General features: G+C 39.0%; 3 protein-coding genes across 5 annotated transcripts in view; 1 reads left to right on the top strand and 2 right to left on the bottom strand.

The window, feature by feature from the left end:
* Window positions 1–2,089: 2,089 nt before the first annotated feature.
* ACTN2 (actinin alpha 2) lies at window positions 2,090–72,315 on the bottom strand. Its single transcript, XM_063328963.1, has 21 exons — window positions 71,872–72,315; window positions 47,075–47,189; window positions 45,645–45,764; window positions 38,886–38,972; window positions 37,710–37,797; window positions 35,562–35,640; window positions 32,061–32,142; window positions 28,598–28,683; window positions 26,993–27,085; window positions 25,765–25,995; window positions 24,468–24,615; window positions 22,809–22,959; window positions 17,445–17,553; window positions 16,469–16,609; window positions 15,889–16,071; window positions 14,607–14,741; window positions 13,835–14,014; window positions 13,329–13,475; window positions 5,834–5,899; window positions 4,803–4,961; window positions 2,090–3,443 (listed from the first exon to the last, which is right to left on the bottom strand). The coding sequence occupies exons 1-21, from the start codon at window positions 72,004–72,006 to the stop codon at window positions 3,285–3,287; spliced, it is 2,694 nt and encodes an 897-aa protein (XP_063185033.1). The 5' UTR covers window positions 72,007–72,315; the 3' UTR covers window positions 2,090–3,284.
* A 16,725-nt stretch (window positions 72,316–89,040) lies between these two features.
* On the top strand, window positions 89,041–129,250 carry HEATR1 (HEAT repeat containing 1). Its single transcript, XM_063328964.1, has 45 exons — window positions 89,041–89,106; window positions 89,325–89,505; window positions 91,707–91,923; window positions 92,839–92,980; window positions 93,494–93,595; window positions 94,519–94,659; window positions 95,253–95,464; window positions 96,681–96,814; window positions 97,665–97,773; window positions 98,080–98,190; window positions 98,630–98,747; window positions 99,949–100,056; window positions 100,480–100,575; window positions 101,588–101,676; window positions 101,963–102,174; window positions 102,464–102,585; window positions 103,341–103,538; window positions 105,165–105,348; window positions 105,620–105,768; window positions 107,869–108,061; window positions 108,661–108,833; window positions 109,142–109,309; window positions 110,158–110,400; window positions 111,141–111,272; window positions 111,681–111,787; window positions 112,863–113,006; window positions 113,785–113,903; window positions 114,173–114,294; window positions 115,768–115,896; window positions 117,190–117,420; window positions 118,080–118,206; window positions 119,358–119,524; window positions 120,142–120,188; window positions 121,025–121,148; window positions 122,010–122,150; window positions 122,364–122,653; window positions 123,447–123,597; window positions 124,117–124,275; window positions 125,004–125,138; window positions 125,398–125,502; window positions 125,596–125,764; window positions 126,527–126,681; window positions 127,058–127,216; window positions 127,924–128,032; window positions 128,443–129,250. The coding sequence occupies exons 2-45, from the start codon at window positions 89,364–89,366 to the stop codon at window positions 128,529–128,531; spliced, it is 6,474 nt and encodes a 2,157-aa protein (XP_063185034.1). The 5' UTR covers window positions 89,041–89,106; window positions 89,325–89,363; the 3' UTR covers window positions 128,532–129,250.
* Window positions 129,251–129,716: 466 nt separating this feature from the next.
* Window positions 129,717–144,179, bottom strand: part of LGALS8 (galectin 8) — a 15,862-nt gene continuing 1,399 nt past the window's right edge. For 2 of the 3 annotated variants that reach the window (XM_063328966.1, XM_063328965.1), the window contains exons 2-9: window positions 142,592–142,729; window positions 138,577–138,665; window positions 137,648–137,858; window positions 136,902–137,018; window positions 135,035–135,061; window positions 133,556–133,644; window positions 131,496–131,661; window positions 129,717–131,043 (exon numbers count right to left, since the gene is read on the bottom strand). In XM_063328966.1, the coding sequence (XP_063185036.1) occupies window positions 130,894–131,043; window positions 131,496–131,661; window positions 133,556–133,644; window positions 135,035–135,061; window positions 136,902–137,018; window positions 137,648–137,858; window positions 138,577–138,665; window positions 142,592–142,633 (891 nt within the window). In that variant the 5' untranslated portion in view covers window positions 142,634–142,729 and the 3' untranslated portion in view covers window positions 129,717–130,893. The remainder of the gene's footprint in view (window positions 131,044–131,495; window positions 131,662–133,555; window positions 133,645–135,034; window positions 135,062–136,901; window positions 137,019–137,647; window positions 137,859–138,576; window positions 138,666–142,591; window positions 142,730–144,179) is intronic. The other variant, XM_063328968.1, reaches the window with a different exon arrangement.

The raw sequence follows: 144,179 nt of genomic DNA on the forward strand, positions 1-144,179 counted from the left end.
CCAAATCCAGCTGCTAAATGCTATTTTCCTCCTTCATTAAGACCACTTGTGTCTGGGATAACCTCTACAAACACCAGGAGCTACCTCCAAGAAGTGGGCAAACTGAACGGGATGTTTTGATGAAAATACAAGCCACTAGGAGCGGCTTTGATCCAAGCCTTTTGTGGCCAGTAGGTAAGAGAAGTAGTGCTGGAAACTCTATATATGAAGAAAGGAGGTACGAAGGTAGCACAGAACTGCAACAATTTTCTACCTGCATCAGCACCTTTCTGAAGACCAGTGACTGAAAACGATTACTACAAAATCAAGATTATCTTGGCAGGAAGTTTTTCAAAGAATTGTTGTATCCATGTAAAGTCACAGAATACATCTGTATTGCAGTCATGAAAGCAATTTAAAACCTTACTGGCTTTTTTGAATTCTAACTTAGTCTATAACCTTCATCCACGTGATCATCAAAATAATGCTGTACCTTCACCTGTTGAACCTTGATTTGGCCCCTGTGATTGGTATGTTCATTACCCTGGGCTCAGTTCCTGTGCTTTTGTATAGTAAAACTAGTTTGCTGCCAGCATTACATAGACAGAAAATGCCACAGAAGCCATTGATTCAGAGTGTGAACAGAGTGATTCTACAGAAAAATACAAATGCCACCTACTAAAAATGGAGCCTTAGAGGAATAGGAAATCTCTCTGTTAAGCCCGTTGCCCTGGAATTTGACCACAGAATATTTTAAAAAACCTTGAATTTCACTCACTTCGTGGTAAAATAATACAGCTTACCTATTTAATCTAGTTACCCTAAAAATAATTGATGTTGGGAGAAATAGTTTTATGAAAAATCTTTTTTTTTTTTTTACGTGAAAGACATTGAACTAATAAATATGGTATAAGATTTTTAGGCCAGTACGGGTGGGTAATTAATGCCTGCAGCTCTCTGCCACTGCTTCTGTTCACTCTACTTTAGAAATTAGAAACCTGATATGGGAATGAAAAAACTACTTTGCAAAAGTCTTTTTTCTTGCTGCTGATAATGTTATCTCACACATGCTTTGATCAACAGAACATTTAGCTAACATCAGAGTTTAGACGCCTCTTCCATGTTATTAAAAATAGGAAGAATATCACAATAGGAAAATTAGCAGGTAGAGAACATGAATGACACCCAATAGAAGTGTGGAATATAAACCGTCTCTGTGCCAATTTTTATCTTAATCCTGCCTGTAGGACTGAGAGTTTGCTTTTGTGCCATGTTTGGAAGCTCAATGTTTTATTCTTCCAGTTGCATTAAACTGTGACAATGAGAGAGATACAGATTTATTTTTCAATAGGATTCAGCCTCCCCAGCAGTCATTTAGCTGCAAATGCCATTGCTTTAAGGCAGAGCTTCCCGACTTAGTTTGTGTGGGCACTGTCATCACAAAAAGAGATGGCACTGCACCATGTCAGTATCGGCAGCGGCAGTAGCAGCTTCTGGGTGTGCGCAAGGCTGCACTTGCACTACAGGAGGTGTGATTGTAGCCCTAGTATTTCTCTAAGTCCTCTGCTGGCCTTTGGACACAAGGTGGAGGAGGAAGAGGTTTTTGGTCATTGCCTGTCTCCTCTGGGATTGTTTTGAAATTGCACCTTATCTGCATTTGAATTTGAATCATTCATAGATTTCAAAGCAAAGGCCAGTGAAAGCATACTTAACATCTGCAACTTAACAGCTGCAGACTTAACATACTTAACATCTGCAAACGAGGAAAGAGAGAGAGAGAGAGAAGTTAAGGCCAACATTTTCAAAAGCATTACTGTCCAGGTCTCATTGAAATCAATCATCTAAGCTACAAGTTTAACAAGCTATGGATGTCTGTGCTCAGGTGGCTTAAAGGAAACTCTGTCTCCCTCATTCTGAGCTCCATCTCACTTCATGAGGCCATACCTCTCCTTCCAGCACGTAGCAGCTGTTGTTCGCGCAAACACAGTGTATAGAAATGCATGACATACTTTTTGAACTTTTACTTTAGCAGACTGAAATCTCCTTTAATGTTCAGAAATATTTCCAGTTCTTAGAGAGAACCACTAAGTGATTGCCAATGACAGTCTCATAAGGTTTTGAAAAGCAGACTTTATTTAATAGGCACATAATTGCTTTAATAGCACTGGGCTGCACAGCTCACTTCACCATTTGTAAATGGTTTTGTTTGATTACATTGCATTTCCTCAGTGTTGGTAGGATTCAAGTAAAAAAGTTACTGCTTTTACTTCTCTATCATTTCTCAAGATGGAAAAAAAAAACAGTACAACAACTAGCGCACAGGAGCATAATACAGACAGAACTGCCTGCGATCCAGGAGAAGGCAAGACAAACTCTAATTTGAGCACTGAACAGTTAAAGCTGCAAGACAACCACGCTACGGTTGCTCAGATGGGATTTTGCATTGCGCAGGATAGAGATGAATGTTGCCCGTTAATACAACAAGCGACTGGCTTGCTTCTACTGAGAAACAGATTGCCCAACACAGACAAGAATGAGGGTTTCAAAACAAAACAGCTCACATGAAATTAGCTCGCTTACTATTTCTGATTATAAAAGTTGTACTCCCTCAGCTGTAAAAGTTAAAGGCTTAAAAGAAAAGTACTGCTTACAGAACTCTAAACCTGCAATTTAATCAGCTTTTCAGCTTTTCCCCCCTATATTACAATTCTTTGTGATAAAAGAAAACCATCTTTAGGAGACAAAAACATAGCATTCTACATTATTTTCGCAATTAAGTGGCTTATTTGGTTGATATATTTCTTCCCTGAAAAACTGCATTTTAATATTTTATTAAATTCCACCAGTAGAAGCATACAAAATCAGAAATCACTAGAGGAAAATGATATTGCTCTATGAAAGAAAAAAGCATGACTTCTAACAGAGTTTTATGAACATCGTAAAAGAAGCACATATGGCATTAAAGCATTTTGAAAATGGAGAAATATTTTGTGAGTTTCAATATTCTTAAGTTTTACATTCTCCTTTCTGAATGGATATTTCCAAATTTAATATCTTGCAGGTTTTTTTAGTATATTTTCTAGCATTGTATAGGACAGACAACCTAAAACCAACAATGCAGAAATCTAGCGTGCTGCACACTTTAATATACACTAGTTACTTCAGTTAGTAGCATTTTACACTGACGGTACCTACTGTATTTGTAAAACTCAGTTTTAAATCAGCTCGTCAAAGCTTTTGAGAAGCAATCTGGGCAATAAGGTGGGTATTTTTAGTGTCTAGCGTGAATATGGCCAATTACAGAATCAGAGGTCGCTCTCTCCATACAGTGCTGATGAAAAAGAGGTGTAATCCAGAGCCCCAGGCACGGAACCTGGGCCGGTGTACGGAGGCATTCTCTTGATGCAGTACTGAGCCTGCTCAGGAGGCAGCTCTCGACGTAACTCATCTGCCAGGATATAAGGCTGGGTGGGGGGAAAAGGATTGACAAATTCAGTATGTATTCTTCAAAGACACAAAATACATTTCTTTTCTGTAGCTGTGACTAATAAACTTGGATATCCTGCCTATTTTCTTGAGACCAACTATTTTCCTCAGTAATTTCCATCCCTAACGACGAGTCGAAGGGGACAATCCTACCAACAAACTGATTAGGTCAAAATCCAGTCTCAGGTTATGTGACTGTGTATGTTAGCTACCAAGTGCTGTGCAGCCATGGGTAGACTGCTACTGATACAACTCGTCCATGGATAGGTAGTGGGTATCTCTAAGGTGCACTACTGCCCCTTCTGCAGTAGCAGGACAGGCACATTTTCAGTTAGAACCTGTTAGTTTCAAGGTCCTAATATATTTGTAATGAAAAATGCATTATTGCTCTTAATGGTTTGCATTTATGATATGAAGGGGACCCTCTGTTAACAGATTTGACATTATTTAAAATAGCAACGTAATGAAAACCATTGTTTTCCAGAGACCTTGGCTTTCATCTTCCACCTGAATTCCTACTGAGAACATGTCTGGAATTCACAATGCGGTGCACAGTAACTGAGATCACAAAATCAATACAAACAGCCAGAATGAGAAAATCAATAGAGTGAGCTTGGGCAAATAGACCTGTACTGTGTGATCTCTCCTTTCTCCACAGCACAGGATTGGTTTCCTGGCAGCACTGTTCATGGCCCTGACTCCTCCAGAAGCTCTTGTGTTGCCATTATCCTCCCTTTTACCTCCATACACTACTCAACTCGCCAGTGGATCTGGCTGTGGGGAGGAAAGTATGCCAAATTCAGGAGCTTCCTCCATGTACCCAGTAACTAAAGAGGCCTCTTCGTCCCAGGATAGGGGTAACCACATTGCATCACCCTGTTGAATGAGCTGTCGGGTCACAATATGGCTCACAATTAGGTATAGTCTTGTGCAACTGACCCAGGCTGTCTTCTAGAGGCTCAAACTCTGCATTGAAACTTCCAGACAATAGCGTGAAAGGCAGAATGAATTCCCTTTAGTCAAGGCTGTTGTGTGGAAATAATCTGATGTACAATATATCCATTATACAGACAAGTTGTCTAAGTCTTGTCTAAGATGTCTGATTTTATCTTGGCTCTTTGCATGTGAGGGTATACAGACCAAGCCTTGAATTCTGCACCCATTTCAGCTAAGAATCTTAGTTTCAAACAAGAACTAAAGGCAAGTGCTTTCTCTGAAGTCTTACAAACTGGAAAAAAAGCTTCACTATTACTAAAAGGCTTGTATAAGACTTTCAGCAAAGAAGGGCTAAATAGGTGGGCTATTGAATCTTTACAGCCAGCAGCACGATGACTGACCTTATCTGAAGCCAGGATTCGGAAGGAAGCTATCACTTGCTCAGCCGTGTCTGTGTCTGCCGTTTCTCTGGTCATGAAGTCAATGAAAGACTGGAAAGTGACGGTTCCTTGCCCATTGGGGTCAACCAGAGACATGATTCGTGCAAACTCAGCTTCACCCTTTCACAGAATCCAAAACAAACAAACAAAAAGGTCACCACAGTATCAATTGCCAACAGCCCGTGTCTCTCGTGAACCAGGAGGGATCAGTGGTTACAAAGTCGTTAAAGCATTTTCCTGACTTAGGAATATAAATTTTGGAGTCAGTGAAATCTGGGATCTTGGAATGCCCACGCCTCTTTTCTAAAAAGGACTTGGTGCTTTTGAAAAAAGTATTCTTTCTCCTGAATACATAGATTGCACCTTTCAATTAACTTTCTGCAACTTCTCCCTCTCCCACCCTCACTCAATGCCTGTTTAACTTAACATTTCATTTTCCACCCCATCCTAAAACCAAGCAGCAGTTTACATGCAGACCCACTGAATTAATAAGTAAGGGAAACAATTCTGAGAATTTCATGCAAAATATAGGATAGTTCAACTAAGGCTAATCCTTTTTTTCCACTAAAAAGGGTGAATTTTGGGGGAAAATTTTAGAACAAATAAGCGAAGGAAAGCAAACACAACCCCCCAAGCTAGTTTATGAGAATTAAACAGCATCAAAGTCATTCTTCCTCATGCACATAAAAAAGGAGAAAGAAAAAAAATAAATCACTTAATAACTGTTAATTTCGACTTTTAAAGTTTCCTTAATTCAAAGAGCAATGCAGCCGACCACAGAATATGACTTTCAAGTGTCAATTACTTTTAACTTTTTAAACTGTAATGGTTTTTAACCATTTGAAAATAGAGAAAAAGAAAAGAAACAAGAAACTAGCATGTCTAGTGTAAATTACTAGTATTCTGTCAATTTAAATAAGCTTTAGTGTTGCTGTGGTTAATGTTAGAGGCTATAAGCAGAATCAGTTGCCATTGTTTCTTAAAATTCATACCAAATCATAACCCATTGAAATTAAGCAAGCTCTGAAATCATCGTGGTCCATCAATCCATTCTTCCTCTATTGACCAAAACAACGTAAGGAATGTAGAAGGGAAGGTTTGAAGAATCCAAGGTAATTTCCAGAGAGATGACGAGTTCAGACCATTGGCATATTGGATCCAGTGTATGAACAATATTGATTGATATTGCCCAAGCAGGTCACCAGAATCATCATCAGTTTTAAAGGAGGAAGAAGTAACTAACATATTACACACAGGAAACAGACATTTTCACCACAATTAACATCAGGAAAAGTCAGGGGAGAGATAAGGGAGCAGAGGAGGTGAATGAGACAAGAATAAGAGAACACAACCAGAGAAGACAAAGAGAAGGGCAAGGAGAAAAGTTTGTTACTAGATTAGTCAAACTCAGAAGATGCTCAAGCTGCCTCCCTGATATGAAATGTCTTTGAAAGGTCGTGCAGAGGATGCTGTAGTGACTAAAAGTATAGCTAAGAACAGTCTGAAAATAGTGTATGACTGACTATTTCAAGTACTCTACTCCAAGGCTAAGGTAGGTACACTATGAGAGCCGTCTGCTGACATATGGGAAATAAGTACAGCGATTTTCCTTCTGACAGCAGGCTAGCAGGACCTGGACTACAGCAGAAAGATGCACATACTGGCTTAAAGGATGAGACTTACAAGACTTAGGAGGAGGTCAGTTGAAGACCTTGTATAAGAGGAGGTTGCTCATTTTCCAGGCAATAACGTATCTGTGGCATTCCTGGCTCAGAGCTGAGTAAACATTAAATGGCGTGATAGTAAGAAGGTAAATAAACTTTTCCCCTGTGTTGTGATACAATGCAGTGGTTTGGAGAGAATTGTGTCATCCTATATCAGGAGAGAACAGTAGAGAGCTCGTCTGGAGTCTGAGGAAAGGAAAATTAGTGAAAGTCTGAGTGCAAGAAGCATAGGAGCTCCCCACTGTTATCTAGTAGAGTCCAAATAAAACACGTCCGACCAAGTAAAAGAAACAGCCTGCAAAATCTTTGAAAATTGCATAGACAAATATGGCTCCAAGGGATGCTAACAGTCCATCTAATCCAGTTGTCTTCCCAGAGGCAGGATCTTTTCAAAGCATTATGGCCAATATATTGAAGTTTAAACCCACAATCTCTTTGGCTATTATTATATTGGCCTATCTGAAAACAGAACAAGATCAGTTTCCTCTACCTGCAGGTCATTTCCAACCTGTCCTAGACTGATGAGGCAGGCTTTAAATTCATCAGAATGCAGATGGTCAGATTCATCCTACCATCCCATCACAGGTCATGCATTTGGGAAGAAAGAAAAATCACAGATCAGGTTAGCTGGTTAGTAAAGAACATTCTCCTCTTGTATTAATAACCATGTTTTTACAGAACTTCATGGAAATGTAATGTCAACATATTGCAATGAATTACCTAAAAAGTGTACAACTTTTGCAGTTTCATGCTTTAGGCTTTTTCTTAGTGGAAGATGGTCCTTACTTCAACTACAGAGTTAAAACTGTGCCTCCTCTACAGGTGCTATTTTAACCTTTTTGCTGATAAGGCAGTTTTTATTCTATTGAACCGCCATTTGCTTCTTTCTTTTTCTAGTCATACAGTGTATGTAAGATGCAGTAAAAAGATCACTGAACCCGGGCAAAACATATTTTTCCAACTCAGTTACTGTTCCTTTACTCTTGATCAGATAATATTACTTAACAACTGAATATGCGTACCTCAAAAGAGAGCAGAAGTACAAAACAATTGATTTCTTGTCTAGATCCAGAATAAATTTATAACTGACATAACTTATTTTCAGTTATCTGTCTTCTTTAATAATCTATATAGTAAGGTTTTGCTTTGAAAACTGATTTTTAAAAAGCCCCATTGAATTCCAGGGCAAATGGCTCCTAGTAACACCACATCAACCGGGATGATTGTTTTGAATCAATATTTTTTTCTATTTTGCAGGTCAAGAAATTCACACTAACTTCTTAAAAACAGACTGGGTCATCTTTTCCTTCCTGTTCATACAAAATGTGTCCTATCAGAGATGTACTTCAGATTGAGTTAACATGCATACAATTAAAGAGATGTTCTAAGATGAAAAATTATTACCCTTATTGATTTTACAGACTGACAGTTTGGAGAAGATCCAAGGTTTTCTGTCTGCTACATATCTGCCTGCTGGATGAATAATTTATTTTTGAAAATTTCTAAGTAATTATGCATAACTAAAATGATAGGAGTTTTAACAAAAGCACTGGGTTTATTTAATATACCAATAGGATAAAGCGGGGCTTTATTAAGTTCATAATGCCATGCATTTTCGACATATCATGCTGGTTTTATATTGACTCCCTCTGCATCAACCTCCACCAGCTCCGTAAAGGGAAAATGACACAACAAATAACAGTAGGAAGTCAATGACAAGAGATAAAGCAAAGCCGCAAATCTGGAGCAGCATTTGGTTAAAAGCCATAATTACAGTGAAGTTTTTTTCCTTTAACATTTCTATTTTATAGGATAATTTCTGCTATAAAGCATTCAAAATAGTTTATCATTCTGAAAATGTTAATCCAGGCTGGCTTGAAACTCTCCAAAACCATTCTGGAGACAGGCTACAGCAGGTTACGCTAATAGTAAAATAAATTAATTTTACCTTATTTCTAAAGTCAAAGGTATTACTGTGTGACTGCAAACAAAATGATACAAAAATGGCAGCTAAGAGATGAATCCTGTCCCTCCTCCTCCTCTACCAGGTGTTGGTAGAGAACTATTAGCTATTTGACTACACCGGGGGGGTGGGTGGTCAGTATGTGCATGAGCTCCTAACCAGCCGCACATGGCAGCAGGAGCGAAGTGCAAGAGGTAGCGAAGGGCAGACGGGAGTGAGAGAGGGCAGCTCATCTACCAAGAAACCATTTTCTGTAGGAGAGGAGCGCAGTGGTTGTGCTGGAGCTCACAACAGTCAGCTGGTTAAGTGGGACTCCCCAGTGAGGGTCCAAGTAGTTGTGCCATGTCCTACAGCAAGTTCTCACATTCTCGTAGTGATTTTTTTTGATCTGCATCTTATATGGCCTAAAAAAGGCATCTTTGCCTTTGCAGTGTATCAGAGTTTCATGGGATACAATGTTATTTTGCAATTAATGCAAGGGCTTGCTCATTGGGAAATGGTTCTTTGTATTTAGTTGTATTGTTTGCAGACCAACATTAAGCACTGAAATTAGCTTTTTAAAGCATATAAATAACTTTGTTTTGTTCATCTTTTCCTGCCAACACAAAGTAAAATACTGAAATCTCCCTCTGTGTTTCATTATTAGTCCCCAGAAATCTTTTCCTTTCCCTTTGCGATTTATATGTGGACTTATAAAACAAATGAGCTTCTGAGTCACAGTAATACATTCTTAAATATGTCCTTCAGTTTCCTGGATGCTAACTGATCTGCATAAGCCTGATCATGTGGCTCTTCTAATAGGGAGCTGTTGTTTTTCTGTTAGGAAAATACAGGGTGGCATGATGCTATTGTTCTGCATGCAGAGCTCCTACTTAAAATCTGTAGTTTGCACAAAAATCAATAGTAGAATATGTTAACAGCCATTAGGATATTACATGCAGAGCAGCTGCAGATATTTTTTCACCTACTTTGCAATCTTATTTGGAATTTACTAAATATACTGAATCCCTACATAAAAAGACTTCAAAACCAGTGACTGACAACATATCTGTGTTGGTGTCCCAATCTGTCTGCATACCGTAATGCAGCTATGCACCATTTTGAACACCTCTAAACTGCTTCTGTGATTCAGACATTGTGTCCCACTTTCTCTTTTTTTCTCTATGCAGTCGCATTAAGAAAGGAAATATACCAGCGTTGCTAAAGATTTATATTTATACCTACAACTAGACTGTGCCTGCAGGCACAGCCTCCAGCAAGAAGTAGTGGGTAAGCAGCAGCACCCGCAGGAATAACCTCTGGGGTGGCAGCGTGCGTACATGCCTGTTGGAAATGCAGGAGCCTAGAGGGCTGCCTCCTTGCCCCAAGGGAGAGAGCGCATTTACCACTTGCCTTTAACAAGGATGACTCCTAACGCTTTCTGTGCTAGCACATCTCTGCTGGTGGATGCACTGAAACACAACTCTTCCTCCCCTTGTAATTCTTACATGCATGGTGTCCACTTAATCACTGCAGTTTCAGAATCAGGGGCATGGAGCCCCCCCAAAAAAACCCTTGTAAAATACCGAATAGTTTTCTTTCAAACATTCAGGATATAGAAGCCATTTAAAGCAATTCATACAATTATTTAGCTGTCTTTCAAAGGATTAACAACTGCGGAATTAAGCCTAATGATGGATTACAAACTGTAAGATTTTTTTTTTTTATATATATTCTTCCTGTGGAGGAAGATAGGGGTTCCTTCCTAAGATTTCTAAGCAAATGAAATTGTTTCTAGAAGCACTGTTTAAAATTTGTTAGGTTTATGTGTACCAAAATACATTCTTTAAAATGGGAAAGGGAGCTACTCTGCATATTAGTACTTTACTGACATCTTTAACACACACCAAGAGTCAAACATTAAGATACGTCTTAATTTGGAGAAATGCCACAGAAGTCCATGCTATAGCATGCATAAATGGTTCTGTTGTGCTTAAGTATTTAAAGCCTACTCATCAGGGCCGCTATTAATTTTTGGGATCTTTTCTAGCTATTCATCATTGTGAATAGCGTCCAATTCTTTCAGTGTATTTTTTAAACTATGTCAGGCATTCAGAAATGCCGCTAAGCGCAAAGCGCAACAAAATTATTACATATACTGCTAATTCTGTCTGACATGGAGAAGCCAATATTTTTCATGTTAGTGCTTACATTCAGAAGATCCAGTTTCATCTGCGTTTCTATTTAAGGTAATCAAGACCATAAGAGAATCAATTACTGCCTTCTCCATCTAAATTCCAAGTTTAGAGTCATCATTACTTTGTGTACCCTGAAGTAACTCTGAAGCACCCTGGGTTTCCTTTATTCACCAACACTACGTATTTGAGTGCGCAAGGGCATAGGAAGGATATAAAAATGAAAAACAAGCCTGACTCTCTCAAACATGTTTATTCAATGTGTCCTTCTAGCCTGTGTAGACTGAGTCACATCTGCCCATTAAATTACAGTGTAATTTAATCAGTGTAAGCTTCTCTTTTATCAGTGTTTCTACTATCTGTCCCCTGCAGAAAAGCCTGGCTTGATGGCTGAGTGGTTTTAGATCTTACATTCTTCCTTTCTTTAACTTGCATTATGCTACTAGGAACATAATTGTTGCACTGTGTCAATGCAAAAGTCCTCCTAGACCAATTTTCCATGTCTGTTGCTAAGGGAAGTATACTAAAGGGGGCATATGCAAAATGGCCCTTCCCTTAATGTGATTCTTCCAGACCTCTTTTTTAAGGCCTTTGGATTATATCTGTCATGGGGGAAGGTAAGGTCTGCAGCTAAACTTGCAGTCCAGGCCCAGGCTGTGGAGGCCGTAGAAACCGATGAAGCATCTACCTCCTTCCGCTCCTGATGCAGCCATTCAGGCTTTCTGCAACAGAAGCAAGGGCAGAAGGGACACTGCCTGAAGCCATAACTCATTATAGCCTGAAGAAAGGAGACAGACAGGGATAGGCAAGGATCTAGGAGCTGGGAAGCACTTCTGTGTTGCACGTTACTGTCATAGCCTATCTCTGACCTGCCTGCAGCTATGTGACAGGAGCGCCCTCTTCCAGGCCATACAGCCTTTACTAAGTATTCTTTGGTATCTCAAAGACTTACTGTATCTACAAAGCCTGAAGATCCGTAACAGGAGGGTTAGTCAGCGTTAAGAGTTAGCTTCTCCTTTCAAGACCCTCTGAGGCACCAAGAGATGCCTATAGTATATCCTCAGCCACTGAACCAGCCTTGAACTCATCTATGAACTACAAAGATACAGGGATGCTAGAAACGGCCATCTAGTGTAAGATATACTAGGGTTCAGTCACCTTACTTCCTTATCTTTAAGGAGCTGTCAAATCTTTGTGCAAAGTCCCTGGCTTCCCTTAATAGGGTCTCTCAAATACTGGTGTGTAATTTATCCAGGCCTGGTACTCTGTCTGGTACTCTGTCTGCTTTTAATAGCTGTAATTGCTGAGTTATCTGCTCCAGTGCATTGGAAAAGCCATTTACTGTGCTACTTCCTTCCACCCCAGGAAATTTATCTCTGCTTCTGTGATGTTATCTTCTGCTTCCTTAGAAAATACAAAAAGGAGTTATGCTGCACTAGAATCACGTTAAGATTTTCCATAAAATCTGTTCCTGGTTCCTTTGTAGCTAACCTTTCCTATGCTTGTGTGTTTCTTCAAAAAACAGAGGTTTGGCAAGTCTGCTTTTCTTTCTAAACAATTAAGGATATTGTAAAGAATATTTAGCAAACTCTGCCTGTCAATATCCAATAGACATCAAGTATAAGTCCAGGTATGGGTAACCATTCTGAGTAGAGTTGGACAAACAGGATGTCAGTGAAAAGAAAGTGGCATTTTCCTATAGCCTGAAATGACTTGAAGGAGCTGACTCATGTGATAACAGAATATAAGTCGTGGGTTAAGCACAGTCTGCTAACTACAGGAATCTGTACTGGGAAAAAGACAACGGCCTGGTTCTGCATTATGATTATCTTTTTTCAGTGTTTGAAACGTGAACTTGGCTTTGAAGGTGGGTTCATGTGAGCACAGAGCCAGCAGAGCTAAATCATGTTCAGATGGTTCTCCAACTGGGAATGTCAGATCCCTGTCTGCATGTATTTTGCTGTTGTGTCTATTAATAGCTATCTTTTTAACTCTCCATCCATGAATACTACGTAACTCATGGAAGGAGTGAGTTAAGTTTCTTCACAATAGTGTTTTCATTCCTACTTTTTATTCATCCATGATTAAATAACTGAAAAAACCAGCCTCTTATTTCCCACATACAGCCAGAAAAATAAAGGATTTTCCTTGACAGCTATCAGTGCCCCAACTATATTTCCTACAAATCTATTTCTAGGAGCACAACTTGTGATTCAAAGGAAAACAAAAACTATAATCCAGATTACAGCTAAATTTAACAAGATGGAAGCTGCTGGCAAGTACATAGAACATGCTGCACTGCCTTAAAATAAAGGGGCACGTTATTTTCCAAAACACAGATTTATCCAGTTATGCCTGTTACTTGAACAGATACTCAACCATATTAGCAGAACTATAATTTTTCATTCTATCTAAAGGGTACAAATTAATCTTTAATGTATCTATACAATGCTATGATTTCATAAGGCTATAAATTCTTTGTTAACTGATCTTTTTTGCTGTTTTAAAAAGAGCCCATTACTACTGCATTTGCAGTTTTTTTAAAAGGCTTACATTTGGGATGGAAAGAAACTTGCTTTTGGGAACAATAAATGTTGCTAGTTGAGAAAAAACAGGAGTACTGTACCCTGTCAAAATGATTGAATGATGCTCTGAAGTCATTCATTTGTTCCTGGGTGATACCCTTGGCATCTCTTGTGAGGATCTGAGTCTCAACCTCATTGATAGTTCGAGCAATCGTGGTAAGTAGGAGCTCCCATCCAACACGGATGTGCTAGGAAAGAGAGAAAATACTGATTTATTAAAGAAACAAATATATTCTTCTAAGAGTATAAAAAGCAGAGTAAGCAAAAAATCAGCTCAAAATATTTATGCGATACCTTTTCCATACCACTAAATCTATATTAGGACCAAGGATCATTCAAAATAAAAATGGTCTTCAGAAAATATGGAACTGGTTTCTAAATGGGTAGTAAAAGTAAAAAGAAGTGAAAATAAAACAAGTCTTATGCGATTATCAGAAAGTCTGCTAAATTCCATCCTCTGTTGCAGTCTCTTCAGATTGGGGAAGATAGTTACATGGCAGAAGAGGGCAGAATAAACTAAGAAGTAGAAAAGGGAGTAAATGGCTACCTCCATAGTATAGTTGGTGTGCTTGTTGTCAAACACCAGGGCTTCTTGTATAAGCTGATGATCTCCTTCCAGTTTGTCAATGTTGTGTTTATAGTTAATGATATTGTGCTCATATTGCTTCAGCTGATTCATCTGGTCCTCCAAAGGCCCTGTCATTTCAATAGAGCTGCGGGCAATTTCCTGAAACAAACACACACCCCCACAAAATTTAAAATGCAGATTTGCTAATTTGACCAACTTTGGCATAAATATGTAATATTTTCATACTAAGAAGCAATAGTAATAAAACTTTCATACAGTGGAGACAATAAATTCTACTGTAGAAAACACATTTCAAAAGAAATGTGGATATTTATTTCTGGAATCATTATTGAGATCCCAGTGATCTCAATATCTTTCCTTTACAGAAAGCAGAAACTAAAGACTAATTGCTTAGTGATTGATTTTTCAAAGCTACATATCCTGCTCACCATCAAGGTACCACTTGTACAAGCTTCCACAGTTTTAAAAGTCATCTTAACCATAAAGCAGAAGCTAAATAGTAATCGCTTAGTGATTGATTTTTTCAAAGCTACATGTCCTGCTCACCATCATGGTACCACTTGTTCAAGCTTCCACAGTTTCAAAAATCATCTTAACAGATGCTAAATACTTCAGGATCAAACAGCTGGTGAGCTATCATGGAGATTGCTGCTGTCCTGTACATAAAGCAGAGATAAAAAATTATAAAAAATTTTGTTTGTCAGCTTCTGCATGAGGGTCTGACACTCACCTCCATCTTGGTCTGGATCCACGGCCCTATGACATTGGCCTGAGCAGCAAACTGGCGACGCAGGCGCTCGTTGGCATGCTGGCGGGCTAGTTCTTCCTGCAAGGATTGATCCCTCTGAGGCACCAGCTGCTTCACCTGATAGAGTGGGAATGCACTAAGTGTGAGTAGGCACAATTGAATAGTTTAAAAACAAATGGAACAAATAAGTCTACAGTTACTAATTTTTCTTACTGGTCTGAGGGTTGCTATCAGAAGAACAAGCCAGAAACATGATCACTATTTTATTTACCACTTCTGTGCTCACACAAGAGATTGCTAACATGGTCTTGGGCAGCCTGACCAGAGAGGCTGACATGGAAAGAGAAGAAATTTTCACCTTTGACTGAATTCAAGTTCAAGACAGTTATTTAACTTGAACTGTTATTAGAGCACTTACTTTGTTTCTCTTTTGAAACACAGATGAGTTTTCAATCTCTTAAGTAATTGTTCTAAGAATAGTCGGTGCAAAACGTTTTATTCAAGCACAGCCATTACAATAGGATAGTGAGACACTTTCCATCCATCATGTATATCTGAAGGTCTCTAATACATTGCAAATGCTTGTTTTGGCTTACCCTTCTGGATTGCCCTGGGAGATTCTGAAATTAGTCCTTATGGCTTGGTTTTTATAACCCATTGAGGGTGTGTTATTGTCTGTGTAAGTTTATATATTTGATAAATTTATGCATTCTACGCAATCATTTACCTTCAGCATATTATCTGTCTTGGTTCCTAATGAAATAAAATTTGTGTGATGACTCTAGGAGCCTCTATTTAATGCATCCCCAGTAATTTTTTTAAGGTAATTGCCAATTTCAGTCTAATTGAACAGAACGTTAACAGTCCCAAAGATGCTGATTTTTGACATTTGCGAAAAGCAGCAAGCTGGGTAGAAGAGACACACAAATTACTGTTTATACCAAGAGAAAGAATACAATCATTTTCTGTTCTTTTGACGGCAGCCCCTGTCACATCTGCTGGCCAGCCACCAGCTCTGCACTAGCCCCAACCCCATGCTTCTCTTGCCCCGCCAAAAAGGACCTCAGGTAATACTGGGCAAGGGATATTGTGAAATGAACCTAGCACACACAAGGGAGAACATAAGATACTTTAGGAAGTTCATTCTGGCATCTGATGATCTGGAATAATTTACAGATTTCTTGTAAAGTTCTCTGAATATTCTCAGTATTCCTAAACTAGAATACTATGTTACAATGTCCTTTATGTATTCAGCAAACATTACCTTTTCCCACTTGCTACGAATCTCATCCACAGTAACGGTGCTGTAAGGATTGCTTGCGCTTATTCTCATGCTGTAACTCTGAATAACTTTTTCAACTTCGTTCTGGATTGACAGTATGGCCTGTCTTTCACCATCTGCCTCTGGCAAAGTAGCTTTAAATTGATCATGTGCAGAGATTAAACTCTAAAATAGGAAACAAAGAGGGAAAGCATGAAAACTTTAATGTTCCTTCCAATATATGAAAGATCTGCTGTAAATAAGAACAGCTCCTCAATCAGCCTCCCAAATACCCTGTCTACGTAGATAGAGGTATCTGTAGATACAGGAAATAATACATATAGATACATTCATGAAACAGCCCTCATTGACTTTATCAGGACAATTTCTTCTTCCATGATCTCTGGAATATGCTTTCATACCAATGAAGAGCCCTATTTATAATAGAGTAGACAATGCCTATCATAAAGAAAATGTCAATGGTGGGGTTTTTTTTCTTATATGTGTTCTACTCTCCAAGAAGGAAAAGCTTCCTTTCACATCTTCCCTACAACTGTAAGCCAAAAAACAGACAACCATTTACCTGAATTTCCTCTATACTATGAACAATAAACATGTCCTGTAGGTCTTCCATAGCACCTTCCATCCAGTTGTTGAAAGGAGCAGCTCTTTTGGCAAACTCCAGGTGAAGCTGATCGATTGTTTCGAGCAATTTCTCCGTCCTCTGTATGGGTTCAGAAGGGTACATTCTTTTGTTACTAGGGCAAGACCTAACTCCACACACATACCCACCCATGCAAAAAGTCATGCCTCATCTTTTCAAAAGCAATTGATTGTATTGTTGACTGATTTCACCACCTGCTTTAAGGTTCTAACTCAAGGCAACAGGACTAACTGCAGTAAAGACACTGTCATATCCAATGTTAAAAGGGGTGTATGTCCTTGAAGGATAACAGGTGAAATGACTTCTTCGCTACTGATATTTTAAGTATTTTTGTAATTGTAATCTATCTGCAAATCAATTAAAATCTGCTAACCTTGTTTTAGTAATTTTTTGTAAGTATAAAAAGGAAGAGTTAGACATATGTTTTCCACGTTGGTATTCATGTGTGTGACTTCCTCTTTTCTTAAGGAACAAGGTTTTGGAAGGTATCTCAGTGCTTTGGAACACGCACTACCAGAAAATTAACCCAGTGCTGGCCCTTTTCCTGCATGTCACCTGATTAAGCTCAGACAGGTATGAGAAGGTAAGCACCTAATAGCCTCTGTTATCCTTGCTGGACAGCAAATTCCCAAAGCGTGGTGCTATAAACTGCATGCCACTTGTTGCTGCTTTAGGACTGTCCTTGGCAGCTGAGCACTGTCAAGTCTGCTCTGAGCAATTCAATCTATTTGCAAATGAAACCACACCGAAATGAAATAGAGATCTGAGGAAAGGGTTTATTGCTGTGTGGATGCCAAAGTGGATGCTCAATTGCACTGTTTCCAGATATGAAACAAATGGTTCATTCTCCCCTCCCTGCCTCAGCTGAGCTGCTGATCATTGTTATATGGTTTACCTCCAGTGCTTCTCTCCTTTTCTGAGTAAGTGTTCCCAGGCTGTCCCATTGGTCACATATCTTTTGGCATCTATCATTGACACTTGCAGCATCATGGTAGTCCAGTTCACTAAGGAAGAGTAAAGACAAAAATCTGAGTGACTTTCTGAAAGACAGGAGCAGTTGCACTGTCCACACTCTTCCACTGGGCCTCAATAATTCCTCCCCTCTTTTTTTTGCAATATTTCTCCTCCAGGTAAGCAAGTGTTGCAGTATAGACATGTGTGATCTAGGCATTCAGCATTTCAAGAAGCACAGCACAGGAACAGGACTGGCTTCCTCTGTTGTGAGAAAAATCAAGTATCCATCTGTGACATCCAGGTATTAAAGATAATTAAGGTGTCTAATCATCTTTGTATCAGCTATTTCTGTGGCACAAGCAATTTGATCTCCTGAAGACCAGAATGCTTCAGTCTGGGACTTTATCAAGTTTCTGAAGATTGGTACAGTTTTTAACTAATTGGGCTGAAATATAAGTTTCATTTTAAATAATCCAGTGATCCTTTCCGGTGTTACATGCTCCGAAATTATTTAACTGAGAAGCAGACCTCAGGCTGCGTTCAAAGCATAATCTCTCTATCACAGGCCCAGCAATACTAATAGGGGGCTGCCCAGATCTGGGGCATAGAGAAAAATTCTCGTCTTCCTTTCCAGGAACTCCTCACCCTCACAGAGCTGCATCCTAGAACTGGCTATTTCAAAGAACAGGAATCTCCTGACCCATGTATGCCACCAGCATGAATCAGCGTACCCACAAAGAATGTAGCAGTTAGCATTGCTTTTTCACCTGCTTAATAGGCTCATATTATCCTGACAGAAAGCAACTTACCTTTCTGCCTAAAATTGGAATAACTTTTTAAGGCTCTGTCCTGAGATTCTGCAAATTGAATTTTTGATCTCAGTGGCAGACAATCCCCTTGGTTCTGCTGCAGCCATCATGACCATAATAAAATATGTGTTTGGCACTTTGGAAGTTCACTTTTATTGGTGTATCATCATCCACTGAATTTAGCTCTTGGCTGCTCCTTGAGGACGCTTTGCCCAGTACTAAACATTGCAGAGATTGTGATTATGTGACAGCATGACAATATGAAGCTAAGATTTACTTTAAGGCTTGAACAAGACATTAAATGCAGATAGAATTTGTTCCCTTCTTTTGAACATTCTTCTCTAGGCAACTGTCAAGAGCTCTTCCACCAATAACTTAGAGAATCACAGAGGACAAAATGAGAAGTGAGGTAGCTTTCCTCCATGAAGCTATACTGGAGGCCAGGGGCAGTGTTCATGTTTCCTCCTCTAAGCTCAGTCAGAGCAAACTGGTTCGGGATAACCTTGAGAAGTATGTGAAACATTCTGTTTAAAAGAGGCTTCAGATGTGCTGCAATCAATCGACTGTTGAAAGTGAAGAATGGTAAAACAAGAAAAAATAAAATGCCATAACAATATTTAAAAATAAAAAAAACAACCCAAAATTATGAAAGTAGAACTGTTATGTATAAGAAGAAAGCTGTCAACAAGTCATACTATACAAGGGCTCCTTAACTTGAAAACTTGCTTCCTCCTTTAGAGCAAGCCTTTTTGTTAGCCTTCAAAGGGATGCAACAAAAGCCATCTATTAAGAACTTTTAAGTCAGAAGCATGGAATTTTGGATGAAAGAGGCTAAGATATATTTTGCTGCTATGAGTTTTTGGCTAGAAGTTGGGTTTTTTCATTATAGCATATTGAGATTATTAGATGATGTTCCTGTGTGAGCTGTGAGCTCACTAAGTGGATGGGATGTGGACATTTGTATTCTGGTCTCTTTTCACATATCAAATGTAGTATACTGCAATACGGACAGGGTATTTTTCCAGATACTCCAGGTCACATCCCTGAGAGTACTGCAAATTTTATTTTTGCTTCACTTATCTCCTTTTGTCAATTAGGATAAAGGCAGGTGTCCTTCCATGAAAGTACGGGACTGAGTGTACCAGCTCTAGTCAACGTTCTGGAAGGTAACGTGTAACGTTCCTCCACCAGCTCTGCCAGGGAGGTTCAGTCATTCCCCGTAAGATGTCTGCTATCCTATTTCTTCCAGGGATATGTGCTGTGGACAGACAGGTAGGAGAATAATATTATAAAAAAAAACTTTTAAAAAAGGCACCTGTGGGTCAAAAATCCTAAGTTAGATCACCAAGTGACATGAAGCAGTGTAGCTCCACTGTCTTTCTGGGCCTGCTGTAGTTTACTTCAAATAAGTGTATTATATGTGTCAAAGAACACTTTTCTGCTCAAAGCAGGATAGAGGAAGAAATAATAACTCATAGGAGATTATTTACTTGGAAATAAACACAGGTTTACATTCCTTAAACTATTAATTTTTGTCTCTCTCTCAACAGTGAAGCTGTGAAAAGACTAGATTTCACATTTTATAAAAATAAGTTTTGTTTATCATGCATACACAAAGTACTGCTGCACATGTGTTACAGAGCTTCTGAGAGAGCAGTCATTTATATTTCTTCGGTTATTTGAAATCTACAGCCTTTGGAATTTAAAAATCATTAAGTATTCCTATTAATCTTACAAGTAATTCCATTTTATCTGTAAAAAATTAAAAATTTAGTCAAATTTCATCCTGATCCAGAGAAGCACTTAAGTATGAGCTCACTTTAGGAACAGTGATAGTGTCACAAAAATAACCTGCTGAACAACTTGCTTTAACACTGCTTCAGAACCAGGCTCATGTTAATCATGTACGTAAGTACAATTTGAGCCCAGGTTTCCAGAAGCAAAAAGACCCTCCAAATCAGTGTCACAGATAGTGGTCATCTTGGCTGAAAATAAGTTGCTATACTAGAATTGATGGATATGCAAGAAACTACATTCCAAAAATTTTATTTTGATGATTGAAAACATTGAAGTCAGCACAAAAGGCCATAAATGAATATATATAGCATTTGTTACGTCATAAATGGCGAATCCCATTTTAGAAATGCCTGACTTTTTCCAGTTTTGTATATAGCCTTAACCAAGCCTTGCCATGCCTCGTTGCCAAGGATTTCTAAATCTATACAGGCTGGAACACAACAATCTTATAGCAGGATCTTGGCTGGAATCACCTGCTTGCACACATGCACAAATTCTTTACCTAAACAGCATCAACAAGCTTGTAGCAACTTCACCCTTAAGAATACAGTGGACTCATCTGCTGCAGCAGAAAATACCAGAACAGACAGGAAACTGTAACTGGTAGAGGTCAAGGTCACACAGCAATATTGCTCCTTTGAAACAGCAACATTAGGCAGCCAAGCAATTGACTAAAACAAAACATGGAGGTGTACTGACTTGTAATTTAGACACAGATGATGATGATTTCTGTAAGGGCCTGATCCAGTGACAAAAAGTAAAAACAAGAAAAAAGCTTTGGATCAGGTGCTAATGCACATTTCTTAGCATTCAGACATTAGTCATTCCTTCTTTAAAAATACGAATGGAGAAAGAAATTAGTATTTTCCTCCATAATTTCATTGTGTGAGGAATTTTGTATAAATAATTAAAATCACTATTTAAACAGAAGCTGCTCATTCGCTTGCAGCTAAAAATAAAACTTGACCTTTATGACCTTTCATTCAGCATTCTCCAAGGGCATTAAGCTTAACTGAGCTACTGAGTCTCAGTGAAAAATCAGGCACTGATAGCCCCATTGTATGGAGAAGCTGAGAAGTCAAAGTAGAGCATCTCTAAAAGCAATGGGTTTTCAGCACCTTCGCAGCCCAGGCCACAAATAACTTGTTCAACTTCACACAGCAAATTACTGAAACAACTGAGAAGAGACAATCCTAAAATAGACAGGATACAGTGTTCACTGGCCTCACCAGAGGTAAAGGACACAGAGTTCAAAACACTGGTAAGCAGATGCTGTGTTACGTATACTACGTTCCCAAAGTTTCTCATCACTTGTAAAGCTGAAGCTGAATTAACAATGATGAGGTATTTCAGAAACTTTCTTCAGTATAAAGAGGAACAAATAACTCCACAACAGAGATCAAGGCATGACAGAAGGTGTTTCATAAGCTTACATACTCAGTGAAATCTTCATCCACTGTGTTTTTCAGATGTTTTTCACACTAACTAAAAAACAATATTTACTTTGCCCACTGTGTTTTACTTTTCCTCCTTTAAATAATCTTTGAAAAATAGGATTTTTTCTTATAAATCCATTTGAATTATACAATTACTGTTAAGTGCTGCTATCAGGTACGAACTACATTTTTAGACAACTCTGATTTTTAAATTGTTAATAAATGTGGATGTGTTTATGAGTCATAGTCCTTCACAAAGTGAAAAGAGGGCATGTTTTTAACATTTTATTTTTGAGTAGTAACTGTTTTGCCTATTCAAGAAGGTGAGAAACTGAAACTTGGAGAGTTGAAGCCAAGGGCATGAATCTGAGAATTTTGATGTTGGCTCCTGTTTCGACCCCTACCACCCGTTTGTTCCCGTTGGCTTTACAGATTTATACTGTGGGTGAGCAATGAATTTAAGTATGTGCCAAATTGCTGAGATCAGGAGTAGCGCCACTGATTTACACCACAAAACCACTGCAATTAACTGTATAAGATTATAAAATCAAACATGCTTGGCTTGGTGTACACATTAGGACGACTTTCCCAGAATAGGGACATCAGTCCTGTCAGCGTGGGCAGAGCTTTGCTGACAAAACTGTGCTTCACACAGGTGAATTAAAAACCTTCCCACAAACAAAAGGAAGCTTCACCGAGAGATTAGACAGAGTAACTGCATCAACACTCAGGACGTCTGCTGGCATAAGGGTGTCTGACAGTCAGGGGCCCTGACTCTTCACATCCCTGACCTATATAGCTGATGTCAACAATACAGATGTAGCCTAAATGTGTTGTAGAATTGTTCTCAGCTTTGGTTCTGTTTTATCTGGGTATATTATGCTGAGTGAACATTTGTCCTGTGGCTGAGTTGATGGAACTGTGGGTGAAAACTCTCAGTAGACCACATGAACTGAGAAATAAACAGCTCCAGTATTCCCATCAACACACAATGGACTCATTGGTAGACCTAATGCTAAAAGCTTACTGTTGAGTCAATTTTAAAATGTTCATTTTCAACTAATTTTGGTCAGTTGAATATCTATATTTGGTTGGGGGTAAGGGGGAGACGAGGGAAAGGTCTCAGTGACCAGCTCAGATAATATACTTATGAAGCTATCTCTGGAATTCTTACGTTGGTACCTATGACACTATCAAATTCATTGGAAAGAGTTTATCGCAAAGTTAAATGTCAGCAGCTGCAAGCCTTTAAATGGAACATACTTCAGCTCCTGGGCAATGGCAGCTATCTGTTCCACCCTGTCCTGGTGAGCAGCCAAATCGCTCTCAAAAGCTTCATGTTTCCTTAACATGGCGCGGACTTCTGTCAGAGAAGCAGATTCATAATCCTTCTGAAGTAAGGTCTGCTCTTTGCCTGAAAGAGAAAATTAAAATATTAGTCCTTTTTTACTATTTTTTTTTCTAGAATAATTGCAATTTTAGTCAACTTTTTAAGCTGAGGCATAGGGAAAATTACATGTATGAGATGAAGTCCCACCCCCACTGAAATCAGTGGCAAATTGTCAGCACAGCAACGTTAATTAGAAATATATATATTTAAAGATCTCTCAGTAATTCTTTGATTCTTGCATAGGCTGTTTATACTGGTCTAAAATAGCAAGTATTACATGGCTTGAGAAACTGGCATAAAAACGGTATGTTGGCAAAAACTGGGGCTCTAAACTATTGTGGTAAGTCTTTTGTAGTGTAGACTTAGAAAACCAGAAATCACCTGCTATGCTGAGCTTCACTTTTGATAATGTACTAATGTTACTGTTATACCAAAAAAAAAAAAAAAAGAAGATTGAGATGTGTGGCAAACACTGAATTTTAAGTGAAAAATGTCAACCTATTTACAAAAGCCTAGAGAAGAAAAGAGGAAATTAGAAACTGAAATATTACTCAGTAGGCTCCTGCATTGGACAACTGAATCTATACAGACAGCCCCTACAACTGCAGCTCACCACAAGGCATTACACAGCTCTGTGAATTCTAGAGCCAGAAGGTACTATTGTTTCGTTTGCTATGTACCAGCTTATGTGAAGTTTTCCCTGCGTAACAGCTGTAACACCTCACCATGAGTAGTTTATGCTCAGAAATTAGGCTCTCAGGGCTGATAAACACTGTAGTTTCCCTTCTAGTATCTGCTTGGCAGCCATTTACAGCCTTGTACGCTTCCAGCAACTGTGTTATGGAATGGACTCTGGTTTGCTTTCACAGCGTGAAAAGATTCTATCTGGAAAAAGCCAGCAGCATGGCAGAAGCAAGATGACTGTTTCCAGGGAAAACAGTAGGATGACAGAGCAGATCTATGTTCAATGGTCCCCAACAAAACCGTACGCCAGCGTATGGTCCTATAGCTGTTACAACTACACGTAAGGTTAGGTAACGATTAAAAATCAAAACTATAAATGGGGTGTAATCCAGGGTATGGAACAAAGCATTAATGAGTCCATTATCATGTGGTTTATGTGGACTATTCAAAACATCATGATGACCAAATGACAATCAACTCAGACTAACTCTGCTAATATTTTCACACTTAACCAGTGGTGTCACTGTGTTCCTGGTTGGATTGCTAGTGTACTAATACATAGGAATCCATTAGCAGTAATGGCCTCTATTCAAGTGCTGCATAGTCCCATTAAGTTTGACTCACTACTTCCAGAGTATGATTTTTACAGTTACATTTCATTACCACATGTCTACAAGTTAGGTCCTGACTACAGTCAACAAAACCTGCAATTTTATCTGTTACTATTTTGGGCTTCTAAAACTATCTAATCCACTTATGAGTGAGTTTCTGGCTGGTAAATATTCAGCACTGACAGTTCAACTTTGAAGATTAAAACATTAAAAATGTTAAAAGACATCTCTGCTCACCATATGCCCACTGTTCATGAGTGGAAGCCTTTTGCCTAAATTTCTCAGCCAAGTGTTCAAGTCTTTCCAGTCTTCGTATTTCATTCAGCAGCCACTCTTCATAACCTTTCTCAGCTTGTTCAAGTCTCTGCCAAGCGCCGGCAATATCCTTTGAAGAGAACACACGGGAGAGAGGGGATAAAACTATAATCTCTTTTTATCTGAATTTGCAGATTTCTGATTCATTCACAATTTTGCTCCAAAAAGAGAAGTTTTTATGTCCAGATTTTGTAAAATCATAGAATCATAGAAAATGTCGTCAGGCAGCTCCGGAAGCCTTGTAGTCTAGACGTCTGCTCTTAATAGCGCATCCTGTTCAGGTGGGTTCGTGAAAGGAACCCCTATATAAATGGCTTCCGAACATAGCTACTCATTCAGTGTCTTCACGATACATTGCTTTTACCTCCTGTTTTACAACGTGCATGTTCTTTTATGACATACCTATCTGTTATCAAAATAAAAGCACTTTTTTCTTGACAATAGCAAAATAATTAGTATCAAGAGGATTTGGTGCGTATTTTATCTGAAATACAAGCTCATTTCACTTTCTGTGGTGCACAAAGTTTTGTGAGCTTCTTCAGAAACTTGAAGGTGTGAATAGGAAATGGAAGTAACATTTTCTGCATATGGGGAGTGGACAATGGTCCTTTGCAGATAGTGCAATCATCTGTTTTTCAAATCTGAACAACCAAAACACAATCATAGAACAGAGTTCTATAGCAGGTTTGCTATATTCCACAGGAAATGTTTTGACCCGCAGTCGACTCACAATACTTATCAGCAGATGTACCAATTCTTGGTACTGACTGTTCTTATCTTCGCAGAAATAAGAAAAAACAAAATTTAATTTTAAAAAGTATAAAAAAGCAGAAACATATATTGAGCAATGTCTGTTTCTGTAAGTCTAATGACCAAAATGTCAATGAAACCACTGTTGAGTTTTGCTTAAATAAACAATATTTGGTCTCACTAATAGAGAAGTACTGATAACATTCCCAAAGGAAGCTCTGTATCATCTCACATCTCAAGACCATTTGCTCTTGGGGAAAGCCTTCAAAGAGGCAGGAGCATGTTTATGAGAAAGCAAGATTCTAGAATGGAAGGGAACATGTAAAAAAGAGTGGTTTAATACTGATAAAGTACAACAAACTGAAGTTTCTGAGGATGACTTAAAATGGCATTTCCATCCTTCACTTTGAAATTTTTGTGAGAATGTTGATAAAGAGGAGAACGAAATATTGATGCCTCCTTTACTTACTGAAACCATTTTCCCCTCTGATGGCATGAAAGCTGGCCGATTGCTGATTCTCAGTTTTGTCTGCAGGGTGTTGAAGTTGATCTCCAGTTGACATTTCTCTTGGACTTTAGGAGGTTTGTGTTTACGGCGGTAGTCCCGGAAATCCTCTAATTTCTTCTGCATAGCCTGCATTGTTTTTTCTGGGGTCCTGTTTTCCAGCCAAGGAATTGTCCGGCGAATCCACTCTAAAAGCTTTCAAACCAACACAAAACAATTCAAATAAAGGCAACAGAAAAGCAACCAAAAAAAGATCATATTGAATGAATCCTAACCAAGTTGGCTTCATTTCAATATTATTGACTTCAGTTGTTATCAGTGCCTTAACTGCAAGTAAGCACAAGATTTTCAAAGCTGAAGAATAATTTTTTAACTAATTTGCCCATATACTCTAGATATTTATAGAAATACTGTGATTTCCAGAAAGATTAACAGACATGTAAGGCGTCTCTAGCTAATTACTCAAAATCTGAGCTACCACAAATCACTTGCCACTTTCAAAAATATGGGTCTTGATGTCTTAAGCAATTATAATTATGGGATCAGGACAGACACCAGCCAAGTAACTCAGGTCATGTAAAAATCGTTACTCACAAGTCCGTTAGTGCCAATGTAGCACTACTGTCTTTGTGTCTATAATCTCAGTATGTTTTTGCAGGTTATGCATTAAAGACAAGGGACTACACATCTGTAGTCCTGACTCAACATATTTGCCATTTAGCAAGAAAGGACAGGAGGAGCACAATGTGCCCCCTTCTTCATTCATTTGCTGCCTGTGTCACAGGTGCATTGTGAAAGACCCTGTCCAAGTGTGCTTTGCAGTACACAAAGCCAATGGGCTTGCTTGGAGTGACAGGATCCTGTATGTACCACGTGTGGTCAAGGACGGCTATCTTTGGAGATTACAGAGACAGCAAGCTTGGTCTTGGGGCAGACCGATTACAGTTCTCAAAACACCCTTTTTGGCACATTAATGAGGCTGAGTGACCTGCTGGAGGTCACACAGGAAGTCTGTGTCAAAGGAATCATCTGAACCTTGACATCTTGGGCAACTGACCTTTGTACCTACCACTGTGAGATTTACCCTCATAGTGTCTCCACTTTGCTGTCTTGCAGAGAGTGCATGAATCTTTCAGCTTTCAGTATTACATGAACAAAATTGTCACCACATTACAAATGCAGCTGTCTTTACCTCACTTGCTAGTCGCTCATACTCTTCCATCAACCTCTCATTTTCCTGATTCACAGCAAGCACCTTACAGATACGGTTAGCTGCAGTCTCCGCCTATAAAATACACCAAATAAACAGGGCATATTCGTAAACACATTCTGAGAAAGGCACAGGCTTGGAGAAAGAGAGAGAATGTGGCTGCTGCAAATAAAAATCACATTGTTTTATAGTTGTTGATTTGTGTTCCTAGGTTACTTAGATATATATTTACCTTCCTTCTGTAGTCACAGATTACAATGGCCTAAATAGATCAGCACAGAAGTCACATTGTTGTACAGTGAAACCTTATTATACAAGGGGAAATTTCACACTGCCATTATAGTTGCCTAATAAATCTTTTATTTTCAAAGACAACTTAGGCCATTCTTAAAGTTATCCTATAAAGTTTTTGTTTTTTTTAAATCACACCAAAAATTATTAGATTTGTTAGCCACACTGGAAAGACACTGCATGTGATTCAGGAGTCCCAGACCACTCTATATCTGCACATCATATGTGCATATACCCTTGAGAATATATGCAGCTCAGCCACTGACAGGAAATCTTTTCATGCCTCCTGCCAAATTTATTTGTGAAGGTACTGTGTAGCTCTGCTGTATTTAAAATTTACATCAGTCGTTTGACATCGCAGATCTATACTTTCATACAAATATGAGTCTGGAGTATATCTAATCAAATAAATATCTGTGTAGACTCCTGTGTTACAGAGTATTTGGAACCCCCCTTTTGCATGAATAGCAAAACCTTCACACCCAGAAGCGAGACGGAGCAACAACACAGCTGTGCTCTGTTGGGGGTCTTTATCAGGTGTAGGGGGCCTTATCAGACAGGAAGGGATATTAAAACCCTGAGGATGAAGGAAAAATATCAACTACTGTAAGGGTTTTTTCTTCTTCTTTTTTTTTTTTTTCCAAATAAGTTGGGTTATGTCCATTTGCAGGCTAGAAATGTATGAAGCAGAACAGTGGGAAATGCCACATTTGTAAGTGAGAATCCCATCCTGTATGACAGGTCTGCTGCTGATGTTCGTGCCTTTTATACTAGTACTTTGATCCACAAATAATTCTGTTGGCTTCAGTGGGAACCAGGCACAAATACTGTGTTGGATGTCTTCTGTGCCTTTCTGCATCTTTAGACATCTTTGAAAATTTAGCCCTAAATTACTACTCAGCATGAGTAAGTCTAGAATAGTCTCAAGCTCGAAAAGTCAAACATTCTTTTATGCAACAAATGTATAAGATGTTGATGTAGCAACAAACAACAACTCCATTTCACAGTATCTTCAAATACAGTTTTTCTGAAATAGTCCTTATAAACACCAAATAAAGACCCAAAATTAGAAACAGGAACGTCCATTGAAATTAAGGAGGTTCAACTTGCTATACAACATTTAACTAAAACAGGTTCAAGTGTTGGTTAAAAACAAGTATTAGTAGTCAAGTAATACTTGCAATTGTTAATTAAAATCACAAAGTACTAAATTAGTTGGGTTTTTTTAATAAACTAGTGTAAATGTGAAACAACCAATCAAAAACAGAGCAACCTGAAGGGACAGTTGATTAATACCTGCTCTGCTCCAGCAAAAGCATGGTAGAAGCAGGACACATATGTCATGATAGCTCTCTCATCGGGTTTGGGAGTGTTCACAATATCTACAAGAGCGGGGGAAAAATGAAAACAAAACAAAAAAAAGGAATCGAGGAATAGAAAACAGGATGAATAAGTAAAAGCACAACATAGAGTCATTCTGATTGTTTTCTTGTCCATAGTTCTGTACTATAGAAACTCTACAAAGCTGTAATAAATTTAGTGTTAAATTGATGCATGCTGACAGAATAAAATGTACACTAGAAATTCAACATAAGCTCTAACAAAGAGGTGGATTTTTTAAAATAAGCTTGATCCTGCAGTATTGTCACAGGGGGAATGACCTTAATTTTACCAGGACTGTCTGCTTAAGAACTGGCAGGCATGTGTCTGGTGACTTAGAATGTGGGGTTTTTTTGACTAAGACACGGGAAAGACAGACTACATTTTGATGTGGGGAGATGTTCTCTGGAAGTTGCATGTGGATTAGTTATAACCTTAGCATTATATATCAGTATTCTTTATATTACCAATACCTGAAGTATGTCCAAATCTGAAGTACCTTGCTTTTTAAAATTTTCCTTTTTTTCATTAGGACACGATTCCAGAGCTCCTCTGAGATGCCTGTGTATGTTTCTGTGTCTATTTTGCATAGTAGCAATGTTTTATGTTGCTGTTTATACTTACCATTAAGCATTTAACATTTTAAAAACAATCCTGAAAGCATAAGAGAAGGGTTTGTTTTCTGAGCATCTGTTATGATGATTTTGAGATCTGTAGCAGGAATAATATCCAGCAGGGAGGAAAAAAGATGGCATTCTGCTATTGGTATTGTTTTTGTCACTATGAGCTGTTTTTCATCTTGCATTTTTAAAGGTGCTTCAAATGAATGAACACAGGTTCAATTAAAAAGAATATTGTCCTCTATCCCATTCACTAACCAGCTGTCAAAATCCTACTGGATATTATTAGTAAATATACAGAAAGATGAGACAGGAAGGCTTGTTTCTATGGAACAAATGGATAGACTACTACTGGCTCTACCAAGACAGTGGCTCACAGAGAAAATCAAGGAACAGGAAATGAGCTCAGCTCTAAGATGTTGTCCTAGTAACTAGTGAGGAAAAGATCAGAAGAGGAAAAACTGCTGAAAGAAACAAGACAGAAGGTGAAGGATGAGATCTGATGCATCTTCTACTGTCTCACCTTCTGAGCACCAGCAAATGCATGGTAGTAACAGGAAACATAAGTCATAATGGCTCTTTCATCAGGTCTGGCACTGTTTACTACATCTGTGTGAAGAGAAGAGGGTTTATTTCTCAGAAATTCTCACAAGGTACTTCCATCAGATTATGGTGATGATGCCACCTCAGTGCTATAAGGATTCAAAATAAATACCACATTATTCAGGTTGCATTTGTTTACTGACATCAGTGCAAAGCTACCTAAGCTTTAGGAATCAGTAAATGGAAAAGATATAACTCCCCCTGAAATGGCAAAACATCTGAAGGTTGAGACTGTGCAGAAGGGTATTGCTACCTTCTGGTTTGTGGAAACTTCTAAGCAGATGGCATGGCTGGCAGATCTACTGGGTTCAGCTTCACTGTCGCTCCAAAGTAACTTCATCTAAATCACTAGAATTATTCCAGAGTTAAACACAGCCACTGACAGTCACAAAATAGGAGTGAGTACAGTGTATATTAGCACAGGGTCCCCATGACTAGCAAGGTATTGACATATATTGGAAACCTGTAGAAATGTGCAGTCCAGAAATACATTTTGTGCTAAGAAAAGCTTGGATAGCAATCTCTGCGCCAGTCCGTCTTTTTAGTTAATAGCATAATAGGAGGAAATGGCCTCAAGTTGCACCAGGGGAGGTTTAGATTGGATATTAGGAAAAATTTTTACACTGAAAGGGTTATTAAGCATTGGAACAGGCTGCCCAGGGAAGTGGTCAAATATCACCATCCCTGGAGGTATTTAAAAGACGGGCAGTGCTTAGAGATATGGTTTAGTGGTGGTTTCTGTCAGAGTTAGGTTGGTGGCTGGACTAGATGATCTGAAACGTCCCTTCCAACCTAGGCAATTCTATGATTCTATAAATCACAGAAGAGTTTGACTTGGCTAGCTGATAGCTTTGTCCCTGTTATGGCAGGAAAGAGTAAAAGTATAGAAAAGGTGCAATCAAAGTTCGGGTACGGGTACATTGGTAAAAATGGACCTTTTCAATACTTAACAGAGAAAGGCAGAAAAGGTGGTTTTACACCAATTATGGCTGAGTGATGAATAACGCTAGTGCAAGCTGCAAAGTTTCCTGCCAGTGTAAGGAGTGGGAAGATACTGGTGTGAAAAGACACACCAATGAGGTAAGATTTTCTAATATTAACAGTGAGATTTCTAAGTTCAGGACCAATGTATTTAGTGATTTTGCATCTACTTCACGTAGTTGTGAAAAAACTTTGCAAAGTTTCCACTGAGAACACAGAGGAAGTAGAGAGAGTGAAAAGCGATGGCGAATACTTAGAGGGTGTTAGAAGCAGCATGATTTCACTTCCCCTTCCCCTGCCAAGAATAGAAAGATAAGGGCTAGAATGTGCAGAAAATCTGGTATTGGCCTAACTTTCCTACCACAGACTTCAAGGGGAGCAGACACAGTGAGTTTGAGTGCTTTGGATAATTCCTGTGTTATCACTGCTGTACTGACAAGCCACCAGAGCAGAGTCTGCATACTTGGAGAAGAATGCTTTGAACTAGTGTAGGCAAATTCCAGTATTTTGGCACCATTTTTTGCCTGGAGTACAAGAGTTTGGTTATCTTGAAGAAATTCACGAAACTTTAATAAATATTTCCTTGTTATGTGTCAACAAATTCTGTCAACTTTTATTGGAGAAACCAAAAATGAAACTATTTGTTAAAACTATCACTGCACATGGTTTATAATTAAAATAAACCCAAAAAAATGCTTCCCTCAATCTAGCTGTGTTTCATAGGAGGCATGTTGTTAGAGGGTTTTGAAAGTTATATACTTCTATTTCTATTCCTGGCCCTCTCTCACTTAAACATTTAAAAAAGTGAACAATCTTTAAGCTGCTAACAGTTTTATTTTCCTTTATTAGATTTAGATTTTAATTTCTTAAAGGCAAGGATTATCTTTTGATCCTGCATTTTACCTCAATTATCACAGTGGGGCAATGTGCTGAGGTTAAGGTCCAAACTATTATAATAAATACAAAAAATAATGAACAATAAGGAATAAAGCAAAAAGTGAGTGACATTATTCAATACATGGGGAATAAAGAAAACATTGTTTGAAAACAAAGCAGGTTCCTCCATTATGATTCATGTGGAAGGAATGTTGAACATTTGCTAGCTACAAAACAAAAGAAGTTTTACTGTCTTCTGCTTGTGAGTAACACAAACTTCAGTAAGCTATAATTCTCACCTTCTGCGTCCAACATCTTAGGGATATCCAAATGCTTTTCAGCAATTTCCATGGCAAGGTTGATATTTCCTATGGGGTCATCCTGCATTAAAGAAGAAAATACAACTAGTTAAATATAGAAGTTTTCCCTTGAAGCAACACTACAGAAGTACACAATAAATTACTCTGTTTTTCCAAACTGTAAACTGGAGTCACAACTATTGTTCTTCAAAAAGCAGAGTATAGGTATATGAACTTTTGGTCTATCTACTGCTATACTTTCAAAAGAAAACATTAATAAGCTAGGACCTAGCTGCCGCTAGGACTCTGCTGCAAATATATTCTGGAGGGGAACATAGATAACATATGCAGTGTACACTCATAATTCTGAGCTAACTCTGAATGAAGTACAGCAGTAAGACATACAGTCAAGGACACTGGTCCAGTAGGCTATACTGGACAGTTAATCAAAAAGTTAATCCTGCATATTTTATACCTACTATACCTTATCATACAGTGATAAGTATTCTACTGAGTTTCCTGTTGGTCAGGTGCGTGCATGAGAAGAAGCAAGCACAGACAGAACAGTTCTTCAAAAGGAGCAAAACTTCCCAGTTTTGACTTGGACAGCGAAATCTGTAAAGCCTCTACAAATCAAATTTTAGAGCTGTGGAAATTCAAGAACTTCTTCTGGTTTTGAGATTTTGATTTTGTTTTTTGAATGAGAGAGAAAGGAAGCAGTGAGCACAGTTCAGGTAAACAGCACACATTTCATGTCTTACACTACAGACCAATATTGCCAACAACTGAAGAGCATGTCAGATTAGGGCTCCTCTTAAGGCAGCCTTCCGGTATCACCTTGGAGTGAAAACACCCTATGTGAAATGGCAGTTCATGCCATTAATGCTATTATTATTTTCACGTATTTACAAACTGCTAAATGATCATAGCCACTATGAACAATGCCAATGTCTACAGAGAGAAGGTGGGGAAACATGGCACAGAAGAGCAAAGTTAGAGATGCTGGAGCTCACTGAAAAAACAGTAACAGGTTTTCTGTAGGGAATTGCGAGGGCTTCCATTTGAATACAAACACTTCCTATAAAGGAATCCAGTCTCAAGCATGCGTCTTTTGTTACTTTGAAATGAACTTAGCAAGATTAATTACTATGGAATCACAGCAATTATTTAAGTTTCACAGAAGTCTGTTCTTCATGCACCTACATATGCCAGGTATCATAAATAGTAAAGCCCGTGACACATCTTTCTATAAACATTGCATGTTCAAGAAAATGTCTTATGAAGAAGAGTTTACATTTTGAAGCCTAACAATTTGGGTATAATAGAATACAGTCTCTAATCATAAATTCTCTCTCTATCATCATTTAGCAGTTTTGTGCATCATTGACATTAAGAGGAACTTAAAATGTAGACAATATTTAAAACCCATGAACTTATTTTTGCTATTACACAAGACACCATGTATAATACAACATTTACTAACTGTGTATACAAAAACTGTTACTGAAATTAAATGGGACAAAAATACCGCAAATCTAAGCGAGACCTATTGACCAGGTTAAAACACTTTGCTTATGGATGAGTGATGAGCACCTCCTATTTGCGTGCTTGGTACTAAGTCCATGAGTAAATTGTGCTCCACTGGTAAAAGATTTGTTTAAAATCACAGCAACTTCTGAAGAGTTGTAGGAGATCTCCATCACCCGTCCTTTTAAACAAAACTACAAGCCACAGTAACTAAAAATCTCTGCTACAGCTAAAGAAATACCTCATCTAACTTGTCATAGTCAAGAAGATCAGGCCTGTGTCTATGGATAAGGGCGCTGAAAGCAAGGCCATTTTTCCAGCTACAAGTTCACACAAAAAACATTGGTGAGAAAAGGAAAGGACAGCATGCAGGAGATAAGAAACCAAGAAACAAGACACCAAGACAGCTGTTAATGTAACGAAAATGAGCAGTCAATCAAACACAGCCAAGTCAGAAAAGCAAGATCTATTTTAGGATTTTTCTGCATGTGCTTTATGTGCCACAGCTCAGCCCCAGTTTGAAACCTGACCTGTTCTTATTTTGGAAACCGCTAAGAGGGAAATAGTAAGGTTGAAGCGGATCTGCTTATGTTCTATTCCCTTTTCTCAGCACTCATATATAGGATGGTTATACTGTGAAGTTTTTAGTACTGTCTACCTCTTTTTCAAAGCACAAACTCAATCAAACCAACTTCTGTTCGTGCCATACCTAAGCACATGTACACAGAGACAGGTAGCTTAGTCATTCCAGGAACCTGTTTATCTGTAGAAATGGTTATATGAAGAATTAGAGAACAAGCTGGTGTTGATGGCTAATATTTCATCCTTTGGTTCAGATCTGCAGTTGTATTAACATCTGCTTAAATTAAAATCTTAAGTGTTTAGGAATAAGTTAATTTAATTTTCATCACTGCAACCTTGGGTTGCAGCATGAATTTAGTATATATATAAAACAGACTAAGATTTTAAAATAATTGCATCTCATTCATTCATCTTTTCCCTCATCAAAAGCTTTCTGATAACAGTCAATTCCACTAGTAAAATCAATTTGTAATGGAAGGGGATGGAATGGAAAATATAGTCTATGATTTACCACTCTCTCTCATCAATGAAAAGTTGCATTCAAAAAATTAAAACCACAATTAAGTTTTCTGCTTTACTGGTGTTTACGGGAGACCTCAAGATGCATTCATTCCAGAGAGCAGAAAGTGGTACATATGTATTGAGAGCTAATGTGAAAAGACAAAATTCCACTTTCTTTCTAAGTTCTATTCTTCAGTAATGGTACCCAGAAATTCTGACATTATTACTTGCCCTCTCCCTCTCAAACCAAAGTAGCTGGTATCTTTTAGAATATGTGCATTTTTCCGGAAGTAGCACACTGTAATAAAGTAATTTTGTAATCCCCCTGAGTACTACCTAAGGAAGTTAGGGTATCAGTTTTGTTTCCACTTGTCTGGAAGTATAGGTAGAAGTATAATTTAAGAATTGGTGAATATTTTCTGTGTAGGACTAGTAACTTATTGCATACTCCTGATTACCAAGGGTAGTGTTTGTTCTAAGGAATTTTAGGATTAATCATCATCTCATTGTTTACTGCTCTGCAATGTGCAGTCATTTACACAACATACAAAACAGGATGGACTGTGTAATACACTCAGTGGTGATTGGAGAATTCCAATGTATTTGATTTAACATCATATTGGGCAGTATAAAAGACTTCTTCAGCTGCCTAGCAACTGAGGACCAGATTCAGCAATTAAATGCTGAATTCATTGCAATAGGAAGGAAAGAAGGACACAGGACGGTCATGGGGACCTTTCCTCCACATCACTCGGTTTTTTTGAGGGAACTGAGAACACCAGTCAGAATTAGTACGCACTCCTCAACTCGTGTTTTAGAAAACATGCTAAGCAAACCAGAAGTCAGCCAAATCACTGCAGGACAGCGTGCTGTACCACCCAGATTGATGACCTTATTTAGCTTGGAGTAGTCAATAAGATCAGGTCGGTGTCTGTGGATAAGTGCACATAATCCAAGGCCATCTTTCCAGCTTCACAACAAAAAAAATAGAACGGAAAAATAATAGTTAATAGATTAATGACATTTTACAGTTTGATCCTTGCTCAAGGCTTAAAATCAAGAAGGAACTCTCCTGTCAAATCCTGACACTTATGTTCTGTCAACACTCATCCCTCTGAGCTTTTCTGTTACTGTATTCTTTCCTGTAGTACGTCTCTTATTCTACAGTCCATAAACACTTAAGGACTCCATAAAACTTTCTAGGCAGTGTACAGTATGTGCAACAGTCCCAGATTTCAATTGCTTAATTTGTGCAGTGTTCCAGGATAGCTCAGAGTACACATTCATCAATGAGAGTGTATAATCTCCTATTACACTTATAGCACGTTTGCAAAAAAACTGAAAGGAGAGCAAACCTGCAATTACTTGTATTTGCTGAGGGAATTGGCTTTTTCTGTGTCAGTTATTTCAGACAATTTTAATGGCACAGCCATGTTGTGCTCATAGAAGTATGAAGTCATAAATCAGCTTTGTTTATTTAAAACACTTCAGACATATGACAGCTTCGATCTGAGCTCTGGCACTTCAGTGTGACATCAGGCCCACTACCTTTCAAGACAAAAATAGGCAATGACCAGAGCTACAAACAACATCTATTTGGAAAGATTATGAGAGATTTCCTTTCAGCTAGAACCAATTATTCTGAAAGATACTTTATGTAAACACTTAATGTAATCACCGGGACTGTGGGTTTGTGGTCTTACCCTGTGCAGTAATTGTGTGATACTAAATGTGTTAAGACTGTTAGAATCCCTATCACTCAGATGGTCTGGGTAGATTCTTCAAACAACAGAACCATCTCCAATAAAAATGTAATACAATTAATCAGAATGTACATACATTGTATAGCATAAGATCATCCAGAAGGTAAAACAATCAAAATGAGCACCAAACTAACAAAAAACTTTTTTCCAAAAAGGTATAGACTAAAATGGTCTGGACAGCCTGTTGTCAAGTAGTTCCGTAAGAGCTGATCAACCTAGACGTGAATCAAGGTATTCCACTCAAGATGTTTTCCCCATACCATGTATCAGACCAGCACATATGTATGTATAAACGCTAAGATTCTCATCATGTAATTTACATCCATATAAAGCTCTACTCAAATATATCTCTCTATATTCAAGGAAAATAACACGTAACAAATTTCAGATCTCTGAAAGGCAATACAGGGACTGCAAATCAAACAAATTCTTTTTATCTGTGGATGAATGTGTGAACTGTATCTTTTCTATCACTACATGTGTTTTAGGTACCGCACATTAAGAATTAATTCAAAACACCACAATAGTGTAACACAGAACTCTTGTTGTAAGTACTATAAAGGGTTTCAGGGAAGGCAAGATCACATGGTTAAATAGTGCAAATGGCAAGTCATGTAGTTTAATGAGGTGGGTCACTGGCAGCGCTACAGGAACTAGCCCAGTGAAATCCCAAAACTAGCAGCCTGCATATGGCCTAGAACTCCCTCTCTAGCCCTTAATGAAAACACAGAACCAAGGCTGGAGCTTCACTAAATTTTTCAACTTCGGTATTGATTCTGATTCTGAATACAACTAAGTTTTAAAGTGCTGCTGTTGTCTACTGAGTGCATTTTTGGCTGCTTATTTATAGTTACGTTACAAAATAATAAAGACTGATTCATCATAATGAGATATTTGCATGCTCAACACATTGGTATTTTTTGCCAAGAACAGTCTATACCTACAGTGGCTTTCATTTGAAAGCAGTCATTTGCCAAGTCACTATGCTGCAGTATTCAGGTATTCCCATATACCAAGGACCTCTAATAAAGTAATATGGTCATTCTGCATTTAGTAGGGATTTTTCTCTTTCAAATAGTAACTATGGAAGCCATGGTAAATAATGCCAAAGGCTAACCAAAATAAGACTCTGAAGATACAGCATAAGAATTTGAAAATAGTCTGGTTAACAGTGGAGTGAAATTCTCCTGTCAAATACATACCTATACAACTGTGGGGAAAATTTGACCTAAAATATTTCAGACTGATTCTGCCCCTTGAAATAATGGAAGTTTACCTAAGATGAAAGTTCTGAATGTTCACATTTCTGTAAGGAGCAGTTTTTCTTTGACACCACAGCAGCAGCCCTTCTTTGGCAGAGGTCTCTGTAAAAGACACCAGGGGAGTTAAAAAAAAAAGGAAAAATTTTAAAAGTGCTCAAGTAATTAATTTATTGTCATCTTAAATGTGGTCAGCCACCTGAAACTAGTTGGCATGAGCCAACATTTAATCCTAAAAAGATACTTATACAAATGGACTAATGGGGCTCCATTAGGACACAGAAGTCAACTCAGCTGGAACAACTCAGACTAGAGTCTTAGCCTGCACAATAATTCTGGGATGTTAGAAGTTTAAGAAATTATATTGGTTGGACAGCAGAATTTATATTTGGAGAAAAATACCCAATACAAATATAATAGAACTAGACATAAAAGATTGTGTTGGTGCCTACATGAAATATGCTTATAGTCTCAGTCCGTTTGCTTATGGGGAGATATTAGCGCTGAAGAAATACCTTCATTATCTGAACCCTGTGGGCATCTGAATGCATAAGTAAAGGATAGAAAAGATCAAATAGAACATTAGGTCCACATTTAGTGTCCCACAAATTACGGGCAGGACAGCATGCAGAGCTTGAATTGACTCTACTTTTGTTAAAAATTGAGATTAGTTTCTAGAATTCTAGACTTTTCACAGCATAGACTTGATCTAAAGAGTAACTACAATGCACTTTTTGGAGTCAGTTAGCAAGTGAAAGTTAAGTAAAAAAATTCTGAAGGAGTGGGGGGAAAAAGTGATAGAAAGAAGAGGGATATAATCAGATATTTGCAAAGAATGTGAGAAATGGACAGAACTAAAAAATTATCTTGGAAATAGGAGCACCATACAGGGTACAACATAGTTTCAGGCCACTGAAGCTCAGAAATACAGGCGTGTTTCTATCTCTAGAACTGAGAGAAATGCCCAGAACTTCTGCATTTAGAATGCTGCCTCAAGGTCTCTCTCAGGATAAGCAGAGTAATTACTTTTTCCCTCCAGAAATTGATTTTGTCATCAGGTAGGGAACTTGCAGTACCATTTTCTGTGAAAAAATAATTCATTTTTAAAATACTAATCTCACTTGTGCATAATTCATATAAAAATGTCTTTAAACAAATTTCCTAATTATTTAACATAGTTGCATTACTATTACCTTCCACTGAAATGTCCTGAATAGCAAAGCGAAGGATGATAGTCCAGATCATACCCAGCGTCATTTTCACATTGCCGTCAACAATTTCTAAGGTGAAAAAAGAGATAGAAGTAATATTTAGACTGTGTTTACTGTTTTCTCTTATTTTAATCATATAGAATCATAGAATTGCCTAGGTTGCAAGGGATCTTTCAGATCATCTAGTCCAACCATTAGCCTAACACTGCCAAAGCCACCACTAAACCATGTCTCTAAGCACCACATCTATCTGTCTTTTAATTACCTCCAGGGATGGTGATTCGACCACTTGCCTGGGCAGCCTGTTCCAATGCTGGATAATGCTTTCAATGAAAAAGTTTTTCCTAAAATCCATCCTAAACCTCTGCTGGCACAACTTCAGGCCATTTCCTCTTACCCCATCACTTGTTACTTGGGAGAAGAAACTGACCCTCACCTCACTACAACCTCCTTTCAGGTAGTTGTAGAGAGCAATAAGGTCTCCCCTCAGCCTCCTTTTCTCCAGGCTGAACAACCCCAGCTCCCTCAGCCCCTCCTCATGAGACTTGTGCTCCAGACCCCTCACCAGCTTTGTTGCCCTTCTCTGGACATGCTCCAGAGCTTCAATGTCTTTCTTGTAGTGAGGCCCAAAACTGAATACAGTTTTATATATATTAATATATCATAGAATATATTAATAAAATATTGAAAAGAAATAAAAATAAACCAATAATAAAATAATAATATAGTTATGGAATTAATATATTACACAATATCTTTCTATAAAAAAATCTATTCTATTTAATAAATTCATTATATTTCTACCATAATTCTTTATCTACACAGAGTTCATCTGGGTTCATTTTTCAACAAACTCATGCTTGTGCTACCCTGGCAGTAGGACTGAAGATTACTGAGGTTAAGGTCACTTCAGCCCTTCCATGCTAAAAGGCTTCTCTCCAGGTAGTTGTAACTGTCTGAAATCTTTACCTTTTAGGCTGACTTTTTTAGAGAGAGCCTGAGGGGAAATACTTCTTTAAAGTTTGAACAATATCAGCCTTCCTTTTTCAAATACAAAGGAACTGAAAAAAATATGGTCTTACCCCAAATTTTAAGAAACTACAGGACATTAACAACACGATTTTTTAATAAAATGGTACTCAGAAATCCTCTTATACTATTTAGGCCTTATTGAGAATTTTATCTATAGTGCCAGCACAGACTAGATATGAAGAACAGCTCAAGAGACACAGCACCTCCTGAGACTGCTACATAGCTTCAGTTCAGAAATGTGGCTACAAGGTTCTTAAGTCTTACAGCTCCGACGCTTATGCATATTTATATATCTTTAATATAAAATGGGATTTTTTTACTGCTGGGATTTCAATTTGTTTCAAGACTGCTTGAATCTACCTACAACATGGAGCACTAAGAAGATACTTTCTCCAACCCTTCTCACATAGACATGGGAGCTCCTTCCACAAGCCAAGTCAGAATCCAGTGTTCCTACATTGTAATAAGAACAGTGATACCGCTTAAATTTCTCAACACCAAAAAATGTACTGGCAGACCACTTAATTGTGGTGATAATGTTAAACCAATCTGAAAAATATGATGAGAGACTCAGAAGAACATCATGATACTATAAGGAGGGTCCAGCACTGGAAGGGGAGGAGGTGGGACAATGAGAGAGGGGAACTGCAGACCGCCTTTCCAGTCACCTCACACCAAAAGAGCAGTGGAGCGGGGAAGGCACCAGCTGCTGCCCTACTTGAAAGTCACATCCAGCCTTCCTCAAAAAGGGGAGCAGCTGTGGCTGCCTGGGGGCCCACTGGTGTTCTGGGAAAGGAGCAGGAGGAACTTGCAGCAGGAGGAATTTCCTCAATTTAACATCAAATGCCAATAGAGGTGCCAGCAGAAAATGCAGTCGCTCTACTACTTAGAAGTTGCCTGAATCCAGGGGAAACTTTTACAGAACAAAGCAGCTGCTAGCTCCGAGACTTGAGATACATGTTAAATTGCAGTAGGATGTGACACAAGCTGTCATTTGAACCTATGGAATTAACAAATGTGGTAGGAAATATGTCACCCATCACTACTCTATACTTACTTTGCTAGTGTGACAATCCAAGTTTATATATGAATGGCTATTTTTCTGATTTTCCCTTTGGGTTTTACAGTAACTTTCCAGAATTCTTACCTCATTTTGCCTGTCTTCCATGCATTATTGCTATCTTATTGGCCCTGAAAGACTTCAAGCCTCTTCAAATCTGAAAACTAAACTCTTTCAGGCAAAAAAGACCAAATGGCAATTAGAGCACATAGCTACTTCTCTCTCCTCTCTCCTCCTCAGTCAAATGTTTCATTGTATTTTGATCAGATGTCTGATATGTATATACAGTAAAGAAGAATTTCTTCAAATGTAAAATAAATTAATTTAAATACTCAGGAGGCATTGCAGATTGTCAGGCAATCAAATAATGGATTTGCATAATCACTACATCATTGCTTTGATTTACATATCTGTATGTACACACAGACAGAATGAAAGAGCAAGAGAGGGAATTTTCTGTGTTGTGCCTCAGGAGAATTTTCAAGCGATTTGCCAGCTTTGGTGTCTCATTATCTACTGCTAGCATAAAACACAAAAAAGTCACGTATAAAAGACAAGAAAAAATATCTAAACAGACAGAAAACAAAGTTGCTAAATGTTGAAAAGTATCCGTGATGAAAAAATTATTCATTCCTATCATATTTCTCTACAGGTCAATACAAGAATTCATTATTTTCTTCACACTGCCTGTTTGTTCTGGGAGGAATATGGTTCCTTCACCTCACATATGCAAAGCTACAGCTTTCTGGGGAAAAAGGTCTTGGTTACCTATGAGGACAGGAAAGGAGAGAAGGGAAAGGGATGGGGAAACAATAAAAACTGCCCAGGGAAAAAGCTAAGCAAAGCAGCGTGGCAAATTCTCAAAAGTTTTAGTTTGTTTTTTTTTATTCTGCTTTGGCTTTATTTATTTTTTTTACTCTAGCCTTCTTGTAGTAGATTCACAGATCATTTGGTCTTTAATATTTTTCCTGCTCCCCAGAAAAGCAATACAGAAGTGTTTCCTATTAACAGGATACTTATCTTTTGTGGTTCTACATATCTCAGTTCATTTCATTCAGGATCCAATTACCTTGTAAATGGAGTTATTGCACTTCTTTAAAACTTAAGGGAAAACTAACTCCTGGACAGTGAATGGCTCATAAATTCTACTTTCACAGCTTTTGCTTTAGTTTCTTGACTCTCTAGTCTCATTTCATCACTAACAGACAGAAAGACTCTTCCACAGAGTAGCTAAATTTGGCTTCTGCTCAGCATCACAGTTAAACGTGATCACCTCTCTCTTTCCACTCCACAGATAGCCCAAGAAAGTCAGCCTCAGAACAGTAGTGATGGCTTTAAAGAATATCCCTGGCCCCTTAAAAATATTAAATTGAACTTTGTACTGATGTCCCACAGGAATCGCGGTTTAATCTTTATTTTAAATGCCAGTTGGTCCCCTTGGGCCTACATGCTTTTCATCACTCAGCATGTCAGATAATAGAACATGATCCTCAGCAGATTTAGATACAAAACTTTAATGCTTTGGAAATTAAAAAGTATTCCAAGCATCCATGTAACTCAGAGAATGCCAAAACAGATGGGTGCAGACAAGCACATATGCCCTGTGCTCATACATAGAGGCAGTGAGTTAAGGGATTAAGGACTTTGACAACAATACAAATTTAAGGAGCCTGTGCTCTGCCTCCTTGCTGGCATTCATTCCATCTCATACTATAATGACTGCCCAGCCAACAATACTGAAAAATGCAAGAAAAGGAAAGAAAAAAAAGAGGTGAAGTGTGTTTTAAAACCAGATCAGATTGCTGATCCAGTCTTCTGCATAGCTACAGAAACAGTTGTCAGCCCAAGTGATAGGGCAGGGCTGTGAAGTGTGGGAGCAAGTATGCAGGACAAGGGGGCACGGGGACTATCTAAACACGTACTGGTGCCAGAGGTCCCACACTGTGAAACTATACCCAGTCAGATGTGATACTGCATTGCTGCATCAGCACGGCACTGTGCCTTAGATAACAAATTTAGTAGAGGGGATGTGGTAAACTCAACAGGGCTCTAAGCAGGTCTGGGCTAGAGCTGGCTTTGTGTTCAGCCTGTTTAGAGTAGGAGTGGAAGGCACACAAATCTATCTGCTCCTGCCCACATGGATGTAATCTAATGTGTGTTAGCAGCCATGCTTGACATAGTGCAATGTCTTACAATGACAGGTTCCTCTCTGCATCTAAGCTATGACGGTAGCAGTGGATTTTTCTCCCATGCTTCCACCCAAGAATTTAAAACCTTTTTTTTTAATGCTAATGAATGAATTTTTGCTTCTAATCCCTCCATTTTACAGATCAAGAATTACAGAAGCGGGCAATAAAAGCCTGCAACACAGCCAAGAACATCACCTTAATCTCCTGGTTTACTGACCATGGCCTGCTGTTACATGCAGGAAGAAATATTGAGTGCACGGACAGACACCACCTTGCAGCAACTGGCTGAGAAGCTGGAAGAGGCCTCTTGTTCCTGCCTCCCTCCCAGAGGGAATTACCTATTACTACAGAGCATTTAAGCTCATGCCAGTTGCTGCCAAGGAGAACAGCAGGGTTAGCTTAAACGGTTTTAATGACTGATCTGAGCTATCCCAGATGCTTTGCATTCAAGTGATATAGAAAGTGCTCAAGCGCTGCTCCCTAGTCTGAGCACTCTGGCAGTAATAAGTAGCAATAAGCAGGGCACAATGAGGGAGACAAAAGTGCAGAGGGCTGTCCTGCCCCTTTCAGGGCAGATATGAGCTGATGTATCTCGGTTTAAATATTCTAGCCTTGCTTGAAGAACGTAGGTGTGAAAACATTAGTACATTGTGCAAACCGTGATCAGAGAGAACAACCACTCTATCCCACAAGATACTGCTGTTGCTACACTCTTGTTTTCGGTCAGGAAGCCTCGGAGTCCCAGCATGACATGACAGAAACTATCACCCATTTGCTCCACACTGTACTCGCAGTATTTCTGCACCAGCTACCAAACAGGCTTCCATATTCTTAATTTTCGTTTCCACACATAAATTGTCTCTTCAGTACCCTCTGCTGTCTGTTCAATGTCTTTTCACTCTCAGAATAACAACTGCAGAGGTTTAGGGTAGTGGCATATTTTTCCATCCCACTTCATTTAATTGAGCAAAGGGCCCAGCTGCCCCTGACTGCCTGTAAAACTGGTGGAGTGAGCCAGGCACCTCTGAAATGCAGTAGAGCTCTTCTGAGATCTGAAATGCCTTTCAGAATTGCCTATTTCTCCCCACTGATGACATATTCCCCAATAAAGGTCTCTGTTATGCACCTAAAGAAAGATGGTATGGATTTGGACTCAGATGGCCCACCCAGTTCATTCTCAAATGAATAAAGGGTGAGTTCAAACAAATGCTCTGCCCAGAGAACACCCATTTCTTGGGATTCTGGACTTCTAGACCTAGAAACTTGTCATATTTGGTGAATGATACTTGAGGAACCAAGCGGGCTAGGTAAAGCCATTGTGGAATCAATGAATGCTGATAGATCTCTCCATTACTTCTACAGCTTACAGGAAGCTCCTTGAGATCAAGGTTTGGAAGCCAGAATAAAGACATATATAAGCCTGGAGAAATCAGAAATCAGGAAGGGAAGGCTCATAATGAATCTAAAAATGCCTAGCAATGTGAATACAATATACTTAGTGCTTCTTTCGCACCATGATACCGAGGTTACAGCCAGAGTTTTGGTCTAAGGACGTGTTAGAGGCTGCCCCCAGACTTGACAGCACATTATTGAGGCTATGGAATTGAAAGTAGTTGGATGTCATGCTAGCCATATCACTCCTTTGTATGGTAAATTAAGCAAATATCTCCATGGGTGCAGCAAGTTCTAGACAGATCTTGGTCCTTTTTAAACAATTAATTGAATCTCATAGCAGGCACAGGTTTACTTGCAGTGAGAGCCTGCCTTCTTTTGCTCAGAGTTTACATCTATCAGCATTTAGCTAGCCAACTGCACGTTTTTATTTAACTACCTGAACAACAGAACAATAACAAAGTAATAACTTTAGTAAATAACACCTCACCCCACTTTCTTCATATGTTCAGTCTCTCCCCAGCTATCATAAGTTCTTTTGATCACTCCCTTAACTCTACATCTGACTTTCAGAAACACAGCTGGCATCCACAGTCAGTCTCATAATAAAATGGGAATAGGTCCCAGCCACCTGGGTAGTGATGTCAGCCTCTGTCTTGTCTGAATAATATCTCCTAAAGATAAAAAAGATCCCATATCGGATAAAGCACTCGCTAGAATCCAACCTGACTTCTAAAGGAGCTCCTTATTTTTAATAACGTATAGGGAAAACATAATGCTCTGAAAGAAGAAATCATTATTCAAACACACACTGAACCACAGAAAATTCAATTTAACTTTGGAGATAAACTAATCTTAGAGCCCATTTATACCCCTGTCCCTCTCCAGGTGTTCACAAATTTCCACCTCTCATCCTTTCACAGATATAGGTCAGCAATCAAGGGATTTTTGAGGCACCCATATATAGAGAAAAGCCCGCATAATTTGGCCAAGGGTCTCTGTCAGACTTCTTTGCAATATGAATGCTTAGGATCTAAGTAAGATGCATTGTCAAGCTCTGTCACATACCTTCTGCACCAATTGACACAAGTTTCACTCCTTTGCTGGCGATATAATCCAGAGCTTTGTTGACATTAGCAATTTTATGGAAGCGCATCTTTCCTCTGTCTGGTTTCGGTAGTCTTTCCCCTGCAAAACAATAAATTTAATGTGTTTATTGTTACATACACCTGGCTACAGCCACCCAAGTGATTAGAATTCAAGAGTGAATGTGCCCTGAACATTGTCTAAAATTTAGCAGTTATTTTAACAGGTATTTTTCTGAAAGAATGTCAAATGTCTTTGAACAAAACCCTGAAGAGAATATTCAAATGTTGAAACATCTGACTTAGATCTGTCTGATATAGCAGTAAAATCAGAGTAAAATTCTTGTGTTTGCCCTTAACATCTGGAAGATATGTGAGTGCTTCCTGCTACTCCTGGTTCATTCCTACTGTCCGTGTTAGAGTAGCTGAATATTAAGAAGGCAGGATGTTCTCAGAGCTCATCACCCTTACCTACCTGGTTGTAAAGAGAGGCTGGACTCTGTCTAGCAGATTAGCCATGGCACCCTTCCACACCTGACCAAGAACAATAGCTTTTAACAACCTCATCCAGTACAGCAGAGCAGCTAATTTCAGGGCATAGGCTGATGTGTTTGAATGAATTTATCTTTTCAAGGGATCACAAAGAAGAATAATTTCTGAAAATGTGACTTTCCATTTCATGAACAGTGATCACTTGAAGATCTTATTTCCCCACTGCAATCTCCAGCAAAAACATAAACTGTCCTTTCCATAAAGATGTCTTAAAGATCTTCTTGCCCTTTTTCACCTTTATTGTGTCTCTGTAACTTGACCTATTCCCTTCCAATTCAGGGGCAATCTGAATGTACCTTGGGGATTGCCCCTCTGAGTAACACATAAAACGGGTGACATAGTGAGTTTATATTAGTTAGTCAAAAGGCGTTCTTGGATGCTCCGCCCTTCTGAAAAATGAGACCTTTTACTTGTGACTAAATATTGACCTAGTTTACTTCAGGCACTCACTTTTGAAAGCATTGGTACATCCAATGAAGTCATTAAAAGCAAAGCAAAACTTCTGTACTAGAAGTGGAATAAAATGAATTTGTAACCTAAAGGTAAAGGCTTTTTAATTGTTAGGGGCTAAGATGCTAAGACCAGGTCCTCAATGTCTGTGGTTTGTTCAACACCACTGGGATGTCAGTGATACCCTGATACACTGTGATATTCTGGAAGACAAGCACAAAACACAAGATTTTGCAGATAAGGAAAAAGCAGAGGTTTTTCTCCTCCCTTTTGTTTTACAGTGTGCTTCATCTCTCACTTTTCGGGCTACTTAGAGCTTGTGTTCACTGTTCTGAATTAACAATTTTTGTTCTTTTAAGAATGTTTCAGTTAGCATGCTGTAAATACAGAGCAAAATTTATTTTAGCCAACCTGAGATAACTTCCAAGAGAAGCATCAGTTTGAGGCCATTTCTGAAGTCCTCCTCAATGTTCTCAATCTGCGTGCCTGCTTTCCTGAGGTGGGAATTGCACCAGGCTGTAAACGTCTGTAATAGTAATTTAAAAAAATACTTATCAACAAGGCATTTTCAAGAAGAACTGCTAAGCCATCTGAGTAAACACTGCATCTGAGATTTTCACTACTACCTTAGAAATTTGGATGTCAAATTCCTATTCATTTTATACGCGTCATTGAGTTCAAAATTCTTATCCCAGATATTCATGAAGATTCACAGAATTGCTTGATTAGAAGCAATACTGTGCTAGATTCTACTCATAAATGAATCCCAAAAAAAGATCTATACATAAGGGCAAAATTTGTTTAATCATTACTACTACACTTACCATTTTATAAGCAAATAATTTTGTGTTGGGACTTACCTGTTACATATTCTTCCTCAAAAGAAAAATTGGCATGGTATAAAGGAAACTGTGTGACAGTAAAACGTAGGCAATAGCAAAAATTTCTACTACTTGAATTCATGCTATGATAAACAGTTCTTATACAGATTATCTATGCCAGGAACAAGTAACAAGCATTTCTCAGAGGCAGAAAGTTGTGAGAATACTCTTCAGGATGAAGTAACTGAAGAGAGACTTTATACAGCAAGGGTACCAGCAAAATTGCACCTGCTCCTACCTGTAACTACAGTGAGAAACAGAACGCCTTTTGAAAACATGGACAATTAGAATGGATTTTGAAAGTTTACAATAATTCAAGTGCAGAACTTTCCCATTCAGACCCTACAGATATGGCCTGCCTTACCAAGGGTTTTATTTTTAAGCTGTATTCTATCATTTTCAGAAAACGACCACAATTCATGGAACGCATAAATGGAGATACTTAAGTTTGCAGGGCAAAAACAACCATGAGCATTTCTCTCTCCATGGAGAATAACCAAGTCTGCTTTTACTTGCAGAGATGAAAAGCAGAACTAACTCCATTAACCTACAGAGGTCATATACCCATCACCTTTTGTATGCATGAAATCCAAACACGGGCTACTATAACGTTTAGTAGCTAAAGTTAGCCTGTTTCAAATAGCCATTACTTCTCAGTCTTCTGAAAAATTCTCCTTGCTTTTCAGTGTCTGTTAAGATATATAAAGCAAGTTTGCATTTATTAGGTATTTCAACAGGTATTTAATTCTAGGTATATAACAAAGCCATACATTTTCGTAAGTTAGGCTTCAGCTACTTAAAATTGTCAGATATATGGAATTCCCCTTCTTTTGCTATTTCAAAGTTTTAAAAACATTAAATGTAAACACTTTAAAAAATAAAATATATCCTAAATCCTCATTGTCAATATGAAAATTCCTTTGGCCTTCTTTTTCTTGCCTGTTTTTTTAGACTATTTCATTTCTGATCTCTCAGAAACAGAATAAGAAAGGCCAGCAGATGAAAGGCCTCTACTTTCCCTGGAACTGAATCTTGTAAATTCTAGACAGATTTCATACCTTAAGAAGATACGGACTGAATTTTCAAAAGTGGTCTGTTCTTAAAAATGCAACTTTCTCTTAAAGAATAACAATTCGATTGTTGTTGGGTTTGACTCAATTTATGTGAAGAATTTATGTGCAGCTTGCTGGGCTCTTTTCCCAGAGGTCCTACAGTGACAAGGAGCAGCTTGATAAACTTTAGTTTTATCAACTTCTCCTTTCCAATTGAAAGGAAGAAGCAAGAAGCGCTACAGAATATGGGGGAAGTGTGCAGTGAAATCCCTAACTCTAGATACCCAGAGAGAAGACAGTATTGGAAGTGGTTCTGGGCAGGGGTCCTGTTGACCTGCAGAGGATGAGTTGCAGGTAGAGGCATAAGAAAGTCATTCTGTGTGCAGACAGAGGTAAGTATGCCTGCAGCTGAAGCATCTCTGCAAATACATCTATTTTAATAAAGGGATGTTAGCTTGAAAAGCAGTAATTCAGAAAGGTAAACCTTTCCTCATTTTAAGGTAACTGGCTTTACTGAGCTCATGGGAGACCTGAAACCAGGGCGTATCAAGATTCACAACAGAGATATTAGGAACCTGTACCCTCAGGGCTCCATATGATGGAGTCTTAGATGGTATTTGGTTTGTATCATTATAGGGTTAGGATCTATTTTATAAGACTAATTTGTCTGCCTCAAGCAGTATCTTGTTCTAGTGATATGTATCTAAAAAGGCTTAGCACCACATTAAGTCATTTGCAAATACTAAAAACTGTAACGAGCATCCTTGGAAGGAACCATATTATGGTAATATAGAAAAAACAGCTGCTACTGCAGTTTGTAGAATCATTCCGAGCACAGCATGCTAAACTCAAAGAGGAATTTGGAGAAAAACCTCAGCCATTTCCATCTCTTCTTTTATATATTTTATGGTGAACGTTCCAACCTTGTACCACTTGAGTAAATGAGTTTTCCCCATTTTTCATTTAATTAAGAGTTTAATGGCAACAGCCACACCAGTTGAGCAGTCTTAAAAGACAAATCTGATTCCTACCGTGAAGAAAGTTACTTCTCTCTCACTTAGTTTCTTAAGAGGAAATGGAACCTGGCACTTCTTAGCTCATATATGCATATATAAGTATATATATATAAAAGCAAATTAGAATTTTGTCCACCTCTAATCTTACTGTGGTCCTCTACTTTGCCTCTTCAACAGCTGATTCAGCTTACTGGATGCCGCACTGATACACAAAACCCAAAAGTTTTACGCAAAGATTCCAAAGTTTTCAAGTAATTTAAATAGTTTCTCTTGGAAACAGACACTTTTAGAGCACTGCATTTGCTGAGAGACAAACTCTCTTCTCGATCTTGTTCATTTTATGAAGACACTAAGCAGCCAAAATTGCTGTGATATAAACAAGGAAAAGATGCTACTACTGCTGAGTCAAGCCGTTTTCAATAAATAGTCTGATGCCAGTCACTGGTTTTACAGGCTCCCTTTTTATATCTGTAGGTTATTTAAGATTCTTTCCAATACTATTGGGGTTTGTCATTGACATTGTAGCATTCTGAAAGATAAACGTGGAATTACCTACAAAGCCTCTATTCATGAGATAACAAGTTCTGCTGAAGCACTCTACTGTGCATAGATTCTGTATTGAGACTGTCTGTATCTAGATAGTTTAGATTATCCTCTATATCTAAAATAAGAAATTTAGGTCTTTTATCTGAACTAGAGTTTCTCAAAGCTTTCTGTTTTACCAGTGCACCAAGTCACGAAATGGTGCTATCCCCTTATGACAGTTGTTCTGTGCCCCATGGAGAGTGTAGCTGCAGTACACTACAGCAGACTCTCGGAATGTGGCTTCATAGCCTGGTGCCTTCCAAACCGGCTTACTTTCCCTAGGACTATAAACATGGTTATAGGAATGCTACTTAAGGAAGTGTTTACTAAGTTTCAGTGATGCAATCCATAACTGACTGTATTAAAGCTACTGTACAACCTAACTTGCAAATTTTAACAGTTTCCACAATCCACATTTTATTTAACCCTCGTCCTTCTATTCTTATTGTGATACCACTTGTTCTCACTGCTTTGGCTTTAACTAACAGTTCTATTCATAGTTATTAAGAAACAATTCAAAGCACGTTTAAATCCTAGAGATCAAAATACAGCCAGCGTATAGTACCCTACAAATTTGTAATCCACTGGGATTTAAATGCTATTAAATGACTTAGACAAAGCAAATTCCTTTTTCTGCTGAGTTGTACAGTACATTTCAGAGTATCAGATTGCCCAGATAAATAAGACAGGACTGAAGGCACCAAGCTGAATACCAGAAGGGATACAAGTGCCTAGAAAGTTAGACATTTCATTTTATAATTTATTTACCATAGGTGGCTCTACAAATTTTAAAAATAAATAAACAAACATTTATCCTTTCCAAAGTTGTTACTACAAAAGAAACTTTGCTGATGTTCTTAGATGAGCGACCACAGAAGAGGGGATGCAGGGCAGGAAGCCAAACAATGTGCTGACCCCACAGGTAAATGTTCTCTTAATTCACTATTAATTGTCTACTGCTGTCACAGGTCTATTTTGAAAGAGCTAATTCCAGAAAAGGGAGAGCAGTTTATGTTCTATGTCCAAGTAGCCTCGTTGTGAAGACTGCCAATAGCACATTCTCCCTAATTTGGGTTCACAGATCTGTGATTGCTAAGTGTGTAGCCAAGAAAAAAACACCTTACCTGGTAACTTATTCAGGTCACTTAATGTTACAAGCTCTTGACAAGCAGAATTGCCACAAAGGGGCAGGAAAAGGAGATACCCCTAATCGATTATCAATCAACTGCAGCTAATGCCAAGAAATAATAAGGTATGTCCGCTCTGTGCAAATATTTTTACACATGAAGGACATACTTTGATTGAGAAAGTGGTATCACTGAGAGCTGAGTTGTCCTACACTCCTGAGAAAGCCCACATGTCCTTTTTATGTGACTGTAATGACAACTTACTTTTGATAGTGCTTCAAAGCCAGAAAACAAGATGGTATAATAACAAGTTTCATATTTGCATGTGATAATAGGGATAAAGAGAATTGAGAAAGCATCAGTTACTACCCTTTCCAATACTGTTACCCATTGGTGGCTCAAAAGACAACTTGTTCTACCTGCTGAAGATACAGGGTAAGTGTCTAGTTTGGCCTTGACAGTGAGTCCAAAATGTACATCACCAAACCAGCAGCATAACTTCCATGGGAACATATGCAGGGGATACACTCCACAAGTTCAGGAAGATTTATTTACTTGCACTCAGAACTGAAATTGAGAAGTGGATCCACGCCAATAAAGGACTGGAGACCTGTATCCTATTCAGTATGTATATCTCATAACAAAGGTTAACACTGCCTTTCACTCTCTTCTACTCAAATCAACTTCTGTCTGCTATCATATTTACAAGTTTTAAAAACTAATACTTGTTTTAAAAAGCATGTGTCTGCTTGTCTGTACCCCTACCAGAAATGCTGCTGGCCCACGAGTCATTTGTTTGTTGAGTTTCTAGACTTTCTGTAACATTTACATAAGGAAATATAGACAAAATCCCATTTTAACCTATGAGTTATGAAAAATTTTGCATTAATAGAAGAAAACTTAATACGTCTTGTGTCTGTTAGGTAAGGCAGAAGCACAAGTCATTTTAAGTCGACCTTAAATTCTAATACCCAGAGCAGGAGAACACACCTGAAGAAAATTAACTTCAAATATAAACATTCAGCACATTTGTTGATATACATATGTTTTATCCCTAATCATCTCAGTTTGATAGAGTTGTTTCTTAAAACTCTGCTTTGTAGCCCTTCTTCTAAAGTATTTTTCCTCTCTACTTGTGCTAGCTGAGGGTCTTCATTACTTGTAGGCTAAATGGGATGCAGTGATTCACTCTGTAGTTATACAGAACATTACCGGGCTCTGCGCACATGGCAAGGGTGGTACAGAAGGAGCTCTGCCAGAACATTCCCACTAGGCCAGACTGAGGTTTCCCCTTGAAGAATTGCCCATCTGTCTGCTATCCATGTTTTAAAATATAAGTTGTGAACCTGCAACGTGATCTACTAGCTCCTGTGTCCACACAGTGTTCTAATGACTGCAGGATCAGGGCTTTTCTCTGGGCTTGAGATGTAGTCTGCATTGGCCCTTGTTCTCTTAACTATTTACTTCTGCTCTGCAAAGAAGGGGCGTGAAGGTGAAACACAGCAGAAAATTGCACAGCCTTTATAAACTAGCTTGATGTGAACCAATGACTGCACATGGCATCTTTCAGATGTTCCTAGAACATCTAGATCAGCTATATTTTTAGTATGTTAGGTGCATGAGTATATTTTTATGAATTGAAAATACATAAAATCTTACATCGTACTTGTTGGTTTGAATTATTATTAACTGTCCCCTTGCTCTTGTTTCCCCTTGCAGTGGAAGCCTAAATGCACTGGTACATGTTAATAAAATAACTAGAGTAACTGTAACAGGAAAGGTGGTTCACCAGTACAACTCAATCACGCCAAAACACTTGGTAGGCAAAGTGGGATTTTAATACTAAACACACCAGAGCACAGCAACAACTCAAATGAAGCCCAGTGAAAGCGTAGTGAAGGATGCCTTAAAGGCTAAGGTAGGTCAGATGTTTAGTGTGTTCCAAAAGGTCATTAAAAGGAAATTCTCAACTCATAGGCAGCAGGTCAAAGCCAAATTCCTGGGAACAACAGAAAGGACGGCATAGAACTGTCTCACAAAGGCAGTTAATAGAATGTCCAGCACAAGGTCCCCATAACCAAAGCTGGGGAAAGCCCTCCCTGCTCCAGCACATCCATCCATATAGCTGAACAGATGGTGTCAGACATGATATGCTAGCATATTCTGCACTGTCAGCAGATCTGCTCTAGTAACTAAGGAAACTTCACCCCAGTTCCTTAATTTTATCATTTACAGGAGACGTCGTCAAAGGGATGCATTCATCACACAGGATATTGCGCATGTCTTGCTAGCATTCTGCATTTTGCTTGCATGGAAGAGCCTGGGGAGACCTCAGTCCTTACAAAGCAGGTGGCCTAATGCTATGCGAGTCTAGGGTTTCCTGTAAGACATGCAACCCCCTCCAAGCACTGAATGATTGCACGTCAGTTTTACAGTGCTCACTCTTAACAGAAAAAAAAAAACAACCCAGAGCATGTAAATATCCCTTCAAGAATAATTTGGCAAGGTTGAACCATGAGAAATATCAAGATTACTGAACCTTTTGTTACAAAGTGAGTGCCATTAGTTCGTTCTTTCAGAGGAGACAACTGAGAAAGGTTATCTTGTCCCATTGGTCTAAAATGGAAGAAAACTCAGGAGGCAGCAAGATGTATGGGAAATTCAGTATGGGTCACTGCATGCACTGTCCTCACATCAGCCTTTTTTTCTTAAGGAAAGAACAGGAAGGAAAGTAAGGAAGATAAGATGTTTCACAAGGTCTGTGGAGGGGTTAAAACAGTTAAAATATTGCAAGGTTTATTAGGAGCAGGCAAATATCTTTATTGGATTGCCTGAGATAGCTGGGAAAGACGGAGAAGTTTTCAGGCGCATAAGCCCATCTTGACAGGTGAGAAAGAAGCATCAGTCAGTCTTAAGCATGAAAATGTAGGTAAGTCTTCAGACAACTCAGGACTTTCATGGACCATTGGTATAATGCTACAACAGCTCTATTACGTGAAGGAAGCTCCTTCCTTTTTCAATACTGTTGATGACACCAATTTATGAATGTTTTACAGCAGCAGGCATCTGTGTGGCCCAAATGTGGAACTTCTCAGAATACATGCAGTGCCATAGGGTTGCCTGCTTGTGTATTTTTATCAGTTTAAAATAATTCTGCCTCTTTTAAATGTTTTTTCAATCAGAAACATTGATATTTTAGAAGTAGGAGCACATGCAATGTTTAAAATCCCATTTGAAACTAAAAAGTGTTCAGGATCTGTAGGAAAATTCTGGTCTAAATCTACTTTTCATTTTTGAAATTTCAAGAATCACTCAAATAAGAGAATCCTGCTCAGAAAAATAATGCAGAAATAAAAGAATCAAGAATCCAATGAAAATCTTTAGTAAAACCATGGGCATGGTTTTACCTTGCATTATAAAAACTGCAAGATACCTTTACCCATTCTTATCTTTACAATATAACTACCTACTCAATTTGTTAACGTGAAGGAATTAGAAAGACAAAGGAACTGTCGGAAAAAAACTCTACTGTCTACTTCTGGTGTGTTCTTCTACTTCTGAATATTTTTAACACATTCCTATCACTAAGCAAACCAAAGCAGAGTGGTCTGTGGTAAATTTACATGTGCTAAACTTAATAACAAAGGAAGAAACACAGTGTTACAGGTGATGAAAGGTTTGGCATATCTTATTTACGCAGAAGTGGGAAACTTTGCTAGGCACATACCACCAACTTTTGCAGAATCCAATCTTATATTTAAAAAAATAAAACTTCCAAGGACAAGCAAGTAAAAACTTATGTTGTGCTACCTTTCTAAGCCTGCATTTAGGTACATGCATGTCCTCCCCTCATGATTTTGCCTGTCTCAACTCTAGCCATTCGTCTAGTTCCACTAGTTAAACTAGAGTACTTTAAAGGTCCCCCCACCAGCACTCTATAGAAGCAGGTCTGTTTTATGTCACATACCTAAGCTGGTTGCAACAGCAGAGAGCTATTTATCTGAGAATAAAAACAAAACACAAAACCATGTGATGGGAAAAAAAAAATTTTTAGCAAGTCAGAGAGTTTATTCCTACTAATGGTGAGTAATGGCTCACTATTAAGCAGAAGGGCTTATTAAGTATACTTCTGTAGGAATCTATCCTAAACCATTTCCTATAATACACTTTATTCACTCATTTAGATGACAGAATAGAGTATATGTTTATAACATTTCAATATGACAGCAAAATGATGGGTCTGTAAGTATGTTTCATGACAGAGCTACAATTCAAACTGATCTTGACAAATCAGTGAAAAGACTTGAAGAAAGCTGGGTGCAGATTAGCAAGAAGTCTGAAGTACTGCCCTCCTCCAGTAATGAATAACTGCAAAAACACAGGATGGAGAACTACTGGCAGGGCAGTAGCACTGAAGAAGTGGAGCTGGGAATAACAGTGGATCACAACCCAACCTCATTAAAAAACGTGCTGTTATAAAAGGCAAACACAGTACTGGAATGTCTAAGCAGAAGAATGCTGTATCAATATCTGAAATATTTCTTCCAGTTTCCTCAGTGCTGGAAAGGGATTAGCTGTAATATTTCCCCCTCTTTTGAGCACAAAATTCAAGAAGAATATGGATCAGTTGGAGAGAATCCACAGAGCAGCCATGAAAAGAATAAAATTCTAGAAAACTTCATCTATGAAAAATATAGAACCATTGGATGGGTTTCATCATGAGAAGTTTGAAAAAAGAGTAATACTTGTCTCAACCATTCAAGCAGTCACAACAGAGAAGAGAATAAATCAGTTCTCTGTGTTCACTGAAGATAGAGCTTAAGATAGATAGTCACAAGCTTAAACAACAATGAGGAAGATTTAGATTCATTTTTAACTCTAGAAGCACTGAAGCACTGGAAGAGATTGGCCGGGTAAATGTGAAATCCTTCTTCTTGGACATCATCAAGAACAAGTTAAATAAATGCGTTGAGAACAGCATGAGCATATTTGCCTCTGACAAAGTAAGGGAATGGACTAAATGCTTTCCCAGATTCTGACAGTCATACTGTCTATGATGTTCATGGAAGATTCCCATCCTAACTGACATCTACACTACAGCCTTGAAAAGGGAGAATAGGCAAGCAGACTTTTTCCTTCCTGATTCTGTGACTGAGAGGCCCTAAACTTAGAGATATATGTATGTTATCCAAAGACTACAAAATAAGTCATTCAGCACAAAACAACTCCCTTTTAGGAATCCAAGCACTTGGCATGCAACAGATAGCTGTAAATTTTGATTCTGTCAGGGTGTTCTTTCTGTGGTGATCCCCATATCCCTCTCCTACTTTCATATGACCCCTTAATTTCCCTCAGCAAGCACAAATATTGGAGGAGATTTTTTAGGGATATTGGAGAAAAAGAAAGTAGAAGGGTGAAGACAGAGAATAATAAAGAAACAAAGCTGAAGAAATGTAATAGGATAGAGGGAAAGCAGATTCAAAGTCAATAGGCTGAAGAGTGTTTGCAGAAAGTTAAATATAAACCAAATTTAAATGAAAGTGGATTCAATGATCTGTTCTGTGGGTACATACAATTCCTGAGGTCTGTATTATGATCCTGGCAGCTCTGTGGAAAGAGACCTGGGAGTCCTGGTGGACAGCAGGATGACCATGAGCCAGCAATGTGCCCTTGTGGCCAAGAAGGCCAATGGCATCCTGGGGTGCATCAAGAAGAGGATTGATTAGGATTAAATATTAGGAAGAATTACTTTACTGAAAGAGTGGTCAGGCACTGGAACAGCCTGCCCAGGGAGGTGGTTGAGTCACCATCCCTGGAGGTATTTAAGAAACGCCTAGATTTGGCACTTCAGGGCATGCTCTAGTGGCAGAGATTGTAGGTTGTTTGTTTGCGGTGGTTTGTGTTTTGTTTTTTGGGGGTTTTTTGGGGTTTTTTTTGGGTTGGGTTTTTTTTTTTTGTGTGTGTATGGTTGGACTCAATGATCTCAAAGGTCCTTTCCAACCATGAAGATTCTATGATTCTAAGAGTGTGGCCAGCAGGTCGAGGAAGGTCACCCTCCCCCTCTACTCTGCCTTGGTGAGGCTGCACCTGGAGTACTGTGTCCAGTTCTGGGCTCCCCGGCTCAAGAAGGACAGGGAACTGCTGGAGAGGGTGCAGCAAAGGGCTACCAAGATGATGAGGGGACTGGAACACCCCTCTTATGAAGAGGGATTTGGGTCTCTTCAGTCTGGAAAAAAGACGGATAAGGGGGGATCTTATCAGTGCTTATGAATACTTAAAGGGTGGGTGTCAGGAGGATGGGGCCAGGGTCACGGAATCACGGAATCTTCAGAGTTGGAAGGGACCTCTAGAGATCATCTAGTCCAACTCCCCTGCTAGAGCAGGATTACCTAAAGCACATCCCTCAGGGCTGCATCCAGGCGGGTCTTGAAAATCTCCAGAGAAGGGGACTCCACAACCTCCCTGGGCAGCCTGTTCCAGTGCTCTGTCACCCTCACCGTAAAGAAGTTTTTCCATGTATTTGAACGGAACTTCTTTCCAGTGGTCTTTCCAGGGTCTTTCCAGTGGTGCCCGGCAACAAGACAAAAAGTAACGGACACAAACTTGAGCATAGGAAGTTCCACCTAAACATGAGGAGGAACTTCTTTACCCTGAGTGTGGCAGAGCACTGGCACAGGCTGCCCAGAGAGGTGGTGGAGTCTCCGTCTCTGGAGACATTCAAAACCCACCTGGACACGTTCCTGTGTAACCTGCTCTAGGTGACCCTGCTCTGGCAGGGGGGTTGGACTAGATGATCTCCAGAGGTCCCTTCCAACCTCTGCCATTCTGTGATTCTGTGAGAAGAGATCCTGACACTTGTGTTTTCTCCACGACTTTGTGACAGCCTTTAAGTCATTTAAGACAGGAATTTCAAAAATGTTTTTATTGTCCTAAATGCTGAGCATTTTATGAGCCATGATTGCTCATATGGGACTATAAGCCTTTAACAACAGTGGGAGCAGATGTTAGCCATAGCGGAGTACTTTTAATTTTGCCACTTCTGTATTCAAGGATAATGAGAATAATAAACCTTCCATATCCCACATCACTGTTGTGGGGGAAAATTCACCATTGCTTCTGAGGTGCTCAAACACTACCCTGAAAAAAAGCCCAATAAAGAAATAGTAGCAAGAAAGATTAGAAAGTTGACAAAACCATAAATATCTTCAAAAAGAACTTCAAAATTAATCAAAACCAGAAACTACTGTGAACAGATGGAAAAAAACACATAACAATTACCAACATCTTCAGCATCTGTTCTCAGTCATCCAAAGTTAATTCCACATCTAAAAATCAAAGCTAGCTGTTTAGCATAAACCAGTTACCCACTACTGTAAATCTAGTTGCTTGCTAGTAATCCTTCCCTCCTTTAACTCTTAGTGAATTACGAAATGTTCCAGCCACTTGAGTATGGAGAAAGAAGTCGCTCAGGGAACTGTTAAGAATAGCAATGACTGTGAATAACCCCACAGATGCAATCTGAGAAAGCATTTTCACATACAGAAATTGCTTTAGCTTTCACCTCTAGGATGAAAAGTCACTGTCCCTACCTATCACTAATAAGGTCAGGTTTGGGCACCTCCAATGAAGCTGCCATTTCTGGTGGTTTAAGTGATGGGGACACCTGTCCGCCCGAGAGCTAAACTGAGAGTATAACTCACCTCATAGACATTACCAAACAGCCTGCATGTGTTAGCAACCTTGTCACTTATTCACCTGGCCTGGGTTCAAAACACTGACCTAAAAGTGAAAGGTTCCCCCCAGCCACGCATTCCCAACCAATAAATTAAAAGTCTATCTTCAGTACAAGGTTATCTTTCATCATGAGTTGGGGTGTAGTAGCTATTAGAATATTCCCCTGAGAAGGCTCTGCAATACTGAGACTTTTAATTATTATTGTCACCACCTTGCTAAGCAGTGACATAGGTCAGGGTTTTGCAAGTCAGCTTTCTTTTGGACATGAATGACTTTTTGCGGTATAGTTTGTTCATTCACATCATATGTATGAATCCTTGAAAAAAGATGGTCACAAACAACATCCAGGCAATACTCTTTCAGAACCCTTTGAACAAATGGCAATGTCTGGTTGTTTTACAACAGCTCTGGATAATTCATTCTAACTAGATGGAATAATGGGAAGCAATGCCTTGCTGTTAGCAATGATCTTACCTCTTCATCTTCTCTCCTACTTCAATAACCATATGCATGACATCATTTACAGTTATACACTACGTTTCTGATGACTCTACTCTCTTTGCCTGTTATGTAAAACAACAGGTATGTTAATACCTTGTCATAACAGAATTAATACTTCTGAATTTTTTTGCATTACATACTATTATTTAATGCCTTAAAATGCTCAAGGTACAAGATTAGCACTACAGAATGGTAAACAAATGGTATAATCTGTGAAGTAAACATAAAGTTCTCAAATTATTACCAATTTCCAAGTTATAATAGCCCCCATATTAAAGTGCTTTCTCTAATGAGAGCGAAAAGACAGTGAGTAAGGACTCAACGTTTAAGTCCTTGTTCTTCCACAGCTTTTTGTACAACTTGACTTTCAAGTAGTAAAACATCTACGTGTCTGTCCAAAATCTTTACCCCACAGTATAGGCGAAACATAAATATGCCCTATGGACTGAGAATTATAAATCCAGAATTAGGATGGTGCTGTTCATCTCTAAAATGAAGTGATTGTGCAGTATTTTACAGTCTCATGTATGTTTTGCAAATTTAAAATGCTGTAGCAAATTAAAGAACTTTTATTTCACAAGCCTCAAAAAACAAATATTGGTGAAAAAAGTATCTGTGAATCAAGCAGTTCTTAAACAGGAGTAAAGCTTTAAAAACAAAACAAAAACAAACAAAAAGGGACTAATGGAAAATACAAATGTGAAGCTTTGAGTAATCCATCTTCGGTCAATGGCTTTTGTTTTCCTGTATTTTCAGATGTTGATTTTGTATTTCCCTTGAAGGAAAAGTTTATGGACATGTTGATCTCTTTCAATAGGCCATATTGTTTCTAGCATTTAATAATTTAACAATTAACAGATCATGGTAGATTTTTCTTTTTCTTACATGCAGCACTGCCAAATTTTGCTCTTCAAAATGTCTCCCACTGAAATCTGCAGAAATAGAGAAGCATCGCCCACAAGGACCTGTGCCTTTTTGATAGAGACACAGTACTCCCACACAGCATGACTGGGAGTGTACTGCATCCAGACTGAACCTCTGAGGACTGCCAACTATTTGCATGGCACAACAGTTTTTTCATCTAATAGGGTAACTTAAACTTTAGAGCATACTAACCAAATATTCTCTGTTCCAATACACTGCACTTTGCAGAGCTTGAATTTACACTATAAAAAAAAGTAATTATGATGTTGCAACCTGAATCAGTATGGCTATAGCAACTAATACCTTACACAGCATTCCTGATCACTTTACACCACAAAACTTTACAGCACACTCACGTCCACTTGTCAGAGCGTTAAAACAGGTTTGCCACTACACTGCACAAAGTTGAGTGCAGCAAAGAAATGTTGTACACGCTTTTATAAAAGCTTTAATGGACTCTATCACCCATGCAATAAAGACTGCATTTTTGCAGAAATATATATTCATATCTCCTAAAGTACTGTCCAAAAGATACTGCTCCCCAGCCAATCAAGTGGGACACTAGGGACTGAAGCACAGAGGCTTGCAGACCGTGAAGTGTGTAGGTTTTGTTAGAAACTCCAATGCACTGATGCATGCTCCCAAACATCTCTCTCATGCAGTCTCTCTCTTGCTCTCTGTAAGTTTCTAGATACAGATCTTGGCTGAACAAAATCAAGGCAACTCCTGATACTTTTGAAGGCATACTCAATTAGTGGAACAGTGAGCTACATGCTTTCTGGATCATTTTTGAGCAAAGCGATATTTGGGAGGTCTCACTGTAAGCACTAGTTAAACAAAGAGCTATATTTAAGGTGCAACTGTGGGCTCTAACTACTGAAAAACTAAGAAACACATGGATAGAAAAAGGTATTTAGTATGTCATGGGACCAAAACATCCAATGAAAAGTTAAACTGTTACAGGATCAAAAGAAATTCACTGATTTCTACATGGCTCAGAAGGAGTTAATTTTGGAGGACCACCTTCCATGCTTGACATTTCTACTTCACATGAGTATGAAGAAACTAGAGGGCATCTTCAGAAAAGGATTCACAGTAAAAATGCCAACAGGTTTGGAGGGAACTCTTTCAGCAATGATAAAAGGTTTGAGACCAGACATTTTTCTGTGTTTTCTCTCTCTATATATTCTTTTCCAACTGGCCACTTCTTCACTATTATGGAACAAAAGCATAATCTCTGTTATATTTGCCTCTCCCTGTAGAGAGTTAAAAACAAAGTATAGATAATCCAAAAGGGATCTTGAATACTGTGGTGGATCTGCAAGGGACAAATCTCTACGTGTGCTTTAGTGGTGAAGTCTATGCCCTTTATATTGCCTGAGGCTTTCTCTCAAATATATTAAACAAAGAACATGCATTACCAATACTCTATCAGTGACAAATGAACCTTCTTATAAAGAGATCGTATCTCCTATTCTCCTTTCCAGTTTTGAGTCCTTCTTGCACCAGCTGTGCCCTACAGTGCTCCTCCTGGTTTCCCGAGAGCTCCTGAACTATCACAGATAATGCTGGCTAACATGTTTGTTTCAGCAGATACATATTTAAGACGAGATGAAAGAAACATTCACACATTACAGTATAGGAGGAACTAAAGGTATGCCCTCTGGAAATAGAAGGATTAATTAAAGTAGGCTAATCCAGGATTTAGTTGACTGGATTTCCACATGTCTTTCCCTTGCTTTCTCTGTTGATTTTCTTCACCATGCTATCTTTATCTGGTAATTATATACTACATTGCCAGGTGAGTACGTAAATCCATTATAAATTGGTTAATACAATTAATCAGAGTGGGATAAAATTATGTTCCTATTCAATTTATCAGCATTCTTTAAAACACTTCCATAATCAGAAACGCATGTCTTCTGACTGATAAAGCTAAAACAGATTTTGAAAGTTTTTTCAATTCCACACACACGTTTTTTAAGTTCCTGACACCAATAAACAATGGGAAATATATGTCAGTAGTCAGACCCCAAGATATTTACACAGTAAATGTCATCTTTGCACTCTGTTATGTTGCACCTTTGAAGACCACCAAATCTAGTTTCACTTGTAATTTAAACTAAGGTTTAAGTTGAGATTCTTATAGAGCAACGAAAACCTCATGCATTAATTCCCAATTATGCAACAAAAAGCTCCTCTGTGGCATATATGCCAGGTTACTCAATGCAATATTTATCAGTACACAAAGCATATAATCCATTCATGTTAATTTCTTTACTATTCTAACTGCTGGTTAAAAAAAAAAAAATTAATTTTGATTTCATCCTTGTTTTCCTTGTTTTAAGAATCTAGTTTTTAAAGAATTTGCTGACTTCTGCTGTTAAAGATACTACTTAAACACATTAAGTTGATTTTTTAAAAGCTCTAATGTTTCTTTATGAGGCACTAGCTATAGAGTAACATTTTCTATAATATTTAAAATATCCTGTAAACGAGCAGACTTTCAGAAAAATTACGGAGTTCCTATATAATTTTTAGTGAGGCTCAGGTTCCTGAATTACTGAAATTTTCTTAAAAACAGAATAAAAAGCAAAACACTGCTTGTGATCTTTGAATGGCTTGATTATATATTAATATGAAATTTAACTAAGTAACCTGTTCTCAAGCACTTAGCTAAGAATAGATGGCAAAATAACAAACAATGATGGCTGTAACTGCTGAAAGCATAAACACCTGTGGTTTAGACAGTACAGTGTTAGTGATAAGCAAATTGCTTTGTCAATTAAACACACAGTTCTTTGTTTATAGCATATCTATTCCTAACAGGAGCCATGCTGGGACAAAAGGAAAGCAAACAAACTTCAGCCTCATGTATGGTGTTTTGTTTATCTTTTAATATTAATGTCAGATGGATGATAAGTGCATTATACATAATATGTACATGCACGGATATAGCTGCTTGCAGGGCTGCACTGCAAACTCCATTACTGAAATGACTTGGGATTAAGAAGAAGTAAGAACAGGGAGGGTTGCTTCAAATTTCTTCAATGATCTGGTACATAGCAGAAGATCACTGTACCAGCAAATGAAGAAGACTGGAAGCCTATGGATAGGAGTAGAGTCAAAGGTGGTCAGAAGCTCTGCCAAAGAAAACGCGTGGTGGAACTACACTCCAGAGTACAGCTGGACATGAACTTGGACTATAGAGGTTTTCCATAGCCTAAAGAAAATCCTCTAGGTGAAATAATACCCCAGAAGTACACAATCATTTATGGGTTTTTTTGTTTGTTTGTTTGTATTTAGTGCAGCTGGGTAGCAGCTTTCTTCAAATTAAAGAGTGCAATTTCTTAAGTCTTGCAGCAGTGAAAAGCTACACTGGTGCCAAGACTAAACTTAAAACAGTTAAAAAAAAAGTATCCCTTAATGCTAGATGGTCAAGCCTTTCTGTGAGTGCCAAAATAGCAGGCTGATTTTCAGAGGTGCAAAACAGACAGAAGTTCCTTCTGATGTCAGTGGAAATGCCTGGGTGTTCAACACCTATAAAAAATATGAGTGTTTCCTTAGATGCTTAAGCAATAATCACAGATGCTAATTTTAGACTAGGGTAGTCACTTTCCACAGACTCCCGCTATGGTAGTGAGGGTGAGCAAGGCTTTTCTAAGGGGCAGTTCAGAGTAGAAGCCAACTGCTCTAAATTAGTTTCTGCTAGTTATCAAAGTAATGGATGGCTAGACTGATTTTGCTTACAGGTTTTTGAATAGAAATAAGAACAAGCATCAGATTTCAAGTTGAAGGGATTCTGACAGTTAAGAGCAGTTGGAAGTAAGTAAATGGAAAATTTTACTCTTACCAAGTACAGTAAACACTTAGCACCTTCATCTGTAAAGCCAGCAGATAGGTATTACAACCACTATTTTGGAGATGAAGACATGGACAAAGTGATATGTCCTTATAAATCAAAAGCACGGAAAACTGTAACCAAACAGGAGCAGCAGTGCCCATTCTTGCACTCAGGACATGAATTCAAGACTAATTTTCTCACCTGTGTGCACACGTGGAAATTTAAGGTCCAAATATAGAAATTGAACATTAGCCAGACAAGTGTCAGCTTCTGCTTTCCTCTGGACAGGCCTTCTAAAGAATGACGTGTATTTCTACAAGCTACCATTTCAAGTGGAACAGTTTCCTAAAAAGAGAACATTGCATTTCAAAGTCTTCTGCCTCTGTCTCTGCAGATGCTCTGTTCCTGCAGAGCAGTAACACCTGCCCTGTAATCCTTTCATACCAGTAGTTTTAGGATTACTAGGACCATGCTATCTTGATCTGTATTGAAGAACTACTTGTACTACCAGCAGGAAGAGCTACTGTAGAACACGTACAGAAACAGCCACAGACGGTGATCATAACATTGTGTTTGCTGGTTAAATCATGTGGAAAGAGGTAACTTCTATGTTTAAATACATGCCAAATTTTATCAGGTAGAAAAAGAACATTGTATAGCACCTGTATGGTTATGAACAGTTTTATGCATCAAGTCTCTCAACATGAGGCACATTTAAAACCAACAAATACTTGGTGCGTGATACACACTTGGAGTGATACTGTATGAAGAAATGTCACACACCCTTATCACAGCATTTCATGAAATGATGCTCTTCAAATACTGAAGACTTGAAAATCACCCTAAACTACTACAAATGAAATTGAATTTAGGAGGAAATGGAGTGCTTGACGTGAATACATTCACCTTCTGGTATCAGCTGAGAGTAAAGAATGCATAGCCATAAAAGACATATTCACTCAGAGTCAGCAACTTTTGACTGCTCACAGCAGAGGAATACCACATCAGTTACACATTGCTTATCTCAACAATTAGGGCTCAGAAGAAATTATTCTTGGCAGTAAAGCCATCCAAAACAACTCAACTTTGCCAACTGTGTAAGCACTTTTATATTTGCTTGCTTGCAAAGATATAAAATAACAGGCAGGAGGGATATCTTTTGACTTGGGACACAGCTAAGCACCACAGAATCCCATCTAATTGTGTTTCACTGACATGCGTCTTCCTGCATCATGTTCACCTGCATTCCAGATACAAATACAACGCGTTCTTCTGTAAACAGACTCCGCAGTATAACTTCTAAAACACTACCAATATCTATATAGTACTGACCATTCACAACTAAAAATCCTAATGCTTAGTGTCACTGAAATTAATTCAGTAGAACTGTACAATGCAATGCAGAAATTGCTACCTAAACTAAACATCATTAAATGGATCACAATTTAAGCAACAGTGATTAAATTTATGCTAGGCATTTGGTATCTGATTTTTCCATCATAAATGATGAAGCCCCTTTTGTCTTACTTGCAAGAGGATGGAAGGGTTCTGGTGGGAGACTTTAAACTGTGTTACCTCCTTGGCAAAAAGCAGTAAAAATTCAGTTCGCAGAGCTGTCTTAGTTTGATTTGAAAATTGGTGATGTAATCATGGCATTTTCTTACTGGGATTCATTAGTTTACACAATAAATCTGAGCCCTGCTTTTCCTTGCACAGGGCTACAAATCACATAAGCATGGGTTCCCTATTTACTGCAGTCTCAGGGCTGAATACCCTCAGTGCTCTTCCAAGCAAACACTTCCTATGCCTCTCTGTTCAGGTCTCCAGTGACCCAAACACAGATCCACGGCAAGATGTAGACCTCCAACCCCAGGAGATTATAGACAAGTCCACTGCTTAACACACAGCTTTTCTCTAGCTCTTAAGCACCTTGGTTACAGCTTATGGAAACCCACTTAGATCCATACTTTCTTCCAATCCTTATTGTCTTACTAATTGGATCAGCGTATCTGCAGACATTTTACTATACGAATTTCAGGGGAGGCTGTGGTGTGTATCTGTGAGTGCAGGCAGGAGGCTGCCTTTGCTTCCCTTTATAAAATGGTTCTTATAATTTCTTTTAATAACCATACAGTTCTGTTGCTGGCAGATATTTGGGGGTGAGTGGCAATTAACAGCTGAATTGGGACTATAGGAATTATCCATTTGACAACACTAACAAAAACATACACAGCCTGGAATGGGTCAACATCGAGAGGGCTGTTTGAGTTTAAATAGAACATATAATATTGAGTAATATATTGATTTTTTCACACTTAGTATTGATAAAGAAAACCTTCCTGTTTGAAAAAAAACCAACCCCACACCTTCATAAACATTTCTAGTTCAGTGAATTTCATAATAGCCTTCTTTGAATTTTCCTTCATATACGAGCACCACAGGATTCACAGCCCTCTTTAGCTGCACACAGCTTCCAAGACAGAATATGAAGCACACTGACAAAATATGATCGTTCCACTATCCTTTCGGCATGCTCTTCTCAAGCACCATTCCACACAAGTAACATCAGCAAGAGGAATTTAACATGTTACTATTTTAACAAGCACTAATCTCTAAGCGGCCAATTGTACAGAACAAGCCATAAACATATCCCATATTTCTATACAGAGTCTCTCTACCCTCTTCTGGCAACTCTTCATAGGACTACAGAAACTGCAACTCTGTATCTTTCTGTTGCATCAGTGTCTAATATTTAGGATGGTTACAGTATTTGCTGAAAAATCAAGACATGCTGTGGCAGCAAAAAAAGAAGTCCGTCCATTGACTACCAAGTTCTGAGTCAGACCCTATGCGGGGTCATCTACCACTGAGAAGGTCAGTCAAAGAGCACCCAGGATTTAAAAGGAAACAAGAGATGTTTTAGGTATGTGTTCTTAATACTAGAGGTTCTGGCATCCACTGTTTGAAAAGAAAATTCTTGATGTACCTGGAGGAGAAGCACTTGGCCTTGGAGTGCTGAAACTTCATGTTACCATAAGACACACTCTGCATCTATGGCGTATATCATTTGGCAAGACATTGTTCTTCTATAGAAGACAGTCACAGTACTGGGTGAATACTAGAAAATATATAAGTCTAAAAAGGTGAAATTGTTTGCTTTTCTAACTACTAGTAGTAATAGAAAATCCTGCATTTCAATTTACAGAATTCCTAAGACACCTACGTCTAATTCTGTGCATAAAAGGTAAGGGAGGCAGAGAATTGCAGTGTAGGACTCAGTATAGCCCGTGATTTTTCCACTGACTATCATTCTGCTTTCGACTCTGGAGAATTTTCCTCCTAATAAATTAAATTCCCTTCTGAAATTAGTCCTAAAGCTACTCAACCCAGGACCCCCATTTTTATAAGAAATACCCAACCGCTAACAGGTAAATTCTAGGAATAAGTAACAAGAAGGCTGATACTCTCTTAGAAAGGAGTATACCTTTTGTCTGCCTCACACCTCCTACATTCACTGCTGGTTCTCATCCAGACCCTGTTCATGTTGCTCACTTGCAGAGGGGAATCTCTGTGCCTTCTCAACAATCCCACTGGTATTCCACATGGGTAAAAAGTGTCACCTCATTAAAAACCTTCAAGAGATGAATGGATCCAATCTGGAGCCTGTAAACCCATGAGGAGTGTTTCTAAGCACTGAATTTTGCTGGTGGCATCCAGCCTCTCCTGCCAATGTTCTTCTGCCTTATATTTGTTTTTCATTCATTCACGCTTGGTTATTTCTCTCCTTCTCTTCCGTGTTGAAGAATGAAGATGTTTCCTTCCACTACTTCATCCGTCTTCTCACTCATGAGTAAACTTCTTCCAGGAAGAGGTTTCTGATAAGAAATCAATTTAGATTCCATCCATAGAAGACCACACTAACTTCAGAGTGACTCCAGGACACTGACTGTAACTCTATTTATAGACACTGAAATCAGACTGAACATAAGGTCAATTTCTCTTTCAGGCTGCAATGAACCTCTCAAATCTGCTGAACTTAATGAAGTTGCAGCAACACTAGACAAAGGATATTGTTCATCATTCATAGTCCTTGTAGCTTCTTCCAAATAATTTGCCATACATGTGGCTTCCAAATGCATTCTTTTTATTTGCAAGGACAACAGGAGTTTTATTACCAGCCAAAGGAGGTAATGCAGATAAATCCTTATAGGTCACACTGAAAATGTAATCTGGTATGTACTGCTGAAGACTGAAAGACACAGCTTCTTTCCTAAAGAACCTTTTCCAAAGTCCTCACTCATGCAAAGCGTTCAGCATCATCAAGAAGATTTGCATTCACAAAGAGTGCAATATCGAGGTAAATAAATATTCTGAGTCTTTTTTATTCTATACCACTGTAAAAAACCATCAAAATTGCATTTCTGACCTACACTTACATTAAAAGCTTTCTGCATTAAGGTGGCAGTGGTATCACGGCCATAACAGCAAGCTAAAATAAGATCATTCATCTATAGTAACAGCAATAAGGCAAGGAGTATGTTTCCAGTTCTTTCCTTACATGTGTTAGTGCAAGTGTCAGAGACATGTCTGAATTACTGGAGAAGACACGGATGAAGTATATGGAGTGAATTTAGTGCTTTACGGTACAACTGTCCTGAAGAAGGGATCACACCTATTTCACCTATTTCAAGACTTCCTTGAAAAACTAACAAACCACATTTCATGTCAAAGTTTAAAAAAGCACACTCCTATAATAAAGCATTTATAGCAAAAGTTACAAATAAGACAAGACACCGCTTAACACACAGCTCACTAAGTAGTGTTGGAAGTTCAAACACCTTGCAAACAACACGTTTGCACTTTGAGTGTCATTTTGTGCTTGGTTTCCTAAACTAAGGGACACTGCATTTTCCTATGTTCCTTTTAGTTATATTAAGATACAAGTTAGTGAAAAAGGAAAGGTTTGTGGAATACGTTAAAGCTACCACTCAGCTTCCTGTCCTATAGTGTACTTCATATTTATTCTGACATCTGCAAGGAGCCTGGATTACAGCAGACCATAATACTCTATGAACCATGGTTATAATTAGGCGTCACATCCATTGTAATCCTATGGACGTCATCATGTGTTACCAGCATCTGTTGACAGATCTCATACCAGGCATATCACTGAAATGGCAAGTCTGGAGAGGGCAGCCCACAATAGAAACAATGGCATTTATTTTTGGTTTGTTCCAAGACTATCTAATAGAAAATATATGCTGCCAACTGCCAGGGCTCCACTGAGATCACTTTTCAATATTATATTACCACTTAGAACAAAGACCTGTGCCCATGTATCTGCAATCTTCTCCTAATAAATAAGAAAATAAAGAAAACACTTTCTGCGACTGTCTTGGCACCACTTAGAAAAAGACAGAAGACTTGAAATTTTATGAAGTTTATCAGGTCCTTTAGCATGACAGTACCTATTTTTCATGCAATAATAAATTCAGACTCCTTTCCAAAACAAGGAATGAAGATCCCCTCTCCTAAAATTTTATTTAAATGTGGTATCATTTTAATGTTAAAACTAAGCCCTGGGAACTGGCAACACAGAGTAGCACAGCCACAATATCTCTACTCTATGGAAGTAAAGCAGAGTCTGCTTTAATTTATAAACGTGCAAACTTGACTCTGCTTAAGTGCTGTCTGTTTGGAGGAATGGAAACAAAAAATTTGCTATAGTGTCTTATACTAACTACTCCCTGCTCTTCTGTAAAAGTCAAGAGGCTTCCTGTAAATATAAGAAAGATTACAGAATCCAAATTATCCTTATTTTTTATCATTTATCTGCATTGTAGGAAAAGTGCGTTAGAGTGCTGACTATCTAGTAAACTGTCCGTTATTTTTTTATTTTGAAAACAGCATTCTCTGAAATGCTGGACAATTGAATCTTAACCAAATGTAACCATGACCTGTTACGGCTGAGCAGTTTCAAACTACTAAAGCACTTAAACACTAAGATAATTTCCATTCTCATAAAACGTAAAAGAACAGTACACCATCTAAAGAGTGTCTAAATTAAAACAAATGTCAGTGTTGATGAACACAGCTTAATAATTGGTTAGGAGTTGCAGCAGCTGGTAGGTCAAGAAATGTGAACTTCAATCTAGCCCAGAACTTCTCCCACTATACTCGTACAGCAGGATCCGAACAGGTGTGAATGTAGGAAAATGAATAAAAATGGCTAAAACGCACACAATGAGGAAGACTACAAGTAAAAACTGAGGGGAAAATATTGGCTCTACCAATTTTAATGGAAAAGCAAACTCATTGGCCCCAACGATTCTAACAGCTCTTACTTTTATAGCTATACTTTTATAGCATAGCTTTTATAGAAGCTGTAACAGTTGGCCAGACTCTGCCATCAGATATACATTGGCAACTTCCACTTAAGTTTTTGAAGTCAGCTGCTCACCTATAGCAAAAAGCATATTCAACCTTACAGTCTAGAGCACCATTTTTCTCTCTCTCTATCCCCCCTCCCCCCCCTTTTTTTTTTTTCATTCTTGTAACCAGCAGATAACCTTTTAATCCCAGATCTGTCAGCTGTGACTTCAACAACACCTTTTACATTAGGTAGTAACAAATCCTTTACAATATTTCATCTCTCTCTTTTCCATATGCTGCTTAAAACTCAAGTGTTGCGAAATTAGATATTGCAAATATTACTAAAGCATCAAACCATTGACAAGATTGCTAATGGGATTATAATCTCTGCCTATGTTCAGAAAAAGAGCACGGGCAATACTTGCTGGCATAATAGTTTTCTTACACCTAAAAGGCAAGATGCATTTCCTCTAGAATGGTATATTCCCAGGAGTATACAGAACATTTTTTTTCCCAGACAGCGAATTGGCATTTGGGAACATAATCATGAAACACAGTTTTCCAAATCTATCCTGGATATATTTCTAGGCAATATTTTCCTTGTCAGATCATTCAGTCAGAATTAAGAGTAACTTCTAAAAAGAGCTGACTCATAAGATCACAATTTCAAAAGCGATTTCTCAGTCAGCTCTCAGAAATATTTCAAACATTTTTTGCACACCAATTTTGAATCATCTCATTCATCTCCCTGTTTATAATTGCAATTTACTGTTTTTAAAAAGCAATCAGGCACACACATTCAGAGTTTGCTTTCTGAAAGGAAAACCCAGGAAGTGAAGTTAAAAATTACTGAAACACTAATATATAAATCTAGAAGCACTGACAGAATATTTCTAGTGCAATACAAAAAGAAACTCCTGGGTCTCATAAACCAGTTTCACCTTACATAGGTTTCACTTAAGAATCCAAAAAGTGAATGCTTTATCCTCAGAAATATGGCATAGCTAAGATATATTATATACATGCTTTATATGATGTAAAATATATTCTCTTACAAAATTAGAACCTCTTACTGCACAGCCTCGGCAATTCCAGATACAGCACGGCAATAAAAGAGGACATCATTCGACACAGAAGCACATATACAGACACACATTATTTTATTTCCAGACCTTCCTTTGCTGTTTCTCCCATGCTGGGTCCAGGAGCAGGTCCCTGTCCCATTCTTCTTCTTGGGTCATGTACTCATCTTCTTCATAGTTGTAGGTGTACTGCATGTTTGTGTCTATCTGGTTCATGCTATTCATACTACCTGGGGATCAGCTTCAGCTGCTGTGGCTTATACTACGTTCAAATATTATTTTTTTTTTAAGCTTAGTTTACTTGCTGATGGGTTGTAGGTCACAGTGCCTTTTTTCTTTTTTTTTTTTTTCTTTTTTTCAAGGTGACAGGGAGTGAATATTGATGACTCTTGCTGAGAGCAGAGGCTGAAACTGTCAGGTAGGTGCTGCCCTGTGGTGACCTTCCTTCCCTCTCTCTCTCCTGCCCTCCTTCCCTTTCTCTCTCTGCTGCTGTAGGTCCCTGCGGCTGACCCTCCGGAGAAGCCCAGCGCCGCTCATTGCTGCGGCTTAATATCCCCGCCGGGCTGTCACGTGGCGCGGCGGCGGCTCCAGCACCGCTCCCGGCGGCGGGGCGCCCTCGGGCGGGCCAGGGCCGGGGCCGGGACCGGGGCCAGGGACCGGCGCCGAGCGGGCAGGAGCTTTTGTCCAGGGCAGCGAGACTGCCTGCGAGAGGGGAAGGCTGAGCGGGAGAACTCACCTCCCGCAAGCGCTCTGGCCAAAAATTACTGTCTACTGGTCTTTTTCTCTGTCTTTCCTTCCAATTTGATAAAATACCTGTCGTGATTTTGTTTTTTTGTTTTGGTTTGTTTTTTTTTCCTACTGATATATATTTCTACTTCTCAAGACCCATGTATGATTTGCTAACGTAGTTTGACATTGTTTATCATTAGTCTGAAGTCTGTGTGGACCCTTGAGTCACTTCCCACTTTCCTTTTCAGATTACAGATCACAAGAGCCAGCGCAGACAAGGATACCGAAGAGATGAAACAATTTCAAGTGGAGATCAGGCTTGGAGTTAAACCAGAAACCGTGGAAGCACAACTTAGAAAAGCAACATGTATCTTTTTCATACAGGAAACATGCTCAGTACATCCCAAAAGCGGGCACCAAGAAGTACATAGAAAGGTCAGTGGAACCAGTAACTTCATAAACGTGCGAGAGGAACCATTTGCCCATGCTTTCCACAGGGTAAAATCTGAAAAGATAGCACTGAGATCAAGCATTCTGGCAAGCGTGTCCCATACCTCCCGTGTCATATCATTTCAGTCGCCCTGGCGACAATGTTTCTTCTGGGAATTGGCAAGTTTACTATGTTCTTCATCTAGCCTGCCATTAATGACTGCACCTATCATCAGCCAAGGTCATCCTCTCTAGCAGTGTCTATACTGGACACAATTCGAACCTTACTTACAAAAAGAAAATGCTCGCCAAAGCTGAGCTTTTGGAAGCCATAAAAAACAAAGTCAGATACAAAGGAGAACTATGTTCAGTAACATAGTCTCTAAGCCAATGTGAATGAATAACCAGAATAATTAACAGCTGGACAGCATGTGTCCTCCACTTCTTATTGCTATCTAAAGCTCTGCTTCCTGCCAAGTCACCTTCTATCCCGTCAGTCTACACGATATAGAAGAACATGCATACATGCATGGCTAATAACTACCCATCAGCTCAAAAAAACTTCTTAAACGCAGCACTAAGATTACAAATTGGAATTCAGAAGAGGATTGCAACATTTCATGCAGTTGAAGCAAGCTGAACTTCCAAAGACTGATGTACATACTGGAAGAGAAACAGTCTAAAAATCAAATTTCAAATCTAAGCAGCAAAGTCAAAACCACATGCTTTTCACCTGCTCAATGCAAATATTCTCAAGGTTGCTACAACATTTCCATCTATATCATGAAGCAAATGTTGATGAATGCAATGCCTAGATTTTTTTATTCAAGTGCTAATGAGCATCCTCTTAGGATACTACTCTTAGATGATATCAAATAGCACATACAAAACAAAATATTTCATGTATGTACACATCATATGTATGCTGGTGTAATTTGTGTGGTTTATTTTTATAGCTGGGTGGTTTCCAAACCACATCTGTGGTTTGTAATACGTGTCCAATTTCAATCACCTAAATGACTATTTAGGCCTCTGAAGTCAGCAAAACTATTCTTTTTATTCACTATACAGAGCTCAGGAGGTTGTGTTTCTAGAAGAAAAGCAGGAGGAGGTCAGAAAAGTCCCAGAAGTGCACATGTAAAGCTGTAATGCTCTAAACCAGAGCTGTCTCCTGGGCAAAGAGCTCTCCTGCGCTGACAAGACCTGTGACCTTTTATGCACTACCTCCTAAGAGGTGAGCCATTCCAACCAGCTCCATGCCTCTCCTCTGGGGATCTACAGGGATGAAGTCAGATGGTACCACACCACTCCCCACCGGGCAGTATAGGTGAGCCTTACGGGCACTGATGGCTTCATACAGGGAGGTACTCATTAAAAGCCACATTTTATTTGTTAGCCCTCATCCTCTAACGTGGCCCAGAGGGCCTGTGCCATGAAATAAAAACCAAGGCATTATGATGACAAAGAATATCCAATCACCCTGTGGATTAGGGCTGGGATCAGATCCATGCCTAGACTTCTGGAAATCAAGGGGAAATCTACCCAGGTTTTCTAGCATTCTGAAAGGTGGTTATTAATTTTTTTCATAAAATAACTGGATTTGCTCAGCAGCTACTGCTTTGCTAGCCACTGCTGCAAAGGTACAGTTCATTTTTTCATGTTTACTTGGTACATAGGTAAACTTAGTACTTTCATAACAAAACAAATAAAACAAAAATGTCATCATTGTTTTAAGGAACTGACAGCTAGAACCATAGTATCTCTCAGCTAGGCTGAGATATCACAAAAATTCAAGTTAATTCCAAATAGGAACAAACTCACATTTTTCTACAACGGGCAAGTATTTCAAAATCCACTTTGAGTAAGTTATATTAGCTCATTTTGGATGAAAAAATATTTTGTAATGAAAAATCTAATTTTTTAATTCTGAAAATATCAAAATAGGGGGCTTGAACTTTCTCAGTATGAATTTTAAGAGAGCTGAGCTTTGTATTTATGAAACAGGGAGCTAAATGGAATATCCCCATTTTAAAAAACCTGCTTATCTTGATGGAATCTGACCTGTTTTAGGTTCTCTAAATAACTGCTTACTGCCCCTTAATCAGACAGCATGAGCAGGCAGGGGAGATATTTATAGATGGAGCTTTAGGCAGAGTATCTGGTATTTTGTTTACTACTTTAATTTAATTTTATAAACGAACTGTGTGGATGGTAACGAGAAGCATATGAATGGAGATCTGTAGTGGAAAGAGAGCCAAAATGGAACTCTGACGCCAAACTTGAAGTGGAAAGGGAGCTGCCTCTTCCAGCTCACCTAGAGAAAGGAAAGCTGTGCCCAACAGAGCGGTATGAATAAAGCAGTGTGCTTCAACCAGTTTATAACCTACATCAGAGGTAGGTTAGGACTATCCCCATTAAAGCTGGCAGTTGCACAGCTACAAACTATGTGTGCCTAAGGAGAAAGAAAACCATACCAGAAATAAGCAAGCTGAGCAGGAAAGAAAGGACAAAAGTCCCACATAGAGACAGAAGAAGAAACAGAGTAAACCATACAGATAGGGAATTTTAAGCTGACATGGCAAGATAACCTGAGAGCCAGCAGGTATGTTTGAGGCAGAAATGACACAGACATCGCTCACAATGTAGTAAGACAAAAAGAATGCTCATGACTGATTGCCAAACAGATTAGAAGAAATAAAGTGGCACAGGGAGATCAGAAATGGAGATGGCAGAGCTGAATTGTCAACTATTTTTAACTTTTATTTGGTAAAAGGTCTGCAGTTGTAGTTCATGCTAACATAAATGCTAGTAAGGGCCTACCCAGGAGAATGCCTTTACCCCAGGAGAACACTGTGGCAACAAGATATCATTTCCCATGCACGAGGATTACCAAGAAGGCCAGTCCTTTCCTAACAGCAGCAGCGGGTGAACTCACTCAGTATTTCTTATCACAGTTCCAGCTTATGAAGGATCTTTGAATCTAATACCACCAAAGCAAAAGCCTCCTGGCACACTTTGCATTAAAATCCTTGATAATCAAAGGGCTTTTTAAACAAAAGGAAGAACAGTTTTCACCTCCTGTGTCAACCTTTATCATTTTTTAATTAAATGGAAATTGTTTCACACAGTGTACATTTAATATCCATTTACTCCCCAAAAGCCATGCTATAATTTTCTTAAGAACTCACTCCTCTGTATTTTCACTGTTCATCAGACTTCCAATCCCTTCAACCTGCTTCTTATTCTTCCCTTTCACAAAATCTCAGAATGAGAGTACAACACCAACTTTTTAATAAAACTTCAAAAATGCTGACAACCACAATGTTTCCCCAGATCATTCCTCTATTTGAACTTAGTGAGATTTAGAATAAGAAATTAGCCAGAGTTCTCTACTGAAATAACTGCCTGTGAAACAATCGACTGATGTGAAAATGATCACCATTAGTTTTCAGCTGTAACATTTCTCTGTAGGAACACAGTAATTCACGGCTTCCAAAAATCTCTCAGAAAGGCCACAGCAAAATGAAGAACTTTATGAGAGCTCAATAAGTCAGTGAATCTTTAAGCAATCATCTCTCCATAGGCACAGCCTGTTTCTTTGTGAAAAGGAACAGTGGGATGGTTTCTCAGGAAAGAAGTCAATGAAAGATAAAAGAAAATAATTTCAAAGTGACTGTTCGCTTGTGTAAACTGTTAATGGAATCTTAAAAGAGGGATCAAAAAGCCCTTTTCTTTTCAAAGCATGTCATAACTGTCACTTAAAATATACTTTTGCTTGTAGCAAATATCCACTAGTTTAAAGTTTAACTAAGAAAATTTTGAATTATTTACAGAAGATACTGATAATATAGATTGGGCCAAAATGTTGGATTCTGTTTAAAATTATGCATGAATTTCCATAACAAAGCTAAGCAGAAAGGTATGGTGTGTTATAAAACATATTTATTTTTTATTTGAGTTCCGGAGAAATAACCCTCTTTTTTTTTTTTCCACAATACAATAAACATAACTCACCTTCTTCAATGTAAAAAACACCCTATTTTGTAAGTTCAGGAAAAAACCAAGGATTTAGATTCAATATGTAAAGATAAAATGAATAAACATCAAACTTGCTTCATACTCCCGAAATGAACACATACAGAAGGAAGGCAGAAAGAGAGCAGGGAAGAGATTCCCATACATCTGGGAACCAAAATTCTGATTTTGTCTGACCTAAGGAAAAGCACCGTGGGCACTGAGCATATTAGCCCTCCCACATCTAGCACCAAGAGGCACAAACTTTGACCCTGAAAAATCCCCACGCTACTCATGTGTGGTGATATTAACTAACAGAAGCTAAGTTTTTTTGTTTTGGTTTGGTTTTTTTTAAGTATACTATTTCAAATGGCAGGTTTGGAAATAAAAATGGAGAAAGAGCTGAAAAAATGCATTGCTGGCTTCATAGTAACAACTGACATTGTCAGAAGATCCCAAAGTGTTTCATCATCTATATTTAGAGACGACTTACTCTGTCCCTGAAATTCAGCCATGGATGAAGTGTAGCAAGAAACATTTATAGGACAGACAAATACTACCAAAGCATAGCTTGGGCTTCAGGAGTATGGAGAAAATGCTGACTGCACTGAGATCATTGGCTTTTGCCAACCCTTTGTGCGGAAGGAAAATCACGGGGCTGAGACATGGAGTGATCCACACAAGCTTAAGATGTCCTATATGACCTTCAGCAAGTCAATTCAGGTAAAATTTTCCCAAAAAGCTACATGTTGGCCCATTACACTACTCTCCCTGAGAGAAAGAGAAACAAGCTTCTTGTGCTGCACTCTCCAGTCTTCAAAATAGTACCAACAATGCTTCTTTTGGTCCTTAATGTACACCTAGACCACAAATTCTCTGGAGTAGAGTCTTTTTCTGTCCAGAGGCCCCAAGAAGCCTACAGAACAATTATTATTTACCTACTGTACACCCTTAACCTCCATGTTTGTCTCTCAGGTCTGTGTGTAGCCTGCGTCCAAAAATGCCTAGCTTATTCTAGTATGTCAGGCTTGCTCAGGCATTTAGAGTCCCTTATATATATTTGTAGGGCCACACTTGCAGCCTTGTAGCCTGCACAGCAAATGATCCTCGTTCTCAGAGAGGCTTCAAGGCAGGTATTAGTAAGAAACATCCAACACCTGGTCTCTGCCATAGTATCACTAAGCAGTACTGTGATACATAATAACAATCACAAACTGCAATGTGAGTGCTGAAAGATGTAATCTAGCAGAGGGCAAACCCTCTAGTGATGGCGACTGCCGGGCAGCACTACGCAAGATCATACCTTTCACGAATGAGAAGAGCCCTCAGACCTTACATTCTGACATATTTCTATTAAATATTTCAGAATAAACCATGATACCTGAAATCCCTTATCCCTTCAGCTAGCCTCTTGAGGGTGCCTTTTTTGTTAAATGGTTCTTGTCTGGGTAGATACAACTCACAGACAGACTAGGTCATGAACTAAATAATCTCAGAAGTTTTGATAGATGCTTTGCACAGATTAGAAATGTAACATCAAAGGAAAAACTAGGAAATGCATATGGTAATTTATATACAACACTGCAGTCAGCCTGTTAGCACACTGAAGTTGTAGAGCAATATGCAGACAGCTACAACATAATACACACAGTAACAGGTGGGGAAACTACAAATAGTGCTGGCATAAGATCGGAAAAAATGGTGAGGCAGATCCAGGATTTTAAAAATGGTTTAATGATAAGAATGCAAGGGACAGGACATATAGCATGGCCTATTACAAACCTTCTGAAGAAACCTTCACACCATCATGTGTTTTCAGAATCCTGGCTGGGTTCCCGTTTTATGTTGGCTTAGCCGTTATCACTCAAAGATACTAAGCAAGGAAGAAACTGTGTGGCTAGGGCAATGCAAAAGCCTGCAACTGACTATACAATTTGTACTTCATGAACACAGTTAGTTTAAAAAAATCCCTTAGTAAGCCAGCCTGTGACCCATAACTGATTCACCTGAGACTATTCATCTAAAAAAGGACAACATTATTCAGCAATAGTTTTGGTCACACTGAGAGAAGAGAAAAGGTGTGTGTGTGTAAGATAAGGAATGCATAGACCACATGCCTTTATTTATCTAGAAACAAACATCATCAACTAAGTCAAAGTTTCCAGACAATAATTATCTAAGGGGCACAGATGAGACCTGGCAGGTTTTAAATCACTGAGGTATGAGGTAGAGATTACGGGCACAGGATATGGGCACTGGATATCAGACACTGCTGTGTTCTAAACTCAGCATTTGTACAGATTGACGTTAGACAAGTTGCAGTCTTAGTGGCCTCATTTCTCTTTACAGATACACCAATGTAATTTCACTAACATCAATGAAATTGAAGTTACACACTCAAGAGGGCAGCCGGGTTGAACGAATTGCCAGTCTGTAAAAACAAATACTAGCTACTTACTATTCATTCCACAGGAGGGATACAAAGATTAGTAAAAGGGGCAAATTCATCCCTGTATACAAAGCAGCATTAGGTGCAACCTGAATTACTGCCAAACAGGGATAACATGTTCTTTTTGCAACTCGTATAGTGCAAGTTTTCCTTTTCCAGAACGGTTGTCCTTACATCCTGTCCAACAAAGCTTTTCTCTGCCACTCAGACGTATTAAGAATCAGCACCGAGAAAACGAGCAATGTTCCTGCCATGCCTGACATGAAACAGAAAGGTCTGAATTTTCCAATTCCTGTTCTGAAGACAGTTGTTCCCTGTCCAATTATGATCTCTCTCACTAACTTCAGACGTATTCTCATCTCAGGAGCAATGGGTATCTGTTTTGCACAACATACTTTCCAGTACAAGACTGGTTGCTCTTGAGATCTACCAGCAATAACCTACTCATGGTGAAGGCTCTTGTATAATCTCAATCCCTCTGATTGTGGACAAGTCCTTAGTTTCTTAATTGTCTCACCTCTCTCCCTGTGTAGAGTCCAGTTTAGCATAAGCAAAGGAGGAGGAGAGGAGAGTATTTGCATGTTTCTTCACTTTGAAACCAGTTTGTCTATAGGATAAATGCAGTGGTGTTGTGCTAATGTGCAGTCTAGACCTCTGTTGTGTCCCATAGTTAAATATGGAATGGCTGTAATTTTCCAGAATTTCATAACTGAACCAAATTCACAACGTTTTTTTTGGGTTTGGTTTGTTGGTTTTTTTCAGGCCAGATGCTGTTCTAGGTATTTTTACAGTTCGTATGGACAATGGTTACTGGATTTGGAGTCAGCAACTAGGACAAAGGTGAACATACCCTTATAGGCTGTAAGGCTCCACGTGTATTTATAGCAAACTCTAGAACTAATTTTTCATTTGAGATAGTCTGAACACATCTTCCCCTGGCCTCTTTTCCTATAATAAATACATTCAGTAGAAAGCTTATTTTGCAGTTCATATAGATGGATCACAAATATATCTTGGCCTTCTCTAGGGGAGGCTATTCAGTAACGACTGCACTTCTAGAACATCAAGACACTTTTTTCATTTGTTCCCTATGGCTCAGCAAACTCCCTTTTATCTCTTTCACAGGTAACCCTAGCACACAGATGATTTATGGAAAATTAGGCCAATCAGGCCCTAAATCTGTAGGGCCTGATTTTTTACTGTTAAAGTACCAGTGGTGGAAGTCAGGAGGGTCCTAGACTGCACTTTCAGTTGCAGGAGAGAATGTTTAAAATAATGCATGATGGAGATACCAGACAAATACAGGATTCTGCTGTACCTAAAGGTTTGAACCACCAGGCCTACTCAGTGGGCAAAAAGGCAGTATGTAACCATACTCTGCAAAGCACTTTATGGAAAAGACAAATTCCATAGTACCAGCATTCATTAACTTAAAACTATCCACTGGATGGGGAAATTGAACTATGGACAGTTTGGAGCGTGTGCCTCAGTTTTCCTTCTGTAGACCAGGAATAACACTAATGCTGTGAAGTATAGAGAAGTATGTGAAAATCAAATACCCAATAGATTTGGAATACTTGAAGGCAAGTACAAATACTGTGATGACCAGAGCTGAAAATCACAAACTATGTATTTGGGAACATGATTCAACTGAGTGCAACAGACCTTCATTGAATAAAAAAGAGAAATCATAATGCTGTAGAGCACTGCTTATGCAATACACTGAACAAAGCAGGATTTCTGGACAAAAAGTAGTTTGTGGCTATGCAATTGAAGTCTGCATTGTGATACATACAAAGCAGCTGAATTAAGATTGCTTGGAAAACTTAACTCTGGCATAGTCCACCATTGATTGACTAGTGATCTTGATGTTTTAAGATACCTGCTCTACAACTAATCATAAACACATTATAAATTAAGTAATTATAAATTAGTTCAGAATTGGAAGACAGGTTATACAAAATGTAAAGGAAAGCACTAAAGGTTTCCAGTGCAGCCTAACAGTTACACAACCACTACAGCTTCTGCTCAAGAACACCATGTTTTGCATATCAGATGTCTGTTGTAGTTCACACAAAAGAGTCTTTAAATGTGTTACAGTGACACAGACAGACTAGGCACATGTTAAAGATTAAACGAGTCTTAAATTGTTTAAATGTTTTGTTCCCTCTCTACAGGCTAAAACAAGGCACATACATCACCATACTGTTAAGAATCAGCAGGTATTGCAAACCAAAGGGATCCTACCACAAGTAAAGCAAGAAAGATTTTGAAGTGTAACCTCTCCTGTGCAGTATTTGAGAGCATCGCAGCAGGAACTGCTTTGTCTCTGGCCACCAGGCTTATTTAAAAGAGGTGTACCATCAGCATCAGTGGCAGAATCATCTGATTCTTATTGCCACACGCTCCCCTTCATTACATGTTCAAGACCAGGCTACCTTCCTACTGACTACACTAAGTGCCTGTCAAGCCACCTGTAGAAACAGCACCCTCCTCCCAGAGTGCCCAAGGAATTGCCTCTGATGTCACTGGGCTTCTAAGTCTCTCTCAAGTAGTTTCTCTGCAGAGAAGTCTTTTAAATCACTGGCATACACAATATGTGCAGAATGTCAGAGAGTAAGAAATGCACTGGAGAAAACATTGACATATACTTTTGTCAGTAAGAGTTATTAGCCGTTATCAAGAACATTTCCAGTTGTCAAGACTATTTTATGAAAGGCAGCCCAGAGTCTTTACATCATCTTGAGACAGCAGGGCCACTATTTTAACTCTGAAAACATGGCACCTCTAGTAAATCATCAAATCTGAAGATCTAGGTTTATCAGTAAAACTCAGTTGCATGCCTTCACGATCTAAATCAAACACACTATTTCTTCTAATAACAGGTTTTTTCCCCCAAGAATTTACAAGATACATAACAGCATGAACAGTTTCCAATGCACACTGAAAGCAAATAAAAAAGCCAAACATTTTTTAAAACAGCACTGTAATGCAGAGAAAAGTTTGGGGTATTTTTGTGATTACAGATAATTTGTATAATTCAGTATCACAGAAATGCACTCTCTGATTTTCTAATACTTTTAAAATACTATAGAATTAATATCTCTCTCATATATATATGCATATATACAAAGGTTAATAGTGATCAGTTGGTCCCAGTGTTTACAGTGCCACTGTGCTAGGCATTACATTAACGCATAACTCATTCCCACACAAAAACATGTAAAACAAATAAACTTTAGAAAGTGGATAAATAAAAATATGTAACTGGATATAATTGAACAGCAAAACCAGCAGATATATATTCTCCTCTCTACTACTGAATGTAGATCATACTGTTTTCAGGCATTATCATATAAAGCTGTGAGCTCATTCTAGTTCAAACCACGTATTCACCAGGTATGGAAAAGGCCTGTGGACTGGCAATGACTGGGGCAAATGAAGAAATGAAAGCAGCACTGGCTTCAATGGCCAGCCTGGGAAAAGGCTGAAATTTGTATCTAGTGCCTCCGAATAGGAATGACACTCTTTCTCTTTCAGGGAAAGAGCTGTGATTCATCTCAGCGTTTTAAAAAAAAACAACCCAGCAAATGGCTCACTGACAAGCAAATAGAGGTTTGAACAGCTGCAGGTCAGGAATGGGTAGTTGCACCATATGAGACCTACTGCTATTCCAATGACTGTCAGTTGCTTGAATTACAGGCAATTGAGGGAGGCGATAGCAAGATAGTATACTGCAGTAAGAAAAGTGTGCTGTTTTAAGCGTGTTCCTTGATGATCACTTTTTCCTTCTCCCAATCCTTCAGTTTATTGTCTCTTTTACTGTTTAGAGCCCTGCTATGAAAGATGAGACATGTCTAGTACACAACACTCTCCTTATTGCTTATTACAACCAAGTCCCTAATGGCCACGTTGCTACACTCTGATTACCAAGTTCTCCCAATGTGACACAACTACCACACAGTAGATCTATGACACCTACTCTCTCTGGCACAGGTAGCTTTTCATAATAATAAACAGCTAACATATAAACATAGTATCGTATTTCCCAGCCTAATAAATATCAAATCATGACAAAGGACTATCACAATCACAGCAATCATGACAGGCTATTTTTCATTGCACCAATTGTGCAGTCGTTAAAATCCAACTTTCTAGTTGAGTTTTTACACAATAAACAACAAAAAAAATCACAATTCTTCAAGTAGCACAGCACTGAAAGGACTGTTTTTTTCTTCCATTTTTCATCATCTCCATTTGTCTTCCTTACTCTCCTTGATGCTTTTGGGACAAACTAGACCTACCTCAAGTGAATACATATGGAGTTAGAAAGATGACTATTACCTACCCTTTTCAAGCGGATGCTTTCTCTGCATGTGACTAGCTAAAGCTAGTTTGTTTGTTTGGGGTTTATTTTTCCTTATCTAGAATATATATTTAAAAGCTTCCTTTACAACAATTTTGATTCAAAAGCCCTCAGTTTATATTACCAGAAAGCCTTCAATACAGTAAAATCCCCAAAATAGCTTCCTGCCACCCCATCCAGAGGGTTTCTATTTATTATTAGATCTGGAATGCAGCTACACATGAGACTTTATGGCTGGGGGAAGCTGCAATAGATTTTCCAAGAAAAGCCAGGGAAACATGATACTGCCTGCCACAGTGGTCAGTAAGTCGATGATGTGCTTCATACACTGCCTAGCAAGGAAGCTTCTTCCGGTCCTTCAGTTCAACTGAAGACTTATTCTCCCCTCAGTTCTGTTCCAGCTGTGAGAACTGCAATTCTCTGTAACCTCAACCACCATGGAATTATGCTTGATTGTTTCTGCCTCCAGTTACATCAGCAGTGCACTCATACAACTTCACTGACCTCATCAGAATTACTCCTGAGTTTCACTGATGTAAGCATAAAAAGATAAGCACTTAGGGGAGAAAGGGCAGATAGGGAAAATAAATCTTAACTTTCTCATTTTACATATTTGCTTTGCTACATGATACAATGGCTCCAATCTCTTAGCTTTTAACAAAAGCTTAGCCAAGGGAATAATGGCCTCAAGGCCTTATCAGTGTATAGACTGCAGAAGGGTACTGTTTCATCTTTACAATGCCCAAAGGTGAAAGGTGACTGCTGCATTGTCACAGTGAGCTGAGAACTGAAAACACAGAAAAATACATTGCTACAGCCTTAAAGTACACAATAAAGCACTGTTCTTCCTGATGATTGCAATAACTCTATAAATTCAGATGTGTCCTTATAAATTCTAAGCTTCCAATAGGGAGCAGATATGTACACAAATTAAGAACAAAGGACACATTAGCTCAGAGTATCAAATTTAACTGCACAGCCTCCAAAACTACAAAACTTTGGCATGCCTCCTACAACCAATAGCAAAAAAAAAAATATATCCCTTGACAATAAGATTACCTTGGCTTACAAGATGTTCAAGCCACTGCTGCAGAACACAGATCAGTTTACAGGTCAGTTTAGCATTCATATACCCACATTAAATACACATATCTGTTAACACCTACTTTTGCTTAAACAGTTAAGAGAACTTGATACACGCTAAGGAAGTTACAGTCTCCTTTGCATATCCTAGAAAGGTTTTAATATTACTTCATTACGCTGCAATCAGATCATATTTTAGATGTCAGGCACTGTCCCATTCCCTATTAGAAATGACATGGGGATGGCATAGTGGAATATAAGGGAACACGCCAAGATGATTAGCAAGTGATGGTGAAGCACACAGAAGGTGGCTCTCTTCCCTCTCCTTCAGAACTGTTTTAGCAATCCAAAATCATGGTGGCTCACTAGATTACAGGAGGTGGTGCAAGAAGGAAAAAGAAGCATCATCTTAGCAAAAAAAAAAAATAGGTCCAGAGGGACCTGTACGAGCTAGAGAGGTGAGCCTGTGCAAACCTCATGAAGTTCAACAAGGCCAAGTGCAAGGTCCGGCACTTGCATCACAACAATCCTCATTATCAATACAGGCTGGGGGATGATGTGATAGAGAGCAGCTCTGCGTAAACGGACTTGGGGGTACTGGTGGATGAAAAGCTGGACATGAGCCAACAATGTGTGCTTGCAGCCCAGAAGACAAATCACATCCTGGGCTGCATCAAAAGTACCGTGGCCAGCAGATCGAGAGAGGTGATTCTCCCCCTCTACTCTGCTCTCGTGAGACCCCACCTGGAGTACTGTGTCCAGCTCTGGAGCCCTCAGCACAAGAAGGACATGGACCTGTTCAAGAGGGTCCAGAGGAGGGCCACAAAGATGATCAGAGGGCTGTAGCACCTCTCCTACGAAGACAGGCTGAGAGAGTTGGGGTTGTTCAGCCTGGAGAAGAGAAGGCTCCGGGGAGACCTTGTAGCGGCCTTCCAGTACCTGAAGGGGGCCTATAAGAAAGCTGGGGAGGGGCTGTTTGCAAGGGCATGTAGCGATAGGATGAGGGGCAATGGTTTTAAGCTAGAGCAGGGCAGGTTTAGATTAGACATTAGGAAGAAGTTCTTTACAATGAGGGTGGTGAGACACCGGAACAGGTTGCCCAGAGAGGTGGTGGAGGGCCCACCCCTGGAGACATTCAAGGTCAGGCTTGATGAGGCCCTGAGCAACCTGATCTGGTTGAAGATGTCCCTGCTTACTGCAGAGGGGTTGGACTAGATGACTTTTAAAGGTCCCTTCCAACCCAACGCATTCCATGATCCTATGAAATTAATTAATAAGCTTTTGAGAGTACTTAAGAGTACTTAATACAAACACTCTCTAACTGTGTATGTAAACAGTGAATTGTATAGGTAGGACTCAATTCCAATTCAATTACAACTGAATGCTACTGAACACTTCTTTTTTTATCAGAAGTTATTTCCTTTTCCTCTTTAAATGAAATTCCTCCCTGTCTGTTGCCTACACACGAAACCAAACCAGAAGATGAATTCTGGGAGTGCACCTAATGGGACTTTGGTCTACAGGGCAGAACAAGATCTAGTCTGCATAAAACTTCTGAGATGCACATAGTGTGGTGAGCGTTCCTCAGCACCACTCCATTCTACAAATTTCCTCCTAGTGGGTTGCATTACTTACCAAGGTAGATATAGCTCTATATATACACAGCTGGTGAGGTGAGATAGAAGGAAAGGAATATAAAGAGTAGATTCTTACCTATAAAAAGACATCAATTACATTTGCTTCAGCGGTAGCACAAATTTACACAGATGTAAAGAACATTAGAAGTTTAACAGTGTTTGCATTTCTCAATCAAATCTTTTCAAACACACCAATGCTTATGAGTGAATAGGCTTACAGAAAGCACTTGAAACAGGTCACTTTTCTTCCAAATAAAAATTAGCATAAGACAATTTATATTCTAAGACTTCAAGATTTTTTAACAGACAATCTAATCTGTCAAACACAGTTTAATAGCAGCCATCGGGCAAGGTGTAGGATGGCTATGAGAGTTCCACGCATACAGACTAGCTATGTGATGATGCAGGCATTGAGAAGCTAAAGGGACTGGTTGAAACAGGCTTGGTTTTAACTTTAGAAAAGCATCTCTTTGTAGTCTAGCATGGAGCAGACCTCTCTGATATCAGCTTTACCACTGGGGAACTACAAAGCCCACTAAACGTATTTCCTCATAGACTTTCTGTTTTTATATTTTTCCCAGGAAACACTTTTTTAGGATTAAATCAAGGACAAATATTTTTCCCCTCTGCAGAAGGGAATCCCAGCTTTACTCTGAAACCAAACAAGGGTGGAACAGAAAGCACAAACGTATAAAACCTTTGTCTTGCAGCTCCCCAAGGGACAGAATAGAGTGGGATAGCACTGGAAAACCTGAACACATTTCAGCATTTACAACTTCGAGTTTACTGTTCTGGCTAGAGTATTCAAATAATGAATGACATTGCTAAAAATTTACTGTTTTTCTTTTTTAGAAACAGCTTTCTGTCCTTTGCAAAGTCTACATATTTTAATGTTTGATATTTTTACATATGGAAATATGCATATTTATGCAGGTTTAAACTATGCTAAAAATAAGGTCACATGACAGCTTCATAAAGGAAAAAGCTGCACAGCAGCCATGGGGAATGTGAAAAGTGCAATAAATTGGCCTCTTGCTTTGCAACATCCCTCGCCAGCTCATCTGCTAGATGATCAGAATCTCAGTGTTAGAACAATGAGAAAAATAATAGCAATCCCATTAAATCAGTAACATCTTCCAAACACCTTAGCACTGTTAAAACTGCAGCGGTAACACTTAACAGCTCAGCAATTGCAGTCATTTTATACAGATAATACCACGTCAGAAGTAACACGATATATATAGTTAGTACATGCTCTCTGACAAAGCACCAGCAAATATAATCAGCCACAGTCAGACATCCAGCTTCATTTACTCTCTCTGCTCCCACTCTTACAAAGAATTAGCTTCATACTAATAGTCTTGTTGAAATCAGTGGATACTCCTAACAGATAAAATTAAGCAGTTAAACAACTCTCTGCTCTCTGCAACCCTAAACTTCTATCAGCTTTTTGTATTTCTACCGTATGCTAAATGATTGCCAAATAAGGCAGCTTTACTATGTGATCAACTCTTATTTCTGCCATAGCTATACAGCTTCTCAACAATATATGGAAATAATTTTACAGATCTGGTGCTGAAATTGTTACATTTGGTATTATTTTGTCCCTCCACTGACATCAACGGAAACCAGTTTTATTTCTGCTTTTTCTTTTTTCAACCTTCTCCTGGTTTGTCACAAGCCATGTTCCCTTTCTGGCTTTGTGCCCTGACTTCCAGGTGCAGAACCCTGCAGCCTTAAATGCAAAGTGGTGGGAGACATCATGGTTTTTAATATTAGGAATTTCTTTTTAATCTGAGGGTAATCAAACCTTGGATGAGAAGTGTCTCAGTGAAGCTGTGGAATTTCCATCCTTACAGACAGTCCAAATGCAACTGGACAAAACTCTGAGCAACTTTCTCTAAGCTGGCCCTGCTCTGGGGCTAAATAAGGTGACTTTTATAGGACTCTTCCAACCTACGTAGTTCTGCGGTTCTGCAATTGGGGTCTAGCCCATACACACTATAGTAGCTTTCAAGACCTTTTGCTCATGGGAGTCCTGCACTTCTCCTAGCATCACTCATCCCAGATGTGGAAAAATCCTGAGGTGGAACAAGTCCAGTTCTGCTAAGACAGGTTGACCCCCTTTAGCCGATCCCCACGCACAGGCCGGGCTGTTGCCTTGCTGCGCTCAGCACAAAGCCAGCAGCACAGCGTGTCCCTCACGGACACCTCACTGACCCTTCTCCATGCATCCGCCGGCACCGCGGGCCTTCGCGCCTCGACTGTCCGCCCGGACCGGCTGCTTCGGTCGGCCGGCCGGCCCCCGCCCCACACCGGCAGGAAGCGTCCACAGGGCCGCTGAGTTCTGAGGCACCCGCCCGGGTGCGGGAAACCGCCCACAACAGCCACAACGGCCTCAACGGCCGCCTGCCCTCGCGGAGACCCGCCACGCGCCGGCACCGCCGCGCCCGCAGGTGGCGCGTGCTCAGTGGAGCTCCCGCCCTCCGCCGCTCTCAGGTCGGGGGGAGGAGGAGGCGGGAGCTTCTTTCCCCTTCCGCCGGAGCCGCCGCTTCCGGGTTAGCGGCGCGCGCAGCCCACGTGGGGCCCGGCGGGTGAGCGGCGGGGAGCGGAGCCAGGTCGGTGTCGGGGACCGGCACCGGGAGGTGTCGCCGTGGGAGGTGTCGCCGCCTGCCGCTGTCGCCGCCTGCCGCTGTCCGCCTTTTCGCGCGGCGTGGCTGGGCCCGGCCCATCCCCACGTGTGCGCACAGCCCTGAGGCGGGGGTTGGCAGCGGGGCCTGCGCCGGGGACGGCAACCGCTTCACCCGCGGCCCTGCTTTGGTTTTCCTTCCGTCAGGTTTCTCTCTGGGGGCTCCTGTCCTGGAAAGGCGGCGCGATGACGTCCCTGGCGGAGCAGCTGAAGCGGCTGGCGCTTCCCCAGAACGATCCCAGCCTCCTGAACCGCAGCGAAGTGGCATCGCTGCTCTTCAGCAGCAAGGAAGCGGCTGGCATTGACAGGGACACGTTTTTTGCCATCGGTGAGTTTGGCTCCTTTAGGTGCCAGTGATTTTAAAAGTCATCTAGCCAAAAAACTGCTGTAGAAATAAAGGGAAATCATAGAATCATAGAATGGGTTGGGTTGGAAGGGACCTTAAAGATCATCTAGTCCCAACACCTGCCATGGGCAGGGACACCTCCCACTGGACCAGGCTGCTCAAAGCCCCATCCAGCCTGGCCTTGAACACTTCCAGGGACGGGGCACCCACAGCTTCCCTGGGCAACCTGTTCCAGTGCCTCACCACCCTCGGAGTGAAAAATTTATTCCTAATGTCTAATCTAAATGGGAAAGGCAAACCTATGTTCAAATAATTCAAGAAGCTACAAGCTAGTCAGCATCACTCCAGTCCATTGGAAAATCACGAAGCAGGCCCTCTTGGAGCACGTGTCTGGGCACATGAAAGATAAGGTGACTGGGAAGAGTCAGGTGCCCCAAGGTGGTCAAGGGCTGGAGAATTTGCCCTGTAAGGGGAGGCTGGTGGGAGGAACGTTTCTGGCGTCATTCAGTCTGGAGAAGAGAAGGCTTTGAGGGGTCTCGTAGCAGCCTGTCAGTACCTGTGAGGAGGTTTCAAGATGGGTCAGGCTTTCCAGAGGAATGCATGGCTGGAGGACAGGAGGCTATGGGCATAAGTTGAAATAGTAGAGGTTGAAACTGGATATAAGGAAAAGCTTTTTCACTGTGAGGACCGTCAAAGCAGTTGAACAGGTTGTCCAGGGAGGTTATACTCTCCATCCTTTTGAAAACCCCAACTGGATAATGCCCTGAGCAACCTGGTCTTATTTCAAGGCTAACCTTGCTTTGGCCAGGGCCTTGGACTAGAGAATCTCCCAAGTTTCCTTCCAGCATGAATTCTGTGATTTCGTGAAAACATGCTGATGCCCTGGTTTTTGGTAACATTATGGCCACAAATAATATAAAGTGACAGAAGTCGTTGCTGTGTTTGCACACTTCAGACCCTTTGTGCGTATCTCTTAACATTTTGTATAGAACTTTACTCAGGAACGTGATACTTCTTGAATAAGAAAGCTGTTTTCTAAAAGCAGAAAGATTGATATATCTGTTTTAAGTAACAGGATTGTAGATATATGTTTTTGATGCAACACAGTATTTTTTAGTTTCTTTAAAAGTTACTATAGAACTGCTGCATAGAATCATTATTTCTTCCATATTTCAGCCAGCTGCCTGGTTTCTTTATTGCAGCTGAAGTTGTCTGCTTTGTGCTTAGCCATTAATATTTACAAGCTTATGTAAAATAAAGAAATAATTCCAATGGTTCTCCAGTGGTGTACACGGAATATTGTATTTTAATTTATTCAAAGAGGTACCTTTGCTTGCTTCATCCGTATAAAATCATAGAATAATTATAGCTGGAAGGGACCTCTGAAGGTCCTTTGGTACTAGCATAACTGAGGACAGGGCTATTTACCGCCGGTTGCTCAGGCCTGTATTCTGCTGAATTTGAGGATGGAGGTTTTATAGTCTCTGGTCCAGTACTGGGCCACTGATCCAGTGTTTGACCACCCCAGTGTTAAAAAAAAACAACAACAAAACAATCCGTACACAGACTGGGAATTTCCTGTGTTACATCTTGCATCTGTTGCCTTCCATCCTTCCATCGTGTATCTCCGAGAAGAGCCTGGCTCCATCTTTTCGGTAACCTACATACACTATATCCCATTAAGTAGGAAGACTTCCTTTTGTCTTTCTATCCTCCAGGCTGGGCAAACCCAGTTCGTCCTTTTCCTTGTATGTTATATTCCAGTCCCCTGACCATCTTGGCGTTCCTCTGCTGGACTCAACGCCCGTACGGCGATGTTTTTCTTCTACTGATGAGCTCAAAATTGTACGCAGTACTCCAGATGCAGTCTCACAAACGGAGGGGGCAGTTCACCTCCCTCAGCCTGCTGGCTACGCGCTCGCTAATACAGCCCAGGATGCTGCTGGCCTTCGTTGCTGCAAGAGCTCATACTTGTTAATGTTCTTTTTCTTCGTCAGTTAAGAAGTACTTGAAGTATAGCAAAAGTTTTTGGTCTTAGGCCTGTTTGCTGTTTGGTTTGCTTAGTGAGGATGATATATACCAGTATAGCAAAGAAGCTGCATATGCCAGTGAGGAGGTAGGTGGGTAGGACTGGTGGATAAAGCTGTTGCATTTAAAGCATTCTTCCATTTATTTTTCCACAGGATGCACTGGCTTAGAAGAGCTGATGGGGATTGATCCTTCATTTGAAGTGTTCCAGTCCAGTTTGTTTAGTTCCATGTCCAAAGGCCTGGAACGCAGTGTTCAGTCTAAAGCGGTAAATCAGGAGCTGAATAAGAATATTTCATTGTTCCTGATTCACCTGTCCCCTTACTTTATGCTCAAGCCAGCCCAGAAGTGCCTTGAATGGCTGATTCACAGGTAATCCATTGAATATCCTACATGTCAATAGATACTAGAAATGCCAGGTTTTTTTCCCCAATGAGAACAATTTTGAATACTTTAGTTGTCTGTAAATACAGGTTAAAATGTTAAAAATATCCATTTGGGCTTAGTCTTTATGAGGCCAGGTGTTCTTCTTTGCCAGTTAGATTTTTGTCTTTTGATAAATTTCTGTGAAAATTTTGATCTGTCATGATATTCTATACAAAAGCAGTTATTTCCTTGCCTGGCTTTCACCAAATTTGCCCAGCTGTAGCCATCTTACAGAGAGTCTAGAGAGGCATTTATGTAATATACTTTTAGAAACGGGCTGTGTAAAATAGCTAATTTTCAATATTAACTGTCAACTGCGAATAGCATGCCCTTGTATTATAACATAAGTGTTCTTATTTCAAGGTTATGTAGGAAGGTGTGAAGAAAAAACAAACCAAGTGTTTTGTGAAATGATGATGTATTTATTTATATAAATTAACCCACCCAGATGCACAAAGTATAATACTTCAGGTCATGAAAGAGTGGGTGATTTTGTTGATACATCCTTTGAATTACTAATTTTTTTAATGTATGTGTTATATTGAAATTCATACTAGATTATTGTAATGTCTGGTTTAATATTGAAATCTATGCAGAAGAAACTAAGGTAATCTTAATTTCTATAGGGACCGGAAATTATTGAGAGTGAGGAAAAAAATTTCTAGGACTGTTTCTTCCCTCTAACACATGCAGGGTAGTGGCCGCATTGGGATTCTGGACTGTAGATGGGCCGTGTGTCTGAGTCAGTATGACAATCATCTCTTGTCTTGCTTAAAAGCGTGTTAACCAAGTGTTCTGAGCAGAACGTGGCTGGCTCTTTTTTTTGGAATTCCAGCTAATTTTTAACTGTTTTTTCCTTAGATTTCACATCCATCTCTACAATCAAGATAGTTTGATTGGTTGTGTTCTGCCATATCATGAGACTAATCTGTTTGTGAGAGTTATTCAGCTTTTGGATATAAAAAGCCCAACTCATAAATGGCATTGGATGGATCCAATAAGGGTAAGGTATTTAACAGATGCAAGTTGGGAGAAACGTGAGGGATTTCGTTAATAATGTCTTGACTCTGTTACTAGGTTTATGAATATGGTCCACCTGTTCATGTGGTTAGTTGTAGAACTGTACTGAAAGATTTAATTGCAGGGATAGAGCCTGGATGCCCACCGGTTGTTTCTGCTATTTTTCTTTAAATGTGCAGTTAATTATAAGAAGCTTTGATTGTAAGTACTCTTTGTTTTGTCAAAGTGAAAGTATGCTTTTAAGGTGCAAGTATTTGCTACTGCTAAGAAGATATGTCAATTACTAAAATATATGCTTATTTGAATATAGTTTACATGCAGTGCTCTTCGTCATCTGTCTTAATGTGGACACAAAAAATTCCAGAGCGGTGTGTGGGTTTCCATTACTTGTTGCAATTTAAATGGTGTTAACTGATTGGTAGGATTAATTTAGAGATTATATTAATTTTTACTTTACCTTTGAGTGTTCTAATTTTACTTTTTTCACCATGTAAAGAAACCTGGAGTCCCGCTTGCAAGGGGTACAGTCATTACACACTGCTACAAAGACCTGGATTTCATGGATTTCATCTGCAGGCTGGTGGCAAAATCTGTGAAGGTTGTTCATTTATTCTAGAACATGATTTGTTTGTTGTCACTTGGTTTTACCCATCTTTGTATTTGTATAGCATTATGCTATTTACTCATATTTTGAATTACATATCAAATAGCAAAAGGAGTCATTTGTTAGTAAACAAGATGAAAATCATTTTCTTAGTATAGATGACAGTCTTATCAGAAATTCTTGTAAGGAAGTGGCTGAGAACCAATGAACCATGACAAAACAATTTGGCAATACTGTATTACTTAAAGATACTGTATTGCTTTGAAGTGCTTTATTGTCATAAATTCTTTTATAAAGTCATTCCTGCTATTAGTTTGTAACTGTGCTTTGAATTTGGGTATCTCTTTTGGAGGATGTCACAGATATTTTAAATGTACATCCTCAAATATTAATGAGAACTTAAAATTGAGAACGTTAGAAGGTGAGTGGATTTATTTGTTTTTTCAGTTAATGTCAAATAGAGAAATAGTTTTATAGTCTCAGAAGGGCAAGATGTACTACAGTTCCAGTTGTTTAGAGAACTAGAATGCATGTACTGTCAAAGTAAGTAAAGCACACGCAATAACAGGGTTTGTTCACAGATATAGTAGGGGGTGTTAAAGATATACCGGTCAGCTTCTTGGCTGTCCAGTCCTCAGTCTTGAGCGATACACCAAAATCACTACTGATTTAGGTTACCTTACTACGATTAACTACAGTAGCTGAGCAATAGCACCCTTTTCCTTCTACTTTGTGTGCAAGGGGGAGCAGTAACCTCTGTCGAGGGTTACTGCTAGGAGGAGGTGATGACTTAAGTTGTGCCAGCAGGAGCTAGTAGAACTTACATGCTGGAGTTCTGAGATTTTGCTGGTTTGGGGGTAAGCCGTATGTGCATTTCCACTTTTCCTGTCTGAACAAATGATTTTTCTGTGGTGTAGGTCTTTTCAGAGTGTTCTGGCAACTCCGCTCAATTGAGAGTTCTTCTTGTGTTTTATGCCTCCACCATTGTATCAGCTCTTGGAGCCGCAGAGAAGATAACAGACACTATAGTCTCTATGCTGCTCCCTTACATCCAAAAGGTACACAAAACTTTGTTTTCCTTCCAGTGTGATGAAGTGTACTGTGTTCTGCAGACATGTGACTGCAGATAACATTTAAGAGGGACGTTCTGTGTGAAATGTATCATGCCACTCTTAGCCTGCTTTGAAACATCAGGCAGGTGAAGGTCCATGAATAATAACGTTTTTTCTTGCCTCAGGTGAGCACTTTAAGAACTATTTCCTACTCTGCGTGAGGAGTGGAGCTGTGAGAAATGGATACACAGTTTGAATGAACATCTTTGCCTTACAGACTTATCGTGCTAAACAATGAGGAAATAGAGTCAGGGTGGACAGCCTGCTTTAATATCCTCTTGACCCTCCAGGATTGGCTCTCTGTTAATGAACAGAGCAGCAGTTAATGGATGGGTCTTCTGTATGTGTGCATCCTGTGTGACAGCTTTTCCTTCTTGGTCCCTTAGAAGTTAACACTTCTAAGGAGTGTCCTTCTTCTCTTAGTGGAGAAGAAGGTGATGTGATTCCATGGATGTCAGAATGAAAATTATTTTTATATTAATATACTCTCTTTTTTTAATTTGTGTGTGTTAAAAATCCACCTTTATCTCTTTTTCTAGGGATTGAAATCCTCTGTACAGGATTACAGGGCTGCAACATACATGATAATCTGCCAGATGACAGTAAAAGTGACAGTGGAGACTTCCTTGGTGCATTCCTTGATGTTACAGATAAGCAAGACATTATCTAAAGTGCCCTCATTAGCCAGGGATGGGATGGCGTGCTTGAACCTACTTCTACAAACTCAGAAAGGAGACAAACTTGGGAAAAAGTAAGTCTACGTGAATTCAGTTTTCCACTTTGAAAAAGTTTAGACTGCACCTTGCTAACGTGATATTTTTTTTTATCCTCCTCATTAAAGGATTACTTTAATATCAGAAATTTTGGTAGTTGACATTTCAAAGGGCTCAGAATTTTCTTTGCCTTACTTTGAAAATTTGTATGCTCACTACAGCTAAGGAGTCTGTTAACCTTTTGGTCCCTCTCCTGCCACTTCCCTCAGTAAAGAATTGCTGTAAATGTGCAAAACTGAATTCGGCCAGTAAGAGGTTTTCTTGAAAGTGGGAATCCTGGAAGAGAAGCCAGCGTAATAATAGTAGTTCAAATTTGAGGTTATTTGAATAGCTTGGAAAAAAAGAAGTTCTGTCCCTTCAATAGAAGGGCTTTGAGTTCATATAGTTTAACACCTGAAGTGTAAGTGCTGCTATACCACCAATTCTTTGGTCCCACAAGTTGTTCTGGAAGTACATGTAGTATTTCATTCCCATTGGTTTGTCTGCCCTGATACAGTTAGTTTGTGCTGTTAACGTGCGGTTAAACACGGTGATGGAAATCCCGCATGCTACAGGGAGTTTGCTTGCTGGCAGAGAGGTTAGTGTGGGTATTCCAACAGAATACATCTTTGCTGGGACAAGTACAGTGATTACCTTCCACATACTTGAACACAGTCGTAGAAGAGGAAAGTGGGTTAAAAGATAAGGTGTGAGGAACTAAGGAGAGGCGTGCTTGATGCATTATGCAGCATCCAGCCAGGTGGGTATAAAAGGAGACAAGATGAGAGAAACTTTTTATTAGCAGGAAGGGAAATTGCTTCTACTCTCTTTGAGGATCTCCTGTCATTGAGGTATTATTTCTCCTCCCTTCCTTTTACTGCCTTTGAGTAACAGATATGCTCCTTGCAATGTGAGGAAATCTCTTCATGCAACCCATAAAACTCTTTTTTTCTTGTACTACTTCACTGTGCCATTGTAGCAGCTGTGCTCAACATGACTGGCAGTACCTTGCTTTCTTGTTGGATATTAAATGCGCCAGCAAACCTCTGGCAACAAGTGGAACCCTTTGAATCTTTTCAGAATTTGTTTATAATGAAGCTGTTACCTGATGCTGAAAATTGAATCCTAGGAAGTCTGCATGGTTTGAAAGTGTTGGTAACCCAGACATGCATACATACTTTTTTTATTTTTTTATTTCCCTGTTCCATTGTGCAGGCCATTTAATTACCTGTGCAAAACCCCAGAACTGGTAACGCTTCTGCAGGGCCTTTCAGCAGGCTATGATATCTCTCCTCTTCTGCGTTACCTGTTGCCTCACCTAGTTTGCACTGTCATGAAAAGTGATACAGGTAAGTTAGCATACATTTCTACAATTTTGTTGAGTGTTAAGGACAGATGGCTGCGGTCAGTGACGTAGCTGTGTAATTTTAGTTGCTTCTGCCATTAAAACTGCACCAGTCTATGTGAAGACCTGATTGAGCTTGTGTGTGTGTGTGTGTGTGTGTGTGTGTGCGTGTGTGTGTGTGTGTTACTTTTTGTTTTTTCCTACAGAGGCCCTACAGAGGAGGCTGGTTTATGCATTGTTGTATCTATATTGCTTTGATTTAGATGTTGGTTTGCAGTATTTTAGCAGTAACTTAATTTTGATGTATGAAATTTCTGACTCTTAGAGATGTATTACGGTACTGCAAAATCATTTTTAGGTAGATTACATGTATTTCATACGCAGTTTAAGTAGTGGAGATCTATGTTTACCTCATGAATTTAATGTGCCTGGGAACAGTCTAGGACAGCAAGGCTGACTGCTGTGTAGCAGTGGCAGTGCACTAGTAAAACTGCACTGTGGACTTGTAACTGCTGAATCGTGTTTGGGAAAGCTCTTTTGTTGCAAAGGTCCGGATTCACACCAGGGAGTGCTTTAGGGAGTTGCACAGGTTGTAGTAGCAGATCTGGAACGTTCCAAAGCTTACTTGAATTTATTGGTAGTAATACAGCCTTTGGCATTTTAATGACATTCGTATAAAGCACTGCTAGCATTTCATGGAGAGTTACGGCTGATAATCAACTAACATAGTGGTCTTTAAGTTGTGTGTGTGGTTCACCAGATGATGATGCCTATATAAGCTCTTAGCTTTAATCAGTATGAGGGGGTTATTCTCAAACTATTGTTTATCTTTTATGATTACACGTTGTCCTTAGAGGAACAAGAAGAATCTGAGGAGACAGAGAATCAGATTTACATCAGACATCTTGAAGCTATTATTCAGAGTATACCACTGGAAAAGGATTTAGATCACCTGTTGGCTTCGTGAGTTAACTTTGATTATTTTTCTTCTGCAGTACTGTAGTAATTTCTGGTTTAATAACAACTAATTCCTGACAATGGCATTAGCGTCATATGAGGATGTTTTTCTGAGTTCATAAGTTAACTCCAAACCTGGATTTTGAAGGTGAAACATTCAGTAATCCAGAAGAGCCATGCTTTTAGCACTCAGGGAGGGTACTTGTAGGACAGAGTGAAACTCCAGGCCAGGAGCAAATGTGTGCTTTATAATGTTGATGAAAACTGTACTATCCAAAAAATGGTGGCTTTTTCTTTTGTTTGTAATTTTAGCAAGTTTCTTGAAGAGTTTATCTCCTGTGGTACAGAGATTGAATCTGATCCCGCCAAAATGGCTGCACTCAATCAAAAGATGCTTCCTCTTATCAGACTTCTTGAGACAAAGTAAGTTCCATTTTCCTATGACAGACCCACAGTCTGTAGAGGGGTGATGTCATCTGTGCTCTTGTCTTGTTGGGTGTAGTAAGCGCTATATTATTGCCCAATTAAATACAGTAAAAATAACTGACTCCTAATCTTCGTTCAAATTTTATTTTACTGATCTGTCCTTTTGTTATAACTGTAATACGTGAATGCAGACCTACTGGCTTTGTGAAATTGTTTGTTGTGTAGCATGACCTTTTCTACTCATTATTTATTTACCCTGGTTGTCTGCATATCGTTCATCTGTGTTAAGACTTAATGGTTGATTGCCTTTGCAAAGCTACTTAAAATAGCTGGTTCAGATGAGTGCGTGTGCATTCGGCTTCCTCTGTTTCCCTAGTAAATATGTGTTCTTCTGTACTGCTCTGTGGAAAACTTTGGGGGTTTTGTCTGTTGGCAGGTATCCTAAAGCCTTAGACTCTGTGTTGGAGAAGCATCTGGAAGATTGCACAGATGAGGCTGAGCAAAATCTTTTTCACCAATTTATTTCTCTTTCATTAAGCTGTGGCAAATACAAGGTAGGTAGAAGCTCAGTTCATGGTCCTAGCCTTTACCTGCTTGTACTGTCAAAATGCTGATATTTTGGCAAAGTTCTGCTCTCTCTTCCTCTTTCTAAACAAAATCTCTACCATTCTCACCGAAACAAAAAACCCCAACTTATTTAAATGTGATCTGGGGGTGAGCCTTGATCAAAACTATGGGGAAATCAAAAGCTATCAGATCCTTTAAGTTCGTGTTTACCATGAACAGTGTGAGCTTTTTTTTCACGGTTAAAATTTATACATTTCCACCTGCCTCGATTGCTGTCAGTGTTTTTTTCCCTTAGGAACATGTCCACTACATATACTGTAGTGGTCGATAGTGACGACATGGTGGTGCCCAGCAAGACCTCATCTTACAGATTTTGTCAGTGTCAGAGTTGTCTGTTTTGGCAAAGTTGACAAACCACTTTATTGCTGTTGAGAGAAGGTGGCTCCGTCCTTTTTGTTGCATTGATTTTATGAATGTTTGCAGTCAGGAATATGGAAGAATAGAGTGGTTACAGAGTTCTTCCTGTGCCATTTCTGAAGAGCAATTGAAACTCAGCCTAACGCAGAATAACCATGAATGCAACAGATCTGTCCAAGGAATTTATTATTAAGAGATGGTTAGTATTATGGTGGCTGTTTGCAATGATTCAAAAACTGAGAGCTCTTAGGAAAAGGTGATAAACTACATAAAGTGTTTAATGTGTTTTTGTGCTGATTTAACGAAGGCACAGATTCTGCAACTGAATAACAAGTGGATTAACAGTAAAACAAGGCATGCAGAACAAAGGCATGTGACTCTTCTAGCCTTTAAGGTTCCTGAGATAAGTGCACACAATTGGACTGGCAGGGATGCCTTTTTAACAGTTTCTATCTGTGCTCTGTCACACTGACATTGTCACTAGAGCTTTCTCAGAATCCTTAGATAAGCGTAGTGCCTTTCGAGGCCAAAAAGGTGTCTGTGGCTTACTGTACTTTTCAAATATATTCCAAAAACTGTCTGCCAAAGTGAAGAAGACCAGATTTGAAATAGTTATACAACATCATTGTTCTGTAATTGAAGCTTTTTGAGTCTGAATTATACAGGTTTTCTTCTGGTACAAAATATCGCTGAAAGAATTTCTCCTGTTATCCTTATATATACTTAAATATTTTTAACATGCAGTGAATGACTCTGAAATCTGTATTTCAGTTTCTGGAAGACTCTGATACCTCCCTTCTGCTCAGTTTGAATCATCCTCAGCCAGCTGTGCGGGTCCTGGCTCTTCAGCATTTGAAAGATGTTATTGAAACATCAAAGGTTTGTGTCCTGAATCTCTCAGCTACAGAACTGACTTAATATATAATGTCTTCAAAAAGCTGTTTGCCAGACATTTCAGTTGAAGATGGTATGTTATGAAACTATTCATATGTCATCCTCACTGTTTTTCATTGTGTTTTCAGTACGCTTCTGTCACCATTTTCCTGTATTCTGGAGTCTGGGTGTAGTTCTTGTTTATTAAGCGGCTTGCAGTCTAAGATAAAAATCTAAGTTAATAGACACTTCCGTTTTTCTTTCTTTTGTTGTTGAAAGTTAGTCTGCCTGTTACTTGAGTTTTAATTTAGATGATGCTACCACTTTTCTTGTACTAGGATTTAGATATTTCATTAAAAGCCTGTAAATTGTGCTGCCAACAAATCATTATTTTTTCTTCAGGCTCTTTTTTTTCCCTTATTTTTTCAGGAAGGCTTTGATCAGTCTTTCATAGAAGAAGCAATTTTTGGTCGGCTCAAGGATGACAACAGAGACGTTGTAATGTCTGCTCTCAGTTCTTTGGAGGTAAGTGTGTATGTTTTGATACATCAGGTGAGATTTTAGCTGGTCTTGAATATGCGTGCCTGGAATGTATTCTTTGTAATTGCCCTTCTTCTGCTCATGTCCTTAGGGTATCGCTTTTGTCCTTTAACAGGATGAAGCAGCAGAAATTTAGGAGGCTTGCGTTGTTTACCTCCTCAAATTCCCCCCGAAATCTCTGCTTTCTGATCTTTCCCAAAGTGTTTGCAGTTAACCTGAGTTTATTGGTGGGTTTTTATGTAGCTACTAAAGCAGATTTTAATCTTTGATTATTTGAAGTGTGCTTCCTGCTCATCCTGTACATTTTTCTAGAAAAACATAAGCCATGTCATCTGCCTTTTGGATGGAAAATGGTGCAGTGACAAGTCATTACACCAGTGAGAAGTGCTTAGTTGAGTTTTTCCATATGAGAGTCATTTGGTCAGTTGATAGTGGCAAAGTCCTGAACGGCAGCTTAGGTTTACTGGATAGGACTCTGGTATGCATTGTACTGATTGTTTCCAGCTAGAGTAACGGTCTCTCTTTATTGCTTCTGCTAGTAGTAGCGGAGAATATTATTAGCAGTAGTATAATTGGTCTTGTGTGTTCATTCATTCTCAATCACTAAAAAATAGGAATAAAAGCATGTGAGTGCTTCTTTAAGCATTAGTATCTTTTCTTAACGTGCCTTTTATTTTTATCATACAGATGCTACGTAAAGTAAAAGCAATTCTTGTTTAATTGTAAAGTGTTTTGCTTATTGTTTATCAATTTTACCAAACATGCCTGTATTTGATAAATTCTCTGTGCTTTAACATACCAAGAGGTCATACTGGGCAGCCTTCTAACTTCTGTTTACTCTGATAATATTTTTACTACATGATCATCAATAGGAGTGCGATTAGTGATGTGTGATCCATTTTTCCACTTGGTATAACACATGCATTTTCCACTATGATATGGTAAATTATTTTGTATTTTATTATCCCTTTATTTCTTTTTCTTGATTACTTTTCAGATTTTCAGGAAACAAGTCAATCCAGAAGTAGTAGTATCAAGTCTTTTGAACATCTTCCAGAGAGCTGATCTTTCAAAGGATGGAAAATGGTATGGTTGTGCCTTTTTCCAGTCTATGTTCCTTCTCTTTAAGTTAAATTTTAAAAATGTAACTCTAAACAAATACTTCCACTTCAGACACTTTTTGTTACACTGTATCTATGCTGAGTTACAAGAGAAATGTTTAATTATTTGCATACTATTTCCCATGAGTTCCTTATTTGTTCTCACTGATATTTGGATGCAGAAAATTGACATGTAAAATGGAGAACAAATCAAAGAAATATTACCGGTATGATTGAGCAATGGGTTTTCAGCATCACTTGTTCTCTTTTAGGTACAAGGTTCTGGAGCGAGCAATAAAAATTTTAGTCAAAGACGAGATTTTGAAAGAGAAAAAAGAACTGCTAGATGAAGCAGTAATGCAATTGTTACCTTTTATGGTAATCACTAACGCAAATTCAAAATCTTCAGATTGGAAAATGGCCATTTGTCTGTCGGAATCTGATCTCTGCTCCTTACACCCTTTATTGAAAGGTTGGCCAGAAGGTAAAGCATTAATTGTAACTAATTCAGTAAAAGAAAAATTGCAACAGTTGAACCTAAACACTTATTGAAGGAGACTGGCTGTCATTAACAAGCTGTCATGGTATGAGTGTCAATAGAGTTCTTTAAAAACCTCTTGATCAAGAAATTGTCTAGTATGTTTCTGACTGTTTCTAAATATTATTGAGCCACCAGGTTTTTAATATGTGATTTGTATTCTGGTTATTTGTGTGATTGTATCTGATTTGTATCTGTGATTAGTATCTGATTATTATTTTTTACCTTGGAACAGATCTTGAAGAGGCAATTAAATCTAGCGAGTCTGCAGAGTTGATTGGAGTGGCCAACAGAAAAATGATTCTACTGTTTTCTAAAAACATGACTTCAGGGGACTCTTCCTTACTACTGCAAATGGTATGAGTACTGTGTTACCCTTACCTTAAGAGATCTTACTTTCCACGTGATCACTGTAGTAGAACAAACATGATCTAGAAGTACTTCCTTGACGATTCCATGATTCTACTTTGTATGTGCTCTTCTTGGCATTAGTACGCCATCATCAAGCTACAAGGCAAATGTGTGTGTGTGTGTATATATATATATATACATATTTTGGAGTTTTATCTAGATTGTATTGGTGTTTGTTATTATATATAAATAATACAAATAATTATATTAAATTATATGTTAAATGATATAAATAAAATATATTAATATATTTTATGTGTATAACGTATTATATAATATATATATAATATATGTTTATCTAGATTGTATTGGGGTTTGTTATTATATATAAACACAAACCCCAGTACAATCTAGATAAAACTCCAATAAAATCGAGTAAAAAAGCATAAGGAAAAGAAGAAACGAAGCTATTACCTATTTGGACAAATAATTAGTGTAACTAAATTCCAGGAATTTTTAATTTCCTGAAAAAAAATATGTAGAGAATAAACAAGTATACCTGTGGGTAGTTCATGAAACAGATGTTTGTGTATTCTTAGGGTTTGAAGAGTACCATTACAGCAGACAGTAATTTGTTAAAGATGATAAAGGTAACAAGGATTTAATTGGACATGCAAATGAAACACAGTGTAAAGTCATAGTGAAGTCCCAGTGTCTTACAGACTTTTTATTGTTGTTTTTCCTCCACTCCCTTTTTTAAGGTTGATGATCTGATACTCGTTGCTGAAACAGAATCTGACAGCGTGAGACAGAAAGTAACTACTCATATAATTGGTTCAGTGCTTGTTCAGTGCTGCTGCAATACACAGATGAAGGAAAGTTATTTTTCAGTGGCTCTCAGAGTGTTCCGTTTCTTGGATAAAAAAATAAAAAATCTGAGAGGTTGTGATTCTGCAGAGGTAAGACGTAAAAAGTTTGGAGAGGTCATTGTCTTTGTAATGGAGAAATCTTTTTTTTTTAACCAGAGAGCAAGAAGTTCAGAAACCTTGAGAAGGACTGAAAATCTCGCCTTCGTATCTTTTCAAAGCAAAACTACACATTTGTCAGCAGTACTAGAAGCTGCCATTAAGAATTGCTTTTATGTTTTAACCACTCTATTGGGTTTGCATTAAAAAATTAAAAACTGCAGAGATTTTGGCTGACATCCCACCTGATTGAGTGTTTTAGTGCTGTAGGCTTGGCACAAAGTTTGGGGCATTTCTGCCAACTACCTTGTGGCATCTTGCGGTGTTGCCGTTTGATTTACGAATATCAGGGGGTTTAGTCCTTGAGTAAAGGTTTTGCTGGCTTGTTCAATAGGGGAAAGAAGGAAATGCATCTGAGTATGAAAAAGGGCTTATGCTAAGAGCGGTCCCGGAGTAGGGCCAGAGGGCTGGAACACCTCTCCTATGAAGAAAGGATGAGTTGGGGTTGTTCAGCTGGAGAAGAGAAGGCTCCAGGGAAACCTTATTGCAGCCTTCCAATATTTACAGGGGGCGTATAAGAAAGTTGGAGAGAGGCTTTTTATGAGGGCCTGTAGTGACAGGACAAGGACCAATGGTTTTAAGCTGAAAGAGGGGAGATTTAGCTTGAATATAAGGAAGATTTAAGGAATTCTTTACTATGATAGTGGCGAGGCACGGGAACAGGTTGCCTAGAGAAGTTGTGGAAGTGCTCACGGTCAGATTGAGTGAGGCTTTGAGCAGCCTGATCTAGTGGGAGGTGTCCCTGCCAATGGCAGGGGGCCTGGATCTAGATGATCTTTGAAGATCCCTTACAACCCAAACCATTCAGTCATTCTATTAATTGCAGGCTCAAGCAAATCCTTGCAACAGTATTGAAAGTATTGTTCCTGAATTTGTTGGGTTATGGTTTATTGCGCTGCTCCATAAGCAGTTGTATTGGCACTTGCTACGAGGTAACATGGAGGCAGAGGGAGGAGCCATCAGAGAGGCAGGAACAACGTTCAGAATGGGTATTTTCTGCATCTCTCTGCTACCTTTTTTTGCTTTGTTTTTATCCATATTTCCGCTGGGGTTTTCTTGATTTATTTTGTTGTTGAAACAGTTTGGGGCTTTTTCGTGTATAAGAACCCTGTGTGAGCAGGGCATGTGTGTGCACCCCCTCACACACACATAGCCATACATGGTAATTAGTTATTCTGACCTCAGATTATTCCATTAAAGAGTTTTTATATATACAAATATCTGAAAGATATGGGTTATGTTGCTGGAAGAGAGAAAAATAAAAGGTTTAAACTGAATGTGCACAAAATGCCATAACTCCTAATCCATTTGAAGACATATTTTAGGGAGATTGGTCGTCATTCTTCTGTTACATCACTTACGTACACTGTTAATTATGGTAGTAAGAGCTGGCATAGTTTTTAAAATACAAGCTTAAATGTAAAATCAGAAATGTAATTCACTTCATAAGGATACCGCTTTTGAGGCTGGAATTTAGGTACTGCTGATTTTAGTGCTAAATTTCTGTCTTCTGTTGGCTGAATTATGACAGTATACATTAAAATGAATTTTCCTTTGCAGGAAACTCCCCTAAATTGGTCTGTTGAAACAACAGAGGAAACTTTGGTGCCTAATGACTTGTTGACTGCATACATAGAAAAGCTGAATAGCGATCAGACTGCATATGCAGAGGAGTCAGCTATGTTTCTGTTCTTATTGAAAAACTTCATTAATGGCCTAAAACCTCCTCTGTCCTTTTCTAAAGGTAGGTGTTAAGGTTTTGACTGTCTTTTATATGAATGAAGTGAAGAAGGAAGGTTAATTTTTTTTGTCTTCAGAAGTTGTTGGAAACAAGCCAGCCTTGCTTCCCCTAACCTTCCTTTGTTGTTACTGAGATCTGTAAAGATTGCTAACTTGTGAACAAGAAATCAGCTAAATGTATTGTCTTCTTTTAATTAGAAATGTCTGTTTTCTCTTCGTTTCTGAAGTTCTTCATGTGCATCCACTCTGTCTCATTTATAACCTGTATTTTTTAGAGGAAACTTGGTGGAATCCCGAATCTCTGAATCAAGATAGCCAAGATTACCTGCACATCCTTTTGGGGCTGTTTGACCTACTTGTCTGTGGAGCCAGTGAGGGAAGTAATGCTATTCAGTACAGAGCATTGATGAATCTCTTACTCAAGGTATTATTTTTGCATTTGTTGCCCTGAATTACTAGTCATCAATTATTACGCAGTTACATAATTTTTAGGAAAACAGAGAAAAACGGAGAACTGATCACGCAACACTGCTTGTGGCATGCTAGTACTGTGGGCAGAAGAAAGTTTAAGCTTCAGCTTATTAGTTAACCCTAATTAAATGTAGTAATAGGAAACTAAAGTGAAAAACCAATAAATGGACCAGTTGAGGCAAAGGTGAAAAGATAACACTGATTTGCAGGACAAGGTAAAGAGCTTCAAGTTTGAGCTAAAAGTTTTGGTCCTATCTGGGAGCAAATTTGCTCTGTAAAATTTGTTAGTTTTTAAATACAAAAATTGAAAGGAAAACTTTTAGAACACATTGCTTATTTCCGTGTAATATCATCTCATGTTTTCTCACCCACATCAAGTGATACATTTTTGTGAAGAGCATAAGGGATTTTGGCAGTCTGGATTTTAGATGACAGGGAGTAATATCTGTACATTCTGAGGCAAAGAGAAGCAAGTAATTGACACAAAGCTGCTGTTACTGGAATTTGATGCTGTTTCATCAAGAACAGCGCGTAACAAACACAAACAGAGGAAGCAAAGAAGAGCAATGATTTAATAACAAAACTTGTTTCTGGCGTTAATTCTTGTATATAACTTTGTCTAATTATCAGTCACTCCCAGATCTATCGAAATTGTACTGACACTGAACTGTTAAAGAGATTGATTCAGTGCCTGGCTAGTTAAAGGCTGTCAGCAGGCAAGGAAGGATGTTATTTTGGTGGGATTTTTGACTGAGCAAGCTGGGTAATATTGCACAGAAGAGAAGGTGGGAGGAGGAACTACAGAAAATATGCGAAATGGGATTAGTGATGTCCTAGGACCTAGTGAAGGCAACAGCTGCAGTAATCATTTACTTCTTTCACTTGTGGAGTACTGCTGATTTTGAGGGTGTTTAATTTGAAAGAGACAAGGACGTTATTTTTGCCCACTCTAGCAGTTAAAATAACTAGAACCTAGATCTTGGTGGACTTGCGGAAAAGAGAATGGGCAAGAGTATGTCAGAAGCTGTATCAGTTGTTCTGGCAAGCTGTGTTCGGTCCATAGGATGTTGAAAGCGCGCTCCTGTTTTCGTGAAGAGCTCTTAGGATTCCAGAGAGCATCTTGCGGACAGAAAGCACGCCAGCTATTGCCAGATCATGTAGTGAGCAAGAACTTTAAATTGACTTGGGATACTATTAGCAGACAATGTAACTTATTCAGAATCAGAAGCTGTCCTCATTAAATTTTGACAGAAAGGTCCTAAAGCAAAGTTGAGGCAATTGGATGTAGATGTGCGAAAAACTGAATTGAATCTTCTTGGAGCAGCTATTGCTATTGGGGGGGAGATGGGGGAGAAGGCACCCTGACCTGTGTCTGCAGTTGTCAGTGATACACGTATGATTCAGAGTTTGTTAACTTTTTGGTCCATGCTCTATTATTATAAAGCCTTTATGGCCAATCCAGGACAAATGCTAAGAATAAAGCTTAGTGTGAATATTCAGCACAGAAAGCTGTGCTGTACAAGGAAATTGGTTGCCCAGCTCTTCTGAGATGCTGTTTTATAGACTTCTGAAAATCACTTTGTATGACTGATGAAAAAATCAGGGCTTATATAGAGCGCTTTTAATATTAAGATTAGTGCTGCACGAAACAGGATATAGAAGTTCTTTATTTTGCATATAACAGTTTTCTTCTGCAGTTGACATACTATACAAATGTGTATATGGATGTGTTTTCAGTATGTTATAGTTAAAAAAAAAGTCCTTGTATTTACATACCTATTGACTACAAATTATCTGTTAAACTAAGCCAGCTGTTAAGCAACATGTGGACTTTTATATACATGCAAGTACTGTTTACCCAAAAGCATCTACTCGATAACTTTTTCTTCCTAAAAGACAGTGTTTCTGACTCTGTAGTTCTCTTTCTGTGTACGCCTTTGATTTGGGTAGTTTATCAAATGTTGTGAGTAGTAGTTTGTAAAGTAAATTAAAGTTATTAACCAAGTGCTTTTCTCTTTTTTCTCTTTTCTTTTTTTTTCTTGATAAATTTAAGGTACATCTAAAAGATTCAGAGATTCTCTTCAAATTCCTTTCAATTTTGTGGACTCACAGTTACAACCTTTCAAATCATCTGAACTATGAAGTCAGTGCAATGCTACAGACTCAGTCGTTATATATTGGCTATGCACTGCTTGAATCACTGACATACCAAAAAAAGAAACAGCTGCTATCACCATCATCTCCAGGTAAAGTAAAACAGTATCTATCTCTCATCTTAAGACGTAATCACAGTATTTTTTTATTTTGTGCTATTTTGCTATATTTTATACCATGAAGGATATAAATATATGGTCATTTATGTTCTACTGCACTAGGTTGAGACAACTCTTTCTTGCTGATGCGCTGCTGCAGTTACTAGCCCAAGCTTGGAAGTAGCTGAAACCACTTTTTTTTTTTTTTTAATCTTAGAAGTGTTAGAAACTTAAAAATTCTGCTATGTTGAAGAAGTCAGTTACAGCACCTTACTTTCTGTGCAGTATAAGGATGTGGCAGTCAGTAGCAATTTATGAACTCTCTGAGCTTAAGCACAAATATAAGGACTGTGATGAAGAAGTTCAGCGCCATGGATCTATGAGATTCACATTGGTTTTGCGTAGTCTAGAGATTTATAGTAAAAAAGATGACGTTTTCACTTTTTAGTGAAAAGAGATGACAAATTAAATTGCAAATGTAAAAATGTAAATTAAAGTAATGTAAAGTAATTCCAAAGACACATGCGGAAAAATTCTGGCTGCTCAGTGTATTCTGTTGTCTTTTCCTCCTCCTTCCCTCACTGTTTTTGCAGTGGTGATATCTTTGCTCATTAACTTGGGCAGTCCTGTGAGTGAAGTTCGAAGGGCGGCTCTCAACTGCCTCCATTCCTTGAGAGCAATAAAGGAGTCTCTCTTTCATCCTGTTCTTCAGCATTTGGAGCAAAAGACAGAAGAGATCATATCTGACGCTACATACATAACACAGGTATTTTTGTTATTAAGGTGTACATTAATACAAGTTTTGTCTGATGGTGTGAGCTCCCTTATTTTCCAGAAAAAAAATCAAGTTAACTGGGAAAGTTCATTGTCTTTCTATACCATCTTACCAGACTAAATAAATCAGACTGATTTATTTTTTCAGTCAAGTAAGAGGCATTAACTTGTGGTTTATTTACAGGTGAAGAATTCCATTTGTATCTAGATTGCATTATTACAAAAGCATTAAGTAAATGTTGGTTTAAGGCATTTTTATTGCAGGGAAAGAACTTAATTTTCACTTTCTTAATGAACTAGATTATGGAAAGCCTATTTGAGGAGCTTGAGACACAACCAAAACAGAAATCCCAGAAGAAAAAATTGTCAGAAGCTTTGGAAAGCATACTTGATTGTGTACAGAACCCTATTTTCCCATCATATATTGCAAGACACTTGATGAAAATTCTTCATGAAGTCCATGGTGAGGTAGGTGCAGCCTTTCTAGCTGTTTTATGGGTTCTGCACTTGATTGATATGCCGACATCAAATTTTTTAGTAATAATGCGGTTAAATAACTTCATAATGTATTAGACTATTAGGCATTAAGTTGACACCTCTAATAATATGCAGTAGTGCTGCAAAGTATGATTTAATGAAACATAAAATAGTTGCATGCTCCATGCAGGAATGTAAGGGCTGCAGAATTTTGCGCTGGAGTTGTTAAGGAAACTCCCTTGATGTTACTGAAAAAGACTGTTTCAGAAGAAGATTCTTCCAGAAATGTATTACCTTGGTTATACATCAGTGAATATACAGTTTTCTGTACAGAATTGTAACATAATGGGTAGTACTACAAATTTTTACTTGTATGTATTAACCTCTTATCTAGTATATTCAGAATTTTCTTCTTTAAGTGCTGGAAAACACATGAGCTCAGTGTTAAAAAAAAGAATGAAATTATGAATTCTTATGCTCTGTTCAGTTGTATGTGTCTTGAAAGGATTGTGAACTGCATAGAGGGTGAGCGTTCTTGCCCCACATTTGGGTTTTATAGAAGACAGCAGTCCTAAATCGATTAAAAAAAATTGTCTTTTTTCTGTCCTTCAAAAATATGAAATATTAATCTGCAAAGGAGAATAGCAAAGTACAGATGAGCATGTACTCATGGTAATCTCACAATAAGTCTTGCATTTTTCCTCTTGAATAGCTGCTGCATAAAGTACTGTATGCAGTGTGTTACCAGAGAGGGGATGTTGCAGTAAAATGAAACTGTGCTATTGGAAGTTTGTTGAAATGAGAATGGATTAAAACTTATGAATTTCCTCTGTTTACAGATGATTCTTTCTCACCTCTTGCCTGCACTGGACCGGTTGCTAGAAAAGGTCTTTAAGAAACCTGAGGCAATGTTGAAAGATGAAGTTGTTTTCCTGCATCTCATCCTTGGAAAATTTAATGGATATTCAGCAACCCTCTTGTGCAAGAATCAGCAGAGCCTGGATTTATTTATCAAAAGTCTGCATGCTGCCAAGAAAATCTATGAAGAAATTCCACCTTTTCAGATCACAGCACTTGGGCAGGTATGGCAAGATCTTTAATTATTTTTATGCTTAAAGCAAAAAGCAATGTTTTGGATTTGTTTTACAAGGACTCTTCCTGGGTTAAGGATTCCATAGCTTTTGACCCGTCTTTCTTTTAGTACAAGTTTTCAAGGTCTCCATAGTATCTTTGAAACATCTAAACAGGCTGCAAAACTTTCTCTCTTAAAATTACCAGAAGGAGAAATTGCTGCTTGCTTTATTTTTGCTTTTTGACAACTACGGAATAGCAACATCACGCAGGTGGATACCTGTATCATTGCCCGCAGACCCTACTGTTCCACTGTCCTTAGTTTTTGTCAGTCGGGCAGGAGCTGTACTTCATGTTTTCCTTCTGAGGAAAAATTGTCAAAAAAATACAGTAGGTGAGAAATAATCTCATTTGAAGGAGGCTACAAAGACTGCCTATTAGCCAGGTATTAGCATCTACTTACCAAAGGCTGGCCACAGCAAGATTATTACCCCACCAGGCAAGCTGTGCGAAAAATGTCAGCAGTCAGTACGTCCAATGGATATTTCAGAATTATGTGCTTTGCATCTAAGGATTCCTGGATATGTACAAATACATAGTTAATATGCAAATTTTTACAATATATTTTCATACTAACGTGTGTGTGATTGGGTGTGTCATACATAATCTAACCTTAAAGTTCCATTGCTTTTGATTTTTTTACCCTCTTACAGTAAACCTCTCTGCGTCCTTTCTTTTTTCCCTTTTGTAGATTACTAAACCATTCTTTGCAGCTGTGTCAGATGGGATGGTGCAACAGAAGCTATTAAAAGTATTGTTTGACTTACTGTTAAACTGTAAGAACCCGCTTTGTGCCCAGACAATTAGCAGCGTGTTCAAAGGGGTAAGTGGCAAACTCCAGAACACAGAAATATGTTCAAACCTGTCAGGGTGGTTCTGTGTTGCTACATTCAGTAACACTCGTTTATATCATTCATGGCATGAAAGGAATCAGAAACTATTTGTCACATGATATAATTGTGTTAATAGCATGAAAAGTTTGTTAAACAACTGCTTTTAGAAGATATTTCGTTAAAAACCATGTACCAGTCACTTACTGTACTGTGTGAATGAACTGAGCAGAAGTCACTTCTTTCTTCTGCTCTGATTTTCATTTTCTGAGATATGACTTGAATATGTGGATTATATACCCATATGAGCGTGAAAGGGGGATGTGTTTTAAAAAAAGGAGGGGGCAGATGCTGTATGACACGTTGTTCATTGGTACTTGCACTATTGTTCTGTGTTTCAGATCTCAGTGTGTGCTGAGCAGATTGTCAGAGAACTGGAGCCTCCTGAGAAAAACAAAAGTCCGGGCACTGTTCAGCAAACTAGAAGGCAGAAAATGCAGCAACAGAGGTAAACTAACTAGAAACCCAAAAATATTATCTTTACAGTTTAAAAATGCCACTTGTTTTACTACATTAGATAGTTTGTATTGAAAGCATAAGCATCTCTTTCTTCTTTTCTCCTGCAGAGTAAAATAACTCAGCTACTTCTGGCAGGAGAAAACCAACTCACGTTGCTGTTTGAGAACTGATGGAATGATAGTCAAAATTAAAAAATAAAATCCAGTAGTTCTAATGTTGAAATTTGCTCTTATAGAATCTGGCTTGACACAGTTGAACAAGATTCATTTTTGTAGGTATTAAACTCAGTAATAAAGGTGGATGGACAAATTGCATACACATGACTGAAGCCTACGGATGTTCATCAAAATGTTCCTGTTAGATGACTGAAAAGCAGTATTTTCTCTCAGTTAAAATGCTAATATAATCATTAATTTTTAGATCTCTTCATCTTGTCTCTTCTCTCCATTCTCATGGGGAAGGAGCTGTTTTTTCCACTGTACTTAATTCTTTTCTTTAAGCATCAGCCGTCAGCCATTGTTGAAACAGGATATTGAGTTGGTTTTCTTGGTTTGACCTGCAGTAGCTGTTCCTGTTTTCCTTCACTCACCTTGTTTAACAGTCATCACCCGTGAGATTTATCCACCTGTAAACCGTGTCTGTTAGAGTTTATAAACGCACACGTTTGCGCACAGACCCATTGCCTGTTAAGTCAGTGGTTAGACAACTGGTAGTTTGGAAGATGCAAGCAGATCAGCATACAGACAGTTATTTGGTAATAGATTATTTATTTTTTTTTCCACAGAAGTCTGCTTTGTGGTGTAGCTTTCTTGTATGCACAGAAGGCATGCTATACTTGTTTGTTTTTTCAAGTTTGGTCTGGATTTTTGTTGATTGTTTAAAATGTGTTGCTGCTTCAATCAAAAGCCCACACATTGTCACCTCTCCCAGGAGAAGCAGTAAAGGATATTCCTGTGTGAAAGAAAGCTTGTCTTTTTTTTCACTTATGTGTGTGTGTGTTCCCTGAAACACCATGCTATTTTCTTTGCAGATGTATATCCTGATTGTTTGTCTTACCTTTTTAGAAAGCCTCAAGATGCAGAATTGGCACCGGAGACAAGCCATTTCAGCTGGCAGAGGGTTATGCTTATTCTGGAATTACTGCAGCATAAGAAGAAACTTAGACGTCCGCAGGCGTTGGTACCTACGCTTTTTAACCTGCTGAGCCGGTAATGGTGCCTCCATAACACACGAGTCCTTGTGCATTCTCCTCTGCAGCAGATACTGTAAAGCGTTAAAATAGGGGCTGCTTTCTCTCTGCTTTGTTGCTGTGTTTTGTAGCTTAGCTTGCCTTTTTCACTTGAACTTCTTTTAGATAAATCGGCTGAGGGGAATGGGAAGTTGTTACAGCTTTTTTGCCCTTTGAACAATGGGATGTGCTTTTTAAGATTTTTTTACCTGATGCATAGCTTCTTACGTGAAGACTTTGTGTCTCAGCTGGAGGGCTTGGGATTGCTAAGAAGGACGACACCTGTGTTAAAACTGGCACAATTGGCAGGACTTGCATCTTTTGCAGAGCTGTTACAATAATGCTTTAAGCTTTAAAATTCCTCCCCAAACCTTGCAGAAAAACCTTCATCCAATGCAACCTAAGAAAACTGTTGCTTTCCCTGCCCGTCCTATCTCCAGGCACTTAGGAAAGTTTACGTATATATTGGGTATTTATCTTTTTTTGTTATGACTTGCCTTTATGTAGACTGGCAGTCGTATTTCAGGTAACCATCTTGTACTCTGTCAGTGCTGTGATAAATGTCTTTTATTAGACCAGTTGATGTATTTGAAAACAAAAAAGAAGGGACGCTTTTTGGCAAATGCTTTTTAGAAGCCTCAATTTAGAACTTCGGTAGAATGAAGATTGCAGTTTCTTATTTGTATCTTAGTATGCAGTTTGATCACTTATTTTTCTGTCTCCTTTTTTAATTCCCGATTTTTTTCCTGAACGTATAGCTGTCTGGAACCTACGGCATCAGAAGAAGAAAATATGGAATATACAAAGCAGCTAATCCTTAGCTGCCTGCTAAATATTTGTCAGAAATTGTCTTCAGATGGTAGCAAGATCCCAGCAGGTAAAAACTGCCAGACCCATTTCTTGGAACTTCTCTTACCAGTACAGCATTAAAACAATGGCCTCTACCTTTTTTCTTCTCTGAGTCTACGCTGTATTGTTGAGGAGGAATAGACTTCTTTATAGGATATACAAGTTTGGCACCTTAATCATTTTTTGTAGATCCCTTAGGTATGGTCTGCAAATTGAAACCAGTGCTTGAGTGTACTGTTTTTATTCCTACATCATTGACCATTAAAGTGTTAAACAGTTAATATTTTTTACTTGCAGATACCCTTGACAAAGAAAAATTCAACGTGGAGGTGATAGTTCAGTGCATCAGGATATCTAAAATGCCCCAGACACACCACCATGCACTGCTGCTCCTTGGTGCTGTTGCTGGCATGTTTCCTGTAAGTAGTACCCGAAATTTATGTGTCATCTCTTCTCTTCCGTTTCTAAATATTGGGTAGAGTGAAGAACATATAGAGCTGTTCTATGGGGAGAAATTTTCTGACAGGAGCAAGAGACAAAATTTCCCTGCTTTTCTAGGGCTTTCTGTTCCATTTTACTTGAAAACAAATGTCTGCCTTGGTGCTTTGGTCACTCGTTGTTTATGACTTGACTCGCAATGAAGAAATGGAAGAAGCTTTCTGTCAACAGCCGTGCCTCACCTTCCCTCTGTGGTCAAAGTTCTGGTGCATTGTTTCTTCTGACCCCTGAGAGGAAACATCTAAGCCAATAGCACTTGTATTCTTACAAGTTGTTGTCTTGTACAACACCAAGAAATGTAGTTGTAGGTGATAGAACCAGGGTGGTCTGATTTTAATTGACTGAGAACCGGGTCTTTTCTTCTATGGATTGAAATTTGACTGTACGCTCACTCTTCGAAGTAAGATTCTTTTGCTTTGAAACTACAAAAGCAGCACAATATATCCAGATGCATCAGACTCAATTTACAGCTTTATTTTTATTTTCTCCACACATTTGGAAAGATGCTGTTTTTCCCAAAAGGCAAAACTGGAATGTTTTTGACAAACTTGCGGAGGGTTTGGCTTTTTTATTGGTGGTGTTATTTTTCTGTGTCACCATCTTACTGCTGTCATCTGCTGTAGTTTATCAGAATAAACTGAGCTTTTATTCTATGTTAATATTGGCTCTAAGAAGATTTCCAAGGTCAGAATACAAGGAAATACTTTGTACAAGTCTCATCTCTGTTTTTAAATCTACAACACTCCTTCAGTTCACTAAAACTGAATGAGAAACGTACCCATAACTACTTGTTCTAAGTTCTGGCAAAATCTAGGAAACTAATTCTTCATCTAGGTGACACCTCTAAACCAGTCCTCTTAAAATTAATTACTGTGATTACGGTGTCACCTGAAAACAAAGCCAAATGAGCATGATTGCTTTCCATTGTATGACTGTAGATATTACAGATGTTTTACAAATATAAAAAGGGTGGGTGGAAAAGGTGCTGAAAATCGCTGGCATCTATACGCCACGCTCATATTTGTGCTTCTGCAAGTCTCCCCATAGCTGATTTTGCTTGTCATACTACCATGGCACTCAGTTGAGGAGTACAAGTTATTTCATCAGGCCGAGCTCTCAATTTACACTCTTTAATTACTTGGTTAGAAGTGTATCTTGCTTCTATAATTACTTGGTTAGAAGTGTAGATTGCTTTAACAGTCACATAGTAAGTAGCTTTAAGGGACACTATACATTTAAAAATAGATAGTGGAAATTGTGGAATATACTTATGATTCTCATTTTCTTTTATAGGAATCTCAAGGCATTTGTGGGAAGGAGAAATGCCTTAAGGTATAATATGTAGGCCAATACAGTTCAAAAAGCAAACTAATCTCATCTGTTTTCTTTTCCAGGATAAAGTTCTCCACAACATTATGCCCATTTTCACATTCATGGGAGCAAATGTCTTGCGTCTGGACGATACTTACACGTTCCAAGTAATTAATAAGACAGTGCAGATGGTTATTCCTGCTCTTATACAGGTAAATTTGTCTACCTAATGGAAAGGAGTAGAAAGAAAGTTAATAATAGGATTATTAGTTGAGTAAATGGTTTAGAATATCAGTGGTAGAATGGGTTGTAGCCTATTCTAGGGTTATTTTCAGATAGATACTAAATTATATATAATAACCGTATTAACAGACTACTCATCTGACCAACTGCGAGTTCTTTGCACTACTGCCTCATTTTAATCTTATGAGCTCCTGCACTTTATAAGCGATTTAGCCAAAGCAGTATCACAATGGTACCTAAAGAGGACCTGAACCATACTTTTAAGTTGTTCATCATAGAAATAGCAGGCAAGTTCAGTAGAGAAACCACTGCAAATAAGAAGAAGGTTATTAGTCCTATAATAATACTATTGATATGACCATGACATACCAAACACGGTTTGAAGGAGGTGGAAGGGTAAAATATTTGAGAAATGCCTGTATTTTTCCTGCTGGTGTTTGTGTTGGTTTTCTTGGTTTTTGTCTGGACATCTTAGATAAATGGTTATAAACCAAAACAAAAATGCATACTTGTTTTTCAAAGGGGACATATTTCCTTCAGTCAGATTTCACTTGCACCTAATAAATCTTAATTCTAGAGTCATTCATAGATTTAAACATGAGAAATGCCATATAAATTTCTTACGTAAAAATGAATTGGGGAAAAAAAAATGTTCTTCTGACAATGGGCTGGGCATTTCCTGGTGTATTTTTTAACGATATGTATGCACATTTTGCATCTTCTTGCAGATCTCTGTTAGAAAAATCAAGTTGCTGTCTCTCTTTTTTAAATTTATTTTTTTGTATTTAAAAACTTTCATAGCAGCCATCACAAGTTTCTGTGACAAATTATTTATGGCACACACAATTATGACAGGTGGGGAGAGCCTAAGGTTACTCATGTAGCCTACTTGTATTATTTTTGCTAGGCCCTTGAATGCAAGACCCTAACTGTCAGGCTTACAGGCAAAGTTTTCAGAAGGACGTGGCATTGCGTTCTCTTGAAAACATCCTGCTTGTTTCAGCTGATGCCAAATAACGTTTATTTCTTTCTGTTTTTCCTTTTTTTTTTAAGTTTTATTTGAAGCATCTTGCTTAAACACTGAAAAAGAACTGTGTGATTTAAAATTGTTATTTTGGAGCACTTATATTTTCCTTGAGATTATGCTTTTGTAACGCCGGTATCAGGCATGTGGTGCTTTCTCTCATTTTCTGAATTTACAAGAAAGAACCGGTACCTGTCTGTGATAACCTGTTTGAACTGCTGTACCTGTTTGTACGTAGGCCGAAGACAGTGATTTGTCAGAGTCCTCGGGAAGCGTGGAAGAGGTGGTAATAAAGATCGTGCGTGTGTTTGTGGATGCCTTGCCCCATGTGCCGGAGCACCGACGCCTGCCAATCCTGGCCCAGCTGATCACCACGGTGGGAGGAGATAAGTTCCTCTGGGTTCTCCTGGTGCTGCTGTTCGAGCAGTATGTGACCAAAACTGTGACTGCGACATCAAGCACAGACAAGGTTAGAAGACTCACGGGGTCACCTTTTTCCTCAAGAGACTGATCTCCTTGTTTTTGTTCGTGGTACCTTTAAGAAGGTGCAAGACAAGCCCCTCGGTTATGCTAAAATAAGTAGTGAACTCTGAGCTGGTGCTATAGCAGAACCTGATGGTGAGGATTTCTGTTGCAGGTACAATATTGTTTTGACCTGGAGCCTGAACAATAAATAAGATAATATTGTACAGCAATCCTTGGCCTGAAGATCTGCTAGTCTAATTATGAAGTGCATCAATATTTTTTAAATTGTTTTATTTTTCTTTAACTGTGTTTGTGAAACATGGTACTGGTCTTCCTGTACAAATCAAAATAAACCCTGTTTTGATGTAGGCATCTGATTAGGTGAAAACATAGTTTATGCAAAAAACTAAAAGAATTATTACAGGAACATTGTTGAGAAGATACAGTCTATGCTGTGGCAAATTAATCTTTCTGCATCCTCTGGAACTGTTCTTTCCAAGGGCCTGCTGCTGTTACCCTTGGTGTTAATCCTGGCGGTATCCAGCTGATGGCATTTTCACAAACTCACTGAGGAGTTTTTGAGTCTTTTTATCGTTGTTATTATTATCATTAGTTTTTTTAATTCTTGAAATAATATTTTTTTTATTTCTAAACCATAAACAGGATGCTGTTCTGGAAGCAGACACTGAATTTTGGATTTCCATTTGTTGCGAATTTAATGTACCATCTCAGTTCCAGAGCATGATGAAAATAATCCAGTACTTGACAGAGCTGCCAGAGAACAAAGAAGGTAAACACAAAACAGAGCCAGCACATAAACCTTCCTATCACAAGGGACAAGGGGTTGTGGTTTTAAGTGGTCTTGGTTGGTCTAAATTGGTCTAAAACCAATGGACAATGGTTTTAAACTAAAAGAGGGTAGATTTAGACTAGATATAAGGAAGAAATTTTTTATTATGAGGGCGGTGAAAAACTGGAACAGGTTGCCCAGGTTGGTGGTAGATGCCCCATCCCTGGAGCCATTCAAGGCCAGGTTGGACGGGGCTTTGAGCAACCTGATCTGGTTGAAGATGTCCCTGCTCATTGCAGGGGGTTGGACTAGATGACCTTTAAAGGTCCCTTCCAAACCAAACTATTCTATGATTCTGTTACTCTTCTAGACAGAAGCAAAGGGATAGAGAATTACTCTAATGACTTTTTTTTTAATAAAATTGCTAAGATATGTGATTACTTTTTTTTTAAATCCTTTTAATTATAGATTAATTTGAGTACTTGGAATCATTATTCCTCATTTAGAAGGTTCAGTCACTAATTTAGTTGAAATAAAAAGCTATTGTTCATAGCAGACAAGATCACAGGGACTACCAGTCACTTCTGGGGTTTCTTTTACTACATTTCTTTCTATTACAATATAGTGGAGCAATAATTAAATAACAGGTTTTAATACTTTTCCAGTCCGTTACTTCAAAGAGCATCAGGGAAGGTGGTTGAGGGTTGGTTGTTTCTTTTTTAGTTAGGACTTGCCCTGTTTGTTGTTTGAATACGTTTTCTCAGACAGAAAGCACCAGGTAATAACACTGAAAACAGTTTTCCCAAATAAGTGACACACAGTGTGTATGGTCCTACCTCAAAAGTCTCTTGTGTTTGTAGCCAGTGTATTGTAGCTTTAGCACCAAGGAAAAAAAAGATTCTTCACGTAAAAATGATCAGATGGAATGGCAGTGAAATAGCACTACTTCCTTTGAGGCTGTTGAAATGAAACAATTTATCTCCTGGGGTATTTCAGAGCATCTTTTTTGGTACTTTGACATGATTTTGGATGCTGCAGATTGACTATCCTTGGTAGGCATCTGACTGTAGTTTTTCTTTGTTTCTGTAATCAGAAATCAAATGTTTTTTTTTTCTTGGCTGCAAATTTTTTTCGGTGAATATTTTCAACAGATGATCCTGGGCCAAAAAAGTCAAGACCATGCAAGACAAAGATAAAAAATCAGGATGGGCAGCTCTTCAATGTGGAATCTCACTCAGACAAACAACTTCGGCATTTCAAATTCTTGTCAGTCTCCTTCATGTCACAACTTTTATCATCTCAGAGTTTTGTGAAAAAGGTAATAATGGCAGATTGCTTTAAAACTGATCACATTAAGTAATTGTGCCTAGATGAGGTTTAATTTGCTTTTTAGTATGGCTTTACATTCAAAGCGGATGGAAGAACACACTGTCCAGTCTATTTTGCTGACACCTGTATTGACACAGTTTTGAAACCTCTCAATAATGTTAATTATTTTTTAAAAAGGCTTTTCCAGATAGACTCCATTTGTGTGATTGATGAATAGGTAACAAAGTGAAATTCTGATCCCAGTGGATTCCCACTGGCATTGCAGAGTCTGGGATTTCACTCGCGGTCCATATAACTCCCAGGTTTGGTGTGGGATTCATACTGTTAACTCTGAAAAGAAAAATAAATGTTACAAATTTTAGGCTGCAGCTTTAGCTGGAAGTAGTTCCCAGTTTTTCAGCTGAACATCCACCAGTTTGAACTGTATTTGCTACTGTGACTGCATTGCCGAAGATTCTGAGATTTTCTTCTAGAACAATGGCTTAAGTGCAAATGTGGGGAACTCATAATTACCATGTTAGTGGACATTTCATTCAGAACAAATTTGACTATACTGGGATATTAACTTAACGAGGGGACTTAGCATTTTCGTTCTTTTTAAATCAGATTGTTGAATGTGAAGAAACGGAAGAGCTACAGAAGTTGGAACAGAGGTATGCTTTAAATCTGCTCCACTCCTCCTACTTTTAGGTTTTAGTGCAGTTTGGGAATATTTTGTAAGTGTAATCCTATTAGAATATTTATTTATTTCCCCAAGGGTACTTTTAACGTCCTTGGCAACAAGCTGTATTTACTATATGCAAGTTATTTGGGTTTTGTTTTGTAAGGGTTTTTTAATATGATGTGGAGTTTTTGAAATTCCTGAAAGATTGCTCTACCCACTCCTACAGTATTTCTGATAGTGCTTATTTACATACTTGGGCCATAACTATTATGCTATTGATGGAGTCTCTAAAATAATTCCAGAATTTTAGCAAAACATATCACTTCATTCATAGGAAAAAAAAATCATTATTCACAGGTGCTTCTATATTGGTGTAAGAAAATTACCGGTAATCACAGGTCACAGTTGTGGTCATTAGGCTGTAACTGCCAATGATGCAAAATTGAGGGTTTCTTCTGCGAAGGCTTAACTTTTATGTTTGTTCCAAGTGGAGAAGTGTGTAAGATTTATTTTAAATGCTGTGTTCCTTAAATGCTAATTCTTAAAACATCTATGTCTTCCCAGATTGTTTTTCTTTTAAAGTAGAGTTCTACTGTTGCATGCAGATGGTGATTTGGGGGTACCAGGTAGACTTCTTTAATGTGCACGATTGTCCTTATTGCCATAGCTTTTTGTTAATATGCAGATGTGATCTGCTAGTCTCTCCTTGAGGTATTTAATTTTCTTTGATTGTTGCAGTTCTGTGAAATTTTGTGCTTTCCAGTAATAAAGTCAACTTCTTGAGTGTCCTTGTTACTTACTAAAAGATGCTTCCTTTCCATCTAGGCTATTAGAAGAAGTTCTTCATTATATAAACACTGTGGCGTCTTCAGTGGAAGGAAATGTGAACAAGCCAACAGCTAAATTTTGGAGGGTTCTGCTTAACAAGTCCTATGATATGCTGGATAAAGTATGTCTCATTAGCCCTCATGTTAGCAGTGGGGCATTTCTGCTTTTGTTTATTAGTATGGTTATAAGCTTTGTAGGATTTCTTGTTGGATTACTACTAATCTTTATTGGATGGTCTGCAACATGGTGCATCATTGTTTAAATTTATCGAACAACTTCAATAAATACAGCAAACAGCTTAGACAGAATAACCATGAACAAAAAAAAAATCAGGAATGCTTATTTTCTCTATTTAGTATTCCACTGGCTGGAAGCAGTTACTTCACTATCTCTCTGGTGTAGGAGAATGGCTTGTGGCAGCATTTCTCACTGTTAACTCATAAAATGATTTAATGCTAATGGAAGTGTTATATATTTCTACATGAAGTTTAAATGGAGAAAAAAAATTCCTTATGCTTTTCTTTCTAATCTTTTTCTGATCAGAAGTATATATGTAGAATTGGACTGTCTATCTTGTTGCATGCTGTAGAGCATACTTCTCTTCACAGCTTGGGTTTTTTGGGGTTTTTTTGCCTGTGAAGCGTATTCCAGTTTTCATGATGTACGTGCACAGGGCACTACCAGAAGTATTTTAGGGTAAGAAAAGATAGCTCACCAGTGTAGACAAGAGGAATTGCTGTGGAGATCTTGGAGCTAGTGGATAATGGCTGATCAGCAGCCAGTGAACATACATTAAGTACTGTAACTGGAACCTGCTATGTTCTTTTGCTTGCCTCAGATACAGCATTGCTAGCCTGTCCTCTCTTTTTTGATCCCGAAACCCATGTGAGAAGCTGAAGAAAGTTTGCCTGGCTTATATGGAGGCTACTATGTCACAGTGCATGGAAGAGCATTTATGGTATTGCCTTGTGTTTTCTCGTAGGTCAATGCCTTATTGCCAACAGAAACCTTCATCCCTGTAATTAGAGGGCTAATGATGAATCAGCTCCCATCTGTGAGACGTAAGGCCATGGAACTTTTGAACAACAAGGTGCAGCAGCGCACGAAGTGGCAGAAGAGCCAGGTGAGGCGAAGTGTTTAAACTCTGTTCCTTTAGCGGAAGTACCTGGAGAGAAATTGATGTGGAAGTGGTTTGCTCTATGTTAAGCCATCAAGTACCGGTGCCAAGTCTGGCAGGCAGCTCTTGAGCAGTGAGACGTAGGCTACCTGTCCATATAACCTTCCAGATTCTGAGTTCTAATTGTATGTCTAATGTGTGCGTTCTCTGTCCTCTTAGATCCTGCAGCTCTTGGAGCTAGTTCCTGAGCTCATTGCTATAGTGCAGTGTAAAAGAAAGGAGGAAGAGGAGGAGCAAGCCATCAACAGACAGACTGCTTTGTTCAGCCTTAAGCTACTCTGCAAAGGTTTTGGCACAGAAAATCCATTGCCATTTGTACCTGTTCTGAAAACCGCCGTTGATCTAATTTCTTCAGAGAAGGAGGAAAAGAATGTGATGGGAAGTGCTTTGCTGTGTATAGCTGAGGTCACCTGTACACTGAAAGCCCAAGCAATACCTCAGCTTCCAAGGTACCGTTGGGTTCTTTTTAACAGAACCAACCACAGCAGGAATTAGTTATACTAAAATACGTTACTGAAGGAATGCTAATGAAGGCCAAGTGGCAGTCTGCCCACACGTGTGTTTCGTGTACGTAAGAATAAAGGTATTCGTAGTGCTTGAAGGGGCTTCTTGGTCGTAGAACTAAGAAGCTGGTGGGGAAATTCTAAGTTTTATAATCAGTAGAGTTCCTTACGGAGTCTGCTACTGTGAGCAGAGTGGCAATCTTTATGGCTTTAGAAAAGTCAGACCATATTCTATATTTTTACTGTAGAGCAGATTGCATTTAAAAACAGGAGAACCAGTATGGCTGGAAGCCCTACATGTTACATTATTTTATTCTCCCTATTCAAGAAGAATTCAAGCATCTAACTTGTTGCTTTTAAGACTGTTTTATCTCATTAAAAATGCAGGTTTCTTATTGTCATTAAATCTTTAAACTAAAGGCGGGGCTTTGAGCAACTTGATCTAGGGAAAAATGTCTCTGTCTATGGCAGGGGGGTTGGACTAGGTGATATTTAAAGATCCCTTCTGACCCAAAACATTCAATGATTATGTGATTCTAAACCTAATATCCTTTGTTAGCTTTGAAAAAAATGAAATACAGCCGAAGAGCCTAGAATACTGAGTTTTCTCAAACGCACATGTAGAAATTCATGTGAAAATTGTCCCTGCAGGCTTAACAGATGGATTTATGTGATTGGAAATGTGACTCCAAATGGTCAGTGGTTTCACCTTTCTCTATTTATGCTTGGTTATTCACAGGCTGATGCCGGCACTGTTGAAGACTCTAAAAAATAAGAAGGAGCTGGTCTCCAATGAGATTTACTTGTTGAGTGCCGTCACTGCTCTGCTGAAGGTTGCAGAAACATTACCACACTTCCTTAGTCCTTATCTTTTGGATTGCTTGCTGCAGGTGAGCCACTTGACTCCTGCAGATAGGTAAAGGGGGCCAGGATCCAGTTCCTAGAAGCTACAGAGATTATTTTTTTTTCTCTCTGAAACTTAAGTAGGAGTGTGTGCCAACTACGTGGAAGGTTGTAACATATTTCTTTTCTACTCAGCTTCTTATGCAGATAACTAAGATACTGAATGTAAGAGCGTCTCCTGCTCCTCCCTCTCGTAGGTTGTAGTTTGCCTCTTTGGAAAGGGAGATGAATCCTGAAGGATCATTCTGTAATATCCATGATCTCATCAAATGTGTATCTAACAGTTCTAGTTAGGGTAATTTTGACCTCCTGCTTCTGACATGCACATTTTCTCCGCATTTGTCCTCTGAAGACAGTGAAAGTCTGTACGCAGATATTCTAATGTAAGGTGCTCCAAGTGGTGCAAACAGCAAAATTCCCCTCTGACACTTGCAACAGACAACTACTCTAAAATAAGTTCTTGAGTTGTTTTAAATATGCCTAACTGTTGTTGGATTTCCTGATAGGTTGTCCGTTTGGAAAAGATTGTGGTTGAGTTTGGTCCTACTTCCCAGATAAGCTTACGCGTAACATCATTGAAAACTATCCTAGCTACACAGCTTGCTCCCCGAATACTCTTGCCTGCAGTTACAAAGTGTTACAGTGAAGTGGCGAATACCCGGAAGGTAAGGATTTTTTTTCATTCTTTTGCATTGTGATTACAAAGAAAGAAAGGGAAAAAAAGAAAAAAAAATAATAAATAAGTAGTGCAAAATTTGGTTTAACTGTTCCGTCTGCATCCCCTCCCAACCTCTTGCTCACCGCCAGCAGAGTGAGAAACAAAGAAACTCTTAACCTTATGCAACCACTGCTAAACAATAGCTAGAACACTGGTGTGTTATCAGCGTTGTTTTGGTAACAAATCTAAAACACGGCACCTTATGAGCTGCTACGAAGAAAATTAACTCCATCCCAGCCAAACCTAGCGCAGTCTTTATATTATCTCTGTTTTGTACCACAATGGTGATTCAGGAAAGTTAGACCTGGGAGAAATGCACCAGTTTAACGTCCTTAGCATGTTAGATGATGAATGCTCAAGAGACCGTCCCATTTATAGAGGTCTTGGTTTACCTGCTAGGAACACAAGTTGAGTCATATTTTTCATCTGGGCTTTCCTCCCGTTTCATAGATGCAAACCTTTCAGACTTAGCTGTTGTCTCCAGGACTGGAGAGGGGAGACCAAACTTTTTTCAGGAATCCTACTAACTTAAGCCCCCAAAAAGTACAGGAGAAAGTTTATTTATTTTATTGACAGTATTTTAATGGGCAAATGTGTGAAGTGCAAAAATCCTTGTTATGTTTCTCAGTTACTGTCAGTATCACAGTTGCCTGTGCTTTGCTTTTGTTTTGGCAGAACTGCCTGGGTCCCCTTATGAACATTTTGAAGGAGCACATTGTTGGTATGGAGAAGGAGGACCTGATCTCCCATCAGTCTGAGCTGACGGCACTTTTCATGAAAGCCCTGGACTTCCGAACAGAGCATGCTGAGGTGGCTTGTTCAAGGGGATGAACAGCAGCAGCTCAACCTCTACATGCTAATTCTATCAGTTGTTTTAAAAATATTAGTAGTTTTCATTGCACATGTGCTCTGAAATTCTGGGTCTCAAATATTCTGTGCTGGAATTGTTCTTGGGGTACAAAACATTATGGTTAGGTATTTAGTCTGAAGCAGACAAAATTAAAACATGCTTTGAAACCTCAAATTTTTCCATTTCAAACTTGGAATTATGTTTTCTAATTTTTTCTAGGATGATTTAGAGGAAGTTGGTAAGACAGAAGCTTACATTATTGATTGTTTACTAAGTATGGTTATGAAACTTTCCGAGGCTTCTTTCAGACCCCTCTTCTTCAAGGTAAGAAGTTTAAATATACTTCGTCTGCATCAGCATATTTGTATTTTCCAGTGCAGAGACACAGGAAAGAGCTAATCTGCCTTTCACTTTCAGCTCTTTGACTGGTCCAAAACAGAGTCTACCCTAAAAGACAGACTGCTGACATTCCACCGAATAGCAGATTGCATTGCAGACAGGCTCAAGGGTCTCTTCACCCTGTTTGCTGGTCATTTAGTGAAGCCATTTGCTGAGACACTGAACGAGGTCAACGTTTCTAAAACTGGTAAATTTTCAATTACTAACTACAGAGGGGCATTGGCAGGCTAACTCTAATTGCTGAAAGAGGTTAATTGTAATTGCTGAAAGTTTAGTCTTAAAGCATTTACTTCACAGCACATACCTCTCATTTCTCTCTCTCTTCTTTCTCTCATAAATAAGGCATCTTTCTTATTCTGGTGGAACCAAAGGACATTTTTCATCCATGGGCTCTGGGCTGCCAGTACAAAGTTGAGACCACATGAAAATTTTCAATGTCAGTCCCAGTGAGTTCCATGAGAATGAAATTGTGTGGAAAGAGGGTGACTTGTTTCTGTTTGGGGTTTTTTCTTTCTTTCTTTTTTTTTTTTTCCATTCATTGACTTCTCTTATATGCTACCTGGTATATTCAGACTTCTCTGTTTTATTGGCAAAAATAGGTATTACTTTTTTTGTATGGGAAACTATTTGCCCATCCCATTTGTAGTGGCCTGAAGAAATTATCCGTATCCACAGGTATGGCCAAGCACTTTTTCTATAGCCTGTGGCTGTTCTCTTTTATCCCCAGCTGACTGTGAATGGCAGTGGCAGACCTGTAAGGGCATTAGCTAAAAGCCAGATAACATAATGCATCCACTGTATTGTTCTGAGTGATGAGTATGTAATTGCTGTGTAGTATATCCTTTAGCTATACTCACAAAACATTAACAATGTTTCTATCTTGTGGGGAAGTTTTTTGTTTTTTCATTTTTTTTTACGATTTTTTTTCTTGTTCTTGATTGATACGCAGATGAAGCTTTCTTTGACTCTGAGAATAGCACAGAGAAGAGCTGTCTACTGTTGCAGTTCACCATAGACTGTCTGCACAAGCTCTTCCTGTTCGACACCCAGAAGTTCCTGAGTAAGGAAAGAGCAGAAACCTTGATGATGCCTCTGGTCGATCAGGTATTGACAAACAGAAAAATGTAATTCAAAGATGACTTCCCCCCAACTCCCCCAACCTGATTGATTTCTTTTATTTTTTTTTTAACTATCAGTCCTCAGTCTTCTCCCTTAACAAAAAGGGAGGAATTAATTCATTGTCTTTGGGCTACAGTATTTACTGCTTTGCCTGAGGCTCTAATTACTGATTTTTTTATCCTCTTTCTAAACATCCATATTCGGTACGGTTCATGCATGTTGTTGAGCTCTTGCAGGCTAGCGTGCTCCCACTGATGCTCTTTGATGTAACTCTTGAGTACGTGAAAGCCAAAGCTAGACGGGCTTTTTGGCTGGGTTTATCTGAGCCTGGATCTGTTTGACAAGATTTTTACTTCCACAGCTAGAAAATATGCTTGGAGGAGATGAGAAGTTCCAGGAAAGAGTGACAGCACACCTGATACCCTGCATAGCTCAGTTTTCAGTGGCAATGGCAGACGATTCTCTTTGGAAACCACTGAACTACCAAATCCTACTGAAAATGAGGCACACCTCTTCTAAGGTTGGGAGCTATCAGAATTTTAATTGGTTTTGTTGCGTATGAAAATGGGAACAGTGCCCCAAAAACCAGAAGTGGATTAACCTGTTCATTGCTGAAATACTAGCCTAAATTAAAATACTGATATTGTACTATGCTACTCTCAAGTTCTAGAGAGATACATACAACATGGCCTTCTGCTCTTACTGTAATATTCTTACAGTCAATATTCCACCTGTGGATGTCTTCCATAACTCTGTGGTTTGGGTTTTTTAAAGATTTTGTAGCTGTTGGAATAAGAGGTAACCTGTTTGTGTATGAAGAAAGGGGCACTTTAGAGGGGGAACTGGAAGACAGCTATTTATCAACCTTCAGACCTATTTATCATATAGAGTTTTGTCAAGACTGTCCTACTTGAGAGTTTATATGTATTCAGGGGGAGTACTTGGTTTTTCATTGTACTAAGCTAAGTTCGTCTGATACAGTGGAACAGAGTGGCATTGTAACAGGGAGTTAAAGTCTGTTATATCAAATAACTTCCAGCAACATACCTGCTTCTTGCAACCCATTTTTGCTTTGACATTATCTTAACCCAGGTGTTGATATTTAAATTAGCTTAAAATTAGTTCCCTTCAGTAGGGAAAGGTACTTTACAAACTTATATGGAAAGAAGGAACAGGGAACTATACTGTAATGTTTGTTTCCTTACAAAGATTATTGTTTTGTTTTAGGTCCGATTTGCTGCTCTGCTTGCTTTGGTAGAAGTTGCACAAAAACTGAAGGAGAACTACCTGGTCCTGCTACCAGAATCTATTCCGTTCTTAGCTGAGCTTATGGAAGGTAATGTTCTAACATGGTATTAGTGAAGGCAGACAACTGGCCTATAACCAAAAAAGAATCAGGGCCACTTATTTCAAAGATTCAGACAGGATAATTGATATAAATCTTAGGAATCGGTATACAGTAGCTTAAACTGTGCAGGATGCAAACTGAAATGGATTTTATCCAACACACTCCTAAAGTTCAGTTAAATTACAGAAGTTTCTTCAGTGCTATAGGCTGCGCACATCTCCTCAGTTGTATCTTTCAAACCAGTGTTTATAGTAGAAAAAATTTGCTTAAGTCGTGAGTCAGTGCCAAAATATTTTTGAATAATTATTTCGTATCTAGCCTTGAGAAGTGATGAAGCCTTCCTAGGGTAGCTTTGTAATCACTATTCTACTTAATTCCTGCTTTATTTCTTTTTCTAGATGAATGTGAAGAAGTTGAACAGCAGTGTCAGAAGACAATTCAACAACTAGAAGTCATTTTGGGAGAACCGCTCCAAAGCTACTTCTAAGTTGGTCCCCTTTGTTTTCAAGTTTTATCTGAATCATGTTAGCTTCACACGTGCAAGTATTACAGGCAAACTGTCATACTAATTTTTATCAGAGCTAAGATCTTAACTTTTTAATAAAATATTGTAAGAATTTGGCTTTATAATTTCTGGATGGTCTGGGGACTTTTCGTATGACTTTTCCGTAACTGCTCTTTTCTTAACAGTGGAAAACTGGAGCAAGCTGTAAGCAAATTCTGATAGCTGGGCACAAACAGAGTGACAATTTGTGGGACTCACTGAATTCCACTGTGCTTGGGGTATGCAGTTGCTGTCTCTGGGGAGGGGCTGTCGTGCTGGAATGTAAGCATGGTACTCGCTGGACCCATGCACTGCAAGCCCGAGAATCTGCTTTTCTGTCATTTTTAGGGAATTAAAAAGTAAACCCACTGAAGATACTGAAAGAGAAGTCACAAGTAACTAGGATTGATAGAGGAGCTAAAGCTCTTTTGTAGTCTTTAAAGACTGCTACTGATTAGCGTCTTATTCACCTGAAGATCAACAATAAATTGCTTGCTATGTTAATGAGTTTACCAAAAAACTCACCACCTGTTTTGCACCAGGACTCAGGCACTCACACTCCGTAAAGGATGGTTTTAAATGCAACTGGTTAGAACTAACACTGTAATGAGGATAATCTCACATCCCCTTGGGTACTGGGAATGGGCCTCCTTTCAGGGTGCAGCACAGCTTGCAGATCCTGTCTGCGGAAGGGTTGTCCCATTGTGGGCATTCATGCTCTTACAGGATTTTCTTAAAAGAAAACAACTGTTAATCACCTCTGCTGTCAAACAAAAACGATGTTTGCATGAGAACTTCCTGCTGAACTTTTAGATAAAGGTGAGGTCACACAAGTGGTGTAATTGCCATTACTGAGTGGGAGCTGCCTACCTGCTCCTCTGTTACAATCATCCAGATAAGTTTATCCTGCGGCCAAGGCACATGCGCAGCACAACTCTGTCCTGAAGGCCACACCAGCACAGCCGAGGGCAGGTCCTACTCAGGTTAACTGGTCTGCGTATCACTCCTCCATGTGGAAATGGTCCTCCAGTCAGCATTGCTATGCCACCTTGGAGATACTGGAGATGGTAAGTGAAACAAGACAAAATATGGACCAAAAAGGGAATATAGCTACACTTGGAGAAAAGCTGAGTTCACAAATGTTTTTATTTATGCTTTTTATACATTAAATCTGGTAATTTATCTTAAACAGTCTTAGGGTATCTCTTACTCTTGAAATTGCTTCACTCTTTTAGCAGCTGTTCGGATAAATAGGAACACCCCCCAGGCACGTATTGACAACCAGCAGCAACTTATTTTAAAAAAGAATATAAAAATTAAGACTGACATTTGTATGGAAAACTGAATAGGAACTATTTGTTTCAGACAGATAGTATTTTAATACAAGACTGCAAAAGGGTTCGTTCTCTATTCCACTGATGAATATCTGAGTCTCATCTCAGCTGAAACTCTGCCTGGAGTACGTGGGTTCACACATTTTTAAAACATGAAAAACACAAACATCTATTTCAGTCCCTGAGCAATCTCAACTCAGTTGGGAGCGATTTCAGATCAAACAAGCTTCCAAAAGTTCACACAATTGGAAGCAGATAACTCATTTACATTTGTTTCAATTTGGAAAACTAAAAGCTAGAAATGCTCCTGTATGTTTGATTTAAGCCACTTGTTAGCATTGAACGTGACTTAACCATGAGTGTCAGAGAAAGTACTACTGCAGCAGCATATGAAGTAGTAAGATCAAATTCCTCCTTGCGTTTGCTAGTACCGATGGGCCAACTGTTTGCTTAATCCAGCCTCAGTAAAAAGGTTATAGTTGCTAATATAAACTAAAAAGCAGAAAAGCATAGTTCAAAATTCTATTTTAAATGAATTACCAATGTCCCTTTTGGGAAGGATAACCATATCTTCAGATCCTATTTCAGTCTTGTTTCTGCTTCACAATATTGAATGTATGCTATCAAGGAATGACAAGTAGTAGTTTAACTTAAACGTACTGCGTGCATTTGTTAGACACAGTATGATGCAGCATTTTCATATTGCTAGGTTCACTAATACAGGAGATTGATCTGAGCAAATACAGGAGATTGATCTGAGCAAACACTTACTTAGCTTGCCAGGATAGTGTACACTAGAGGAGGATTTAATCTCGCAGTTAGCAGTTCTGGTACTCGCCTTTCTAGTGAGGCAGATGCAGAAGCCTAGATAGATAAAGGCAGGCTCAGCACAAGTCAGCACCTGTTTGTACTTGACAAGGCGGCACTGTTATTAGAAGAGGTTTAATTCTTTTAGTACTGAATGAAAAGAACTACCACCTCCTCACATCTAACAATTGAATGTCTCCCATGATTTCCACTACGTTGATCTTTTCAAGTTGTTTAAAACGATGCTTGTACTCCAGAGTGTGAACACCATTAACAGCAACTTTGAACTGGTGGGCATCACAGAAAATGATAAGCTGAAAAGCAAGAAGAGAAACAGTTTAACTTCTAAGCTCAGGTGAGGTAAGACATGAAAAACCACCTGATGATCTAAGCTAGACTTGGGCAAGCCCTGCTTCTGTTACAGAGAATGTTTCATGCAAAAGAAACATTAAGAAAAGTGAAACCAATAAAATTCAGAGAATATCTCAAGTTGGAAGGGACCCACAAGGATCATCGAGTCCAACTCAATCCAATTAAAATTTGTTCTGAGCACAGGCTGAATTCTTGCCACTACTTAAAAAGAAAACTGTCATTAAAACCAAGTCAAATCTCCGCTCCTTATGGTCCCATTTAATCCTAAATATTCTCAAGACACTGAAATGCAGGAATGGCAGTTTTATTTAAATCTGTGTTAGTGACATGACATTTAAGCACCAATCCTTTTGGCAGATTTACCAGTTTGACGCTGTGTTTTAGTTAATCTTACCTCAAAGTACATCCCTGGACTGAAAGGGAAATTGGCCACTTCCCTTTCTTCTTCTCCCCAGCTGTCATGAAGGTATGAGTTTCTTACAAAAACTTTATTTTTCATTCGGGGATTCAGATGTAATGCAATGTCCTTTGAGTCACTTGATTTCAGATTTATCGTAAAGCTGGAAGATATTTTTTAAAAGTTTACTATATCAAGGCTTTATAAACATGAGGCAGTAAGTAGTCCATGCTATTTACGAAGCCCCTAGCCAATACGCAGAACTGTTCTGGAGACAGGGCTGTTGATTCACCTGAAGAACCAAGTAGGCAGTTAACACAGATTTGTCTCCTTCGCACAGAAGCCTTTGCTGGAGGCAGCAAATATAGGACCTGACCCTGCCAGATCTGCTTCATCACTCAGCTTTCTGTTCATGTATCAGCAAGGAGGCATTCAGCCAAGTGCTGCTCCCCTATAGCACTCAGGAAGCAGCATTCGTTCTCATGGAAACACACAGTGCTACTTGCTCCACTTTCCCTTCACTCCAGCGTGGAGTGGGAGTCTTTGTTTTACCTAAAGACATATTCTTTCTGCCAACAAACTGGTTAGACTCTACGGAAAGTTTAAGGTCGCTGGACATTTACGATTGGTGGGACACCATGCATACAAAGCATTACTTTGTAGGTAGCGTAGCTCTGCCCAGGCCCAATGAATACTCTGCAATCTCTGACACGTCCGCAACACAGGGTTCCTAAAGGGGACCTCTGGAGAAGGGATCAGAGGGAAGAGTCATCCAAATTAAAATGAAAGCTTCAACCTGTGGCAAAGACCTGAAGAGGAAATATTCCTGCCCCCAAATTAACTCCAGCTGTCAGGTTATTTCCCTCCTCCGAGAAGCCTAAAATTGCTTAGTCCAGATACAAAATATGGCAACAGCCACGTTTACAAGCTGTAAAGTCCTCTTTCACCGAGAAAAAGGAACATCTACAACTGTGTAAACTGAGTGAAAGACATTAAATAACTTAAAAACTCTATAAAAATCTCTATGTTTAAAAGCACAAAGAGCAGACAACCTACAATGCTTTAACTAACACCCAAAAGCCTCTTCATGCTTATAAGTAGTACGTTCAGCACTTGAAATATGCTAGTAAACTTTCCAAGCCAAAAGAAGGAAAACAAATGCTCCTATCTAAGTATTAATTATCCTGTCCAATTTAAAGTCCATTCAGACTTTGTTGGTAAGATTTCTAGACCTTGAGTTACAGTATTAATATGAACTCTGAGTTCAGCTGCAGCGAATACATGTGCTCTGAGGAAGCAGGAGTGCAATGCATACACAGAGCACAAAAAGCATGCTGCTCATCATTTCCACTAATTGATTCATTTTTAGGCATGTTTCTCCAGAGCCAAAACCACCCTTCAAGCAAAGGGCATGCTCAAGCATAGACATTTCCTCAGCTCCATTTCGACCGTGTTGCGCTCCCCTTCCCTCCCCCTTTAACTCATGTTGGGAAATGTCTTCTTTGCAACCCGTTGTTCCTAATTTGCTATCAAAATTACAGCTCATACTCCCCTACCGGCTTTTCATCACTCAACTGTTGTCAGTTAGGCACCTTCATGCTTCTATAGTCCCCCAGGAGGCCATGCAAGAAGTAATCACAGAAACTTTGCAACATGCAGCACTGAGCACACCAACAACTCACCCAACTTGCTCATTTTCCATCTACTTCTGCCAATTCCCTTACTCTCGGATCTCTTTAGAATAAAAGCTGTCCTTGTACGATACATGTGCTCAGATGCCTTGCACAATGGAAACCCTGAACAGACACACAATCGTGTGAACGATGCCGGTTTAGTAGGTAAGACACTCAGGTTTTACCTCCACTTTTCACAACGGAGCTGCTCTCTAAGTCCTCTCTAAAGCAGCATCTGCAGGTTCCTGACAAAACTGCACTGCAGTTTCAGATGATTCCAGATGCAAAGTTGCAAGTCAGTAAGGATATACTAAGACAATGGAAAAGCCTACTCATTCTCAAGAGTAGCTCAGTTAAACAGCAGAAAAATTCAGTATCTCTTACCTCTTTGGGTTTTTATTCACTTCTCCTTTAATAGCAACTGTGCATCCTGGACAAAGTGCAGCATCAAGTTTCTCAACGTAAGGAACTCCCTGAAAGTACAGCACCAGTAAAAATTTTGACTGTGACTTACTTTTTTCAATATACAAGCTGAGCTTTACTATGGCAGGAAGAAATTTATGGATCTGCCCTTACAGCTAAAGTTATTCCTAACAGCATGTTCTGCGATACTAATACTATAGTGGAAAAGTTACACTGAGATAAACATATGAATGTCTTGCATTTTTTCTTTAGAACCTCAGGTTCAAAATAAACATTATTTACAACTACGTCTGCCACCACTAATGGTGCAAGGAGATGAAAGAGGAGAAAACAAAAACAAACATGAAACTCTCTGCACTAATATAAATTTGTATCACGTAATTATGTGATACAGACATGCTGACCTCTCCTCTCCAAAAGCTTCAGTTATGCTTTTAAAAAAAAAAAAAAAAAAAAAAGACTTGTGCTAGGTGTGTAGTCCACAGTGGCGTAAGTTCTAGATGTAGGGTCACTGAGTATTCTGTCCTCCTGGCACCAGTTCATAATGATAGACAGTGCAAGTATTTTATTTTTATTTGCCTTTTTTTTTTTGTATCGTGTTAGTAGTTAATTTTGATCAGGGAAAAGGAGTGAATGTAGAAGTACTTCACCTTTATTTTTTTGTTCAAGTCCACCACTTGCAAATGACAGTACTGCATGTTATGTGGTTTTGAGAAGACTGAAGAAGGCAGACTGTCAAGTGACAAGGCAACTAAAATCATAGCACTCACTGCAACTTCACCTTCTCCACAAATTCTATTTGTATATATTCCTAGCCTCCAACCCCTTTTCAGTTTGAGTGTGGTCCTTACTCCAGCCTGGATACCAGGCACCTGCACAGCTTTTTGCAAAAAGATGAGCGCTCGCTCTGTCTATGCTCCACACTTAGCTGGGTGCGAGTTCCAACCCTAAGGTGCGATGCTTGCATCCAGCCACCCGAAGCGTATACAAGGTAAATGTGGATCTGTCAGCAAGAGGAGGATGTAGCCAGACGGGTTCCAAGATATGCACATTAACATAAGGCCATTTGGCGCAACATGAGGGTATTCCCTAAGGCAGAGAAAATTAAGTATGCTTATTTGAAAAATGTTTTTAATGTCATTTGGTCTTTTAAGACTGTAGGTACCTCACTTTTTATTTTTGTGTTTATGGCTGTGGATGCTGCCATAAAAAGGTTGCTGCTGCAGTCTTTTGCGTTTTGTATATGATTTTACAAATAGCTTCACTTTTACTAGCAGCAGAAAAGAGGATTTCTCTGTAACAAAACCTCACTGATTATCATCTCCCAGTAGATTCTTAATTCCCTTGTTCTATGCATGTGTTTTCATGAATAACTGAGATGTTTTTATTTCAATTTTTTCTACTCTTCACATTTACCACAAGTCTACATGAGACACTTACAAATTGTGAACCATCTGGCATTTCCCCCTACAAGAGAAAACAAACAACATTAACTATCTTATCAGATAACAGGAAGATTCATTCAACCTTTTACAATGACAGGCACATTTTCTGTGTTTATCTTTGTTACTCCCAGACATGATGGCTGAGAGCCTTGTAAAGACTGCAGAAAGAGAGATATTCAGATGTCATTGCTCACATCGTGGAACTTTATGTTAAAGTTGGTTTAGAACCATATATGGATCTGTGCTGCTTTGAAGGGTGAACTGTTAACATGAAAATCTGGGGCTATGGTAAAGAAAAAAAATAGCCAAACCCCTAAAAACCAAGGGAAAGTCCTGAAGATAGTTGTTGAAGCCAAATCGAGATTTCTAAAGACCACCTCATTACAGCAGTTTGAATCCTTATGTAAGTCGGAGCACTGTTAACCCCTTAGCATCTGAGGGTACCCACTGAGCTTTCCCTACTGCGGTAGGAATACCAGCAGGGAAAGCCCATGCAGGGGACCTTGGGATTCTAAGCAGCCCCCTGCATCCCTGTCCCTTCCCCTGGGAAAGGCATATCAGCAACATGGCCATGCAGGGAGACAGTTCCAGCCTAGCCCTGGCAGATTCCATCTTCAGCTTGTTTATTTCAATACAAGCCTCCCTCTTCCTCCTCAAAAGAGTATATTAGAAGCAAAGACAAAGGAAACAATTGCCATTCTCCATTCCTTTCTTTCCCAAAAGATACAGCATCAGCAACCACACACTAAAGCAACTCTGCTTTGTTTTGTGCTTGGGATAGAAACCAACCTACAGTGTCTGCTTGCCCACAAGCTCTTTTTGGAGTCAGTCAGCTTTGAAGCAACATGGCCAAGTGATGGGGCCCACAAAACTCTATGCATAGGTTTTGCAAATAATCAGTGACTAGACCTATCTTTAAAGTTTAGATCCCATTTCATTCAGGCCCACATCTCCACCTTCCATCAATACAGTTACTAGTCTGCTGACCCAAGTTAGACCTGATGTTTGTCAGCACCAGACCCAAGTTTTACATACAATATAGTGAGGATGGGCAGAAGAGACCCAGAATGTCACACAGGAGTAGGTAGGCTGCCTTAGTGAGTGGCAGGAAGAAAGGGAAAAGGCATTCACCTTCTGTACCTCCCTGGAATTTATCACCTTTCATTTCTGCTCTAGAAATCTCACCCTTCCAGAGCAGAAGGATCTTTCCTTCTGCACAGGGGAAAACATCTTGTTCAATTCCTCCCTGTTGGTTTACTTCCTCTATCAGAGCTGGCAGTTGAGAGGAAGCACAGCACTGCCTGCACTTTATTTTCACTGCAGTTTGGTCCAAGTGCAAGTCAAGCCACAAGGTCTTCTTGTGAAAAAGGACATTTCTTCTCCCCCCAGAAATAAACATACACTCCTACTTACCACTTAATTCAATAATTCAGTCGTTTTAGCAGGAAAAACAGGGTTATGTGTATAAGCAGTTCCAGCCGTGGCTGAACTTGGAAACTGGAAGCCAAGCCACAAGTTACAGGCCTGGCTGAACTCGTCACTTAGAAGCACTGAATACTGAGAGTTAATTTGGAGCTCCTGCAGTATTTGAAAAGTCTAATCCATTCCCAGACTCAGTATCTGTCCTGTTAACTTTGTAAGCTGTGAACTTTGTCACCCTTCCGCCCCTAACCTCAAGACTAAAAAAGGAAGACAGAGATCCTCACATGATACTCGCATGTTCAATTCTGGGGAAAAAAAGTCCTGTTACTGACATTAGACTGTGTAGCCGCTTTTCTTTACTTCCTTTTCACCATAAACCCTACTCTAGTTTAGCAAGACAGAGAAAAGCAACTAACAAGTCATCTATCTATATAACTTACATTGGAAACAAAATCTACAGTTTTGATCTGCACTTTGCCATATATTCCAAGAGTATCTATTCTTTCAAGGCTAATTCTGTGGTTGTAGAGCAGCAAGTGCTTCTTATTTACAGTCACCTAGAGATAGGAAACAAAACAGGAAAATTGTATTAAACATTCATCACACCAGCCAGATATCAAATTATATGCATGTATCTCTGTTTTACACTGTTTTGGTACAAAGCAGGGAGTGTCCTAGAAATTTCAGAGCAACTAAGTTCAGCTCATCCATGATGAGCTCTCCATTATGAGAGGGGGAATTTATTTGACTACACTAAAATTTGCATTTCATACCTTTTGTTTCAATCACCTGATCACTCACCAGGTACTGTCAACCTAACAGAGTCTATTACTGCAGTCTAACAGAGAAAGACAAACACACCTCACAAGTTTCCTCCAAAAGGATTGTCCCAAAAGAGGTTTGCCCTAAGGTCAGCCCTTTGCACATAAGAAGGGAAGGGTGGAGTAGCTATTAGCCATGGCAGGAAGTTGCTTGCCTATTCATCCAACTTAGAGGGAAACAATACAAAATCAAACATCTGATTTACTTAGCACCTCTTTAATAAAAGCTTCTAAACTTTTCTGTAGTTAGACTATACCTATGTAACAGAGAAACCAAGGCTTCCAACTATTTATTGTAAGTATACAAAATACCGCTCTTATTAGCCTGACAACTGGCCATGGATAAAGAGTTGACCCAGACTCACCTGGAATTTATCCTTTAAAATCATGATGACAATCTCAAATGACTTCCCTTTTTGAAAGGGCATCTCGTAAGTGATCTCCTCCCAGCCCCATTTTTCCCTCTCCAGTGTGTTGCAAACAACGCAGCCAGACCTTTTGAAGCGGGGGTTGAAATGAAATGCCACATCAGCTCGAGGCTTTATGCTACTGCCACACTGTAAATCCACCTGGAACCTAATCATAAAAATAAGACAGCTCAGTCTGTCAAGAAATCACCTAAAAGTTCAATACACTTGTGTTTTACTGTGGAGTCTCAGAACAGACAAATACAATGAGTGCTGCTGTATGAGGGGAAAAAACCCAAACATATATTTGTCCAACTCATACACATTTGTGAAAGATTCTCCCATGATTTATTGCACTGAATTAAAATATTTAAGTATTTATTTAATGGTCATCATTCACATCATGTAAACTCCTCACTGTGTTCACCACCTTCCCTCCCATCATCTTCTGTAGAATAACCAAATGAACCCTGGGCAAAGTCAGGGAACAGAACCCCCATACTGGACACATGCACTCGTTCATACCTCCTTATCCCAGTTAAAGTTATTTACTTCATGCAACACAGTCATTATCGATTTTGTTAGTCTCAGACAATCTCTTGAGACAAGCAGACATGCTATGACAGGGAAAAAAACCCAAACATTCTCAAAGCAAGCAAAGCAAAAAGAGAGAAGAGAGGATCATCAGAGAGCAAAAAAACAGTTGATCTTCCACCTCTCATCACAAAGTTTTCATTAACCACTTAAGCCTGTATTCACTCTGATACCATCACAAGGATTTAAATCAAGCCTTTGTGTGCCATCATAAGTAAAACCCTGGAAACATTTTATCCATAACACACTTGTTCGCACAGTGACACTGCAAAAAGTGACACTGTAGCCACTACCTGTCTGCATCATCAGGAACAGTCCCATGTATCACAATCAGCTCTCCAGGAACAAGGCCACCAAGTATTGTGCCAACATATGGAATGATCTAGAAGAGGGGAAAAAAGATTTAACAAGATTCAAATAACATTTTGTGATGGAGGCAAAAAAAACCCCAGAACAGTTTTAAAAATAATATTGTAATACCTAATTATGCTCTAGCACATTAAAAGAAATACAACTAGCATTTTATTTAAAAGAAACAGTAGAGAAGCACCAAATACCCACCAAAACAGGAAGGAGAAACCCAACAGAGTTTTACCTACGAAAACCAAGCTTCTCAGATAAAATTAAAACTAAAGTTTCCAGCCTTCATTCCTAGTTCTCAAAGGAAGAGTGGTAATATTTTATTGCCTTGCTTTTAATAGAGTATGAAGAGAATTCACTTCAAATTAGGTCATTGTCAAGGGCTGATAATAGTAGCCCTTTGCTGGTAGCAATAGCCCCTTCTACAACCCTTCTGATCCTGGACTACAGCAGCTGCCTTTTTGCTTGTTCTTGGTCCATTTTGGAAAACAGTGATGGGAAAAGAAGAGACTATGTCACAGTGTCTTCTTAGTAAAAAGTACACAACAAACACAAAAAAATACCTCATTGTAATGACCTAAGACCTGCAAGGTGCACTGAAATAGCCCTGTTCAGGAGTCTGCGTCTTTATGGTATCTATGGTATGCAGTCTGGCCCTGCCTATTTTTTCTTCCACATCAATAGCTGGAAAAGGTAACACACGCACATTATGTGAAATGGCAACATGGCAACAAGCCATGTGAGGGGACATGTCAATTAAAATAAAAGCCCCAAACGCCCCAGCACAGCTCTCTGGCAAAGGCTCAGACATGCTGACAGAAACCCTACCCTGACCGTCAGATGGCGCACGCAGAATTTCAGGGAGGGAAGGGGAGCACCTCAGTAGAAAACTGTGGAAGTTCACAGGAGACTGTGAGCTTTACCTGAAAGTAAAGCTATAATTCTGCATCTCATCACATGTGCTTTAGATTGAAAAATGAAGTAAATGGTAGCCAATATTGCATTTGCTCTGGTTAACAGACAAAAATTTCTGCCAAGGTTTTTTTTGTTTGTTTGTTTGTTTGTTTTCCCCCCAAAAATCCCTGATCTATGGAACAGTGTATAAGATTTTAGGAGATCTTTGAAATGAAACACCAATTGCAAACAAGAGTCACGCTAATTTAACAAGAAAAAATGGACAGACTGAAAATACACTCTTGAATGGAACATTGGACCATGAAAAGACAAGCTGAGATTTATATGTATAATCATGCAAAATAGGAAGATATGAAAAGTGTTCGCTGACGCTTATTCTTGTGAATTTGTGAGGAGGGAAGGGGGAATGACAGCAAAAATTATCTAAATCCAGAATGTTGATCACTTCTGCCAGTAGATACACATCCTTTTCCGCCCTCTCTCCACTTCCCTTCTCAGCTACCCACATGTTGCACAAAACCTAATCTGCAGTCATCTTCTACGTCAGCAGAACGGACTTAAAGAACTTGCTTCTCAAGCGTAAGCTCACGAATAGTCAAGTTGGTTTAAGTCTCGTGTATTTTTATTGACTTAAGCAGGTGCAGTAGAGGAGGACCAAAAAGTGAAATTAAGTGTTAAAACTGAAAGAATAAATAGGCTGAAATCCCTTCACTTACTGGCAGTAGCTTCACTCCTTAATATACAAGCTATACAGAAGAGGCTTGTTTTTATTCAAATAATAATAACAATAATAATAAATAAGAAAAAACGTATCTTGATTATTTCAGTTTTAACACACTGCTTCTGAGGGGTAGTAGCTCTGAGCAATGCAATAGAGTAATAAATTGCTGGCTGTCTCTAAAGACAAACGAGAGAAACAAACAAACCCGGGCCAGGGATGCTGGGACTCTAGTGGATCAAAGTTATTTACCCCTGGAAGAGAGCTGTAGCAAAAAAAACCTTCTTTCTATTCAAATGGATGTTTTTATTTAAGAGGAAAGAATGTTGGCCCATCAGCTCTTCAGAAGCTCAGACATACTATCTGCAAGGCCGTAACAGAGCATTTCCTGGGTGCAATACTACCGACTTAATGAGGGTTTGTCATCACAGAATGTGGCTATAATTTCCTCACATCTCAAGACGTTCTTCTACTAATTTTTCCTAGTAATGCTTGTGACATCACATGATCTACCAGCATCCTGGCTCTCTTTCAGACCTCCAAAAATTACCTCTGAAGCCAATTGGTCAATGCCAACTGAGTTTGAGAGGTCTCGAAGACCAAGTTCATTGTAACATCTGCCAGTTTTCATAAAACAAGAGGACAGATTATGGTCTTACAGAGGAAAGGACTGTGATAACACATTTTTCACCCAGCTTGCTGGGTAGCAGACAGCTGCCCCATCAGATGGGGCACGACAACATTTCTTGACAAATGGGTGTAGTAAAGGGCATAAAGAGGAAAGCAGGATTTTCTGCATGATTCAGAACAGTACAGTAATGAAGAAATAAGTCTCAGACTCAAACCTGTAATAAAGCTCTTAATCTTCATAGCCTGCCCTCCTCCATCCCTAGTAAGTACATCAACCTGTGATATCACACAGGTTACAGAATCACAGAAGGGCTGATGCTGGCAGACACCTCTGGTGTCAACGCCTTGCTCAAAGAAAACTTCAGATAGAGCAGGTCGCACGTGGCCTTATCTGGAGGCTGTCCTGAGGTCATCAGCACTCTCTTTCCCACCTCTGCCTCCATATTCCAATCCCAAAACTTCACACTTATTCCTACCTTAGACTCTTGACCCCTAAGCCCTAGTTTACCCCTTTATATTCTCCAGCCTGGTCTTGTCACCCAGCATACGCATCAATTCCCTTGCAGCCATTCAATTTTGATGAACTCTTACTGTCTCCCTTACACCCATTATTTGTCTTAAACCCTTCCTTATCCTCCTCTCCCACCAAAATCCCCATCTACCAACTTTCATCCTCCCTTTCCTTTTGCAGTTCAGTCCTTCTAGTTAATCTCCACATAGCTTTCTTTCCTCTCACAGCTGGGTTCTTTGAAGAAAGTTGAAGCTATTCCCACGTCATCCCTCACTCTATCCACTTTGCAAGCAGTGAATGTATAGTGGGATTGAACAGAGTTACCAAGGGCACAGGCGTGCATCAGTGAAAAGCTGCAATAGATAAGGAAGTCCTGTGCAGATCTGCACTACTGTATACTTCACATAGATACTCTACAGACTTTGATATTTTTACAGAATTTTAGCACAGGATGTTAAAAATATTATTTCCTGCAGGCTCAAAGGAACTACCTTTTTAAAGATACAATGAAAACCACTGCTCCAGCCCACTCCTTTAGCTACATGCCAGTGTCAGACTGCTGACAGATCATGAGAATACTAGAGTTTTTCAGAGAAAGTCTCCAGATGCTAAGCTATGCAAACAACATTCCATCAAATCCACTCTCTGCAATGGCTGAATGGTGTTAGCTCAAGTCTTCCTTACAAAACATGATTTATTGTAAGGTAAGATATCAACTATCGAAAAAGATTCCAAGTTTAATAGTTGAGACTGAAGCCACAAGCACCCATACACAAACAAACATGTCATGAGGGCTGACAGGCACCACCCATGTTTACAGAGAATTAGGAGTGAAACCACTGCTTATCATACTTTCACTTTCAATCCAGCACATTCTGTGAAAATGCCAGACATCCAATAAGCTGCATATGAAAAGGGATTACCCTCCAAGGCCAACAGAACTTCCTGTTTTGGAAGTCCTGTGCATTACATGTCCATTTGATTACAGCACAATTTGTAAACACCATCAGCTACTAGTGTTACCTGTCACACTCTTCCTCAAACACCTGAGCAACACAAAGAGTTCTCAGTGACAGCCCACACTGTGCAAAACAGTATGAGTACTAACTATTGACATAAAACAGCCAAGTCCCATTTCCCAAGGGAGGAGTTGTTGATGTGACAGGGGAGTTACCGGGCTACTGATTGTCTTCTGCGGTCCGTCCAAGGACATCATCTTCCCTCCTCCAGGTTAAGTTTGTCAGTTCTGTGTGACCACTGCTGGAGCGTATTTAAAGGATTCACTGGTCAGGCAGCACCAAAGGAGGGATCCCTTCAAAAAACCAAAACTTTTAATTAGAAAGAAACAAATGACACTACATGTAGTGAAACCCTTCAAGGTATAACTTTAAACAGCACAAGAAATTATACAAGCATCTTTCATTTCCAATAAATTTGCTGGGGTTTTGAAATACAAAAACTAAGGGCTTGCTTAAAGAAATAAGGTGCCACCCTAACAAGGGACAGTGCACACAGGTACGAAATGTCATCAGCAGCTTCCTGAGATATATCGAGATAGAATCCTGTATACTGAGATAGAATCCCATGTAAAAATCACTGTACAGAGGAACACATGATAACTCAGTGCCCCTCAGCTGGGCCCTAATAGCCCTCCACTTGCAGCTGACACTTGCCTGCAGACAGTGAAAAGATACACAGTACAAAAGCAAACAACCATTTCTGTTTTCTTTAACCCTTTCTGTGCTATCCCCAGATTTCCCAAGGCAGACAAGACCTAGGTCTTGCTTTTTCCAGTTTTATCTCATATAAAGTTAAGAGATACTAGGCAAAAACATAGCAGGGAAGCAAAGGGTGGTTTATGTTTCTTCCTCCGACACACACAATCCCCGAACTCCTCAGATAACTAGAGGAGTTTGTAAAACTTGCATTAAATGCATAGCATTAATAAGAAATGAAACAACAACTTGGGAGTATATCCAGATACACTATAATTCCTTTAGCAAACCTTCTAATGAAGTGACCAGAATTCAGGGCCCAACTGAAACTACTAAGCAATTATTTCTTGCACATTCTGGAGAAATAAAGTAACATGCAAACTGCGTGGTGATGACAAGCAGACAGGGAAAAAGTCAAAGGTGAGGGTTCTAGCATCATTACTGTGTGACAACTGTTAGCAACATTAAAAGAAGAAAAAAAAAAAAAAAAGAAGAACCAAAAACAATCAAACAACCACCACACAAAAAAACCCAACATCTGTGACATGTTCCACAGGGCCCTGTGATTAATCATCTGCAATGATTCAAGAGAGTGGCCCGTTGCAACATCTGGCTTATCTTGTGGGAGATTTGGGCCAGAGGGGTATTAATTCCCCTACTTAAGGCCAGTGCCTAGAATGCAATTCAGAGAACATAAGGTGCCTACACTGCATAACTATTTTGCCCCTTTGGTATTCTCATGGGATACCACCATCAATTCACAACAGGAATATGCAAAGGCAGGCAAATTTCATTATTTTCATTTTTAAAAGGAGGAAATCAAGACCAAAGCAAACAATAATTCTGACTTTAGCATTGCAAAGTCCAATACCAGACCCCAAAAAATGAAACCCATGCCTACAACACAGTGTCCAGCAGCCTGCTAACTGATTTCCCTGGGTGTGCAGCAGCAATCTAAACCCTGTGGACAAAGGGCCCTAGAACAGAATGGACTGTCAGTCTAGGCAGACTGACAGTGGCACTATGGCAAAGTGACGGGTTGAGGGG

Source organism: Chroicocephalus ridibundus, chromosome 3 (genome assembly GCF_963924245.1).
Source record: "Chroicocephalus ridibundus chromosome 3, bChrRid1.1, whole genome shotgun sequence".
NCBI classification, from domain to species: Eukaryota; Metazoa; Chordata; class Aves; order Charadriiformes; family Laridae; genus Chroicocephalus; species Chroicocephalus ridibundus.

Bases quoted from the DNA above. Each gene is read 5' to 3' on its own strand.
- ACTN2 (XM_063328963.1), bottom strand. From the start codon at position 72,006: ATGAATAGCATGAACCAGATAGACACAAACATGCAGTACACCTACAAC. The intron at 25,996-26,992 runs GTAAAGACAGCT...TTGGTTTGAAAG, and splicing joins ATGAGCGACTAGCAAGTGAG to CTTTTAGAGTGGATTCGCCG. The intron at 24,616-25,764 runs GTAAGTAAAGGA...TTCTCTTCAAAG, and splicing joins CAGAGGGGAAAATGGTTTCA to GATATTGCCGGCGCTTGGCA.
- HEATR1 (XM_063328964.1), top strand. From the start codon at position 89,364: ATGACGTCCCTGGCGGAGCAGCTGAAGCGGCTGGCGCTTCCCCAGAAC. The intron at 93,596-94,518 runs GTTGTTCATTTA...TCTGTGGTGTAG, and splicing joins TGGTGGCAAAATCTGTGAAG to GTCTTTTCAGAGTGTTCTGG. The intron at 113,007-113,784 runs GTAATGGTGCCT...CTGAACGTATAG, and splicing joins CTTTTTAACCTGCTGAGCCG to CTGTCTGGAACCTACGGCAT.